Source organism: Eumetopias jubatus, unplaced genomic scaffold, assembly GCF_037043125.1.
Source record: "Eumetopias jubatus isolate StellerSeaLion01/CBP00866 unplaced genomic scaffold, mEumJub1_p1.0 scaffold_9, whole genome shotgun sequence".
Lineage (NCBI taxonomy): Eukaryota > Metazoa > Chordata > Mammalia > Carnivora > Otariidae > Eumetopias > Eumetopias jubatus.
The window spans coordinates 85,046,027-85,190,205 of record NW_028274815.1 but is presented as its reverse complement, the minus strand read 5'-3'; the positions used below and the strand labels follow the sequence as shown (position 1 = coordinate 85,190,205).

General features: G+C 45.3%; 1 protein-coding gene across 2 annotated transcripts; it reads left to right on the top strand.

Annotated features, from left to right (window-relative positions):
• Positions 1-46,190: 46,190 nt before the first annotated feature.
• On the top strand, positions 46,191-143,352 carry UXS1 (UDP-glucuronate decarboxylase 1). 2 transcript variants are annotated; one of them, XM_088026619.1, is made up of 15 exons: positions 46,191-46,372; positions 73,965-73,992; positions 75,303-75,351; positions 76,463-76,506; positions 82,199-82,259; positions 94,968-95,148; positions 108,994-109,098; positions 112,037-112,096; positions 114,790-114,911; positions 124,598-124,717; positions 132,053-132,096; positions 135,728-135,788; positions 138,173-138,230; positions 140,076-140,179; positions 142,567-143,352. In XM_088026619.1, exons 1-15 carry the CDS (start codon positions 46,279-46,281, stop codon positions 142,696-142,698), a joined length of 1,263 nt encoding a protein of 420 aa, XP_087882745.1. In that variant the 5' UTR covers positions 46,191-46,278; the 3' UTR covers positions 142,699-143,352. The 2 variants fall into 2 exon arrangements, with proteins under 2 accessions (XP_087882745.1, XP_087882744.1); XM_088026618.1 differs by having other exon boundaries at positions 75,288-75,351.
• Positions 143,353-144,179: the final 827 nt, after the last annotated feature.

Genomic DNA, 144,179 nt, shown 5'->3' with positions numbered 1-144,179 from the left:
GCTACCCTATGACCCAGTAATTGCATTACTGGGTATTTACTCCAAAGACACAGATGTAGTAAAAAGAAGGGCCATATGCACCCCAATGTTCATAGCAGCAATGTCCGCAATAGCCAAACGGTGGAAGGAGCTGAAATGCCCTTCAACAGATGAATGGATAAAGAAGATGTGGTCCATGTATACAACGGAATATTACTCAGCCATCAGAAAGGACGAATACCCAACTTTTACATCAACATGGATGGGACTGGAGGAGATTATGCTAAGTGAAATAAGTCAAGCAGAGAAAGTCAATTATCATATGGTTTCACTTATTTGTGGAACATAAGGCATAGCATGGAGGACATTAGAAGGAAGGGAAAAATGCAGGGGGGAGATCGGAGGGAGAGATGAACCATGAGAGACTATGGACTCCGAGAAACAAACAGGGTTTTTGAGGGGAGGGGGTGTGGGGGGATGGGTTAGCCCGGTGATGGGTATTAAGGAGGGCACGTACTGCACGGAGCACTGGGTGTTATATGCAAACAATGAATCGTGGATCACCACATCAAAAACTAATGATGTATTGTATGATGATTAAATTAAATTAAAAAAACATATGCTAACTTTCAAGTCACTTTGTATGTAAAAGTAAGAAATGCTTAAATGCTTAATTCAGCGACTGGAAGATCAGCGGACCTGGCAATAGGTTCAAGGAAGAGAAAGAAAGAATGAAAGAAGGAAGGAAGGAAGGAAGAGGAGAAAAAGAAAAAGAAAAAGAAAGAATGATATCAAATGATAACTTACTCCTCTAAGTATCTAAACTTCTAGTTTTGAAGGAAACTTCACCCTGACTCTGCCTAAGATCACAATATTCTCTGCTGATGGAGTGGTAAATTTGCCCATGCCCCTTTCCTGACCAGGTGATGAATACCCATGGTTTCTTGAGGAACATGATGCTTTCCTCTGACTTTCTTGGCGCATGTAGCTTATGCTAAGCCTTGTTCCCTTAAGCAGGGCTGCAGAGGCCCGTCCAGGACCCGTGGCCCCAGCACGAGCATCACCTGCCCTAGCCTGACCACCCGGCCAGGCTCTGGGTCTGTGACCTGCCCCCTGCCTGTCAGAGGCTACAGGGTGTTCACTTTGTTGCTGTTGTGTGGTTCCTAGTTTTGACCAAAGCCCCTGTATTCTTTGGAAGCAATCTGCACAATATCTTTTCTGTCCATATTGAAATCTTTGTCATCAGTGGAGAATCCCACCAACACAACTGGTGCTTTCCAAACAAAGATATCACTTGCTATAAAATTTCTTCTTATGGTAAGTACTTCTCTGTTTTCTCTTATCTCCAATCTACACGTACTTTTCTTGTCTTTGTTAGGTTTAATGTGTGTTTTGCATCTTATAGTCTGTTTTCATCTCTTCCATTAGAACAGAGGGTGCTTAATAAATTCTTAATAACTGATATGCTAAGGGCCAACTAAAATGAAACGTTGAAGGAGATGTGGCAAATTCTACTATTCCAAGTCTATATTTACCTTTGCACTCCCAAACGTATTGCAGTGACATCTGTATTAAGACATCACCAATGAAATGAATCCTGAAAACTGAGTGAAGTATATATCAAAGTGAAAGTATACTAGGCCTTTCTTGAGGACTTAGGCTGTGCTTTTCAAAAAATTTGTTTGCCTGACTTTCTGCTAGAGCTTGAAAAAGAGCGACTCAGACAAAACCATCAGGCTGATAATATGAGCTATGTGACAAGCTGTCCATACAGAGCTCTATTAGCTACTAAGAGCTATTAGCTCAGAAAAAGATGAAGTCATCACAAAGCACTCTGCGCAGCAGGTTCCTCTCTGTTTTATGACAGCGCCGGGTCTAATGTGAATAATGATATGGCTTCCATCTCCAAGACCCTTCCTCCAAGGAGCCCAAAGTGCTTTGCAAATGTTTTCTTATTGATTTTCATAGCTCTGTGCAAGTGTTCTGAAGGCACCAGAGGAAGGGGTGTGGATGAGGGTGTTGCAAGTCAGCAGAGAGACCCGACTCAATTCCCACAGTGGAGTCCAGTTTGGCTGCACCCTACCCCCTCCGGGGCTGGAGCCTGCCCTTCACCTCTTCCTCCTCCCAAACAAAAGGAGCCTTCGCAAATGAGAAGCACAAGGTGTTTGTTTTTTATATGCCTTCAATGTGTTCAGTTCTCAAAAACGTTTTTATTTTTATTTTTTATTTTACTTTATTATGTTATGTTAGTCACCATACAATACATCATTAGTTTTTGATGTAGTGATCCACGATTCATTGTCAAAAACATTTTTAAATGGCTATTATGCCTGTGGAGGGTTATTATAGGTTGAGGATTTCCCTATTTGGAAAAAAAAAATTTCCCACCATTCAGCCTGCCTTCTTTGTATCCATGACACAATGGACAATGGCAGACACTGAAGGTCAATGAGCAGTTTCTGGGGAAAAAAAAAAGAGAGAGAAGAAAGGAAGGAAAGGAAAATTTTTACAAATCCAAAGGAAATATTTCCTTGACTTTAGCCAACCTAAAATATATATATTTTGACCTTTCAGAACAAATCGGAACAAGTTAAAAGAAGAAAAGCCTAAAGAGTGCAGCTTCCTGAACTGATAACCCATTGAGTTTTCCTGAGACTGGAATACAGATCAGTGAGGGCCTCCGAGTGTGGTCTTCTCCAGGAGAGAAGCCTAGAGGCCAGTGACAACTTTGTGCAGTGACAGTCTGGCTCCGGACACATCCCCAGGAGGCTGCCACAGAGTTGATCGGAGAGGCCCATGCGGGCCTCAGGAAAAGCAGAGAGCCCTCCATGGTTCTCCATTGTTTCTATCAGGACCAGAAAATTCTTTATTGGGGGAGCTGTCCTGTGCTCTGTAGAATATTCAGCTGCGTCTCAGGTGTCTGCTCACACATGCCACCAGCACCCTTGCTGAGTCATGCTTGTCAAAATGGCTCTAGACTGCCAAATGCCCCCTGAGGGCAAAATCATCCCTAGTTGAGGGGCACCTGGGTGGCTCAGTCCAGTCTGCCTTCACCTCAGTACGTCTGCCTTCAGCTCAGGTCATGGTCCCAGAGTCCTGGGATTGAGTCCCTTATCCGCATCCGGCTCCTTGCTCAGCGGGGAGTCTGCTTCTCCCTCTGCCTGCCGCTCCCCCTATTATGCTCTCTCTCTGACAAATAAATAAATAAAATCCTTCTAAGAAAAAATCATCCCTGGTTGAGAACCACTGTCCTTTATCAACCACTCTGGAGGGCTTCAAAAACTAAACTTTCCCCAAGAGTTGGCTGTTGTCAACTGTTAATAAGAATGCTATTGTTCCATGGGGAATGAATCAGAATATCAAAAGAAATTCAAGATGCCACCAGGTCCAAAGGACTCACACATCCCTTAGCAGAACACGGCACTCCCACTCAAAGCAGCAGCTGCTTGACCATCTTTTCCAAGGAAAACTGAAAAAGGCTTTTCACATGAAAGTGTTTGCTTCACTACCTAAGGCTTTAAAGATTAAGAATATTTTCCCCTCTCTCCAATTACAAGTGTCATTAAGAATTTGCTGAAATGTTGCCCTAGCAATCAATTTTAAGATGAATTGCTTTGCCCTTAAAAATGCATTAGGAAGACAGGATGGCTTACTGATTAACCAAGCAAATTGATATGCATTATAATTGTGTCACCACTACTAATAATTACCTGTGGATGACTAAATTACAGATTTCCAGTTAAAGAGTAAACTTAAGTTTCTTTGCATTTTAATCTTTTTGGTTGTTGGATGTTATAAGAAAAAATAAGTAATCAATCATCAAGGGCTCTTTTAAAGTGACTGGATTTACTTGGTTTACAAGTAGTGCGGGGATCATTAACCTGACTGCTACAAGTATTCATTAATTTACTTACCATCGCCTTCTTCTTTGAAATGTTCATCTGTGGAAACAGTGCAGTTGCATGAACTGAGTTACTGGCTGCAAACAGATCTATCCTTTTCAAGGAAACAACAAAGTGGTATTTTTTTAAGAGAAGTTACCTGGCACAGGACATTGCTGGCACAAACATTTTGATGCTGCTGGGACATCTGGGTGGCTCAGTCAGTTGGGTGACCGACTCTTGATTTCGGTTTAGGTCGTGATTTCAAGGTTGTGGGATCAAGCTCTGCATGGGGCTTGGAGCGCAGGACAGAGTCTGCTTGGGATTTTTTTCCCCTCGTCCCTCTCCCTCTGCCCACCCCCCCACCCCCAGCCCCAGGCATGGGCGCATGCTGTCTCTCTCAAATAAATAAATAAATAAATCTTTTAAAAAAATATTTTGAGGGGCGCCTTGGTGGCTCAGTCAGTTAAGCGTCTGCCTCCAGCTCAGGTCATGATCCCGGGGTCCTGGGATCGAGGCCCACTTTGGGCTCCTTGCTCCGCAGGGAGCCTGTTTCTCCCTCTCCTACTCCCCCTGCTTGTACTCTCTCTCTCTCTCTCTCTTTCTGTCAAATAAATAAATAAAATCTTTAAAAAATATATTTTGATGCTGCATTAGTAAGAATATACAGCTATGCATGTAGATCAGACAGAGCTCCGCAAGAAATAATGGGACTACAGGAAACATTTTTTAAACAGGATAAAAGAAAAACTATAGGAAGCCAGAAGTTGAAGCCAAAAGTCTTTAAAAGCAAGCCAAAGTCAATGAAATATCAACTATATGCCATTACTGGAGAGAAATCAGGAATTAAGTCCTTTATTTCTATTCACAGATCTTCCCATGTCGCTATTAATCAAATTTTACCCTACCTGAAGCGGCATGATGTGACAAAGATAGCATGGGTCTGGAGTAAGCAAGGCTTTCCAATGCCCTTGAGCTTTGTGACTGAGGACAGACCCCTGTCAGAGCTACAGGTTGGCCCTGAATTCCCTGGTGCCACCTCACAGATTGTATAGGAAATAGTCTGTGAAATGTGATTGGGTAAAGAGAGAGCAAAGCAGTTCCCTGCCAGGCAGTGCTGCCCCCACCATGGAATTTTACAATTCTCATCCTATCCCCGTTAACAACTGCACTGGCCCAGGCCCAGCGGGAAACGGTTGCGACATCCATCGGATTTAACCAAAGGGGGATATTTGCAGATGTGGGGGTTGGGTGGGGGGAGTGGGGAGGAGAGAGTGGAGCTCCCCCCCACCGCCCCACCCCAGGGGTAGGAACAGTAAGATGCTGCCGCCTCCCCTGAGCCTGAAAGGGGCAGTTATTGCAAGATGGGGGAGAGAGAGCTCCCTGTAAGAGGGTCATGAGCTATGAAGACAAACAGCAAGACCACGGTGAGGCCAGAGGGAGCGGAGAAATCAACACGCTGTGATCCTGTGCACCCAAGCGAAGTCAGAGGGTGAGGGAGGCCAGGGGGAGCAGTGTGCAGAGGCACCATCCCAGTGGGCAGGCCAGGGCAGATAATGCATGTGCGCGAATGAGAACAGGGTCACCAGCGTAACCCGCTCTGCAGGTGGACAGAGGTTCTCAGACACCACCTCTACCCAGAAAAGGCATCTTTCAAACTTGTCTCTTGCCTTCCCAAATGGATTTGCTACTCACCCCCTTCACATGCCATCCATCAGCTCCAAACACCCCCAGGTCCCAGGGTTGACTGTGTAACTTTATAGTGACCTGACCTGAACTTGGCATCCAGGGCGAGGAGACATTCCATTCACGCCTCTGTCTCTGACCATTTTGTTGAATCAGGTTTGGAATGGGGATGACGATCCCTTAAAGAAACCCCTTTGTGAAAATCCTTCCCAAGCGCCCTCGGAAATCATCATCAAGCTCAGACTGCTCTATTTCAGAATAGTTCCGGTCTGTAGCATGGCCTTAGTCGGGATATTCTGAAAAGCAGGGATCAAGGCAGGATTGAATAGGCACGGATTTTGTAGTGAAAGCGCCTGTATGAAAAAGAAATAGGGAGGGGGGCGGGAAAGACTGGGAGAGCCATTGGACCACAACACAAGTCTGCCCTCACCTGAAGGAGCGAGGGAGAGGAGAGGGGGTGGAAGTGTGCTTCACTCCCCCACAGGACATCTGCAGAAGATTGTCAGGGCATCCTTAAGCAAACGTCCCCCAACAAAGGAGCCCCATGTCTCTCAAGACCAGATCTGCTTCAGTATCCTCAAGGCACTCAGTCATGGCGATGAGCCACCGGAGGGAGGCATGGCCCCAAAGGAGGCAGTGGGGGACATCAACCTGGCCCTATGGCCACTTATGCTCTCCATAGTCCGGTGTCCATGACAGGCATTCCCAGGAATGCCACGATTGCACGTTAAAGCCTCCAACTTGAACAATCGTATATATGTGCATTGGGAGATGGTATATGTAGATTAATACTCCAATCAGGCATACACACTGTAAGGAGGGGTGGTTCAGAAGTAGCCGAAAGATTCTAATCAGTAGAAACTTCAATATCTTCATCTTTAACAGGCAGAGGTTAGCACGTATGGGCTAAATGGGCCACAGGATCCACTCGAAGACCAGATTTGAGTGTATTTTTACGCCTACTTGACAATCACTGTTACATTGCCACACTGTTGGATTTATGGGCATTGTGGATTGTTTGTAGTGTGTTATCACCTTTTAATGCCCATAGCAATGTGACCTATTTCATTGCTGATGTTGGAAATTTCTGTTTTGTCCGCACCTCTACATGGATGTAATTCATCCTTCCAAAGCTTTTGGCTTCTGCTGTTCTCTCTGTTGTTTTCTGCTTTGAATCTCATTTTTAGTCTATATCTTTACCAATTTCTTATTTCTGCTTGTTTTGGGGTTTAACATACTTTCCCTTTTCTGGTTTCTTGATGGGGAAGCTTTGAAGCCCAATTTGTGAGACCTTTCTTCTTTTCTAATGTAAGCCTTTCCAGCTATAAATGTCCCATTAGCGCTGCATTAGTTGCAACACGAAAACGATATATTGCCGTTCAATTCAAAACTTTAAAATTTCCTTTGAGACTTCTCTCACTCTCAAGTCATATATGTAAGTATGTTATTTAATTTCTAAATGTTTGGGAATTTTCTTTTAAATGTGTTAAGGTTTGTTTTCAGGCCCAGAATGGGGTCAATCTTGGTAAACATTCTGTGTGCCCTTGAAAAAAATATGTATTCTGCTGTTAGGTTCCATAAATATGAGTGTTTCATAAATGTCAACTAGGTTGAGTTAATTTATAGTGTTTATGTCTTCTTTATTTCTACTGATTATTTTCCTACCAGCTCTCTCAGTTACTGAGAGAGGAGTGCTGCCATCCCCAACCATAATGGTGGATTTGCTTACTTTTTCTTTTGGTTCTATCAGTTTCTGTTCTGTGTCTTTTGAAGCTCTGTCCTCCAGTGCCTACACCTGTAAGATCCCTAAAAAAGGGAGACATGACCCCTTCATCAAGTCATGGCCCTCCTTACCCCTGATAATATGTCTTGTTCCAAAGTCTACTTTGATGTTAATGTAGCTACTCCAGCTTTCTTTAGATTTATGTTTGCACCACAAAATCTATCATGCTTCTACTTGTTTCCTATTTGTTCCATTTGGTCTTTCTTTTTCCCTCTTTTCTGGCTGTCTCTGAGGTTAATTGAACTTTTTAATTAACCATTTTATTTCCACTATTGAGTTATTATTTATACTTGTTTTGGTGGTTTTTTTTAAACATCTACTGGCTTTTAATGAACCTCCTCCCATGTGGTTTCAAGCCCCAGGACACAGCTGCCGCACCCCCCCACCCCCCACCCCCCGCCAACACACACAACCCTTCATCCTGTCTTCGGTTCTTTTGCTGGAGACTTTGGCCTTCACTGTGACAGGCTGCCTTGGGAGCTTTCCCGTCCCTGGAACAGCCCGGGATGCACCACATCAATGATGGGAGCACCACAGTCTTGCTCTTGGCAATGTTTACCCATGTCTGCTCACTGACCAACGTCGGCAGTTTATCAATGTTGACGGTCGGGCAGAAGCTCAGGTTCCTCTTTAAGTGGTAACGACTCATACCAGCCTTCCCTGGGTGATATTTGTCAGAATCAGTCAGTCCTTTGGTGATGCTCTGCCACCAGCATTATCCAGCCTCCCACATCCGTGGCTGTGGCTCACATGGCTCAGAAGTTTCTGGGTCTTCCTCCATCTACACGGCATGTCAGTGGCCAAGATGAAAGAACATACCTGTTTTTGTTGTTGTTGTTGTTTTGTTTTTGTTCTTTTTTTTTCCAAGGAAGACAACCCCAGCTTTTATTCTATTTTTATTAAGTGTTATGAAAAGAACATACCTGTTTTTTAAAAATGTAGTGTCTGCCCTAGTGTTTACAAGATACCTCTTTAATTAATCAGAGTCTACCTTCAAATAATATTACACCACTTCACATGTAACATGAAGACCTTACGACCATGTATTCCCAACCCCTCCCCTCCCATCCTCTGGGCTGCTGTGCCCGTGTATTTTGTTTTTATATATTCTATCAACACATCATGTATTGCTATTTTTGTTCTACACAGCTAGTTTTCTTTTAGAGCAATTAGAAAGAAGGAAAACATCATTTTTTGGTTGTGTATTTCATTTCCAGTGGTCTTTATTTCTTTGTGTAAATCCAAGTTTCGGTCTGGTGTCATATTCCTTCTTGCCTGAAGAGATTTCCTTAGCATTTCTTGTAGTGTAGATTGGTTGACCCAACATTCTCAGTTTTTGTTGGTCTGAAAAACTCTTTATTCTCCTTCATTTTCAAACACATATTCAATATATGTAAAATTGTGGGTCAATAGTTTTTTTCTTTCAGCTTGTTAAAGATGTCTCTGGCTCACCTAATTTCTGACAAGACTTCTACCGTAATTCTTATATTTGTTCCTCATATATAATGTGGTCTTTTTTTCTCTGTCTGCCTTCAGAATCTTCTCTGCCTTTGTGTGTGTGTGTGTGTGTGTGTGTGTGTGTGTGTGCGTGCGTGTGTGTCAGAAATTTAAATGATATGCTTAGGTGTATAGGCTTTTTCTTTATTTTGTGGTTGGTTGGTTTTCTGTCTTGTTTTCTATTTATCTTGCTTGGTATTTTTGGAGCTCTTTGGTTACATGGTTTTATATTTGTCATTAACTTTGGAAAATCCACAGCAATTGCTACTTCAAATATTTCTTCCACCCCCTTCTCTCTGCATTCTCCTTTTGGGATTCCAGTAAGAGGTACATTAGACCTACCGATGCTGTCCCACAGCTCTTGGATTCTCTGTCCTTTTTTTTTTTTTTGTGAGGTTCAATTTACATCATTTCTATTTATCTACCTTTAACTTGTCTGATTCTCTTCAAAGGTGTTCAACTAAGTAGGTCAAGGTGACCACAGTCTCACTCTTCTGTAAGTGCTAGCTTCCTTGAAGAAGGGGACTGGCCTGTTTGTTGCGGGCTTAGTGAGCCGGCATTGAACCCCTGCCCGGCTCAGGCCCATTGCAGCCCACTGCCAGTGCTGCATCAGCAAGGCGTCACCTCACGGGACCTGAGGTGACAGGAATGCTTCTGCCGTTTGCTGGATTATGGGTAACAAATTGCCTTGCTCTGACCCAACATGTCTGCTGTCTACTTTTGGCACTTACAGGGTAAATTACACTTATGAGGAGGAGGGGCTCTTTCTGACAAGTATATGTTATTTTGTTTACTTTTGTATTGTCTGTGTCCTGTCAGAACAGAAGCCCAAAAGCCCTTTTTGTAACAGTTACTTGTGTATGATCTACCATGTGCAAGGCATCCTACTTGGTGGGACAAAAGAAATGACTGGTTGAATGTCTGTGTCCAAGTGTTGTGATCCTGGGAGAAAGAGGAACTCAGATCTCAAACCACAAAGACCCAAGAAAGCATCCTTCCCTCTCATTATTGTGAATTCCTTAAGCTTAATATCATCCTTACATTATCCCTAATATAATCTTTGACGCCTACAGAGTGCCTTGTACATAATGCCTTATACGGAAACATACAGTAAATCCATCCATAAATGTTAAACTGATGTGTGTAGTGTTTCCTGGGCTTTGGTACTAAGATGAATCATACAAAACGGCCGATATTGGACCATTGTAACTCTCAAAAATAGTAACTTGATGTGGTTCAGCTTAATGCTAAGCTTCTAATAATTATCTTTAAATCCCTTCTTGAAAGAGTCCCAGGCTGAGAGCCAAAATGGGGAATTAAAAAGATAGATTTAATACTAAAGATTGCAAATTAAGAGACCTGGGTTTCCGTTCTAGATCTATTCCTCAGAAACTTCTTTGTCACAACCTTTTTGGCACTTCGCTGCACATCTGCCCTGAACGTTGAAGGGACAAAGTGATACAAAATATGAATTTGAAAAGATTATAGGAGTCATGAGAAGCAATACCGTGTCCCCTTATCTTGGCTTTTTACATAGGAAATAAGGCACTAGTAAGCATAATACATTAACGGGATAAAAATTGCCACTTTCTGGAGAGCATTTTGCAATAGATATCAAATCAAATATTAAATGTGAATGCATTCTGCAGCAGCCACTTTGACCTCCAGAGGCCATCCTACAGAAACGTGTGCCCCATGCACACAGAGAGAACCTCATGAGAATGTTCACTGCAGTCCTATCAAAGGTGGCAAAATACTGGAAACAGCCTCCATGCTCATCAGTACGGGAATGGTTATGAAACAAACTGCGTTGTAACCATATAACAGAATACTATGGAACTCTTAAAAATACCAAAGGTAATGTCTCTATATCATAAAAACACATCCAAGATCTAAGAAAGGAAAAGAGAATATTGCTAAATACATGAAGAGCATACTAAACATACCTTATTTGTATTAATGTTTTAAAATGTTATATATGTGACATATTTATGAAGTCAAACTAACAAAGCCGTTGAGTATGTGTATTAATGTGTGTGTGTGCATGTGTGCAGTGTGTGTGTATGTGTATACACATGTGTGTGTGTGTGTGTGTGTGTGTGTGTGTGTGTTGAGGGATGCATTTGGAAAGAAGAAGGCAAGAGGATCCGATCTGTCAGGGTTTGATGAGGAAACTAGTAGCCACTCTGAGCACAAAGCATTTAAGACAGAATTCATGGTTGTTGGAAGAGCTGGAGGAGTGGATATCAGGGAAGTGGCCACCAAAGATCAGAGAGGTCCACAGCGAAGTCTCAGCCTAAGCCCCAGGGAGGTGAGGGTGGTGAGCTGGCACCCACCACACCCACAGAGCAGGGGTCCTGGGAAAGGGCTGCAAAGCTGCCCTGTCCACGAAGTTAGAGCTTGTGGAAAGGTCTGAGAACCTGCCTCGTCTGCCCCTAACAACTCACCAAGTGACGTCCCTACTGCATTCCACCTTCCAGATCTCATGAGGCTTTCTCTTGGATCAATTCTAACCCAGAGCCAAACAGGGCAGAGAAATGCCCCTCAGCCTCAGGTGGGATGGCAGTGCTCATGCTGAGGTGATGACCAGCCATCCAGCTGTGGACCTGTCCTTTTTTACCAAACAGATTTTGATATGGTTAGAATCTCGGAACATTGCACCTTCTACTAAATCACAAATAACTCCCAGAGTTCACACAACCCCCCACATTGAAAATCCACTTGGGAGAAATTTTTTTCTAACACAATTACTGAACATGTGACCATAGCTCCTATTAATTAACATCTCTTTATTTTCATTTGAACAGAAATAGATCCTAGCAAATTGATGGGGATCCATTCAAATGAATCACTAAAAGCCTGCTGACAGCTGTATGCGGAGAATTGTAAATGCCTATCATCGTGATTTATGAGACATCGAAAAGCGGTGTACTTTGCTTGCTATTTTCAAAGTGAGAAATCCACAAGGTGCTTACCTTCAGGACTGTTTACCATATATGGCGCCTTGCAATAGATCTCTTCTGGCCAGTCTACATTTCTTGACATTGAGGCAGTTACATTTATTACCTATGATGGCCTCTTCCCTCCTCCATGTTGGCAAGAGCCTCAATTTTGCTCCGAGACTCAGCTAAGTCGTGACGGATCCAAGGCAAACCTGGCAATCCCATATCAAGAGTTGGTTTAGCAGAGGCCAAATGAGCCCTGAAGGGAAATCTGCTGGGGGTGGTTTCTTGGAAAGCTTTTCCTCAGTCATTCAAAGGGCCCCAAGGAAGACAGCTCCTCTCCTCCCTCCAGACCTTAGCATGCCTGGATGTGATGCTTGGGACAGCTGTGGTCATCTTGAAGCCATGCTGACACATAGTCTTGGGACAAAGCCCAACTTGAAGGTAGCACAGAGAGAAGATGAAGAAAACTGGTATCTGGTAAGATTCTGGAGTCACTGCTGTGCTGTGCCCCTTCTTTGGGTTTCCAGCGACTTTTGACACTCGATGTCTTTTGTGTTAAGTCAACTGACTTGAGTGCTCGCTTCGGCAGCACATATACTAAGTCAATTGACTTGAGATGGTTTGCATCCCAAAATCATCTTACCTGATAACAACTGTTCTCATTAGAATTCCTTAATTATGACCATGGGTCACCTTTGTGGGTTTTTTTTTTTTACTATAAAGATATTTATTCATTTGTCAGAGAGAGAGAGCACAAGCAGGAGGAGTGGCAGGCAGAGAGAGAAGCAGGTTCCTCATTGAGCAGGGAGCCTGATGCAGGACTCGATTGGAGGACTCTGGGATCATGACCTGAGCCGAAGGCAGACGCTTAGCTGACTGAGCCACCCAGGCCTCCCCATGGGTCATCTTTGTAATAAAATTTAATGATGGTGGGAGTTCTAGGTCATATTAAAAACTAGATTTGCCATTACTCCAGCCTCTTAGCTTCCATATTCTATTATTTGTTCCTTTATTAGATAATGTGACCACTAATATTTCCACTCTGTCATATTATTAGTTGCTAACTTCAATCCGTTTTCAATGGATTTGAATGAAAACCAGTAACAAAATCAGGTTCAACTCCAAGAGGAGACACTGGAGGAGCACCAAGATGGTCTATAAGAAATTGCATATGTGCTGGTGCAAATATTTATGTTGCCTTAAGGTCACTAGGACTTTACCAAAGCAACCTGAAAAAAATTACTGCTCTTTGAATAGCAGAACATGTTTTGTTGGTTTTTTTACTGGTTTTATTGTTTTTGCTTTTATACTTCCTATTAATAGGCTGCCTCAGTAATAAATGAAAACTTTTACTTGGAAAAAAAAGACCAATCTATTAAGATAACATCCTTTGGGACATTCATCTTTTTACCCCTCAGAATAGATTTCATAATGGTTTGTGTATAGTATGTGCTTAATCAATGTGTGAATGAATGAAGCAAGCACCTAACTGTCTTGGTAACAAGACACAAGGCTATTGTTTCTCTACCTCTGTCGCCTGTCAGTTGAGTGAGGGCCCAATCTGGGCTTGTAACCTGGCTTCGATACTCACCAACTGTGAAATTCGGGAACATCACCCAACATCTTCAAGAGACACGAGTTTTCTCATCTGCATGATAAGGATGCTAGCAAATACTCTTGCAGAGGGTTGTTGTGGTGATTAAACAAGCAGATGTCTGCTCCCTGCCCCTGAACACACACATGCACATGAACACGCACGTGCACACACACACACACACACACACACTCACTCACACTGTAGAAATAGTATCATAATCTCAGGTTCAAGAAATCCTGTGTTCCAGGGCGCCTGGGTGGCTCAGTGGTTTAAGCATCTGCTTTCGGCTCAGGTCACGATCTTGGGGTCCTGGGAATGAGCCCCACTTCGGGCTCTCTGCTCAGCGGGGAGTCTGCTTCTCCCTCTCCCTCTGTGCTCTCTTTTGCTTGCTCTCAAGTAAATAAATAAAATCTTTAAAAAAAGAGAGAGGAGAAAACAGAAATCCGGTGTTCCAAAAGGCAAACATGCTCCGCCATTCGGGGTTGCTGTGTCTATCACAGAGAGAGCAGAGCAAGAAGGAGTGGGTTCTTTGTAGATGACAGCGCTGGGCATCCAATCTCTCCTGGTTTGTATTCCGTCTCCCCTCCCAGTCTGCATCTGTGACTGACAAGAGGAGCAGTTACTCCCTGCTGGAAGGACAGAAGGACCAGCATCAGTGGCCAAGCCAGGGCCAGGTTCCAGCAGGGGCTGCTACCACCTACAGCCGGAAGACGCGCACATAGGTTATGCTCGCCTGGCCAAGCGTCAGGCATCGAGGCTAATGAGATACGGTAAAGCTGTAATCTGAGAATTCCCACGTCAGCACTTGTCTAATGTAACATTGAAATAGTTCCACTCGAGATGCCAACCTGAATAAGTTAAAGATTTTAGAGACTGGTGAGTTAATAACCTGCAAATTATTAACATAATCACTCAGTCAAGTCTAGACATCGAAGGGTCATCTATTTTCTGCTAATCTTTCTTCTATATGAAATTATAATCCATGTGTTCCAGAGAACCCTACCATAAACAATCTATAAATGAGACCCTTGACTTGGGAGCTGAGTCCTCACAGTGCAATGGTTCTCAAAGTGGGGTCCCTGGACCAGGAGCATCAGTACCACCAGGGCACCTGTTAGAAACGCAAATTCTCATCCTCACCCCAGACCTACTGAATCAGAAATTCTGCAGAGACCCAGCCACCTGCTCCTAACAAGCCCTCCAGGGGATGCTGATGCTCATCCAAGTTTAAGAACCTCTGCGAGAGTGGATAGGAGGAAATTAGCAGGACAAGAAATAGCTCAGACAGATCCAGAAAAAATGAATCCATAATTATAACAGCTTAAAACCAATCTATAGACATCCAAATCCCCAGCAAGGTAAAAATAATAAAAATACCCTTTCTGTCTGTACAAACTCCCTTGGGGACAAAAACTTTGGGACTTAGTGCTCAGTGATGCCCAAAGCATGCGGGTTAATTTATAACAATAACATAACACTGCTTATGTGCCAGGCTCTCCACTAAACCCTCTCTTCTCTCACTCAATCCTCACAACAAACTATGACACGAGTGCTATTATTCTCGCCCCACAGGTATATAATCTTAAAACTGGGGAGGGTTTGGGGCATATGCCCGACTAAATCTGCACACCCTGGGGACAGAATCAAGCCGGTTTCCAGTCTTCTGTCATGTGCCGTCAGGATCCAGTTCTCCGAACCACGACACTCGACAGCCTCCCCATTTCCGCCAATAGGCACTGAACACTAACTACTTGCAAAACACCACACAGTGAGTGGAGGAGACGAAGTGGTGCCCTTCTGAGAAAAGAATGAACCATCCAGGGAGGAAGGAGACCAGAACGTGCAGCTCTGATCCCAGGCAGAAGGAACCCGATGCCCTAATAGTAGTTGTGAGCGTGGTATTGTGGACAGGGCAAGGACAGTTCGGTCCAGCTGAGGATTCGGGGAGTGTTTCAATGGGCAACGAGAAGGGAAAGCCAATCCACAAAGAGAAGAGAGGGTGAGCGGAAGCATGACATGACGATGGATAGCAGGCTTTGGGCTGGGCAGGGCATGCATGCAGCACAGAGAGGGCAGAGGGTACGTGGAGTAGAAAATATGGTTGGAAAGTAGAAAACCCCCATCCCAAAAGGCCGGAGGGCTTTGAATCCCACAGTAAGCAGCTTGGATTTCTATTAGTAGGCCATCGTGAGTCATTTAAGAATTCTCAAGCATGGGTACATGATTTGCCCGGAAGAACTGGGAGAAGAAGAAAACAAACAACACCAACAACAAACCAAAGAGAAAAGAAAAAGGTTAGGAGAAAGAGAAGAAAGTAAAGCTTAAGAAACTTAAACCTATTTTTAAGGAGTCAGCAAAAGAGAAGCTCCGGAGATTAAAAAAAAGGTAATTTGAAGGAAACAAAGACTTTCAACTGAGGGTAGCCCGTATGAATGAACGACTTGAATGAATGAAAACAATTAGAAGACAGTGTCAACTGGTGAGTTAATTTGTGGTATTTTCTCCGCAGTGCCAATGAGAAACCTAAGGTCTCAGAGGACGGACAAGTGAATGACGTGTTGTGACAGAAAGGTAAAGAGCATCATCATGAAAAGTTGATTTGGGGATCTGGAAGTGGAAGAGGCAGAGTGGGACTTGGCCCTGTAGCCCCCCCACCGCTCGCTGCAACAGGCCTGCCTTGTGGTATTTTATAAGCACTAATTATGAAATGCAGAAGTATGTTTTGAAAAACAAAATACATCCCTTTGACATTTCAAACTCAGGAAGGAAATTTCTGGGAAAACGTATTGTGACAATCTTTTTAGTCCTTTAGGTTACCTTCACAAAAAAAAGGCATTTGTCTCATAAAGTAGTCTAATATTACTTCTCCAAAATATACTGCTCTTTCAGAAAAACTGGCTCAATTAGAAGATAGAGGACAGGTGTGTCTATCATAATAGGTTGCCTTAATTGAGGCTTTTTTGGTTTTAAAAAAATAGAAAATCACCCAAAATAGCTTAGGCAACATGATGTAACATCTAGAAGAAGAGCATATACTAGAATCAGGTGGCAGGACAAACAGCTGGGCCTCTGAAAAGAGAAGAACCAGAAAGTGACAAGCAGACCAACTCTATCTTCAGAGTCAGGTGTGGTCCTATCCTGGCTGTTTGTTCAAAGTTCAAAGTCAGTTTCATTCTGGATCCCACACAGCTGCTGTCTCTTACTTCAGTGTAGACTCATCTACAGATGAGTCAGGGTTTACGATTCTTTCCACTTCAGGCTCCTGCTAGAGAGTAACAAGCATTTCAATAACTCAATCCTAAATCTGAGGGAGAAAATCTGAGTAGCCCAGCTTGAGTCAGGGGATCAGGAAGCATGCCCAGAAAAAGCTGGTTCCAGTGTTAATTCTGTACACCCAGAGGTGGCAGGTGGGGCCCTTCTCAGGGTCCAGGCTGGGCAGATTGTCTGAAATCATCCACAACAGGTATGTTCCTGAAAAGCCACATACATACCACATTTGGGTAAATTGAGTCATACTCAAAATGCATGCACTACAAATAACTAACATTTATATAGCAATGCTGAAGTTAAAAAACTGTTTTCACATTATTCCAGCCATGCCCACAGCAAGCCCCTTGAGGTAGCTGGTATTTTCTCCGCAGTGCCAACGAGAAACTGAAGGTCTCAGAGGATGGACAAGCGAATGACCTGTTGTGACATGAGTGATCATCTTCATCAGTAGCAAGCATCAAGAGGATCCAGTAGAGGATTCAGAGCACAACATGCTGATTGTTCGAGGCACATGACGCCCACATCAGGAGCTATCACCAGCCACACAAAAAGATGAATGGCAAAACCAGATCACACGTGATGGAAACGAAGTGACCCGGAAAGGAAGTGAGAACTGTGGTGCTCAGAGGAGGGAGAGGACTCGGGGCCTGGGTGGTGGAGGAAGGCTGCCCCGAGGAGGTCGGACTCCAGTGGCTCTTGAAGGACACCTGAGACATCGATAAACCAAAAGGCAGAAGGGCATGTAGCATGAGGAATTGCACGGAGACTGGCTCAGAAGCAGAATTAGCCTCAGGTGTCCACTGTGTTGTGTCTACGCACACACAGAGGACACAGAAGCCATCATGAAGTGGGTCCTCCTTAGCAAATGAGTTTTTCCATGCTAGTGAATTTTCCAGCCAACTGCAGCCTAAAATACCAAAACATTTGTTTTAAAGATTTTATTTACTTACTTGAGAGAGAAAGAGACAGAGCATGAGCATGAGCATGGGCATGAACAGGAGGAGTGGCAGGCAGAGGGAGAAGCAGACTCTCCGCTGAGCAAGGAGCCTGACACGGGGCGATCCCAGGACCCTGAGATCATGACCTGAGCTGAAGGCAGACACTTAACCCATGAGCACTCCAGGTGCCCCAATATCAAACCATTTTGGATGGCAATATTTCTCAAATGAGATGATTCCTATAAAATATTTAGCACAGACCTGGGCACATAGCGTTCCATAAATGTTCATTATTATTGTTGGTGTTATTCATAAAATGTATTATGTAAGTGTCTGCCTTAGGAATTAGAGTAAATAGAGTATAATTTAAATTTTCTGGGTGGCCAAAGGTCATCGTGAACAGTCATGATTTAACTGAGCTGTGAGTACGGGGATGTCTTAAGAGTTACTGGGGACCATGGGGTTGTTTGTCCCTGCGTAAAACAGCCCCAGGCCGGGAGGCATGGCTAATGCTGGATCTGGTGGTCAGCTTGGCTCTCCCTCTTTTGCTGTCAGGCAGTCACTTCTCACGGCTGTCACCGTGCCTGCCCCAGCCATCCCCACCTCTGCCTTTAATTTCCTACGATTAATTGGCTGGGAGCTGAGATACTGAACCCTTCCAAGTTTAGAAGAATATTCTGTCATTGAGCAATGCATTCACTCTTTCTCAGTCTCACTTTCCTGTTTGTCAGATGATCTTGATGTTTCCAGCTCTAAAATCTACGAGTCTATTAAATGTTTCATCCGAAGGGAGAGTCAGGGATCTCTTGGGCTTGGGGTTCCACTTTGCGTAGTTCTGAGAGTACTCTAGGGAACTGAACACTTGCCAACATCCTGACAGTCCAAAAATTAAAGTCTCCTTAGATTTTCAAACCAAAGAGAAATAGCAGCAAAAAATAGAGATTGATTTGCCACAGTGATGGCATTGCCTTCACTAGGCTTGTTTAACATCAAATATGACCTAGGGCAAAGCACCCCGAGAAGCATGCACCTCATGGAGGAGGCGGATCTGATGCCGAAGGAAGAGTGCTGGATCTGGAGTCAGAAGATGCAAGTTCTAGTCACTTGTGATGGGAAGCTGCTCAGATAACTTCTCTACACCTTAGTTTCCCTATTTGTAAATCTGGGATCACGTTGCTTGACTCATCGGAGTGTTGTAAGAATATCTGTACTAGTCTGCTAGGGCGGCCATGACCAAGGGCGACAGACTGGGAATTACTTTTCTCACGGTCCCGAAAACTAAACATTGGAGATCAGGGTATTGGCAAGTTTGGTTTCTTCGGAAGCCTCTCTCCTCGGCTTGCAGATGGCTGCCTTCTTGTCATGGCCTCACGTGGCCTTCCCTCTGAGCAGGCATATCCCTAGGCTCTGCCTGTCCACATTTCCTCTTCTAATAAGGACACCAGTCAGGTTGAACTGGGTCTCCACCTAAAGGCCTCATTTTTTTTTTTTTTAGCTTTATTGAGATCTAATTGACGTATAATATTGTGCAAATTTAAGGTGGACCATGTGGCAATTTGATAAACTTATATGTTGTGAAATTACCACAATAGGGGTAGCTAACACCTCTGTCACCTCACATAATTACCTTCTTGTCTGCGTGGTGAGAACATTTAAGAACACTTAAAACATTTAATTTTCAAGTATAACACACAGTATCATTACCTAGAGTCAGGAAAGGCCTCATTTCAACCGGTCACCTCTTTAAAGGCCCTGTCTCCAAATACAGCCTCATTCTGAGGTACTAAGCGTCAGGACTTAGACTAAGAACTTGAGGGGGACATAATTCAGTTCATAACACTCTCCATGAATGCGTTTTGTGAACTCCTTACAGATGAGAAGGGTGGTGTCTCCATCCCCAAGAGCAGAGTGAGGTGCTGACGAATGAGGCTGGCCAGGTGTGCCATGGCTGACACAGGATAACCAGAGTGGTCCGACCTCCAAAACTGGTAACACTTCGAGGTGGTCATTTTGCATCCAACAGCTGCTTTTACAGCTGTGTCCCTTCAGCATTTATTGCTTGGGTATCTGCCTTGTGTGCCAGCACTGTGCTGGGTAAACTTAAGGTTGGGGCTGTGTTGTCTGGTGTGTCTGCTCCACCAGAACTAAGTGGGTCAAAACATGGAACAAAGAGGGGCACCTGGATGGCTCAGTCTGTTAAGTGTCCAACTCTTGGTGTCGGCTCAGGTCATGATCTCGCTGTTGTGGGATCAAGCCCCACATCGGGCCCTGAGCTCAGAGTCGAGTCTGCTTCAGATTCTCTCTCCCTCTCCGCCCCTCCCCCAACTTGCCCTCTCTCTCTCTTTCTCTCTCTCTCTCTCACTAAAATAAATAAATAAAATCTTAAAAATAAAAAGACATGAGACAAAGACCTCCTGCTGCTTTCTCCTGTCTGGAGAACCTCCTGTATCCCATGACCAGGGCACAGGACGCTCCCAGTTACATATTTCTCTTACGCTTCTCAGTAATCCTTTGCAGAGCTGGATATTGAAGCTTAGGATAAATAAATAAACTGCCCAAGGCCAGACCCCTCTAACAGCCAGGCCAGGATTTGAACCCAGGTCTTCTGTGTCAAAATCTAACACTTTTCTTTTTGGAGGCATGGTATTATCAGAGAGAGGAAGTCCCAGGGATAGAACCAAGTGTACCCATGCTTGGTTTCTCTTGTGAGTTTGGAATTAGGGCATTTGGCCAACCCCACTGAGAGTGAGGGGCCAAGAGGTTGAACCAGCCTACCCAGAGGATCTGTTTCTTTCTTCCTTCCTTGGCCCCTGTCCTTTGCTGACCTCCTCTTCTTTACTCTGGTTCTCTGGGAACTCACCCTGGGGTGGGAGCAGGGAGGAGTGGCCTATCCTATCCACTGTTCTTCTTGGTCCTTGGCAGCTTTGCCTACGTGGGCAGATCATAGGACGGACTGGTTAGAAGTCTGCACTGCTCTGATTTCTCTCCCCTTGGTTACTAACACAAGTACAATGTCAAATATGCCACAATAAAGCTGAGAACAAGAAAAGAACTGAGGGCCAAGTTTTCTCTCCGAAACTGTTTATGGGTTAGTGGCGATTTGCGTGTTTTGTTTTTTTGTTGTTTTTACATAGACTTTCACAATTAATACAGTATAAGGTCAACATTAGTCTGGGCAGTCTCCATAAATTGGGAAAATAAACGTGAACAAACAAAAAAATTAGAAACTAAAAGGGAGCACAGAATTGCTAAATTTTGTCTTATTCTCCAAGTCCCAGGGATTCAGAATAAGAGATTCATGAAGAATAACGTGGATCTCTCCCTAAGAAGGGAAGGTACCTCTCTTTCCTACTGTTAACTATAACCCGTCACCTCAGATTGAAATTGTCTTTTTGATTTTTCTATATAAGAGAAAGATAACACCCCAATTTGGGACTACCTGTAGGAATGCTGAAATCAATTTATTTCCTCGTACTTAGATATCTTTGCATCCAAGAAATTTTCATGGCATTAGTTAAAATTGGAGATTGACAGGAACACAACTAAGTGGAGAGTTTATTTGATTTGCAATGTAATCTTGTCCTGACAATGCAAACATATCTTAGACACAATAGGGAACAAAGAAAGCAGGGATAGATGTTAATATTCCGTCTAGACATAATTTGATTGTGTTTAATGCAGGAACCAGGCACAACATGGAGGATATGGAAATTTACAAACAAGCTTTTAATATCGGATTCTGACTCATTGTCCAAACAAAGACAAGTCACTACTGAAACTTCAGAAGGCCTTAATAAGTAATAAGAGTCTAATCCAAATCTATAGAAACTGTACCAAGAAGTAACTATATTTTCTCCTGGGCTAAATCATCTTATGGGACAATTTAGGAAAGAAATATATTTCTTTAATTCAAAATCACTTAAGTCAATACCCCTCTGCAAACAGTCTGATGAGTTTCCTATATATTTTGGGCAATTCATTGGATGGAATTCCTAACACAAAATGTGTCAAGTTGAAACAGATGTTGCCTTATGGAATTGTTTTCTTTCATTCTGTATTACAAGGAGGTTGGTTAATTGGCTGGTTGTTGGTTAATTCTCAGCAAACCTTCAGAAGTCAATGAAAACCCTGTGAAGCATCGTGCCTTCCTGCAACAGACATTTAATTATAATAATGAATATAATACAGTATCTTTCCTGAAGTAGGTTTCAGTTAATTGTGTAAGTGAAGCAGAAAAATGTATGCACACAAAGATGAAGGTGGTGAGTACTCAGGGGGAGAGAGACAGAAGAAATAATATTGGTTGGATGCATGATGATAGTAAGAGATTAATATTAATATTTTGTTAATGATAATAATGTAGTGATTTTTAAAGATCTTTACCTTTTAAAGATATATTCTGAAATGTTTATAAATGAAATGATACCATATCTGAAATTTGCTTTAAAGTGTTTCAGGATGGACAGAGTGGGTGGGATAAAAATGAAAAAAAAGATCAGCCATGAAATGATAATTGCTGAAGGTGATGAGGAGCCTTTTGCATATGTTTGAAATATCAACAATAAATAGCATTTTTTTTTAAGTAGGCTCCATACCTAGAGTGGAGCCCAACTTGGGGCTTGAATTCACAACCCTGAGATCAAGACCTGAGCTGAGATCAAAAGTCAGGTGCTTAACTGACTGAGCCACCCAGGCGCCCCAACAATAAAAAGTATTTTTTTTAAATGTTAAGGAGGGGAGCCTGGGTGGCTCAGCCGGTTAAGCACGTGCTTTCAGCTCAGGTCATGATCCCAGGGTCCTGGGATTGAGGTCCGGCATTAGGCTCCCTGCTCTGGCATTAGGGAGTATGCTTCTCCCTCTCCCTCTGCGTCTGCCCCTCCCCATGCTCTCGCTCTCTCTCTCTCAAATAAATAAAATCTTTAAAAAATTTATTTAAAAAATGCTTAGGAAAATCCAAAAATAAAATTAAGAAAACAATTCCATTTATAATAACATTAAAAAGAATATCATCCTTAGTAATAAATTTTTTAAAAGAAGTGCAGAACTTACAGTACTCTGAAAACTAAAACCAACTAAAGAAGATCCAAACAATTGGGAAACCATCCCCCATTCATGGATAGAAAGACTTATTGTTAAGATGACAATATTCCCCAAACTGATATGCAGATTACATGCAATTCCCATAAGAATCCCAGCTGACGTCTTTGCAGAAATCAATAAGCGGATTCGAAAACTCACATGGCAGTGCAAGGGATGCAGAATAGTCAAAATAATCCTCAAAAACAAGAATGAAGGGGGAGGACTCACACTCCTCAACTTCAAAACTTACTACAAAGCAACAGTAATTGAAATAGTATGGTTCTGGTACAAGAATAGACACATAGATTGATGAAATAGAATTGAGAGTCCAGGAATCTGTGGTACCTTCATTTTTGACGAGGTACCAAGACCACCATCCAATGGGGGAAAGAACAGTATTTCAACAAAACGTGCTGGGACAACCGGATGAAGTGGAACTCTTCCCTCAAACCATATACCAACATTACGTCAAAATGGATCAAAGACCTAAAAGTAAGTGCTAACACTGTAAAACTCTTTGAAAGAAACATGGGCATAAACATTCATTATCATGGACTTGGCAAAAGAGTCTTAGATATGACACCAAGAACACAAGAACAAAAGAAAAAAAGAGAGATCAATTAGACTTCATCGAAATTTAAACTTTTGTGCCTCAAAGGACACCATTAAAAAAGCAAAAAGACAACTCATGGAATGGGAGAAAATATTTGAAAATCACGTATCTGATAAGGAACTTGTATCCAGAATATATATATTTAAAAACTCTTATAACTCATGAATAAAAAAACCACAAATAACTCAATAAATGGGCAACGGATCTGAAATGACATTTTTTTCAAGGAAGGTGTAGAAATGGCCAATAAGTACATGAAAAAACGCTCACCATCATTAGTCATCAGAGAAACGCGCATCTAAATGACAATGAGATACCACTTCGCACCCATTCACTTGGCTAGAATCAGAAAGTGAGATGACAAATGTTGGCAAGGATGTGAAAAGCAGTTGTCATACACTGCTGGTGGACATAAAATTGTACAGCCACTTTGGAAAAGTTTGGCATCTCCTCAAAGGATTAAACATCAAGTTTCAGCAATTCTGTTTGTAGGTATATATATTCCTAGGTCTGTTCCCTTAAGAAATGAAAAACCTGTACCCAAATGTTTGCAGCAGTGTTACAGTAGCCAAAAGGTGGAAACCACCAAACAGCCATCAGCTGACAAATGGATAAACAAAATGTGCTATGGCCATATAGTGGAATATTCTCTGACATGCTACAACATGGATGAACCTTGAGAAACATTATGCTATTGAGACTGCACAGTATATTATTTCATTTATATAAAATGTCCAGAACAGGGAAATCTACAGAGACAGAAAGTAGATTAGTGGTTGCCTAGGGCTGGGGGTAGGGGAACAGGGGGATTAGTTACAGTTACAGTTACAAATAGGGGGATGGTAGTTAAGGGTATGGGGTTTCTTTGGGGGGGTGATGAAAATGTTCTAAAATTGACTGTGGTGATGGTTGCGTGTGTCTGTGAATATACTAAAATCATTGAATCATATATGTTAAGTAGGTCAATTTTATGGTATGTAAATTGTAGCTCAATAAAGTTGTTTTTTAACAGATCATCGGAACACACACACACAGACACACACACACACATTTGGGACAGACCTGGGAACATGGCAGGGGCATAGCAGCATAGTTTTTAGATCTTCCCAAATTGAAAAATCAAAAGAAATCCATAGAAAACAACTGCAACAAAACTATGGTTTTGTTTTGTTTTGTTTTTTATGGTTTTGTGTTTGTTTTTTTACGAGCCCCCAAAATACAAAGCGGTAAGGACAAACCATCGACAGCCAGAAAACATGCTTGGGAGTGTCAGCCTGTGTGCAGAAGAAAGCAGAGAGAAGCCCACTGAGCATGCTCTCCAAATTCCCCCAGGGAGATGATGACTTCCTGACTCCAATTGTTTCAAAGTTCTTGATTAAAAGTCTAAAATTATTTGGCTGTGTCCTTACCTTTTAGAATACAGGGTATTTTTTAAACAAAGATCCCAGCAAAAATAAAACCAATATACACCCCACCTCTGCACAACTTTGTGTCACATTCAAATGGTGGCTCCACCTTCTTCCCCTTATTCTTTCAGCCAGATGTCCTGTCATTTTTAGAATTCCACTTCAAACGTCTTCTCCTGAAGAAAGACTTTTAGGATTGATCTTTCCAGATTAGCTGCTTCTCCAGGATGACTCAGGATGACCCCCTCCAGTTCTCAAATGCCTAGTTTCTACTGAATTAATTTCCTCTGGTTGAGATTTTGTGCCTTTTCCAATTGAGCCTGTCCAATAAGATGAGACATTCCTGGAGAGGAGGCTGTTTTGTCTACATCCCCCACTGTGTCTAGGATATTAAGTAGCAAACAACTGGAAGGCAGTTCTAATGCCAGTTCCTGAATGATTGTGGGCAACTGGGGACTTTTCATGCAGCACTTTGAACAGCTCACCAACAAATGCATGATTTCTGCTTGCTCATCAAAGTGCTGTACGTTGCTTTAAAATGATGAGCTATCCTTAAAGAAAACCGCAGTGTTCTTCCTAAATAATCCTGAGGAAAGTGTTGAAAATATTGCATTAGGCACAGTAAAGCTCCCAACAGCTTTTCTGTTTTCTAAAACAGAGCTTTAACTGTTTTTAATTTAAAAAGCAAAATCGTGTCTAGGTGAACCTCAGCTAAGTTCTGAAACACATTTTCGGTAGCCCCGTCTGAAGATAATTTGCATTTGGTTAAAGGAAAGAAGAGAGGGGGATATTATGCAAAGGCACTTGATGGAGCATATTTTATAAGGCTGTCCTCCCACATGAAGGGTAATAGATGATACTGATTTGCAATTAACACTCTAATTAATGGACCATCTTTTCCAGACAGTTACAAAGCCTTTCTTTCCATCTCAAGCAGGTTTTGTTTCTCCTCCTGGGAAAGGAAGAACCAAGATGGGCTATTAACACTTTTTTTTGCAAACTTTTGCGTTTTCACTCTTAAAATGGTCTGGTATCATTATGTAACCGTGTGATTAGAGTGCTTAAAATTAACTGGACTTTTAATAATGGACAGATTTATAGTTGATGAAGGTGACCATTTAAAAGGCAAGGAGTCTGCCATTAAACTTGGCAACAACCATTTTCAAAAGCAGACTTTGTGAAATCGTGGTGTTGTGTATCTGACGGCCGCTTTTTTCTCCACCGATTGGAAGTTAATTACTCAACACACCCCAGAGAAATCATGTTCTTTAATGGCTAATGCAAATGTCACAAAATAACAAACTGAAAACATAATTCGCCTGTCTAATGCACTTCCCTGGAGTTGGTTCGACAATAAGTATTCACTGAGCATTCACAGCTACAGTTGCCACGCCCATTAACCACCAGAATTTATTGCCCACTCAAAAGAAACCTCACCCTAGCAGAGAGACAATGTTACCAGTCAGATATACAAATGACAGTTCACCCTTTCCTCATATAAAATGACAAAGAAGGGAAAGCCTTAAGGAATTAGTGAAGGAAGCTTCTTTGTTTTCTACTCCATTCCTCACAAATGGTTCAGCACCTGGGTCTTTGTATTTTCTTCCTGTAGATCTTCCAAGTTCTACAGAAGCTTGGAATTAAGCACTTCAAAAATTACCAGGCACACCAGAGTGATCTACTTCTGAACTTGGACTTAGCCCATTGCCAGTGAAATTCTGCTCTGATGCTACGGGGCATGCCAGCGAGGCGGGACCAAGGATGAAAAGCTCTCATGTGAGATCTGCAAGAGCCTTGAAGGTCCTTGGCTCCTTCATGTGTCTCACTCCACCCATACCCTCCAATGACTCCGCTTGCCCCATAGAAGCAAACCTCAGACATTTGCCGGGAATAGAGGCAAGCGCCCCAGAACTGGCCCCTGTACCCCATAACACACATACTCAAGGGGCTGGCCCTCTCTGCTCTGTTACCAGCTTCCCACTTACTCCCTGTGGTTGTGACCATCCCTGGATTCCTTGTGTTTCTTAAGGGTGTCCCAACAATGCCGGCTCTCAGCCCTGCTCAGTCCCTCGGATATTTTGTACATCCTCGTTGCCTTGAGTGAAACACGGCTTCACAGCCGACACTGACTCCCGGAAGCTCCGTCCCAGCGCCCAGTGTGCCCCTTCAGTGAGGGACTTGTAGGCATCAGGGGGGAGGTGGAGTGTGGCTGCACCCCCTGAATATATTCCCCAAATTGTCACCTCTTCAACAATTCTCCAAAGATAACGTATTGATTGTTCACTCCTCTGGATGCAAGGTCACAGTGAGATGATGTTAGGGCTGGACCCATGAGTGCCAGGTCCGTATGTGGTCAGATGGGAGTGGCACAGAGGGTCAAGGAGTGTTCCCCCAGCCCCCAGCTTCACTCCTTGGACATTCAACCCCACCCAGGCCTCTGCTCAGTGGGAAGAGGGCCTGGGGAAGAGAGGCAAAATCTCCTCTTCTTTTTGTTTTTTTGTTTTGTTTTGTTTTTTCCTCTAGTTCTTCCTGCACACATCTGTTGGGAGGCTATTTGATGGAGGTGATCACACAGGCACTTAGCTTACTTGCTGATTGTTACAAACCTGACAACCTCCCTAGCCTCTCTGCAAACTGTAACTCACAGGCATGGGACCATTGCCCTCAAGAGCGAGACCACTGTCTAGAGGGCAGCCGCAGGCATTGCTGACTCGGAAGGCAAGAAACAGGTTTCCATTCTTCTGTTTTTTAAGGACCAGGGTGTATGCGGGCCTGGTGAAGCAAGATTTCTATCCAAAACTGAGAAAACACTTATTGCCCCTCCTAAGAACCAGGTTCCATGTTCAATGCTTTCAATATTTACCCAGAATCTTTTGTTTTGTAGACAACCTGAGTATGGAAGCTTTGATCAGTGTGAATGTAGATTTGATCAAATGTTCACTTGTAATCCTTAACTTATTAATTTAGCTGTAATACATGTTACAAAATATATTCAATAATACATGAATGTAGAAATATTACTTTTTCCCATCTCTTATTTCTTCAGTTTTATTCAAACTCTTTGTGGTGCTGACATAAGTATCTCTCATTACCAGAGCCAATTTTGAAGCTCTAAAACAATTTTCTAAAGCACACAACTCTTAGTTCTTGACCAAGCTGAGATATAAAAATATCTATATTTCTGTATATAGATATAGATATAAATAGTGATGATAAAGATAATATAGATATATAGAGATAATATATATAGAGAGAGATAATATATATAATATCTATATAATATAGATATATATAGAAATAAAATAAAATATATTTATTTTAGAGGGGTGGAGAGGGAGAGAGAGTCATAAGCAGACTCCCTGCTGAGCAGGAGCCTGACGTGGGGCTCCCTCCCACCACCCAGAGGTCAGGACCTGAGCCAAAACCAAGAATCGGCCCTTAACCAACTGCGCCCCCCAGGTGCCCCAGAGATACAGAACTTTTCGAACAGTGTGTTATGTTACCAATGGAAAATCCCACTCACATCACAAATATCCATTCTCATAATTAACTCAGTGCATGGTATGTGCTGAAGACTGCTTTGTGCAAACACACCCTGAATGCCCCTGGTAATCACTATCTTGAGAATGTACAGATCCCATCCTCCCTCTCTATTTCCACCAAGTTTAATATGTAGAAGAATGTGTTGTTCAGCATTCAAGGTCAGGGGCTCAGGGTGTGACCAACCCAGAGTGTCTCCTCTGTAACAAAGAATGTCCGGGTGGCAGGCCTTGATCTCCTTGGAACACGGCTGTGCAAGGAGGGAAAGGCTACATACAGATAGTTGCTAGGTTATTTGCTACGCTATAAAAGCCTGCTGCATGTAGATTCCAGGCTTAGAGTCCGCTGGGGTCCGCCTACACACTAAGATAGTTGATTTTTTCATGCCTCATGTCCCAAGATCTCCATAACTTGAATAATCACTCTATTCCTTTCTTAATCTATCTTTATAAAGCCTGTGTGCTATGACATTCAATAGTTGAAAGTTAAGGTCAGACGCTCAGGCTAATTATTAAACCTGTGCCAAATGTCTTCCTTTTCTTTTTTTAATAAATAATTCCTTAGGTGACCTCTACAGATATCCGAAACTAGCATTTTTTAAGTCCCCCCTCCCTTTTTAAAACATTTTATTTATTTTAGAGAGAGAAAGAGAGAGAGAGAGAGAGAGAGCACATGAGGAAGCACGAGCAAGGGGGGAAGAGGGAGTGGGAGAGGGAGAAGCAAGCAGACTCCCCGCTGAGCAGGGAGCCCGATGTGGGCCTTGATCCCAGGACCCGGGGATCATGACCTGAGCTGAAGGCAGATGCTTAACGACTGAGCCACCCAGGTGCCTCCAAGTCCTTTACAAGTTTAAATGTTGTTCAAAATAAAGTAATTGAGATTGCATCCCATTTTATGAATCTTTGTAATGACAAGTACTAGGTGACTTTTTTTCTGAGGAGTAAACTTTACAAGAAGGAAAAACCCTTTCCCTTATGTTAGGGAATATATGATATATTAACTTGTTTGATTATCACAGTGACACACTGAAAGGGTATAAAAGTGAAAGATAATTTTATAACAGAAGAGAATAAACCCTACTCACTGGTAGGGATTCGATGGCTATCAGACCAAAGATTTGGAATAATATCCAATATTATTGAGCATTTATAATATCCTAGGCTCTTTCCTAAGCGTTTTACATGAATTAACGCATTTTTTAAAAAAGATTTTATTTACTTATTTTAGAGAGAGAGAGAGTGAGAAAGAGCATGAGGGGAGAGAGTCAGAGGGTGAAGCAGAATCCTCGCTGAGTGGGGACCCCTATGCGGGACTCGATCCTGGGACTCCAGGATCATGACCGGAGCCTGAAGGCAGTCACTTAACCAACTGAGCCACCCAGGCACCCTGAATTAACTCATTTAATCCACAAAACAACACTATGTGGCTATACTATTATTGATCCCATTTAAAATAAAAGGGAACCAAGGTACTAGGTATTTTGTCTAAAGTCCTTGATCTCATATCTCTTACTCATGCTAGACAACTGCATGAGAACATATATTTTGTTCCTTCTAAAAAAGTCTAGAATGTCAATGGTTGATTGCACATTAGAACCACCAAGTGATGATTGGGCCCTAACCCAGACCAGCTCAAGCCACATCTCTGGGGGGTGAGGGGTGCTATTTTTTGTAAATGCCCCAGGAGATTCTAATGCGCCACCAAGTTGAAAACCCTCTGGCTAGACGGATGGTTCTCAGGAATCTAAATGAGATCTTAATAAACTATTACAATATCACCATCACAATCAGTCTCTCAACTGAAACAAGTTGCAAAGTACAGATCAAGCAATGGAGAAGAAATGACAATAGGAGCTGGTGCCATTGTCCTTAGGAACAACAAAGGTTATGGTCTCCCCTTTGCCATGATAGAATTGAGGTGTGTCTCCATGCATACGGCCCCCTCCTGATAAGCACGTTGGCACTTCACTTTTGAATTGTGGAGTCATTTTAATCCATACAAAGGATTGCTTCTTACCTGCATTTATTCTACCATCACACAAACTTGCACTGAATACCTATAATGCACAAAACACCACGGGGAAATAGGAAAATAGGCAAGATGTGTTCCCCACCCTCAAGAAGCTCAGTCTATTAGAAAAGATAGTAAAATGTTGAGAAAAGTCAATGTAGAAAGGGATGACTTCTAGCCAGGGATCAAGAAAACTTTCCTGATGGAAGTGCTATTTCAGCTGGACATTGTGGGAAATGAGGGTTTTTATTTAACTTTTAATTTTTTTTATTTTTTAAAGATTTATTTATTTCACGAGAGAGAGAAAGTGTGGGGGGAGGGGTAGAAGGAGAGGGAGACAAGCAGACTCCCCACTGAGCAGGGGGTCCCACCTGGGGCTCCATCCTGGGACCCTAAGATCATGACCTGAACCAAAACCAAGAGTCGGGGGCCGCCTGGGTGGCTCAGTCGTTAAGCGTCTGCCTTCGGCTCAGGTCATGATCCCAGGGTCCTGGGATCGAGCCCTGCATTGGGCTCCCTGCTCTGTGGGAAGCCTGCTTCTTCCTCTCCCACTCCCCCTGCTTGTGTTCCCTCTCGCTTTGTCTCTCTCTCCATCAAATAAATAAATAAAGTCTTTAAAAAACAAAACAAAACAAAACCAAGAGTCAGACGCTTAACTGACTGAGACACTCGGGCACCCCATATTGAGGGGTTTTAAAGAGAAAAGAAAAGAACACAGAAGTAAACTCAGAGAATCATGTGAGTCAGTGCTAGGGGGCCCCCTGAGAACAGTGGTTAGGTTCCACTAGCGTTAGGTTAATGAGAGGAGGAGAAGGGAGAGAAGCAGATGAAGTGCCCAGAGGTTCAAGACCTGGCCTCTTTGCTCTCAGATCTATCTCTTACCATTCCTCTGCTCTGTTCAGTATCTCATGGGGGCTTAGGCTGCATTTCCCAGCTCCCCAGCCAGCAGGCCTCCTGCTGGGTTTGCCAGGAGGCAGGGGCAGAAGACTAGAGGCAGCAAGAAGAGAGGCGCCAGGGGTATGTATAGCCCTTTTCCTGCCTCAGACCCAGCTCCGGCACTACCTGTTTCCTCCGTGGCTTCGGCTCCCACTGGACAGGCTCACAGGTGCTTACAGCACCTGCTGGTCACCCTGGCTTCAGTGCTCTGACAATACCAGCTCCTATCTCTGACCCTCTAGACAATCAGATGATGGGGATGCCTTACTCAATCTGGGCTGCTATACTAAAGTACCATAGACTGGGTGGCTTATGAACAACAGGAATTTCCGTACCACAGTTCTGGAGGCTGGAAGTCCAAGGTCAGGGTGCCACCATGATGGAGCTCTGATGACAGCCCTCCTCTGGGCTGCAGACTGCCATGTTCTTACTGCATTCTCTCAAGGCAGGGGGTGGGGGGGTGGGGGAAGGGCTCTTCAGTCCCTCATAAGGACACTAGTCCTATCTGCAAGGGCTCCACCTTTGTGACTTCACTGCCTCCCAAAGGCCCCATCTCCTCATACCACCACACTGGGGGTTAGGCTGAAACATATACATTTTGGGGGGAACAGTAATTTTTTGCCCCTGCCAAACACTGGAGTGCTTCACCATCCCAGCCTCATCGTGATAAATTCCCCATATTATATTATTTGGTGTTCTCTGGGTTTAAACTATCTTGAGTAGTTGCTGTTTTTCTAGTTGGATCCTGACTGAATCAAGTGATCATTTCAGAGGAAAAAAAAAAAATCTCACAGGGTCTTTAAGAACAGGAGGACTGCATGAGAGTCTGGTTTCAAGAATAACTCTATCAGTACAGACTTCATGCTTTGAATCCCAAACCTCTTCTGATGCTTCTTGTGTGACTTAGGTAGCATCCCACGCTGCAGACCACAGTTTCTGCCTTACTATTCACTCTTCTCTGGGTTTCTGCAATTCCATTCTCTGCTCTCTCTACTCCTTCTTGTCATTAGCCTTCCTTTTCCCCTCCCTGCAGTGTGTCTCCCTGAACAAATTACTGTAGGTCCGTGGCTTTGACATCACTCAATTCAGTTCTTCTGAGCCCCAGGTACAAATGTTGATCTTTCTACTGAACATCTTCAGCTGGGTACACATCTCAATGTGTCCAAAATAAAACCTGTTCTTTCCTCCCAGCCAAACTGTTTATTCTTCTTTTTCAACTAGTCTTGGTGTCCGTCTATAAGCAGCAAACTCAGTATTTGTATGTTAGAAATGTCTTCATTTCACCTTCCCTCTTGAATGATAGTTTAAATGTGTACAGACTTCATGGTTGACATTATTTTTCCCTTTGTACTTTGAGCTTGTTTCATTGTCCTTTGGCTTCTATTTTTAGTAGTTGAGACGTTTACTCATAATGTAATTGCTATTCTTTTAAAGTTGATAACGTCTTTTTCCTCTGGTAAGAAGTTTCTCTTTAAATTTGATGTTTTGCAGTTTCTCTGGTGGGAGTGCCTTGGTATGGATTTGTTTGTTAATATCTGAGGACTCATTATTTCTTTCCATTCAGAAAAGTTATAAGGCATGATTTCTTCAAGCACTGCTTCTACCCCTTTCTCTCTATTCCCTCCTTTTGACTCTTAAGTAGTCATATGTTGGATCTCTCATTCTTGATTCCATGTGTTTTATCTCCCATCCGGTATTTTCCACACCTCCGTGTTATATTCTTCCTGGTGTCCACTCCAGCTCTCAGCAGATCAAAATCCAATGAGGTTTTTAAAACATTGCAATGTCTAAAATTTTCTTATTTCTAAAGTATATGTGTTGGGAAGTGGGCTGTCATGACATCGACACCACTTGTAATGTGGTCCGAGTCTTTTAAACTAATATACTCCTTTCCAGACCACCCAGCGACAATTTTCCCCAACATTTTCTCTTTCTCTTTTCTCATTCCACCCTGCAGTTACATGGGAACTGCTCAGGTTCTGTGTCCCATCCCTCTGGCTTCAGGGACTGCCCTGTGGCCCAGGCCCATCCAGTCATAGATCCTAACCCTGTTAGCTGTAGTCATGGGTTCCGGGATAGGATCACGATGCGAGCTTGGCTAATTCTTCACTTTTCTCAGGGGAATGAGTGGTGAAAGTTCCCTTTCTTCTTGGGCAAGTGTTGGCAGACTTTTTCTTTCAAGAACCAGCTAGCAAATATTTTGGGCTTTGCAGAACAAGAGGCAAAATAAGGATATGGTGTAGGTACTTCGATGGCAAGAGAGAAAACACATCTCTACGAGAATTTCGTTGACAAAATTCAAAATATAATAATAATGAGCACTATTTTTCATAATATAAGTCTATTAATAAGAGTAATAGAACTGTTGTGAGATACCATTTTGCTAATTTGTGTTCAAGGTTAGCATTCTTACTAAAATCAATTGCAAATGTTCACATGCTAATGCTGACACGATGATATGTATTTCATTACTTAAAATGTCTTTCCATGTAGGGAAGTGATGTCAAATACTGATATAAATCCATGGTTTTATTGAGAACATTCATTCCTTGGAAAGCGGTGCTACAATTCTCTGATTCTTGTGATACTTGCATTTAGCATGCCATTGCATTTAAAATGAATCACTTCCGGTGGAGGGTCGGCCAAAGCTCCTCAACTGCATAACTCAATAGATTCTGCAATATGGAAATTTGCTTTTCGCTTGCATCCAGATTTGACAAACACTGCTAGAACTGCAAGTTGAGCTAAAATATATATATATATATACACATATATATATATATCTCCTCTGCAAATTTGTGTGGGAATGGAGATAACATTTCTTAACTTTTGACAGCATGAGAAGTGTATAAAGCTGCTTGACACTATGTGTGATTTAAACATTAGTTGTTACTGAAATGGTTTTGCCACAGTTTAAGGGCTGGCGTGTAAGTGTTTTGCTTTCTAGTTTTTGGATGAATTCGTTAAGAAACATTGTCAAGTCTGCAGCGGAAGTGAATTTCTAAAGCTATTCGATGTGTTTGATAATGGGGGTTCAGTGCCGTTCTTTTTGCTCAGAAATTCCACCTAAGCCCTGAGCTAAAACAGTACAACTTGGCCACTGCCAAGCCCTTGAATGCCGCGTGGCCAGGCCATTCAGGATAGTCAGACTCCATCGGACAAAATATTCATGACACTGACACTGGTTAAGCCCATGAGAGTGAACAAGGTCCACTGTTGATGCTATTTGTTCAATAGCACATGAGATATTTATTTTCCACCAAGCACCTACTGATGAATACTACGATGAGTAACTATAGGTTTTACATTTGTAGATTTGTCCAACGAAGCTCTTTTTCTACTTCACACATTTAGATCACCAGCACAGCAACACATCTTAGCAGATTCCACTACAAGTTGTACTGAATTAGTATTTTCTTAGCCTCTTTGGAAATATTCTTACCTACAGATCTTCCAGACTAACTAATTTTTTGGTTACTTCCAGCCATTGATTTCGTAAATAAACAACAACAGCTGAGCAACATTGATCAAGAGCAAAGAAAAATCACCTGAAATCACTTTATATTTTTATTTTATTTTTGAGAGAGAGAGCATGGGGGAGGGGCAGAGGGAGAAAGAGAGAGAGAATCTTAAGCAGGTTCCATGATCAGCCCAGAGCCCGACGTGGGGCTCGACCCCATGACCCTGAGATCATGACCTGAGTCAAAATCAAGAGTCAGATGCTTAACCGACTGAGCCACCGAGGTGCCCCCAAATTACTTATCTTTTTAAAAAAGTTTTCAACTCTGTGAGGAACTGTTTCTCACCAAATGGCAATACACTTAAATAGGTTTATTTTATCTGAACACATTTCCTTGGCTACAGCTGTCAAATAGAGTTTAATTAACCCACCATTGGTAAATAGGTTGTCCTCACTTAGCTAACAAATGAGCCACTAGGAAATTTACTTTGCAGCCTTATTTTCCTGTTTTATTTTTGTGCAGGAATTCTGCTTGATGAGACTTTCTTTTTTTTTTAAGATTTTATTTATTTATCTGACACAGAGAGAGAGAGACAGCGAGAGAGGGAACACAAGCAGGGGGAGTGGGAGAGGGAGAAGCAGGCTTCCCGTGGAGCAGGGAGCCCGATACAGGGCTCGATCCCAGGACCCTGGGATCATGACCTGAGCTGAACGCAGACACTTAATGACTGAGCCACCCAGGCGCCCTGAGACTTTCTTTTTTAAATGTTCTAATTTTTCTGACTGCTGCTTTCTTGTGAATTGGGCACTAAGTCTGGTAATGCCAACCTATGTCGTATTCACTTAGCACGCTGCAGTGTTATCATAAAACATGCTTTGCCATTTAAACTACTAAAGTCATCTGCATTCTCCTGTGCCTTAAAAGCAGATATTCGAAGCCCACTTTTCTCTTCTTTTTTGTATTTTGGCATAATGAGTATGCACTGGTAATAAAACTTAAAACACCGGGATCTATGGCAATTGAATGTTGTCGAGTCACAACCGTGTCACTGCCATGTGTGGTGTGCTGGGCAATGTTTAATGTGATGGGTGTCATAGATGGTCTTTGCTGTGCCTACTCAACCCTGCCCTTGCCGTGCCGGTGCAACCAAATGAATGAGTGTGTTTATGCTCCAATAGAACTTGATAGACATGGAAGTGTATATTTCATATTATTTTCATGTCACAAAATAGTATTCTCCTTTTGATTGCTTTTAACCATTTCAAATGTAAAACCATTCTTGGTGTGTAGGCAATACAAAAGCAGGACGTCAGCAAGCTATAGCTTGTTGACCCTGTGTAGTAATCCTAGAACTCCTCCGGACCATGCTTCCTTTCTTTGGGAGCAATGCTTTTCAGGATAAGAGAATTCAAGTGTGCGTGCTTATGTGTGGGTGTCCGTGTGAGTGTGGTAGGTATATATATATATATATATATATATATATATATATATATATATATATATGTGTGTGTAGAGAGAGAGAGAGGCAGTTATTGAGCTCCCAGTTCTAGGCCCAAAGGCCCCAGTTTTTATTGTCCTTCCCTTGATTTTGTGAATCATTCCAGCTTCCTTCTTTGGAGGACAGACAAGTTTCACTTTTGTCATTTGCAAGTGGGTAACTGTTCTAACAGTACTACTGAGTTTATCGATTGCCAGCAACCCTTGGCTTAGGTGAAAACATTTGCTTTTCAAATGTTAAGACAGATACAGCTGTAAGAGTAATAACACCACACCTGAAGTCTCCATTATTCTAATATGATGAAAAACTTCTTCAGGGATGAGGAGGGTGAGTGTGACACTTCTCTTGGTGACCGACTTCCTTGTGGCACCCCCTGTTAAGTCACGACCTGCATTTTTGCAACATCTGCTGTGCGTGATCTTTATAAGGTGATATAACACAGGTAAAAATAGATATTTCCTTTTTCCTCACTTAGTGAAGGCAATTGTCAGCATGCCTTAAAGACCACATTTTCCGCACATTTCTGTTCCTGAGAATGTGAAAAATAGGGAGGAAATGCTCAGAAAAGTTCAAAGCATTAGCAAGTCCAGATGTGAAGGATTTTATTTTTTTTAAAGATTTATTTATTTATTTGAGAGAGAGAGAATGAGAGCGGTAGAGAGCACGAGAGGGAAGAGGGTCAGAGGGAGAGGCAGACTCCCTGCCGAGCAGGGAGCCCGATGTGGGACTCGATCCCGGGACTCCAGGATCATGACCTGAGCCGAAGGCAGTCGCTTAACCAACTGAGCCACCCAGGCGCCCGTGAAGGATTTTATTGAAATCAACCAATAATTCTATTGCTCATTATGGATGCTCTCGATCCAGCGTTAGTGTAAAAGTTTTGAGGAAGAACTTTTTACCAATGCATATTTATTATTGTAAGAGCCAGCTCTTCCGAGCAAATGCTCTAACAAGGACAGCACTGATAAAAGCAAGAGTGACTGGTGTGAATAGAGTGTCCTCTCCATGGCAGGCACTGTGTGTTCTTATACATACTGTCTCCAACCCTCTCAGCAACCCTGAAAGGTATGTACTAGTCAACACGTTTTACAGATGGAGGCTAAGTACCATGTCCAGAGCCGCATCGGCTGTGGGGTCAGAATTGGAATCTGCATTCGTTTGACTTTAAATATGAAATACTGTGCCCTCTTGTCCTCACCCACGGTGTGGCTGCAAGGCATCCTTTGGTAGGGTAATGCAGGGCTCTCTGTTACAGAAAACGTTAGTCTAAATTGCTAAGGAAGGCTTACCATGCTTTCTCATGGTACCTTGAATAAATACATTTCTCTTCTCAGCAGAAGGGGACATAAGAGTATGGGCATCAGAAAAATCCTTGAGTGCTCCAAGCTGTCACCAATGCCTATGACAACATGCACAAGTTACAATAACATGTCCTCTCTCTTTTTTTTTCCCCAAAGAAAGGATATTGCCGTGAGGAAAAAGGAAGGGTCAGATGCTGAACTGCTCACAATAGTGACCACAATGTAATCAGACACACATAACTTTATGTTCTATAAAGCTTCAGGAGGCTTCTCAAGCCAACTAAAAGGAACTTCTCAGTAAGAGCTCATACAAATTGTGTATGCAATGTTACAGGCTACTCTACAAGGCTCATGCTTCTTTGTAGTATGACATTGCTTTAATTTCAGCAAATCACAAAGTAAATAACCACCTCTGTTTGATAAAACAATTCAGAAGGATTTCCTTAGGGAGACTTTGGCAGACACCTTCGAAAGGGCTCTGGTGGGTATCTTAGTGTTATTTTTTTTAATTGTAAGAATACAAACTGAGGGTTTTGGGGGGGTGGGGGCATGGGTTAGTCTGGTGATGGGTATTAAGGAGGGCACATACTGAATGGAGCACTGGGTGTTATACGAAAACAATGAATTGTGGATCACCACATCAAAAACTAATGATGTATTGTATGGTGACTAACATCACATAATGAAAAAAATTTTAAAAAATAAAAAATAAAAATAAATGAACAAAACAGACAAAAAAAAATTGTAAGAGTACATTTATTGTACCAGGAGAGAATACCCAACCAGAAAAGCCACATTTCTGTTACATAATTACAAGGTCACGACATTCAGATTCTTATCACTTTCGAGTGAGGATAGAAAGTAGGAGTGATCCTCTTTTTTTGTTGTTGTGGTAAAATACACATAACATGAAATTTACCCTTTTCACCATTTTTAAGCACATGGTTTGGGGGCATTAAGGGCTTTTGTACTGTTGTGCGACCATTGCCCCCATCCGTTCCCGGAACTCTTCATCTGTCCTAATGACCCATCAAATATGCCTCCCCATTCTCCTCTCCCTCGGTTGCTGGCAGCCACCACTCTACTTTCTGTCTCTATGAAGGTGTTGACTCCAGGTTCCTCGTACTAGTGGAATCGTGCAGTGTTTGTTATTCTGTGACTGGCTTATTTCACTACTTAGCACAATGTCCTCAAGCTTCCTCCAAGCTGTAGCCTGTGTCAGAATTTCCTCCCTTGTCAAGGCTGAGTAACATTCCACCGCATGCATACCACATTTGTTTATTCATTCATGCACTATGAACATCTGGGTAGTGTTACTTTAATTTTATTTAGCCGTTCACCTAGGGATATCTCTTTTCAAGTTCTTTTCCAGTGAACATCTCCCTTAAGCAAACCCAGCATTCAGGACCCTGAAATATGAAGGGAGGGAAGGCCTCTGGCAATTTCTTGAGCTGCTATGTTATCACTGCTTAATGCTTCACCTTGAACCTGTATAGGAAACAAGGCTTACCCACCTTTAAAATGAAATAAAGTGACATCTACTTGTACTGGATCTTCTGCCTGCTCCCCCTTCCCACTCTGGATTTTATTCCGCCCAAACACTTCTGTGTTGTCCCATTAACACTGAAAAATTCCCCATCTCAGCCTGGAGTTCTGACACTATGCTGGAGATCTGCAACCCCCACGAGGTCTCTGTCTTTCCCTGATGTTGGTAATTGAAAAGCAATCAGAAAGCTGCACATGAAGTACGACATAAAGTAACTGATTTTTTTTAAACGTATGTCTAAATGTATGCTGTCCTTCAAAATTATCACGCTCTTCAAAATGTCTGTAGAACTACCTTCACACCTATGTTATGAGTTCTATTACTTTACAATCACAGGGTACTGTCATGGCTGCTTACCTCGTCCCCTACTTAATTCTGTCCCATCCCAACTTTCCGTGCTGCTGTCATGGACTAGGGGTCCAGTCAGTGAAGTACAAGTGGAGGCTGTGAAGACACGGACTATTTCGTGCCTGTTTTTTCATGCATTAGATGCTTGCCTGCTTGAAGTGCTTTACTCAGTGATAATTAGTTGTGTACCAGAAAACCCAATCAGAGCAGGTCTCATTGTTATAACTCCATGGCTTCATATGCTTACGGGGGAAGCCATTTTCTTTTTTTAAGATTTTATTTATTTATTTATTTATTTATTTATTTATTTATTTATTTGAAAGAGAGACAGAGAGATAGTGACAGAGACAGAGAGGAAGCAGGGGAGAGGAGCAGAGGGAGAGGGACAAGCAGACTCCATGCTGAACATGGAGCCCAACACGAGCCCTATCTCATGATGCTGAGATCATGACCTAGGCCAAAATCAAGAGTCAGTCATTCAACCAACTGAGCCACTCAGGTGCCCCGGGAAGCCATTTTCTTACTGTCTTCTCCTCTACCTTCTTGCTGTGTCACTACATCTCACCCCACTCCTGGCCATGTATACCACATACAGTCGTGCAGGTGGTGCACTGATCAAACTCACAATATCAGAGACGACATAGATTTATATATTTCTTATGACAACTTCCTGCCAGATAGCAGTAAGGTGTATTGAAAAAGAAAGGCTTTTTTTTCTGCTTCTTATGAGAATGCCATATTTTGCATTCTCTGCTTCTGAAGATCGCATGCAGGTGCTTGCTTACATACATGCACATGTGTGTGTGTGTGCACATACACACACAGAGAATTTTCTCTCCTGATCACTCTTTGTGCCTAAAAATTCTCATTTTAAGCTTTCTCCCCTAATATATAAAGTATCATAAGGTCTGAAAAGCATGGTTTAGTGGCTGATACCTAATCCACTGAGTAACTGATGAGTTTACTGTTGCCTTATAGGATAGTGCTCTGACCAAAGTCCTTGGTCAGGTTTCAGGAACTCATTATTCCCATGCTGTCTTCCAGCTCCTTGGTTATTTGAATCTGGAATAGAGGACTGCCTTTACACTGGACGAGGAAGGATGCTGCCTGTAGGATATGATATGGAGGCTTTGCTCCAAATAATCTCCTCCAAAGGTAGTTTTTAGTACTTATAATTCATTAAAAAATCCCTGAACTAGAAGGAAACTTGCAGATAGAACCAGGACAACCAAAAGAGCCCTGGGTCTCCCAGGCCCCACTCTTCCCCAGCCACACAGGCAGCACTAACATCACAGAACGTCCCCTGCTGCATCTGGATGCAGGAGCCCTTCCTAACTCCTGCTTCGGGCAACCCCTACATTGCTACTGCAGTTGGCATGCATTTGAAACCTCCTTGCCAATTCTGAAATCTAGACCAGGAGCCTCATTAAAATGCAAACACCTGCCAGGAAAAATACTTTCAATCTTCACTGAGTAACACCTCACGAAAACCTGTCACCCCAGCATACGACATGAGAGTCTTATATGATTAATTTTTCTCCCCTTTGACCTCTACAATCAACTAGAGCTTCCACTGTTCTACTTCTGAAATAACCCTCCATAAATTTGTCTCCATGCCCTTTCCACCATGACTCCTGGCGTGTTCCTGCTCCTGTCCACCTGGGCTGTTGTGCCCCTCCTGTGGCCATTCCTGGTCTGGCTTCTGCTGCCAGGAGACCTGGTGGGCAATGGATGCTGCTGCCCTGGGGAGAGGGGGTGGTCACACCCCGTGTCTACAGGCTAAAGACCAGCCCCTGAGCCTGATCGGGCTTGGGAAGATATTTTATGGGTGACATCAGAGTATTTCCTAGAAAGGGAATTGTATTTGCTTAGAAAGATAGGAAGGGGAAGCCACCAGGGTATGGACTAAACAAGGGGAAACAAAGTGCACCGCATAGAGAGAAACAGGAATTCCAGGGTTGGGGTGGGATTGGCAGCGGTGGGGGGCGGGGGGCGCTGAGAGTGGGGGGAAGGGCAGAAGAGAGAGAAGACAGGTGTGTGTGTGTGTGTGTGTGTGTGTGTGTGTGTGTGTGTGTGTAGGGGGGAAGGGACGGAAGACTGCAGATGGCCATCCCCAGTGGTGCAGGGTCAAAGAACTCTTAGGTGACACTGCTGTACGTGAGTACTATAATCAGACGATGAAGCAAACAGATGGTGGATGGTAGGAGCCAGGTTCTGTCTGGGAGGAGTGGCGGGGTGGGGGTGGGGCAGGAGGCTAGAGGGATCCACGTGGCAAGGGACTGGAGTTGGAGACATCAGGAGGAACACATTCCGGGATTGGGGCAGGAAATATACAAGTTGAACCTGGAGCACTTACAGTGCGGAAAGTAAGGATGATGCACTGGATAATTAAATAATTGGGTATTTATGGACGGGTACGATGAGACAAGACTCCCTTAATGGAGAATCCCAGATAATTTATACAGATAGGACTCCCTCAAGGAGGGGTTGCGTAACTTCCCACTTCGCAGGTGTAGGCTATGGACAGCAGGTTTCCTGCAAGGAGGACAGGCTAGGAAGGGGACAAAGAATAGCTGCGCAGGGGAGGAACCTGACAAACACCTCAGCCAGGCCAGAAAGGCCATCAGACAGTCACAGATCATGTTGACAAGATGAAGTTGATGTGAAGGGACATAAATCCTATGTGAACGCAAGACATCAATGACAGGTGAAAATGGGGGCCTGGGAAAGCTCTGTACTACTTTCTCAATTTTTCTGCAAGTCTAAAGCTGTTATTGTTATTTTTTTTTTTGAAGTATAAAGCTGTTCAAAAAAATAAAGTGTATTTTTTTAAAAAAGACTCATAAGAATGGGAATGTTAGATATGCAATTTCAAACTGTTCATGTGGCTGGCATATTAAACCCTCCTGCATCCCCAAGCCTGACTGAAGGTCTAGTGCACTCACTCATGCTGGTGTGACGGTGGGGTGGGAAACAAAGACCTACCTCCCGTCTGTCCCTCTCCCAAGACCAGTGGCAGTCATGTCCTCTACAAAGGGACTCCAGGGCAGATATCAGGGTCAGTGCCCAGCAGGAAACCAGTAGTGCCCTGTGGCAGAGCTGGCATGGCATGGAGGAGAGCATCACAACAAGACAGCTCCAGAGTAAACCTGGACCCACTCTTCTTTCTCAAATACCTTAGCAGAAGATGTGTCGGCCAAGGTCTAGTCCAGAAAACTATTCTTAAGTATTTCAAACAGAAGGCATGTAATATAGGAGATTGGTAACAACGCTGTTGGAAGGCTTAAGAAGACAAAGAAGAGGGATTTTGGAGGCATAAGGAAGAATGGATTGATACCCAGAGATGAGCAGCAGTGAATGTCCGGGGGTGGGCAGCCCTGGAATCACTTGGAAGAGAAGCCTTGATTCTCTGACAAGATGCTCTGGACTGCTGGGGTCTGGAATCACCCACCTTTGCTAGCAAATGGCTAATGCTAGCAACTTCCAGCAACCACTAGCAATGGCTGCCCTTGGGAGCCAGAAGCAGAAGACGTGTCTTCCTGCCGGTCTTCCACCAGGACCGCCGAGGTGCAGATCCTGCCAGCGGCTGGACAATGCAGTGCACGCACTCCCAGCCTCCGCAGAACAGAACAGAGACCCCAAGTACAGATGGATGCTGAGGCGACTGGTAAGTAGCCAGCAAAGAAAGTGACCCTTGACCAGGGCTTGACGGACTCCTGGTTTGTACTAACCCTCACAGCCTCCCAGAATCTTTCCTCTCCAACATTTGTATCTTCTCTTTTCAATCCCTGCCCCTCCAGCCAACCAAACATCCCCACTGTGTCCTCAGGGATCCTTTCCCTCCCCACTGCCCCTGCCCTTGCTATTTCCTGAGCGAGACTGCTGTTCAAGGTGCGTGAGTAAAAATCGACCTGAGCTTTCAAATTCTGCTCACGCTGCTCCTATTCTGCCAAACTGCCTCTCGCTGCTCTTACCTGGACGCAGAGGTGTGCTGGTTAAAAGGAAAAAAAAAAAAAAAAAAAAAAAGAAGAAAGAAGAAGCAGCCCTGATTTACAGCTACTGCTCATTTCCATGGTATAAACACTCTCGCTGGAGCTGTTGCTACCCAACTTGGGTGAGCATGTACCCGCGGACTCGGTGCCCCCTGCTCCCAAGGGGCAGTGTCTCTGTCTGGTGAAATTCCTTAACCATCCATGGAGCCTGTCCCACAGCACTCACCACTTGCTACCAGGAATTACAGTTGTTTCTGCGCATGTCTTCACTCTCCTGCCAAAAAGGATCCTGGCCTAGGGGAAAGGCATGGGCTAAAACCCCATTCCTAGGCTCCCAGCTACTACCTAAACTCTCGGGGCTTCCGTCCCTCCTCTATTAAACTCAGCCACAGCAACAGCACCCCTATACCACAGGGCTGTTACAGGACTTACAAGAGCCCACATGTCAAAGTACCTGGCGTTACAGTCTCTGGCCTGTGATAGAGGTGTAATGAATGTTGTTTCCTGCCCTTCCTAGGTTTTTAGCACTCCAGGACAGGAGCCGTATTATGATTTTGTTTTTAGTTACCCCTTGGAACTAGTAACTGCTCAAAAATATTCTTGTTAACATATCCATAGAAAGAATGAAGTCCTTGATAGCAAGGGCAAGGTGGGGGTGGGACGTGAGCCCAGACCTGTTGCAGGAAGTGGAGGTGGGCTGGCTGGAAAAAAGACAAGAGGAAACAGAGAAAAGGGGCAGAGGGAATGATAGACCCAAGCCCACGGTTTCCCTGATGAGTTTGGAGGGCCTCTTTGGCACTGCCTTTCCCTCGTGTCTTTGCACATCCACTGGGCACAATGCATACTGTTGCTACTCCCCAATTCTGGTTTTGGTTGGACTGGAAATCAGGGTCCTGGGCTACCAACAGCTTTCTTGGTGGTAATGATGATAGTAGCAGAATTTTACCTGCAGCAGCTGATGACATTTCCAAATACTTACTCCGGTGGGGCAGAACGTGCCAATGGTATACAGTGGCAGAAAAAATGCTCAACTAGGAATGTGATTCAGTTTTGTACAGAAATAGCGTGTATTTCACAATGCGGTCCTGTTTGAATTGGTGGATACCTATCAACTAAACCCTGCCTACTAACTGAATATGCTTGAAATCTACTCACAGCTTCAATCTGATTTTCCCAGTAGGGTGAGTGTCAACAAAATCTTTTCTCACATCTCTGCTCCTCACCTTTAATATAAAAATCACAGTATCCTAAAATCAGAGGAGCCCAGAGCCCTGCCTGCTCTAGGCGCTTCAGTGCAAAGTCATAGATCAAACCCAAACCCAGAATGTTAATGATAGGCAAACTAAGATTCATAGGCAAAAAGCGGTTTGTCCCAGGCTCACAGGTGGGCTCTAGAAACCCTGCCACTGTGGGAACCTAGGCTTCTGACTCCCACGGTAGGGCTCTCTCTGCCTCCAAAGGAAGTAAAGGAAGTGTCACCCATCAGCTTCCTTTGATACTTCAGACTGGGATCTGGGCTTCTTGAAAGTAGTCCACTCCATTTGTGGGCAGTATGACAGCAGGATGGCTCTTCCCATGGCAAAACTGCTCAGCATGTTTCCTCCCATTCAGTGATTCTCAGCAAGTTACTGGGGGAGCCCAGGGATGGGGGGAAGGTTGTATTTGAATCACACAATCACAGCATTTACTCTGTGTAGTTTCAAGGCTGTAACATATGACTGCTTTGATTTATTGCTAGTTATTATTCTTGGAGATTTCTAATAAAGCTAACACAACGTATTTGATTTTGGCACAATGGCCTGGCATTCCAAGGACGCTGCTGGCTCCTCTGATTTCTCCCTGTGGCTGAGTTCAGCACTTCTAGCCAGTAGCTCCCCAACATTTTCTGGGTCTCACTTGACTTGGCATCACAGGTCTGTGCGTACCATCTTTTCTTCTCTGTCGGGGCCAGCTTTCTGCGGCTCCGATGACAAGCTTCTGATATCTGTGTACCCTCTGACACACCTCCTTGTTTGTAGCTGGCATTCAATAAATGCTTATGGAATAAATACATTCAGCTACCACACACGCAATCTGTACACCACCGCAGTTCACCTCCCTAACTACTCGACTAAATATACACTCAACAAAAAGCTTGGAATGAAACACATGTGCTGACATGTTCAGTGTTTTTCTAGAGGCAGAGACAAAGCGCGGTTTCATTCCTTCCTTTTCCTGGTTTGTCCTTATACCACCAGCATTACGTTTTCATAATAATAACAAACTATTTTTAGAAGAAAGACATCCCAGTCCATCATAGGAGTGAAAAAAGCAACGCATCGGTTTGACTTTAGCAGTGTTTAGAGGATTAATAATTTTCGCTGCCGCTATTGTTACTGAAGACAGCCCACAGAACTAGTCAACTTTCTGAAAGAGGCGTTCAAAGGACTTCAAAGACATGGCTAAATTTAGCATAAATATTTCTTTTCATCGCCACATACGAGTGCCCACCGCTTGCCACCCGCTGGGCCGGCTTCGGAAACCCGGCGACCGCGATCCCGCCCTCGGGTAGGGAACGCACCTCTTAGGTACAGAAGCCCAGCTACACCTCCGAGGCAAACATGCCGGCTCGCGCATGCGCCGCGCCCGCCCCGCCCCCGGCTCGCAGCCACATTCTTCGAAAACTGAGTTAGCTGCCGCAATTGCGCCTGCGGGGAGAGGGGGAGGAGGGGCGGGGCGTTGGGAGGGCGAGGGAGGAGGCGGGGCAGAGGCGGAGTCGCGCGTGCGCGGTGGTGCCACCAGCAGGAAACCCGGCACACGGGGGCGGGACCGCGCGGGCCGGAGGCAGGGGGCGGGGCTCTCCGGGGCCGCCGCCGCCGCTGCCGCCGCCGCCGCCGCCGCCGCCGCCGCTGCCGCTGCTGTCCCAGCCGCCGCGCATTGTGCAGCAGGCGGCCCCCGCGCGGCAGGGCCCTGGACCCGCACGGCTCCTGGGGATGGTGAGCAAGGCGCTCCTGCGCCTCGTGTCTGCCGTCAACCGTAGGAGGATGAAGCTGCTGCTGGGCATCGCGCTGCTCGCCTACGTAGCCTGTGAGTTCGCGCCCGGGGCCGGCGGGGAGCCCCATTCATTCCCCGGCGCCGCGGTGGCGGGGTCGCGGGCCGGCGGGCTGTGTGCGGTCCCGGAGCGGCCCTGCTGTCCGGTCTCCCGTCTGGCACCGGGCGGGACCTGCGCTCCGTGCTTTCACCCCTTTTCGGGGGTTGCGGACTGGTCTCCCCCTTTCCGCTCTTGTGGCAAAGCAGCTGGCCAACTTGGGCGCAGACCCTCCAGCGCTTAGGCCCTGGCGCGGAGACCGGGCGGCCCAGCGGAGGGGTCCTTGCCCCGGGGCTCTGGGACAGCCGGGCCCCGCGCGGCGAGACGCCTCCGGCCTCGGCCGACCTCGCGCGCGCGGCCCCAGCCCTCTGCCTCCGTCCCTCCCGCCCCGACGCGTGGGACTGCTGTCCACGTCGCCCCGGCAGCCGGCAGCCGGCGATTCCCGAGCGTGCCGCGCGAGGACACCCTGGGAACAGCCGCGGCCGTGCCGCCGTGTTGGTTAAGTAGGATAAAAATACTGTTGCCGTTGGCAGAGCCCTCGCTTCTACTGTTTGCTCCGCAGGAAAATTACTCAGCATTTAATTGTTGGGGAGCCAAGTGTTGCTGGCCTTCGCCGGCTGGTGGCCGCGCCCAGATGTCCGGGTGCGCGGGGTCCCCGGGGCGCGGCGGGCCGGCCCCATGGGGAGGCGCAGCGCAGGGAGACCCAGGGCGGCACTTTGCTGTGTACGGTGTGTACGGTTCTCGTCTCAGTCATGACTCCCAGCCTCTGCCTGAGACAGGGCAGGAGGGGCAGTTCGCAGGCAGGTGGTAGACCCTTGTCTTCTTAGAGGCGGAAACTGTCCTTTGCTTGCTTTTTTTTTTTTTTTAAGATCTGTTCGATGGGAGTATATTTTTATTGTTGCTATTAATACTTTACCAACTACCACAGTTGGACTAGAAATAGCTTCCAGTGTGAGCTCCGTTTGAATCCTAGCCACCAGACAGATACACTCTTAAATGAAACAACCTGCTAACCGGTTTAGTTACCAGGATCTGATTCCGGAGGTGACAGGGGACTTGAGAAAGTGACTTCAATTGAGCTGTAGGAGGACATGTGTTATTCAGACCTAGGCTGTTCAGCATAGCCACCCTCTTCCAGGAGGTGGAGCTGAGAAAGCTCCAGCAGGGCTCTTAGATCGTAGACAGTTTCAAGCCGGGGATGGGAATTAGATGTGAGTAGTCTGAAAGGGAGAAAGCTACCCTTAAGTGTTTGTCGTCAATTTTGAATAAGAAAGCTGACCAGGGGAAAGATCACTTAAAATTGCATAATTATTGTTATGAAATAATAATACCTAAATTTGCTGAGTGTTTACATGTATGTGCAGGCATGAGTCTCATTGGCTTATTTATCTCAACAATCTTAGGAAATACTATGGTTATTCCCATTTTAGAGGTGAGGAAATTAAGACCAAGAGAAATTAGTAACATTTATGGATGATTACACAGATGACAAACGACAGAGAGCCAAGTTTTGAAGCCAAAAAGGCCAGGGATGTGGGGATAGAACCCAGGTCTGCATCAGGCTCAGTGTTGATTATAGGACTTCTAAAGTTGGACAGAGGTGTTTAGAATTAATAAAAGGGGATCTAGGGAGCCATGGGAAGTTGTTCACCATCCATTCCACTGGGAAATCCTGCCAAGTCCTTACTGTTGTCTGTGACTGTGTTTGGTGCCAGGGGACGCCGGGAAGTGCCATCTTGGTGCCTAGAGCAGTAGTTCTCAAACTGGAGGGTGCATCAGAATTGCCTCGAGGGTTTTCAGAACACAGATTTTTGCCTCCCACCTCAAGTTATTGATTGAGTAGGTCTGGGATGTGCATTTCTCATAGCTTCCCCTAGGAAGCTATTGCTGTGGCTGGGGACCACTGGCCTAGAAGGTAAAGTGGCCAAGAATTAGATAATCACCCCAATGAGGGTTAATTTACAGACTGGTATGAAGGAGAGGAATGCATGAGAGCTTATGACAGGGACTCCTGAATTAGAGGAATCAGGGACATTTGTTTCCATGAGGAGTTGAGGCTCGAGCTAAGAATTGAAGGATGTGTAGAATTAGGAGGCCTAGGAGGGAATGTGTTCCAGAAGGAACAGCATGTGCAGAGGTCCTGTGGCAGCCAAGAACAGGGAGTGCTATAGGAATGCAAAGAAAGGTAGTGTTTTTGGAGCATGAAAACAAGGTACAGTGATGAGGCTGGTCAGCAGACTGGGGCCAGAGTGGGCCAGCTTGGGAGAGGCCTTGGGCCAGCTCAAAATCTGATTTTAGTTTTGAGGCCCTCAAGAACAGGGTGGATCAGGGGGCACCTGGGTGGTTCAGTTGGTTAAGCAACTGCCTTCGGCTCAGGTCATGATCCTGGAGTCCCAAGATCCAGTCCCTCATCGGGCTCCCTGCTCAGCGGGGAGTCTGCTTCTCCCTCTGACCCTCCCCCCTCTCATGTGCTCTCTCTCTCACTCTCTCTCAAATAAATAAATAAATAAAATCTTTAAAAAAAAAAGAATAGGGTGGATCAGGGTTACTAATGAGCGTGGATGGTATACCTGAGACAGTGCGGAGGGGTGGGCTCCTGATTGGTAGTGTCCAAGGACACTGAAAATGTAAGTCAACAGGGAGTCCATTGACAATCTTGCCCTTCCTGTTAGGAGTGAAATCTCTTTGGAAAAACTGTCCACACTCCCACTTAACACACACCCTCACGGCTAGCCAGTCCCTGTTCTGGAAGTGCACTGCCTGTTTCTCTCTCAAGTTCTGCTAGTCTTTCTCCTTCCACTTGGATCTTTCTCAACGAGTTTTTTTTTTTTTTTTTTTTTTCTTTCTTTGCCTACTTGGGCCAGAGTCTTCCTTCCTGCTCTCAGTGAACATTCTGGACCATGCCTAGAGGAGCGAGCCCGTGCCACCTTGCACTGCACACGCCTGTGTTTTCTTCTCAATAAAATTCCCAGTCCTTGAGGACAGGGATTGTCTCTTAAGTGTTTCAGCCCTGGTAGCACTTGGATCAGTGCTATTAGCTCTTTGGAAGAGCTCAGAGGTTTGATTGAAAATCATGCTTACTTACTAGGCAGAGGCTCCCCAGGCAGAGGCTCAGCTGGAATTGCCTTTCATGTTTTTTAACATGCAGATAGTTTGAAAAGTCAGTAGCCTCTGCAGGGTTTGTTAGGCAAGACAGAGTCCCTGCCTCTATTTTTTCCCACCCAGAGGCAAGCACTTAACTTTTGTTCGCTGATTTTGATATTTGTCTTTGTGCCATAGAATGATATGCTTGCTGATTTGTCATCTGTAGGTATTACCTAGTGACTTTATTCTTTGGGAGATGATTGTTTATTCTCTTAACCTGCCCTACGCCCCCCCATGTTCGCCATCGCCAGTGTAGATGTGGTGTAATTTTGAGATAAACATTTAGAATATATGTGTATGACTAAATGCTGTTCTGATTGCTAGTGAGGAGTGCTGTGCGTGACTTTTTGTTTTCCCTGGAGCTAATTATTGACTTTTCTTTTCTTTCTTTCTTTTTTTTTTTTATTCTCTACGTATTATTTCTGATTCAACTCCAAAGGCTTTGTCAGTTGTTTGCATCTTTCCCCAAGATGTTCAAGAGCAGCAGGACCTCTTGACGGGGGCCTTCCTGAAGAAGGTCCCCCAGAGCCTTCAGACCTGCCGTGCCCATCATAGATGCCCTGCCCCCTGACTTCCCCTTGCTTATTTCACACTTCTTTCACTTGGACGTGCATTGAAGGAGAATCTTGAGACCATCTAAGCGTCTTTCTTCACCTTTACTTGATGGATTGATAATGTAGAATTCTAGAAAAAGACTCCTTCAGAACTTTTCAGGAATTGTTCCTTTACTTTCTGCTTTCTAGTATTGACAAGTTGTTTCAGGTCCGTCCCTTTCCGTGGGACTTGTGTTTTCCTTCTGGAAGATTTCAGGATCTTCTTTTGGCCCATGATGGTCATCGTTGACCACCCATTTCTAGTTTTCTGTCCCCTGGCCTTTTCCTCACTCCCAGACCCGGGCGGCCTCCTGCAGTCACGGTGCCCAGGAGTGGAGGCAGGGAGCCCTGCTTCACTTCGGGGCCCAGTGAGTAGTCGTGAGTGTTTCCTCCCCTCTGGTTTGATAACCGGCATCATTCAAGGTGATGGTGCTCAGTGCACAGCTCCCCCCCCACTCCCTTAGAGTGACATAAACTTGAAGAATGCATCTTTGTTTTTAAGCCTCCTAGGGTCTGGGCCTGCTCGTCGCTGCAGCTCAGCAGAGCCTGCCCTGACCGACCTGTCCCCTGTGGTCTGAGGTGAGCCTGGCCTGCCTTGCATGCCTCTGTGCCCTGTGTGCTGGGTACTGCGGAGCCCCCTGGTAGTCCAGAAACTCTTCCGTTTCAGTTCTGGGGATTGTCTTAAATTATTCTGTGGTTGTTTCCTTTCCTCTATTCTGTGTTTCCTCTCTCTGGAATATCATGCTGATGTAGTTTTGCCTGCTCTGGTCCTTTTATTTCCTATTTCCCCCCCATTTCAAAAGTTTTGCTCTACTTTTTGGAAACTTGTGCTTTGTACTTTAACGCTTCTAGTGATTTTTGAAAATTTTTAGTTTTACTATCATTTTTCCATTTATAAGAGTTCTTTTTTCCTCTGGATTAAAAAAAAAGACTAAAATGTGGTTTTCATTTCATGGCTGTATTCTCGTCTTGGAAATTTGGTTTGTTCTTTCTCACTAAAGAGTCTCTTCCCTCCAGGTCCCTTCCCGCTTTTCTTGTGCGAGGCTTTCCTTGGCATTCTGGTGGCCTTAGGTTTTCTGCTCCTGTTAGGGAGGAGTACCGTAGGTCTGTCCTCTGGTCTCGGAGCTCTGGTGACAAGGCTCTGCCAGGCTTCTGCCGGGGAGCCTGGGCTGCCTGCGTCCGGGGGCCCAGTGGGTACAGGGCTTCCTGTCTGAACAGTACTTTGATCATCGTCCCAGGTGGACCTGGCTCCCCAGTCCGAGACCCCCTCCCCAGAGATGGGGCTGCCCATCTTTTGCCAGGCCGGGGAGTGGAGCTGCCACTCGTCCTGTTGTTTAGACAAATTTGAAAGTCAGACTCTCTGTCTCAGGGGCTTTGTCACCCCATTTCCAGATGCACCAGGCATGACCATTCCTGACCCCCTGGGGTGTGGCCCGGCCTTCCCCACTGCCTGCCTCTGCTAGCCTTGTTCTGTTACCCTTTACCCATCTACCTAGGCTCAGACCTTAAGCAAGAATGAAAAAGAAGTCTACCTGCTGCTGTTGTAGTGAGTTTAGGAGCCATTATTTTTACCTTCAGCTCCTGAAATCTAGCGTTGTGATGTCCTGATATTCACTTAAGTTTTGGTGTATCGTGGATCTTGCGGTAATGACACTGCATTTGTGGTACCTTTCTATCCTGTTGCTCTTATTCCACTGAGGAGGAAAGCTACTGAAAACCATTTAGAAGCATGGTGTTTGCATTTATGGGAACAGACGTCAACCTTGTCTGAGTTGGGCTTCCCTTAGAATACGTTTGCCCTTAAGCTAACTAGCCCCACGTGGCCAGGGGACTGTCCTCGTGAATTCCTCAGTAAACATCCACTGGCCTGCTGCCAGGGAGACACAGGGAGTTAGCATCGTGATGCCAGCAGACTCTAGGGAGAAGAGGTAGGGGAAAAACAAGCAAACAGCCCAGGTGCTGGTTCCAGATTCACCTGAGCGTGATGATCAGCTCACACTTGTTAAATGCAGGTTCTCAGGATCCTCCTGATACCCACCAGGCAGGGGCCTGGGAATCTTCCTCCTGTCCCTCCTTGGGGGTTGGGGAGGGGCACCTTGAAATTGTCTTGGGCGCTCAACTTTTTCAGAATTTCCACACCTATTTTCTATTCTTTCTATTGAAAGAATAATCAACAAACACCCAAATCCTCCTCTGCCCATATTTACCAGCTGTTCTTTTTTTTCCACATTTGTTCTTTCTCCCTGTTTTAATGTATACATTTTTTTGGTTAAAATATTTGAAAGTTGCAGACATAATATTGCTTTACCTTTAAATACTTTAACGTAGATCTCCTAAGACTAAAAGCATCTTCTATATAATCTCATACCCTAAAAATTAACATAAATAACATTGTCTAACATACAGTCCATGTTTGAATTTCCCTCAGCTGTACCATCCATGTCTTTGATAGCCTTTTCTGGGTTTTTGTTTTGTTTTGTTTTGTTTTAACTCTAGGATCAGTCAAGGTTTATATGCTGCATTTATTTGGCTGTTAGGTCTCTAACTTTTTTTGATTTTTTTAACACTTATCTTTTAAAAAAGCCCAGACCAGTTGTCCTGTAAAACGTCCTGAATTCTGGATTTATCTGACTGTTTCCTTACAATTAAATTTGGCTGGACATTTTTTATAATAGTGCTTGTTGATTTGCATTCCGTCAGGGTGGTTGCACCCTTCATCATATGTTGGATGTCACTGCACTTCATTTTAAAGGTGCCTTTTCCCTGTACACAGTCCCCGGGGTGATTCTTGGAAACCCTGAGTGTCTTCTTGTCCGGCCTGTGCATTCAGCATCCATTGGTGGTCCTTGCCTGGATCAGTTTTTACATTGGGAAATCCAAAATGGTGATTTTCTGATTCTGTAAGCCATTCTGTGTTTATAAACTTGTGTTGTTCTGGAAAGAACTTGCCTCCCTCATTCATTTCCCACTCTCTGTGGTAGTTTCCTGTGCCTGCTGTAAGAAATTGCCACAAACTAGGTGGCTTTCACATAGAAGTTAATTATCTCACAGTTTGGAGGCCAGCAATCTGAAATCAACGTGCTTGCAAGGCCGCTCTCCCTCTGAAGGCTCCTTCAAGGCTCCAGATGTTTTGGCCTGTGAATGCATCCTACCATCTGCCTCTGTGGGTGGTCACATTGCCTCCTGTCTGTCACATCTCTTGTGTCTCCCATATGAGGACACTTGGCACTGGATTTAGGGCCCAACTGGATAATCTAGAGTGATCTTTGGTCTCAAGATCCTTACTTATACCAAGTAAGATCACATTCAAGTTTCTAGGGATTAGGATGTGGACATATTTTGGGGGAGGGGGTCACCAGTCAGTTCACCCCTGCCCCCTTTAAAAAAAATCTGTGTGGACTCATAGATTCTTTGAGTCTTTGAGCACTTCCTTGATCTCCAGATGTTCCAGGCTCATCTTGTTCTTTCTCTGCCCCAGTCCTGGAATTAGCTATTTCTTGAAGGAGTCCTGTTTCTTTTCACTGGGGAACATTGTTAAGGAATCAGGGCCCGGGCCCTGGTTGTGTGAATTGCCATTGAGGTGTCCTTGCTTCCATCTCTTTCAGGGGACAGAGCCAGGAAACGTACACACTTTTTCCAGTCGTGAGTTTATGCCCATACGCCCAATTTAAATCTTAACAGGTTTCTTCCTTACATTCCCCCATTCCATATTGCTATGTCCTTTTTCCCCACTATGGAAATCTCATTTCTAACATCAATAAAAAGTCATTGGCTCTCTACTACCATACAGACAGAATGGTTTCAGAATTACTACGTCAATACCGTACTGACAACAAACTTAACCAAATTCAGGATTTCTCTGTAGTTCTTTGTCCTCACAATATGTCCCACTGAGGATGTGCAGTTAGAGTATTGTGTTCAAAAGCTACTTGTGATAATTTTGTTTAATACCCGATACAAGTCAAGGTTCATTTCTTGGTCTGTATTCAGTTTTCTTCTTTCTGATAAAGTATTTAAACCATATACATGGTTCAAAAGTCAAAGTACCTAAAAATTAGCTGCCTCTCGGGGAAATCTCAAGCCTTCTGCACCCTTTCAGTGTGTTTTATCCATCTTTCTGCAGATGTTAACATTAGTCTGTGTGGATGCTGCCCTTACTATGGGTGTTTACTCAGCAGGTAGCATCCTGTGCGGACTCTTTGCCTCCCTTTCGTGGAGAGCGAGCACTCTGCCGGACGCATGCAGACACGCCCTCGCTGTTGTACGGCTGTGTTACACTCCCGTGCGCACGCACCTGTCTCCAATGGAAGGCATTTCAGTGATTTCAGATATGTTGCTATCACAAAGGCTGCTGCGGCGAAGAAACCCACGCTCCCACCGTGGCCGCTGGTTCTCTCGGCCTCCCCAGCAGGGGCTGTTGGCAAACGTTTGCATTTTCACCAGTCTGAAAAATGGCATCTCCTTGTTTTAATTTGCGTTTCTCTTATTGTGAGTGTCATGAAGCATCTTTTGAAATGTTTAAGGGCTATTAATGTATCTTCTTCTGAGAACCGTTTATGGGTTTGCTCATTTTTCTGTTGAGTTGTTGGTTCTTTTTTTCCCCACTCATTTTTTTTTTTTTTTTTTTTAAGTAAGCTCCACACCCAACATGGGGCTTGAACTCACGACCCCGAGATCAAGAGTCACATCCTCCTCCCACTGAGCCAGCCAGGGTCCCCTCTTTTCCGGTGACTTTTAAGAACTCTTTATTTATGTGTTAACTGTTCTCTGTGAAGTGAATGGCGATTATTTCCTCATGCCTGGTGTGGTGTGGAGAAAAATATATTTGGTCTTTGTCCCCTGTGGGCACAAAGCTGCTAAAACTCTTGGGATTTCCTAAGTGATAGAATTGTCTTTTTTTGCTCATGAGAACCCCTCTTTGATCACACCTTAGTTGATGCCAGTGAAGTGATTTAGGGTGGGCTCCTGGGTAGCCAGGATGGGGCTGGTCACGAGAAGGATCCCACCCACCAACCTCCAGGAAGGGAATGGGGTGCTGGAGATTGAGCTCTACAGAAACTTGGACAGTGGGGTTTGTAGAGCTCCCCAGTTGTGGAACGCAACGGGGGACTGGGAGGGTGGTATGCCAGAGAGGGCACGGACGGTCCAGTCCCTTCCCCATACCTCGCCCTGTGCATCTCTTCCGCTTGACTGTTTCTGAGTTGTATCCTTTATAATGAACTAGTACGTGTAAGTAAACTGTTTGCCTGAGTTCTTGGAGCCATTCTAGCAAGTTATCAAACCCAAGGATGGGGGCGGTCATGAACACCCCCAATTTGTAGCCACTTCATCAGAAGTATAGGGGCTTGTGATTGGTGTCTGAAGTGGGTGCAGCCTTGTGGGACTGAGCCCTTAACGTGGGTCTGTCCTAACTCTAGGTTGTCCGTGTGAGAATTGAATTGAATTGTTGGATACCCACAGTTGAGTGTCCAGAGAGTTGGAAAATTGGTTGTTAGTGTGGGAAAAAGCCATACATTTGGTGTTAGAGGTGTTCTGAGGGTAGAAACAAATTTTACGACCTGGGAGTCTTTATTTTCAGCAGCTTTCCTGTTCCCCCCCCCCCCCCCCCCACACACACATAGTTCTTAAGACACTGGCCAAGATGTTTGACGAGAGAAATGAGACTAGGGACTGGGAAGGAATGGGCATGCCCTCAAGGCCCAGGGGTCGGTACTTCAGAGGATGAATAGGATTTGGGCAGTAGCGTTGAAGGCATAGGTGCCAGCCTGACCATGTGCATGGAGGTGACAGTGCAAGGAGCAGGTCCTTCTGGTCCTTAATGGCAGCATTTGAAGTCTGCCTCCACATAAACTTCATTCAGTGAGCTGAGTAGACAAACATTCGATCAAAATTCATGTAGCATGAGAAGTTAGAGATTGCAAGGCACATATTTCAAAATATACAAGCATTAGGGAAGGGCCAAAAAGAATCAGCTTTGCATTTGGGGGCAGCCCATCTAGCTTGGGTATTGCACTCTCCCGCCGGTATCCCACTACCTCGTGTAGATGTGCGGGCAGGTTTCAGGCCTGGTGTGTGGTGCCGCTGTGTAGGCCAGGGTATCAAGAGCCTGGTTGCTGTGATATCGAAGAGCTTTCCTTAGTAGATGTTTAATAGGCAGGCCCAGTTGCCAGATTCTCCATGTGCATTGAATCCACATTAATGCCTACTCCCCCCCTCCTTTTTTCCTTACTTTATGTTCTACAAATGTTTAGGTCTTAGGAGCTCCTGCAGGCTACGCATGAGAGGAAGGATTCCGGGTTGGCCCTTTTTGGAGAAGAGCAGTTTCACTCACCCTCATTCGGCTCATTCTGTGGCTTGGGGACAGTCATTTATCTAACCCTGCTGTTTGATTTTTATGCACTTACAACATGGAGATATTGTGTTCTCTTATACCTTGCAGGTACTAATACTTTTTAGAAAACACTATGAGGAATTGACAGAATGTCTTTAAAGAGATGATAGCTTCACTTGTGAGCCACCTTGGGAGGGAAGATGTTTCTAGGTATAGGTGTGAGGAAGTTATGTGGCGGGGGGCCTGTCCTCACGTAGGAAGGGCAGTGACAGCAGGCAAGCAGGTGCTTGCAGGGTGTTCTTTCTCTCCCTTTCATTCGGAAGGGCAAGGAGTGAATTTCAGGTTAATCTGTGAGTTTCTTTGAGTTTTTGGTTAAGCTTTCTATTTTTCTAACCAAAATAAATAAGTGCCCTAAAGCAGCAGCAACAAACACTTGAATTCCCCTTATTGTAGTCTTTTTCAGAAAGAGTCTGATCATCTAGGAAAATGAAAACAATTTTGTTAGGGTGGTGAGACCTTGGAATTTTATACTTAGTATCCTTGAACATTTTTATACTCTTTCTGAAAACAAGCTGTTTCTAAGTTAGAATTCAGTTGACATATGTAATGTAAGTGATCTGAATTTCATTTATTTATCTGTTTTTAAAGATTTTATTTATTTCATTTAGAGAGAGAGAGAGTCTGGCCCACAGGAGGGGCAGAGGGAGAGAGAGGATCCCAAGTAGACTCCCCACTGAGTGGGGAGCCTGACATGGGGCTCAATCCCTGAGATCATGACCTGAGCCAAAACCAAGAGTCAGACGCTTAACCAACTGAGCCACCCAGGCGCCCCTGTTTATTTATTATTTATTTATTTATTTTTAAGATTTTATTTATTTATTTGACAGAGACACAGCGAAAGAGGGAACACAAGCAGGGGGAGTGGGAGAGGAAGAAACAGGCTTCCCGCCGAGTAGGGAGCCCAATGCGGGGCTCGATCCCAGGACTCTGGGATCATGACCTGAGCCGAAGGCAGACGCTTAACGACTGAGCCACCCAGGCCCCCTCCTATTTATTTATTTTTAAAGATGTGAGCAGACAGCTGTGTTATACCGGCAACAGAAGATTAAAGGGGTAGAATGGCTCCGTTGGAATCAAGTGAAAGAATCACGTTAATCTGACACTGTCAGGGGCCAATGACAGTCCTTGTGGAAATGGTTACTTGTGAATGATAAGGGGCCATAAATGGTGGTTCTCCTTGAAACTTGCATGTAGGCAAATCAGGATCTTAGTTCTGTTCTTCCTTTTAGTTTTTTTTTTAATTTATTTTTATAGAATTTTATTCTGATTCCTTGCTCTCCTTACTCCCAGTTCATCTTAATTATTTAAGGACAAAATTTCTGTCCTTGGCCCTCAAAGCAATGAAAGCCCACCTTCCCGCTTCTGCCACTGATGCCGGTGCAGAAATGCAGTGTGAGGAGTGACCTACTTTGATAATGCTACTGTCTTGCAGTGAGGCATGGGGGAGGATAATCTCCCCATTTTATATATGGGGAAACTGAGGCAAAGGGCAGTTGCATGACCCGCCCCAGCTCTTAGTCTGGTACTCCATGGTGGTACAGAAGGACCTGAAGGAACCCCAAGGCTGCACCTACCCTACCCCATTTCTTAGCTTCAGTATAGACTTTTAGTGACACTTGTCCTGAAAGAATGTTTCACTTCAAAGCAGCCCTGTTGGGGTGCCTACAAGGTGGAAGGGCAGGAGGTATTTTAGAGGATCTCTGGGCATTGCCCTTGTCTTGTTGGTCGGTAGTCAACTGGCTTCTGGTCCTCTTATTTGGCCCTGCAGTAGGGGTCCCCCCTCTTCCTTATGACTCTGACCTGGTTGATGAGCATGCTGGGCCCAGGTGGCTGCTGGGTAGCTTGTCTGCACTGAAGCCCCCACAGCCCTGATGCCCCAGCTTGGGTGGTTGGAAGGCCTGTCCCTCTGTTCTAGCAGCAGTGTTCTGTCCAGGCTGGGGCGCTGAGTTTGCAAGGCCCACAGCCCTTCTGAGCCAGAGTAGCGGGTCTTGTACCTGCACCTGCCTGGCTCACCTGCCTGGTTCCACCACTCCCCCCCCCCCCCCCCGCACTGAGTACCTGAGACCTTCTTGAGGCCTCTGAGGCACCTGCCCCCTCTCAAGCTCCAAACACTCCCTCCCCCCACCCCACCCGCCTGCCACACCCGCTCTTACCCTTCCCGCTTCTCTCATACCCACCTCCCCTAGTCCCTGGTACTCCCCCACTGTCCACTCACTTCCCCCTTCCTCTCTCCCTCTCCCCCTCAGTCTCACCCCTTCCTCTAAGGAGCACCTTACTCTCTACCTGTCCCCTGACCCCCTCTCCTGCTCTCCTCCTAACTCCCCCACCTAGTCCGTGCGACTGCCATCACTTTCCCTCCCTCCCTCGCCTCTCCCTACTCTCACCACCCCCAACACCCCCTCCACACTCGCCACCTCATCTGGCTTCTCCCATTGGCCCCGTTCCTCATGTTCTCCTGGACTATGCCATCCCTGACAAAGGCTGTGCCCAGAAGGCTGGCATTTTCCAGGCCTGTTAGGGTGACCTACAGACACAGCCATTCCACGTGATTCTGACCCTGTGGATGGCCACCCCAGCAGTGGGAAGTCTGCGCACTGGTTCCAGGGGCGTGGCCTACCTGGCTGCCATCTAGGTGACACCAGTGGGCACCATGGTTTGAGATGTCCCTCCTCAATCCCTCCCGCACCTTCTTTCCCTCTCCACTTCTTCAAATACAAAATGAAAAGGCCGACTTAAAAGCATCGTCCAGATTTTTAAACTTCCCATTAAAACTAAATAATTTGTAAATAGGGAAATAGTGTACTCAATGTGGAAAAACTTAAGAGAATGAAGTACAAAGATAAAATCTCAATCCTCACAAAATTTTAGCATATTAAAAATGTCTTTCCATACAGAGATGGTGATGTCTCTTCCTTTGAAATGAGGTCTTTCTTTTTGACCCTCAGTAAAGTTTTATAATTTCTTTCATGTAGGTTTTGTATATTTTTTGTGAAGTTTATCAAGTTTCTCTTTAGCATTCTCAGTAGATCCAATAGCAAATATATTATTAACAAAGCAACTTTTAACATCAGGCTGTAAAATTACCCCCAAAGTTGTATTCCATTTTTTAAATATTTCTCCTTTGTGCTTTGCACTAATCTTTATATATATACACATATTCTCTTTCTGTCTTGTTCTTAATCATAGTGTTCTACTTTCTAAAAAAGGTTACTACACCTTTGTGCATTACATCATATTTTCATATTCTGGGTTTGGTCACATGAGCTCCTTTCTCTGTTTAGAAGTTGTAGTGAGGAGTGTGAATTTTCCTTTTCTTCTTACCTACTTAAAAATTTTTTTCTGTTGTTCTTTGCCTTCAGTATTCTAAAAATAGATTCATCTCCATTTACTATCAGACTTAATCAGTGGTGTTCACTGGAAGCTAGTTGAAAAGGAAGTGCTTGTACAGAGCTGTTGCTTTGTCAGTTTTCAGCAGATTCATCACCCACTTGGCAGCAAATGGCTATTGAATGGCCTGCTTTGTGCTGGGATCTGGAAATTCACGCCTTCTCCTGACTTGTTTCCACCGGGAAGTGGGAAGTGATTAGTCAGAAGGGAAGAGCACTGGGTCAGTTTCAGAGCGAATCCACAGGCAGTGAGGTCTGCGATTGTGATTTAAGCTTGGCGGGCTGTGCCAGGGATGGTACACGCAATGCTTTCATCTCTCCTGCCCGCAGCCCTGTGGCTGGCCTGGGAAGGGAAGGGTTCGCCCTTTGCTCTCCTTTTTCTTCAGTGAATCTGTTTCTTCTTTTTGTCAGAAAACTAAGGAGATGCCTTTATTTCCTAGCCTCAAGGGACGTCTATTTCATTTTCTATTGTTGGATAGAAAATATTGTCACACTTCCTTAGGTTGAGCCTACATCTGTTTAAGTGGGAAAAAGCAAGAGAAATAATGTGGCAACTTTGTTTCTCTTGGTATCTGTGAAGCCACAGGAGGGGTGAAGGGAGAGTCCACTTTTTGTCACTTACATCTGTCCCTAATGTGATTTAAAGAATCAAAGTGCTTGTTTGCTTTCTGGGGTGGTCTGGCATTTTTCTCTTTTTTTGTGCCTGTTTCTCTAAACTTGATATTACGGTCTAGTAATTCAGATTAAGCAGTTTTTGAATGTTTAATTAAATAGTACTATGGGGCACCTGGGTGGCTCAGTCAGTTAAGTATCTGCCTTCGGCTCAGGTCATGATTCCAGGGTCTTGGGATCGAGCCCCAAGTCAGGCTCCCTTCTCAGTGGGGAGTCTGCTTTTCCCTCATCCTCTGCAGCTCTCCTGCTTGTGCTCTCTCTGTCAAATAAATAAATAAAATCTTTCAAAAAAATAGTACTGTGCACTAGAACCTGGAGAATATGGTTGAGTGGAATGTGTTTACAAATTTATTTGTGTCCTGACGTGAAGAGGCAGAAGTGATTTTCTCAGGTGAAGATCTGGGGACAGAATGCATCTTAATTCCACCTGCAAGAAATAGACACATAGTGGTGATAACATATGGTAAATATCATGGTAGCTTTCTGTTGATAGATTGTAGCCTCTGAGTATTGACTTGAAGAACCTGGAGGAAACCAAGATTTTTTTTTAATTTTTTTATTATTATGTTAATCACCATACATTACATCATTAGTTTTGGATGCAGTGTTCCATGATTCATTGTTTGTGCATAACACCCAGTGCTCCACGCAGAACGTGCCCTCTTTAATACCCATCGCCAGGCTAACCCATCCCCTCAACCCCCTCCCCTCTAGAACCCTCAGTTTGAAACCAAGATAATTTTATGGTGGTTAAGAGTAAGTTACATCAGGAAATCCAAATCAAAACCTCAGTGAGATACCACCTCACACCAGTCAGAATGGCTAAAATTAACAAGTCAGGAAATGACAGATGTTGGCGGGGATGCAGAGAAAGGGGAACCCTCCTACACTGTTGGTGGGAATGCAAGCTGGTGCAACCACTCTGGAAAACAGTATGGAGGTTCCTCAAACAGTTGAAAATAGAGCTACTGTACGATCCAGCGATTGCACTACTGGGTATTTACCCCAAAGATACAAATGTAGGGATCCGAAGGGGTACATGCACCCCGATGTTTATAGCAGCAATGTCCACAGTAGCCAAACTATGGAAAGAGCCAAGATGTCCATCGACAGATGAATGGATAAAGAAGAAGTGGTATATGTACACAATAGAATATTATGCAGCCATCAAAAGGAATGAAATCTTGCCATTTGCAACAACGTGGATGGAACTGGAGGGTGTTATGCTGAGTGAAATAAGTCAATCAGAGAAAGACATGTATCATATGACCTCACTGATATGAGGAATTCTTAATCTCAGGAAACATAGTGAGGGTTGCTGGAGTGGTGGTGGGGGGTGGGAGGGATGGGGTGGCTGGGTGATAGACGTTGGGGAGGGTGTGTGCTATGGTGAGCACTGTGAATTGTGCAAGACTTGTTGAATCACAGATCTGTACTTCTGAAACAAATAATGCAACGTATGTTAAGAAAAAAAGAAAAAGAAGAAGATGGCAGGAGGGGAAGAACGAAGGGGAGTAAGTCGGAGGGGGAGATGAACCATGAGAGACGATGGACTCTGAAAAACACACTGAGGGTTCCAGAGGGGAGGAGGGTGGGGGGATGGGTTGGCCTGGTGATGGGTATTAAAGAGGGCACGTTCTGCGTGGAGCACTGGGTGTTATGCACAAACAATGAATCATGGAACACTGCATCCAAAACTAATGATGTCATGTATGGTGATTAACATAACATAATAAAAATATATGTATATAAAAAAATAAAATAAATATATTCTGCAATAAAAAAAGAGTAAGTTACAGTTTGGATAGTAAGGTGCAAAGGGCATTGATATATGTCTTTTGGGGCTTAGTTTTAATTCACAGGTTTAACATTCTAACAGTTTGGAAGCATTTGGAAGATCCCTTTCCCTCTTCTTTCCCCTTCCAGCTAACCCTGTTTCCCTTCCTGTCAGTTACTGGTTGACATTTTAGTATGTCTGTATGAATCATCTAGATAGTTTCCTCTGCATTATGTATTCATAAAATATATTTAGGTATTTTTAAAATGTACATGGTTTTATACCATGGATTTTTCTGTGATTTGCTTTTGTAGTTAACATGGAGAAAATCTTTCAACGCAGAGATCTCATTTGTCTAAATGGTTGCCTAGAACTTAGTGGTCGATGTATATCGTGAGCTGTTCTCACTTAAAGGAAGGCTTGCATGGCTGAGGCTTTCAATGGGAGAGCTCTTCCCTTCAAACTTGTTCTTACAGCTTTCTTGAATCAAAGTGAAACCTGTTAAGGATAGCTCAATATTTAGAATTTTAAACCTTTACCTTAAAGACTGTCTTGGCTACAGATGGGTCCTTTGGGCATCCTGCCCAGAATAGTCAGGGGGAGCCCTGGGATTGGCCTGTGTTTGGAGAGGGCACTCCTCCTGGGCCTTGAGCATGGGGGAGCCAAGGGAGGGAGCACTGGACACCCTTTGGGGAGAAAGTCAGATGCTATGGTTATGCCAGGGCTTTGCTGTGCAGAGTGACTATGACACCCAGTCTCTGTCCCTAAGTGTGCCGGGTTGAGCTCGTGAGTTCCCAGTCCTAAGCAAGCTTTATCTCAGCCCGGCACCTTGCTTTCTATCAGAGATGAGACTATCTATGACAAGGTGCTGATTATTTCATAATTGGGAAGCACAAATATGATGTAAGAATCCCCCAGACATTCAGTGGGGTAGGAAGTCTGGGGAGGGTTGAGTGTGTTCAGAACTGCACTGGCCTGCTGGCGACAGGTGATGGAGGAGTGTGGGCCAGGGTGCTGGGGATTGAAAAGAAATTCTATTATATATAGATATATATATATTTTTTTACTTTAGCTTACTTTAGCCTTTGCAGTGTGCATATACATATATATGGGGTGCTGGGGTGCATGCTCAGGACTTTTGATAATGGGAGCAGGCAATCAAAATCGTTTGGAGAACTTGGAAATCTTGAGTAGGACAATGACAAAGCCAGCAGCTTTCAGGACAGGACATCTGGTAAGGAAGGAGAGGTGCCACACGGAGATGGAAGAAGTGGGAGGGCCGCAGTGGAGGGCTTCTGGTCCTGGTCGTGCAGTGGCCAGAGCCCAGGCAAGAGGCTGGCACAGGGTTGGAGTGGAGCATGTAGTCACATGTCCTTCCCAGTGGCCTGGGAAGGAAGGGAGGGCAGTGCAGAGGAAGAAGGGGCATCTAGAAATGCACTACAATGGAGGGAGGGTCCGCAGAGGGCTTATTTGTGCATTAACTCTGTTGTCCTCTTAACAAAACATGGGGTGTCTTTTGAGCACGGGAAAACAACAGAGGTAGGCAGTTTACTGCAGAGAATCTTATACTGTGGGTGAATCGGCATCACCTGGAGCTCTCATTAAACCCCAGGGGCTGTGCCCCATCCCAGAGTTTCTGATTCAGGAGAGCTCGGTGGGCTGGGGAATCTGCATTTCTGACAGGGTCCCATGTGACACTCCTGCCACTGCCCCAGGGACACACTTTGTGTACCTCTGTTCTAAGCAACTATTTGTCCTGTACACCTAAGAGGGTCCCAGGGGAAGAGAGATTCTCTTATCCAGGCTTTTAAAACAGAATGGTAGAGTGCTTTGATATGATAGTTGAGTAAATGGTTTTGGATTCTGGATTTTTCTAACTTACCAGACTGGAGGATTTTAATAAGTCACCCTGTGTTTTGTAAGCCATGATGCTGCCCCGCTTGGAATGGACAGAAGCAACTCAGTGTCCTCTCTGGACCTAAAGAATGTATTTCAGACTTTCTTCCTACGAGTTGTAGAAATTAAAATACAGAGGTGTACAAAAAGGTCTTACCCCATGTGTCTCAGACTTCTGTGAAGACACCTGCATGTAGTTTTAAACATGTATATAGTTTTAAAAAACAAAAAATTGATTCTACTGTTTCTGTTCTCACTTAATAGAGACATTTTTACATGTAGTAAAGACTCTTCAGAGGACCATATGTCCTCTGCAAAGTCTATGGTTTCTTCCCCTTTTAACCACTTTGTAAAAAAAAAAAAAAAGAACCATCTTGGGGCAAAATTTCTTCCCATGGGAATGTCAGTACAATTTTATTAGATAAGGCTATAAGACTGCATGAGTCACTTGAAATGTTTTATAGCCGCAGGTTGGGACCTGGCAGCTGGGACTTGCATGGAGTGCGGGGCAGGGCCTAGAAGGTGCTGCTATCTTGCCTGCTTCCACAGTCTGGGCCCAGGGCGGGGGGGCCCCCAGAACAGGGCTAATGTCACAGGGAGGGCGCAGAAGTAGGTGCTCCCAGAGGCTGCTCGGCTACCCCAAGTAGCCTTTTTTCTCTGAGACAGTTTTCCTCCTGTCTAACTGCTCAGGACAGTCAGAGGCCTGGCTGGGTGTGTGGGGTTCAGGGTTTTGGGCTCGGTTCCTTCAGGGCAGGCAGGAGGCAAAGATCCTCATTCAGTGACTGTTCCCCTTTGAGGTATGATGCTGCCTGACCCTGAACCTCTAATTCTTTTAGTGGGAACTGGAGACGTTGAATCTCCCCCCTTCTGCACATCTTCCTTTCTTATTCAAGAATTAAAAACAGAAGAGTATCTCCTAATTTGAACCTTCTGCTCCATATAAACAACTCTTTTAATGCTTTTCTTATTATAAGAGTAGTGTATTAAAAAAAAAAGTAGGGGCGCCTGGGTGGCGCAGTCAGTTAAGCATCCAACTCTTGGTTTCAGCTCAGGTTGTAATCGAGCCCTGCGTCAGGCTTGGGATTCTCTCTCCCCCTCCTTCTGCCCCTCCTGCTCATGCTCTTGTGCACTGTCTCTGTTTCTCTCTTTCAAATAAATAAATCTTAAAAAAAAGTAATGTATATTCTTACCTTGTTTGAAAAAATTTCAGTTGTGCTGCTTCGAAGTTTACCTGAGGGGAGTCAAATATTTGCTGTGTTCTGGTACGAGGATTGTTGAGGTTCATCAGTGGTGAGCAAGGGGTGCATCTTTCTTTGACACATTTACAGTTCTGTTCAGGTCAGGCAGGCAGCCTGGGTGGTTGGGGAGGGAGGGTTTCCCCAGGGCGGCAGCCTCGATCTAGGCTTTTTACCAAGGCGATGAGTTTGTGCAAAGCTGTGCTTTGGGTGTGGGGAAGGGTGCACGTGCACTTGGTTGGGAATGCATCAGGTGGGGAGGAGTTAAGCCCCGTATCCTGGGTTGACTTAAGGTCTGCCTCATCTCTAGATTAAAGGGCTGGGGACATTGCTGTCTGTTTTGATTCTGCTTATGTTTTTGCTGCTTGACCAACTATTTCAAAACTTAGGGGTATAAAATTGCAATCATTTTATTGTGCTTTTACGGGTTCATTGGGTCAGGAATTTGAAATGGGGAGAGCTCTTCTCTGTTACATGATGTCTGGGACTTCAGTTGGGTTGGCTCAAACAGCCGGGGCTGGAGAATGTACTTCCTGGGGACTTCTTCACTGGCACATCTGGCGCCTGAGGACGGCCTCAGCGAGGACTGGCTGTTAGCACCTGCACCGCACCTGGCTGTGACCCCATCTAGATCAGGGGCCCCAGAGACGGTGTGCCAGCAGACTTGAGGGAAGAGCACGCTGTTTATGACCAGCTCCCAAAGCCACATAGCGTCACTTCCAGCTTCCCCTATAGTGGAAATGGTCCCATGTCCACCAGATTCAAGGGGAGGACACACAGACCCCATCTCCTGACAGGAGAATTTTTGGACAGATAGTGCCACCAGGAAGGCCCTGTGTGAAAAACATAGTGACACCGTACAGCTTTGCAGTGAGCACTTGGCACAAAGTGAGTCATAGCTTAGACGAGGCGTTCTGTTGTAGTTAACACGCTCAGAAAACCTGGAGAGGAACAGTAAACAGTCACAGCAGAATGCATGCTGCAGGGTAAATGTGCTTTAGCATTGCTGCAACTTCCTGTGCCGGTAATACTCATTTTAAATGAGCTCAAGGCGCCCAGGATTTGTACAGGGTTGCTGATTTGCATGCTTCTCTAAATTAAAGTGTTCTTGACCTGAGCAGATGGGGATTGGAATTGCTGTTCACTGTCTTGAGATAGGGACCCTCTTCAGCATGCACAGAGGCTTTGCTGTCCCCTGAAGGGTTTCATGACCTCCGTGTTTCTCAGTTTTAGCTGAAGCACCTGCCGCACACAGGGCTCAGAGGGTGGGGGATTAGCTTAGAGGACAAGTTTAGAAAAAAAACAAACCCGAGATTCCTTTTTTCACTGGGGTTGGGGGTGACTCTGGGGCCTTGAATGAGGCCTCCCACTTGGAAGTGTTGGCAGAGTGTGGGTGGTGACTGGAGGCTCCTCTTGGTTCTGGTCTGCAGCTGTGAAGTGGAGGAGACAACATGACCTCGTGACTAGGAACAGTGAGCGGGAAAGGCCGGTGTGGGGTCACCGGCGGCGGTGACATCAGCATCACTGTGCTTGCTGCTCGCACGCCTTGGCCTTGTCGGGAGCCTCCCCGGGGCTGTGGCCATCGCCCGGCTGGATGCACAGTCAGGGCCACGTGCTGTTGAGCCTTTGACATGCTGGCCTCACACAGGTACCCTACGCGCACCTCTCGCTGGCGCTGGCCTTCCTGGCTCCGGGCCTCTGTTTCCATTTGCCTGGTGGACATCTTTAGCCTGGATGCTTCCAGTGGGAGTGTGGGCTAATCCTAGACCGGTGTCCCCCGCCCCCCGCCCCCCGCTCTCCTCCACCTCTGGTGTTCCTGTCTCCTGATTACACCCATTCACCACCCCCTTCTGTTCTCGGCATTCTCTACCCATCTGTCCCTCACACCCCTGCTTCCTGCCCTGCCACACACTCAGTGATTGCTCGTAGCCCACTCACCAGAGCCCTGCTGTCTTGGAATGCTAGGAGGGGGAACCAGGGGTGCTCATATCCTCCGAGGACACCTTCTTCACAGGCCAGTAGATGTCCCCGCACCCCCATCTCCACAGGTCAATGCCTCCTCTCTGCTCCCCAGGACTGGGTCAACGGCAGCCTTTACTTCCCTGGTGTGTATTACATAGAGGTGGCTTTCGGCAGTTCTCTGTGTACACAAAGGACAAGCCCGCCTGCACCGGGGTGGCAGGCAGTCATTCTGGGATCTCTTAGAGCAGGGATTGATAAGCAGCTATGGCCCATGAGCCAAATCCAGCCCACGCCTGAGCTAAGAAAGTTTTAAAAATTTTTACACGGTTGAAACAAAGAAAAAAAGGAATGCTATTTCATAACACACGAAATTCAAATTTCTGTATCCTTGAATGAAGTTGTGCGGGAGCATGGTCACGCTTTTACGAATTATCTAGGACCGTGTCACACTTCAGTGGCAATGTTGAGTCATGGCTTCAGCGATCATACGGCCCACAAAGCCTAAAATATTTACTCTCTGCCCCTTTACAGAAGAAGTTTGCTGACTCCTGCCTTAGAGCAGTGATTCCCGGTCATGTGGGAGAGCTTTTCATTCATGCCTTCCTTCTTTCAGCAAATACTGAGTGAGCACTGAACAGTATGTGGCAGTGTCTCGACGTCCGAGAACAGCAGTGAACGAAATAGTCTTTGCTGTCTTGAGGCTTCCATTTTCTTGGCTGGAAACATACAAGCACAGAACTTTCTAGATATGTGGGTATATTATCTGGTGGTAAGTGCTGTGAAGAAAAGAAAGGTTGAGTGTGGGTAGGGAGGAAAGAGGAGGTGTGGGGCACTGTTAGGGATAGATTGGTCGGGAAGACCTCCCTGAGCTGAAACCTGGATGAACTGAGGGGGGCAGATAAAGAGGCGTTTGGAAGAAGAGTTAAATACAAAGACCCTGAGGCAAGTTGGAGAAATTACCAGGGTCCAGAGTGGCTTGAGCCTGGACTGTCTGTGCAGATAGGCAACAGGTGAGTGGCTGTGGCAGGCCACCAGATCTCTTAAGTGCAGGCTCTCCACCTTCCCTTCACCACGTCTCTCTGGGTGATTCTGCCCCCTGGGGCACTTGAAAAAATGCAACATCCAGGCTCCTCTGCAGAGATCCTGATTCATGAGGTCTGAAGTGCAGACGGTGTAGGGCCTCCCAGGCTCTGGGAGGCCCAGTGTTTACCCCTTGAAGCTGGAGAAGGCAGACCCTCACGCCGCTCTCCCCCAGCCCCCTGCCAGTTCCTAGTCCTTGTTAGGTCCTGGAGAAACTTTTCAGTCTTAGGGGCCCCATGGATTAGGAGCCTTTGCTGCAAGACCTCATAAAGTGCTTGGCTCTTAGCAGGGGCTCAATATCTGAAAGTGTGTTTTTAAAAGGAGACTTGGATTTATGCCGGTGAGCATCTGAGAGGAGTTTGCAGGCATGCCAGTTCTCCCATTGCCCTGTCTTTGAAGGACTGTTTATGATCTGGGTCAGTTCCCCATCATCTTGTGGGTGGCTGGCGAACCCCATCTTTTCCTGCATGAGCAGGGTCAAGCTGTTTCCCCTTGTGGTTCCAGGTGGACCCCTACTGCGTCTTGTCAGCTGAGCCTCGCCTCCTCCCCTGGCCCACCTCTCTCGTGTGTGTGTGTATCATGTGTATGTTGCCTACCATACAGGTGAGGTTGGGCACAGGGTCTTAGCACTCTCCTCACCCACAGGCATCATTTTGGTTGGATGGCTGGCTGGTGGATGAGCGAAGAAAGGATTTTTGCAAATACTGAAGACAGAAGGCAAATCCTGCATGCATTCTCCATGTGGTCACACTGTCTAATGTCACCAAGCCGAGGTTGGTGAGCCCCTGGCATGCTGGTTTGTAGGCTGTCTGGCTGTCCGTACTCGCCTGCAGGCACGCTGGGCATATTGTGTGTAATATAGGTGTGTGTCCATTAGCCAAGTCGGGGAGTGGCTTCCCTAACTCACACTCCCTCCTCTGACTTAGGATAAAAGCACATGTGCTCTCTAGGTGAAAGTGGTGATTGCAGCCATTTAAAATGTATAGGTGTGAAATGGAAATGGTTTTGTTTGATCCAGTGTCATAACAGTCCTTAAAATAGGGTAATAGGATTCCTGGTGAAGAATCCGCACCTTCTGTGCGGCCTGGCATTCAAGGACTCAGAGTCTAAAAACCAATGCACCTCTGAAATTTCAAGCTTTTATGGGAGATTTTTGAAAGCTTTGCGTGGTTTTGCACGGACGTTCAAGGACTTTCCCCCTAGACTTCCTGAAATTCATTCAGGAATCTGGTGGAGACCCACAGGTTTCAGATTGAGAAATTATGTTCTAAAAGAATTTGTCTCGAGTGCTATCTGATTAATATTTAAGAAACCACGTTAGACTAATAGGGACTACGAAGGCATTGAATGAGCATTTTAATTTTTCCTTTGTTGGAAAAGGACACTCATTTTTAATTATACTCTTAAAAAAATCACTCAATCTTTTTTGCCCTAAATGAAAATTTCTATGTGAAAGATTTTCTTGAATGGAGTTTCCTTGCATAGCATGAAGTCTGGATACAGACAGAGAATTGGGAAACCAGTGTGCCTCAGTTTGCGTGCAAAGTATTTTTAAAATAAAAATCAGAATAAATTAACTTGAAAGCTGTGTAAGGGAATTTGATCTTAAGCCCTTTGTCAATGATGGTGAATGCTTATCTTTTTTAAAATACTTTTCCTAATACTGAGTCCTTGTATGGTATATAACTGACTTAATTTAGTTCCGTTTAGTTCAGGTATCTGTAGAGTACAGCTCTTCGTAATTCCCAGCGATCCCTTTGCAACACTGTAAGGTAGGTCACACTCACTTAAGCAGGTTGCAGAATTCTAAAAGCAACGTTAATTTTTAATACTGTTTTACTTTTAAACTTTGTGCCTTGCAAGGTTCCAGGCCAGTCTACACAGAACACGGGGAGCAAGGCTCCATAATTGTTGGGAATTGCCTGTGTTTTCCTCCTTGGAATGAGTCTGTGGTAATACAGGAACTTTTCCTGCCTACTGGTTGCCTTTGGTGTGTGCTGGGCTGAGTCCTTTTTGTTCTCTAAAACAAAGCAGGCAGAGCTTTTGAGAGTTTAGAAAGAAGCCAGAAACACTTGACATAAAAACATCTTAAAGATTAATTGGTGATAACACTTCTGAAAAGAGAAGGTACTAAGCAGGGGATAAATGTAGTAAAGTGAAAACATTCCTCGACCTCCTCTATTCATCTGATTTTGGTGGCTGGCCTGAATGTGTTTGGTGTTGCAAATATGATCAGCCCTCATCTTGCAGGGAGACCCACCTGTAAACTGCCCATTAAAAAGAAATGTGTCTTTGGTGCTGTGACAACTCAGAGGGCTTCTGATGTCCCCTGGAGCAGGCAGGGAGGTTGGGGAGGTTTTCTCAAGAATGTCATGCGCAGGTAAGGTGTGTGCACTTCTGACCATATGTAGATGGACCTGCTTTAGGGAGGGTGGAGGCTGCAAATGGAGGGTGGAGGTAATTGTGGCCTACATAGAGGTCTGATTGGTGAGGAGGGGAGTTGAGGTTATGAAGCTCTCGGGGTGGGGGGGAGGGGTGAACTGGGGGACCAGTAGGAAAGGGGAGAGCACTCAGAGCCCTGGTGTCTGTACTTCAAGGAGGGCGAAGACATCCAGGAAGGGGGGCAGCCTCGCATGCTCTCAGATGGTCTAAGGGATGATAGAAGATTGAGAAACATCTCTGAGACAGACCTTTTAAACTGATTCAAGAAAAGGCTAAAAAGAAAATGAATAAACTAGTAACCATGGAATGATTTGAAAAGGTTGTCAAAAGGTATTATCCACCCTAAGACATCTTAAGGAGTGGATAATTCCCCTCCTGAGGTTCCACAGCCAGAGAGGGACTGCTTCTTGGTGTATTTTGACAAGCAACAGAATCCTAAAGTCAAAATGACACGATTGGTTTATTTGAGGTACACAGTGAAGAACAGGGCCCATGGGGTTTGCCAACTGCAGGTTCGTCCACAACGCTGGCACTGAGCTGACCACTGACCCCGCCGTGTTCCCAGGTCTTCTGAGGGGTGGGGGGCATGGCATTCAGCAAGGGTTTGGAAATCTTTTCCCTCCTTTTTAAAACACAAGGTAAGAACATAGATACAAGGAAAGATAAACACGTCACCATTTAAACAGTATTTTGGCATCTTCAGACAGTCTTATTCTAGGTGGTTTTTAGTAGCAGAAGTCATACTGCATATATGTTTTCTCATCTGGAATTGTCATAACTGCGTTACCATGTTGCAGTGTATTTTCATAACCATATTTTTTAACCAAGATATAATTGACATGTAACATTATATATAGTATTATATTAGTAACATACGTAATATTATGTATTAGTTTATATTATGTAAGTTAATAGTTAACATCTGTCTATATATACTACTATGTATATACAGTGTATATTATGTAAGTCTAGTTACCATTCATCACCACGCATAGTTACACATTTGTGTGTGTGTGTGTGTGATGAGAACTTTTAAGATTTACTCTTAGCAACTTTCAAATAAGCAATACAATATTAATAACTAGTCACCATGCTGTACATTACATCCCCAGGACTTATTTTGACCACCTTCACCCATTTCACCTACACACCCACCTGCTCACTTCTGGCAACTACTAATCTGTTCTCTCTATGAACTTGGGTTTTTGTTTCATTCTGTTTTTGAATATTCCACATATAAATGAGATCATACAGTATTTGTCTTTCTCTGTCTGACTTACCTCAGAAGTAGCATAGTGCCCTCGAGGTCCATCCATGTTACCTCAAGTGGCAGGATTTCCTTCTTTTTATGGCCGAATAATCCATTCATCCATGGATGGAAACTTGGATTGTTTCTATGTCTTGGCTGTTGTCAATAATGCGGTGAATGGGGGTGCAGATATTTTTTCAAGTTAGTGTTTTTGTTTCCTTCAGATAAATACCCAGAAACGGAATGCTGGATCATATGGTATTTCTGTTTTTAATTTTTGAGGAACCTCTTACTGTTTTACATAGCGGCTGCCCCAGTGTATATTCCCGCCAACAGTGCATGATGGTTCCCTGTTCTCCATGTCCTTGCCAACACTTGTTATTTCTTGTCTGTTTGATAACAGTCATTGTGAGATTTAATGGCTTTCTGATTTTATTGAAAGGCTGTATCATAATTTATATAGCAATTCCCCAATCGTAGGACATTTGGGTTTATTCCCCCCACCCCCCCTTTTTTTAAATAACTAAAGCCGTGATTTGTGAAGGCGGCTTTCCTGTATATATATGTATATTCTTAGGATAATACTCAAAAGTAAGCTCATGTGGTCCAAAGGTATAAACATTCTCTATTTTTTTTAATGAATAAGGAATATAGTATGGATTTATAGTAGTTTTCCCATTTCTTGCTTGCCACTTTTATTTAGTTATTTATTGCTGTCTTTTGTATCAGTTGCTTACTACACTGGAGAGGAACGTGCTTGTATGGAGTCAGCAACAAGTGATTTTGGAAACTGAGTCCTATTCAGTAAACATTTATTAAACCCCTACTATGTACCAGACAATGACAATAAGAAGATGCCTGGGAGTAGATCCTAACCTGAAGGCCTTCCTGAGCTCACAGAATTGCCATCTCCAGGATGGGTGTGTGTGTGTGGGGGGGAGGGGGGTTTGTGCATTTGCTCTCTGTCTTTCTCTAGTACCTAAGAGCATCTGGCCCTTAGGAGGTATTCCGTATTTGGGGGATGATTACAGGAGGGCCAGAGAGGAATGAGTACAAATATTAGAGACACTCATTCATGGGAAAGGTTTCTTTATTAAATAATTCTCTGTTCAGTAACTTCATGTGGTGGCTCATAGTCTAGTATTATGTTTTTAAAGTTATCCATGGCAAAACTTCACTGCGGCAGCTGGGTTGGTTTATTCACATTTATTGAGCACCAGCTGTGTACACATGACAACCTGCCCTCCAGGTGTCCATAATCAAGGAAGCAGGCCAGCTGTTGAGAAACTAGACTGCAAGAGAGATGTGCCAAGTGTGAGAAAGGATGGGCTTCCAGGTGAAGTTAAGCCACAGTGTCAGGCCATTATCTAACCTCTCTGGGTTTTGGTTTCATAGACATTTAAAAGGAAAAGGCCGGACTGAGCCCTAGGATCTCTTTCAGACATGCAGTTCTTTGATGCTTGTGACTGGCTCTTCCTCAGACAAAGGTTGGGACATACTGCTTATCAAAACACAAGCACAGTTGAACTCCAGACCCCAAAAGAGGTAATCCAAAATTAATGAGATGTATCGGATCCTCTTTTCACTTATTTTTTAGTAGGACTTAATACTCCAGAAGTGTGCATTTTGTTGTCTTCATGAGCTGTAATTTAGATTTCTTAGTGTACTTGAAATATTGGTTAAACATTAAAATTGTATAAGTTGGAATCCTTGCATATCACAAAGTTAAATATTAACTTAATTTTCTTCTTCTTTCCCTTCCAGCTGTTTGGGGCAACTTCGTTAATATGAGGTAACTGTTTTTAATAAGTTGGATGTTGTGGTTGGGTTTTACAGACACATTTCAGTTATTACAAATAGACTGTAGATGGCATGGGTTAATTGAATATTTTAAAAATGAAACAGGTTTTTTTTTGCCATTCATACATCTGAGCTTTGTCTTTTTTTCTTATGGATATTCTCGAGGAATACATCTGATTTTACTATTTGCTCAGGTAAAGCCCAGTTTTACTGGCTGGCTCCTCTGCATTGCCTACTTCAGGGTCCCTTCCCTCCTTTTGTACACAGGAAAGGGTTGACCCTAGCTTTTGCCCTGCTAAATGTGATTGTGTTTCTGGGTGGCTTGGACAAGCACACGGTGGGGGCATGCCTTTCCAAAGCCTTTTGAGAAGGGGGCTGTCTTTAGGAAACCATGGCAGGCCCCTGGCCCTGGGAGTACACCAGTAGATTCTGAGGCCACCTGCTTATCTCAGGATTCAGCCCCAAGAAGCCTTCTGGCCTGAGTGTGCATTCTTTGTGCTTTGTGATAAACGTAGGATGGACACTCAGAAGAGTAAAATCCTGTGTTGATATTCTAAAACAACAACAACAACAAAATTAACAAGCATTCATTGTCAAAACAAATTTGGCCCTCTTAGTACAGTTTTACATTTAAAGAAAAATTCCTTCCACTTTGTCTGCCTTGGTAGTGAAAATAAAAGAGCAGCAATCACAATTGTGGTGCTGGTGGTGGGCTTGGCAGTCAGATGCCCCTGCACTGGGCTACTGGGGTAAAGGGTTGCTGTGCCCCCACCAGGCTTTTCAGATTGAGTGGGTTTTGCAAGGCCAGTGGGGAGGTGTTGATCTGATTCCTAACACCAGGGTGTGAGTGTCTCCTGACAAAGACTTCTGTGTGTGGCTAGGAGGGGTACTCAGATCCCATTTAAAGGAACTCTGTTTTTTTACTTGGAAAAGCTCCATTTTGCATCAAATCCCCAGGAAAGCCCAGCAGAGAGACTTGGACTCTATAGACACACTTCCTGCCTCTAATTTAAAATCCCATGTTGAGTATAATGTGAAAGATTATTTTAGTGGAATAGAAATAACGCTTACAAAGTAGAGGTGAGCTGGTGAGATGAATTTGAGATTTCCTCTCCTCCACTGTCTTCCGTTCCTTGGGTGCACCCCCTTCTGGAGGGAATTGGAACCTGGGACTGATGTTTGGGAAGGGGAGCGGCGAGATGGTCTGCAGCCTTTGGTTTGTGTTGTCATTTGTTCAGAAATAAATCTTGAGGTCATCAAGCCTCTCAGTGGATCTCAGTTTCGCAGCTTTCTACTCAACAGGTCTATCCAGGAAAATGGTGAACTCAAAATCGAGAGCAAGATCGAAGAGGTTAGTTCCTTTCCTGTATTTTGCTTCTATTTTGTCGTTATATTTGTCAGTTTTGGTTCTTTGGCTTGTGCTGGTACCTTTCTTGTGGGAGCCTGATGCTAACCCGTGATTTTGAAAACATCTCTTCAAAAATTACTCCCTTATTTAGAGGAGCCTTTCCATCTGTTATGCTGTGGATACACCTCTGTGTCAGCGTTTGTCCATTTGATCAAGGTGTGTGATGTACTAAATTCTACCTCAGAGGCAAAATGGATTTACGAGTTTGTCTGACTTTTCAACTGACCTTCCCAGAATTTCTTAGAGAAAGGGAAGTGAGTACTTTCACCAGGGATGGAGGCAAGTGCCAGCATCCACTCACCCCAGCAGATGCCGTAAGGAAAACCGGCCGAACTTCGATGCTAGGACGGGGAACTTGGGCAGTGCCCACATGCATGGATGGGGAAGCCACACACCTGCTCCCCGAAAGCTAGCGCCTCTGGTTGATTATATACCTTCTATTTAAAAATAATTGCTTATGTTTTTAGTCCAGTAATTGTGGATATAGGTGCGTGAGTGTGACGTGGGCTGCGGGGGGAGATGGGGAGTCAGTCATTTTGATCTGAAGCCAAATGTCACAGTTGTGGGGAAGCTCTCAATCGCTCTCGTCCTTCTAGCCCAGCTCCCGGTGTTAACACACAGGAATTTGGGTCTGCCCACAGCTTGCCCTTCCTTAGCGCGCTGAGCACATGATGTGGAGATAATGTGCAGAAACAAGAGGTTAAGCTTTGTGGGCAGCGCTGAGGGGATTTTTTCATTCCTGAAAAGAAGAGAGTGGTGTTGATCTGCCTGTTCTTGTGAGCCTCAGCTACCTTGCTTGTTGTAAGGAAACTAAAAGGTTAATTTTCCCAGAGACTTAAGTGTCTGTGGAGTAAGAGTTCCAACGTGCAGTGTATCATCTCGATTCTTGACTTGTGATCCAAGTAGTATAACTTAATTTCAAGCTGGAAGTGGAGAGTAGAAGAAATTACAATCTGTTTTGCGTGATGTCGTGCCCATGTGGAACATCAGAGAGGGGGGAAGTGGTGGAGAACTGTCTTTGCTTCAAAACTGATGTTGGTTATTTTTGTTTTAGATCGTTGAACCACTAAGAGAGAAAATCAGAGATTTGGAAAAAAGGTATGTGCACTTTTTTTTTTAAGGAAAATACTTCTATCCTTTTGACTTTAGAAGGTCAGTATCCAATATAAATTCATCTCAAATGTATAATTCTTTTTTTCATCTATGTAATTAATTCTATAATATGAAAGCTATCAGGCACTTTCAATATAGGAACTCGTCTGTGAGAAGGTAGATGTTTACTGTAAAATTCAGATGCCGTGGTTTTAAACCCTTTTTTTTTCTTTTGTCATTATGAACTATTTCTTATGAAAGCTATGGAAAGCTTTTTTTGGAAGCTATGGAAGCTTTTTTCTCTCTAGGAAAAAAATTATTTATTTATTTTAATAAAGTTATTTTTTTAGGAGTCTTCCTATGTTAGAAGTCCTTCCTCTGTTAACCTCTGTCAGTTTGATTTCTACAAACTATGATGATGTAAACAAAGGGCCACATAAATGTTTTGTTGGTTTTTTTTTAACTCTGATGCAAATAGTCCAAACATGAGAAGAAGAGAGGATCTAAGTGTGTTGTAATCTTCCTTTTACAAATTCTGTGAATTTCTCAGTTCCTGAAAATTCATGGTATACAAATTGAAGCTAAGCCTTACCTTCTTTTAAGTTATGCAGGGCATTCAGGTGGTGTCTCACAAATATTGATTAGTCTGAGAGAATTCCAAAACAAGAAAATAAAACTGGAGGACCTAAAACCTTTTACTGTGTGTAAGTACTATAAGAAATTAGGGTCAGTAATTTGCTTGTCACCATACATCAGGAAGGTTCCAGAACGGAGTCCAGGTAAAGTGGATGGAAGGGAAGAATAATATAATACAGTGAGAACTTACTTGAATCAGATTCCAAAGCAAGTTGCTCCTCACCTTTTGTCGTGGTCTCCCCCTGACCCCTGCCTGCCAACGTGTGGCTCTGCTGCACCCACATTCCCTCTCTCTCTAAAACAGTTGAGCTCCGGGCGCTAGAACTTTTCCCTTGAGTTTATTGGTATATGTGCTGCTGAAGCGAGCACTTCCCTTGAGTTTATTGGGAAAACCGTGTGTCCAGAGTTGGGTCTTTAGAGGTTTATTTATTTATTTATTTTAAAGATTTTATTTATTTATTTGACAGAGACACAGCGAGAGAGGGAACACAAGCAAGGGAGGTGGGAGAGGGAGAAGCGGGCTTCCGGTGGAGCAGGGAGCCTGATGCGGGGCTCGATCCCAGGACCCTGGGATCATGACCTGAGCCGAAGGCAGACGCTTAAGGATTGAGCCACCCAGGCGCCCCGGTCTTTAGAGGTTTAAAAAGGAAAAGTAAAAACACTCACCCAAAGTTTATGTCATGTTTTGTTTTGTTTTGTTTTTTTCTTTTCTTGGGATGAGTTTGGATGATCTGCATCGGGATTGTATGAACCTTTTGCAAGCCCAGATTAAAAAGCAAGAAATGGAGAGCAAGTTTTTCTTTGGTTTCGGTGTTTTCAATAAATGATCAAAGAGAACTGAGGGGGTTCAATAAATGATCAAAGAGAACAAAATGTGTTCATCTTCTTCTTGTCTTCAACTGATAGTTTATATGCAGTCAAGCAAACAGTTTCAACTCTTACTGGACACAAAGTTATTTTTTAACAGATCAAGTTAAGTAATATAAACTTGTTATTTGTACCTTAAATTTTCTTGCCATCATTTGGGCTGAAATTATGCTGCTTATAGCATTATGTTGGATGGGAGCCAGAAATTCCACCTTCGTTAAAACTGGAATAATTTGAGAGATTTCATTTTATTTTTTTAAGATTTTATTTATTTATTTGACAGAGAGAGACACAGCAAGAGAGGGAACACAGTAAGGGGAGTGGGAGAGGGAGAAGCAGACTTCCCGCCAAGCAGGGAGCCCAGTGTGGGACTCGATCCCAGGACCCTGGGACCATGCCCTGAGCTGAAGGCAGACGCTTAACGACTGAGCCACCCAGGTTCCCTAATCTGAGAGATTTTAATTGAAACTTAAAAAAATTGTTTATGGTAAGAATAACCCCCCGGGTTTTATGTTGCCCCCCCCAAAAAATTGCTCACCGCTGATACATTCTTTAGAGAGTAATATTTATGAAAAGTGAATTAATTGGATAACTTCCCTAAGGCGATGGCTTACACACATGATCTCTTGAAATAGGAGAATTTTATGATTCCTTTTGATACTTTTGTGATGTTCTTTGTCCTTTTTAAATCAGAAAGTGAAGCGCAAGTATAAATATAATCTTGAAGAATGTGCCAGTAACTCGTTCTTGTCAAATTGTGAGAGTTACCTTTAAGATAGGTGCAGAGGTTAAGTGTTTTCTCCTTAGTTCTGCTTTACTAGCTACTCATCCTAAAATCGTTCTGGTCTCTAGGTTGGTGAGCAAGTCAGGTGACAGATGAGCCAGGGTTGTTGTGTTAGCTAGAAAGTCAAGTACGGACATGACTTTGTGGTAGAAATCGATAGAGCTCTGTCTGGTTTTATTTTTCCTGACTGATTTGTATGATAAGAATGGTCAAATACCCATCTTGACACGAGCAAGATAAGAACGTAACTGGATTATGTTGTCTTGATGTGCTTGTCATTTGGGGGCAAAGTGACCCCCAGGAAATAAGGATATATCTGAAAGGTAGGGATTATATGTATATGGGGAAAGAAATGGGCACAATGCCATTCTAGAAGCCTGAGTAAGTGGGTTATGTGAGTTTTTTCTCTTCTTTACTACACCCCCCCCATTTCTTAACAGTTTGATTGCCTGCCATTTGTTTAATTTCATCTCAATATCTTTAAATGTTCTGTGAATAGATAGCGAGTAATGATGAGAATTTAAATTCTAAGTAAAAATGCTTCTTACTGGCTACCTTAATGTACAGGAAGTTTAGAGTCTAGAATGGCATAAAATAATTACTAAAGGATTAATTTTTGGGGGTAAGAAAAGATCCATTATCCAATTCCTGCTTCATTTACCTCCCTTGCTTGTCTCACACTCAAAAATGCAGAATGCAGGCTTCGTGTTGGCAGGGTCTTGCCTCTCTACGTTGTTTGCTTCTGTGTCCTCAGTGTATGGCACAAAATAGGTGCCCAATAAAAAGTTCTGGAAAAAATGAATATATGGATGAGCCAGTATGCTGCTGCATAGGGTTTTAACCTACTGCAGGCCTTTAAAGAAGCCTGTGCCTTTCCCTTGCCCATTTTGCCCAATGCTGGTAAAGTGCAGGAGGGGAAGCCCGAGTGGCAAGCTGAAGGAGTGGCCCAGCTAGCACCACATCAGAGTCACATGATACAGTCCCCTCATGCAGTCCCCTCAGAGTCACCTCACACAGTCCTCTCACGCAGTCTCCTCAGAGTCACCTCACACAGTTCCCTCACGCAGTCCCCTCAGAGTCACCTCACACAGTCCCCTCACGCAGTCCCCTCAGAGTCACCTCACACAGTCCTCTCACGCAGTCCCGAGTCACCTCACACAGTCCCCTCACGCAGTCCCCTCAGAGTCACCTCACACAGTCCTCTCACGCAGTCCCCTCAGAGTCACCTCACACAGTCCCCTCACGCAGTCCCCTGAGTCCCCTCACACCATCCCCTCATGCAGTCCCCTCATGCTGTCACCTCAGAGTTGTCTCATGCAGTCCTCCCCATGCAGTCACCTCACACAGTCCCTTCACACAGTCACCTCAGAGTTACTACTCAGCCCCTCACGCAGTCCCCTCACACAGTCACCTGAGTCACCTCACACAGTTCCCTCATGCAGTCACCTCAGAGTCACTTCACACAGTCCCCTCACACACACCCCTAGCTCTGTCATCCGTGACTGCAGGAAGGCAAACAGTGGAAGTGCAAACTTAGGGAGACCCTGAAGGAGCTTACCCCTGCTCTTATTTCTGGCTTTGTGTGCCTGACTTCTCAAAGGAAGAAATGAGGGTTATAAGAGAGTCCTTCCAGCAGTTTAATAACTTGATGATACATATGAAATCTGAAACTTGGTTGCTACATGTTGAAGAAAACAAAGCAAGAAGCCCAGCCGGTGTTTTCGTTTTTTAAAGGTTTGTAGCACACAGTGTTTGAAGTAGGTTTATCAGTCTCTACTCCACATGTGACCATGTGTCAGGCAGTTATGTTTTTGCTTCAGTTTTATTGAACTGTATTTCCTATAAGAAAAGTGTTTGCTGTTTCCTCTCCGGTACAAGGAGCAACAGTGGGCAGGTGGGGAGAGGGTCAGCCTGGAAGGAGCGAGACACCATAGGTGCGCCACATGGCTGGCTGTGGAATTTGGGATTGAGGCTGGAGTGGTGGATGTCGGCGCTGTGTGAGGGGTGCACACAGCCAGTGCTGTGGTTTGCTTGGCCATGTCCAGCTGACTGATGGAGAAAGTATTTGGAATGACAAGAAGTGTCACTTCTCAAAGAAGGCATCTGTCAGGCTCCCTGAAGGCTTCCACTGTTCCAGCAGGCAGAATGTGCCCTGGCCCACAGCCGCTGTGAGAACATTCAATTGGGCATTACCTGTGGTAAAGACAGCTCCTGCCAGGGCAGCCCTCTGGGGAAGGTGCTATGATTACCCCTTGACAGCAGGAAGCCCTGAGGTGCACAGAGCTCTTGGGGGTCTTGCTCTGCGTCACAGAACTAATAAGAGAGAGAAGGCCAAGATTTTCACTCATTCCCTCAGATTCTCCCACCTGCCTGCTTCCGGTTTTGTAGTCTGCAAGGGGAACTTGACCTTTTGAGAATCTGGAAGCTCTTAATAGGGGAATTCATCTGCATTGGAAAAGAAAGCCCTCCTGCCCCAAGCTCTAAGCATGTTTCCACTCTTCCAGGAGATGAGAAACACTTGCTTCAAGGTCTTCTGTCTAACGACCTGTCATATTCTGTTCAGTTCAGCGAGCATTGAGGAAATGCCTTCTGTATCCCAGCTGGGGATGTGGAGGGGATGAGACAGTGCCCCTGGCACCTCTCCAATTAAAATAATGACTGTAAAGTTGGTTTCTCTGAATTTAGTAAAAACACTTTGTTCCTAACTGAACCATTTAACCACTTTAAGAATGGATATTTCAAATCTGCATTTATCAACTCTCATTTGATCTTTTATCTGCAGCTTGCACTGCCCTGCTCCGGAAACATCAGTAGGGGTTAGGGACCCATGTGACCTTTTCTGGGGGCAAGAGGCATTATGGAAAGATGGGATGAGATTTAAGATGTGTTGAGAGCAGACCGCGGAGGCAGAAAGTGCTGGTGCCCAGCCATTTTGTCCTGGGGGACCGGTGCAGAAAGAGATGCTGCAATTGTGAAATTGCCCAGAGTAAGGGAGCAGGCTTAGTCAGTTTTTTTCTTTTCTTCCCGTTGCAAGGCACAGTGTCCTGCTTTGGGTCTGTGACTTCACACAGCTGCTTTCTTCCTTCCAGACCTCGATACAGCATTATAAGGAGGCCACCACCCCCTTATTTTGTGCTTAGCTCTAGCTGCATGTAGCCTGTACCTTGGTAAATTTTCCCTTCTCCGGGATGGAATCTCTATCCTCAGCTTGATGTTACACAAGGAGCCGGTTGCATATTTCTTGAATTCAGATGAGCCAATAACCGCTTGGTTCCTACAGCCCTCACTTGGAATGGATAGAAGGAGCAGACAATAATAATGCCACAGTCTAGCCTTTGTTTTCATGGTAGTAGAGAAAATCCTCACAGGAGATGTTTGACTTTTCTTTTCTCATCTCTTCATGTTCTACAGCTTCACCCAGAAATACCCGCCAGTAAAATTTTTATCAGAAAAGGACCGTAAAAGAATTTTGGTAAGTTTGTACATCTGATTAATATTTATAATATCAAGAAGCTGGCTTCTTAAATAGAGGTAGAATTCACATACTGTAAGTCACCCGTTCAGAATATACGGCATACTGGTTTATAGTATGTTTACAAAGTCCTACGACAGCACTCCATCCTAATTCCAGAATGTTTTCATCACTCCAGAAAGAAACCCATCCCTGCTGTCAGACATCCTCCTCCCAGCTCCTGGCAATCACTGAAACTACTTTCTGTCTCAGTGCATTTGCCTGTTTTGGACATTTCGATGAATGAAATGATACAATATGTGGTCTTTAATATCTGATTTCTTAAACTTAGAGTAATGTTTCTAAAGTTTACCCATGCTATAGCACAAATCAGTACTTCATTCCTGTCTGTTGCTGGATAATATTCCGTATTATGGATGTACCACATTTTGTTTATCCATTTATCAATTGATGGACATTTGGGGTTGTTTCTACTTGGAGGCCATTGTGCATAACGCTGCTATGAAACATAGGTATACAAATTTTTGTGCAGACATAGTTTTTTGGTTCTCTTGGGTATATACCTAGTGCCCCTGGCTGATGAGACTAATCATGTCCCATTGAATTGTCTTGACACCCTTGTCAAAAATCAGCTGACCATACATGAAAATATTTTTTTCTAGACTCTTAGTAGGTCTGTTCCATTGATCCTGTCTGTCCTTATGCCAGTACCACTGTGTTGGTTACTGTAACTTTATAGTAAGTTTTGAAATTGTGAAGTGTGAGTTCCCCCACTTTGTCTTCTTTTTCAAGATAGTTTTGACTATTCTGGATCCCTTACAGTTCCTGGTGAATTTTAGGATTAGCTCATCAAGTTTGTTTAAAGAAGCCACCTGAGATTTCGATACCACCTTGGATCTGTGGATGAATTGGGGCAGTATTGTCATCTTAATATTGTCTTCCGATCCTTGAACATGGGGTGTCTTTCTATTTATTTAGGTCTTCATTAATTTTTTTAACATTCTTTTTGTAGTTTTCAGAGTGTAAGTTTTACACTTTTGTTAGATTTTTTCTAAAGTGTTTATCCTTTTTGATAGCATAAATGGAATTATTTTTTAGTTTCATTCTTGTATTTTGTATTGCAAGTAAATAGAAACACAATAGATTTTCGTATTTTCTTACGCCCTGCAACTTTGCTGAAATCATTGGGTTCTAATAGTTTCAAGGAGATTCCTGAGGATTTTTTATGTACTGTTCAAGATCATGCTGTCTGCAGTTATGGGGGGTTTAACTTCTGCCTTAACAGTATGGATGTTTTCTATTTCACTTCCTTGCCTAATTGTCCTGGCTAGAACCCCAGTACAGGGTTGAATAGAAGTGGGAAGAGCAGACATCCTTGTCTTGTTCCTCATCTTAGGGGAAAGCTTTTAGTCTTTCACCGTGAAGTGTGATGTTAGCTGAGAGGTTGTCATAGATGCCTTCTATCAGGTTGACCAGATTCCCTTTTAGCCCTGGTTTGTTCAGTTTGCAACCGATCTTGCATATCTGGGATAAATCTCTTTTGGTTAATGTATAATCCTTTTTTATATACTGGTGGATTTGATTTGCTAGCATTTTGCTGAGGATTTTTATGTCTGTATTTATGAGAGATCTTGGTCTATAATTTTCCTTTCTTATGATGTCTTTTGCCGTTTTTGGTAGGTATCAGGTTAATAATACTGACCCCATAGGATAAGTGGGAAAGTGTTCCCTCCTCTTCTATTTTTTAAGGTGAATTTCTGACAATTTGGTATTAATTCTTACTGAAGTGTTTGGTGAAATTCACCACAGAAGTTATCTGGGCTTAAGCTTTTTTTGTTAATTTTTTTAACATTGCTAATTCAATCTCTTGTTATAGATCTATTTAGATTTTCCATCTCTTCTTGAGTTATTTTGGTAGTTTGTATCTTTTTAGAAATTACATTGTTTTAGCTGCCTACCCTAAGTTTTGGTGTGCTGTTTCTTCATTGTCACCCATTTCAAAGTATTTTCTAATTTTCTTCGTAAGTTTTTCTTTGACCCTGTAGTCATCTGCCAGTGTGCTGGTTAATTTCTGCGTACTTGTGAATTTCTCAGATTTCTTTGTTATTGATCTAATTTCATTCCACTGTAGTCAGAGAACTTACATTGTATGATTCAATTCCTTTTAAATTTAAGGCTTATTTTATGGCCTAGGATATGGTCTATGCTAGATAATATTTCATGTACTCTTTTTTTTTCTTTTTTTGAAGATTTTATTTTTGAGTAATCTTAACACCCAGTGTGGGGCTTGAACTCACAACCCTGAGATTAAGAGTCTCATGCTCCACCAGCTGAGCCAGCCAGGCACCCCTCATGTGCTCTTACAGGGACTGTGTATTGTGCTGTTGTTGAGTGTTCTATAGAAATCTGTTGGGTCTAGCTGGATTACAGTGTTTTTCAAGTCCTTCATTTCCTTGTTAATTTTCTGTATAGTTGTGTCCATTATTGGGAGTGAGGTGTTGATGCCTCCAGTTATTGTTGAAATCTCTAGTTCTTCCTTCAGTTCTTTCAACTTTTGCTTTGTATATTTTGGGTCTCTGTTAGGTATATCAGTGTTTATAACTGTTACTTGATGGATTGACCCTTTTGTCATTATAAGATGCCTCTCTTTATCTATTAACATTTTTTTTGTTTTAAAGTTTATTTTGTCTGATATCATAGCCCCTCCAGCTTTCTTATTGTTTTTGTGCTATGTGTTATACTTTTTTACATTCAACACATTGTATCATCCAGTCTTCACTGTGTTCCCTTAAGAATTTATATGGTTGGACCTTGTTTTGTTTTATTTGTTTCCAGTTTGGCAGTTGCTGCCTTTTGGGTGGTTGGCTTAATCCATTCACACTTAATGTTATTACCGACATAGTTGGCTTTATAATTGCCATTTTATTTTGTGTTTCTGGTATACCTCATATCTTTTTTGTTCCTCTGGTCTTCCATTGTTCTTTTCTTATGCATTAAGTAAACCTTTTCTTATGTGACATTTGAATTCCTTTAATTATTTTTTACTGTATTTTAAAAATTCATTTTGTTGCTATTTATTCTAGTGCTTACCATCTACATTTTAACCTAGGATACTCTACTTTAGCTTTATACTGAGTTCCAGTGAGATATAGAAATGCCATTCCTACATAGTTCTGTTACCCAACCCTTCCTGTGATATTTCTATGAATTTTATATATTACTTTAATCCAAGTTACAAACTCCACAATACATTGTTATAATCATTTTATAATTTTTAAATTTTAAATTTTATCTTTTTTTAAATTTTTTTTTTTTTGGAAAAGATTTTATTTATTTATTTGACAGAGAGATAGAGAGCACAAGTAGGCAGAGTGGCAGGCAGAGGGAGAGGGGGAAACAGGCTCTCCGCTGAGCAGGGAGCCCGATGTGGGGCTCGATCCCAGGACTCTGGGATCATGACCTAAGCCGAAGGCAGCTGCCCAACCGACTGAGCCACCCAGGTGCCCCTAAATTTTATATCTTTTAAATAAGGTGAGGGAATAAAGGAGAGTAAAGATGTATTTATAGAATTTGTTACATCATCCTTTTCATTACCCTGTCTAGTTTCCTTCATCTGTTCCTGTGGGTTTGAGTAAACTTTTGATGTCATTGCCTTACAGCAATACAACTCTCATCTACCCTCGTCATGCTATTGTTGTCAAATATATTTCTATAGTTTACAGGGAAAATAGTACAGTAATATGCATATTATTTTATCCAGTTATTTTGCTGTGGTGGTGATGGTGGTAAAATATACATAACACAATTTATCATCGTATCATTTAAGTATATAGTTGTGTGGTTTTAAGTATGTTCACATTGTTGTGCTATACAATTTGGTCTTTAAATCGATTAAGAGTAGAAAGGAGAGAGTGTCATTACATTGTCTTTTATAATTACCTAATTACTCTATTTGTTCCTCCCTCTTTTGTTTCCTGTGTGGGAAATGCTGCCTGGCATCATTTACTTTCAGCCTGAAGAACATCTTTTAGTATTTCTTGTATGGCGGGCCTGCTGGCAATGAGTACTCTCATTTTTTGTTTATCTATTTTTGTTTTTCAGTTTTAGAAGTTTGGGTTGTATATGAAATTCTTGGCTGACAGTTTTCTTTCTTTTCTCTTCTTTGAATGTGTTGCTCCACTGCTTCCTCCACTAGCTGTGATAGAGAATAGGCTGTTAGTCGTGTCCGGGGTCCCTTGTATGTGAGGAGTCCTTTTCTTTATCTTCTGTCTACTTTCCACCAGCTACTGTCACAGTTGGCCAGCTCAGTAGCTTAAAACAACGGAAACGGAAACTCTCCCACTACTGGAAGCTAGAATTCTGATGTCAGGGTGTTGGCAGGGCCGTGCTGTCTGAAGTTTCTAGGAGGAAATCTGTTTCACGCCTTTCTCTTAGCTTCTGGTGTTGCCACTAGTCCCGGATTCCTTGTCTTCTTGACACATCCATCCAGTCTTTGCGGCCATCATCACCTACTGGATTCAGGGTTTACCCTACTCCAGTATGACCAGATCTCAACTGATTACATCTGCAGTCACCCTATTTCCAAATAAGGTCATGTTCTGAGATTCTAAGAAGGATATAAATTTTGTAGGGCAGTATTTAACCCAGAACAACTGCTTCCAGAATTTTATCTTTGTCTCTGATTTTCAGCATTTTTAGTATGATCTGACTACATGCATCTGTTTGTGTTTGCATTTATCCTGCTTGGATGGAGTTTGGTCAGCTCCTTGAATGTGTAGATTCATGTGTTTTGTGAGTCTGCAGAAGTTTTCAGCCATTATTTCTTTGAATATTTTTTTTCTATTCCTCCCTTTCTTCCTTTCTGGTGCTCCCATTATATGCATGTTCTTGTGTTCATTGGTGCCTCATACCAGTCTGAGGCGATTCACTTTCTTTCTTCTCTCTGCTCTTCAGGTTGCATAAACTCTCTCGATTCATTTTCAGGTTTGCTTGCTTCTGCCAGATCCAATCAGTTGTTGACTCTCTGTCGTGAGTTTTTCTCTTGTCATCCTCCCAGTTTCCATTTGTTTCTGTGTTGTAATTGTTCTCTTTTTAGTCTCTGTTTACTTCTTTAAGCGTGGTTTCCTCCCATTCTTGTGAACTTGTTTATGCTCCCTGACTTGAGGACTGTTGAATGGGAGAACCGGGCCCTAACACAGGCAGTTTTTGTCGCCTGGTGGTTTTCCCTGGCTCTGGGTCCCACATTCCTTTTCCTTTCCGTGTCTCAAAGTCTTTTGTAGAGAACTGGGTATTTTAGGTAGTGTATTGTAGCAGCTCTGGGTACCGTTCTCCCCTTTCTCCAAGCCTTGTTTTATTTTTTCGAGTTTATTTACTTGCTTAGTGACTTGGCTGGTCTCTTTCAGTGATGTCTGCTCCCCTGGAGTATGGGACTCTCTGATGGCCTCTGCTCGGAGGCCGCAGCCTTGGGGATGGATGCAGTGGGATGGCGGTGACCATCTCTTAGCCTGATTGCTCTGTTAAGCTGTCTGCCTTGTGTGGTATCACACTAACCGTTAGGCTCCAGTAATTGCTAGTTGAGCAAACTGTGCTTTGATCAGTGCTTTGCATTATAAATTGCTCCTCAGCCTGATTCCGTTACATTCTGGTCCCTTTGCAGAGGTAGATTTTTAGGCCAGTCTTTGAGGTTTGCCCTGACCCCAAGAGGAGTTTTAGGCGTGTCTTTCCCTGGCTCTCTCTACCAAACTAGCGGTCCTGTGACTAAGCTTGTTCTCATAGAGCTACGAGGCTCTTTTCTGTTGCTCACCACTGAAATCTCCATGGTTTTTGAGACAGCCTTTATGCTTGAACCTTCCCCATTTCTCTTTCAAATTCAGTCTAGCTCTCTGAGGAGAGCTTTGGAGCTCTTGTGTTTTTATTGACTGCCTCTGCCCCCAGGGGAGAATCTCTGAGCCAGTACTGTGGAGCTGGAGGAGGGAGTGACATTCCTGCTTACAGGCAGGGGGCTGGCAGGAGCAGTACCCCTGGTCTTCTTGCCTTGCCTCTCTGGGCATGGAATCCACTCCGTGAGTGAGCTGGGGCAAGGGTGACCACAATCCCATTAGTCTGTCATAGCTTGCCATCCCTGGAGTAGAGCCTCTGCCGCATGAGTGGGAGCTGGAGGAGCAAGGTCTCTCTTAACCACTTGGCTCACGCCTCAGGAATTGAACCTGTGCAGCTCACAGCTGGGGGAAATGAAAAATGTGGGTGGCCTGCCTTTCCTGGTGAGATACCTGGAGCGCCATTGTTCTGGCCACACCAGCACCCACTCTGAACTATGAGGGGGAATGGTGGAAGGTGGGAGTGGGCCATGGCCCATGTGTCACTGAGTCTCTCTGTTCTTACTGAATTTTTGTAGATTTTCTTGAATAAATGTTTCTTCATTTGCTGTATACCCTTAGGACAATTTCCAGAGACTTTAAATGGCTAGGTTTTTGAATTCTCACCAGTTACAGTTCTTTTGCTGGGGACAGGTCTGTGGAGCACCTCACCTTGCCATTCTGTAAGAAATGTCTTATCTGTGACTTTGATATGTAAATGGTTGGTACACAAGGTGGTTTTTTGTTCTTTTACCTGTTATCTAGGCTGTAGGACTATGTATCCCAAACACCAGAGTAATAGTCTTGAATCAATATTAAACTGTGTTCAATCATAATCTCCCTTTTCTTCTGGAAGTTATAGAAAACCTCTCGCCTTTTTAGTTGGTTTACATAAATCTCACCCTGAGCAGATTCTTAACATCTCATATACTTGTACACCTATCTTTTGGGGTTCTTTCTTTCTTTCTTTCTTTTTTTAATGTTTTATTTATTTATTTGTCAGAGAGAGAGCACAAGCAGGGGGAGCAGCAGGCAGAGGGAGAGGGAGAAGCAGGCTCCCCGCTGAGCAGGGAGCCCGATGCGGGGCTCGAGCCCAGGACCCCGGGATCATGAGCCGAGCCAAAGGCAGATGCTTAACCAACGGAGCCACCCAGGTGCCCCCTTTTGGGGTTATTTCTACCATATCAAAAATGCGTCAGCATTTAAGCATGAATTGAGAAATATATCCGTGTCTTCAGCAGCAGAGAAAAGTTAATTTTCCAATATTTCTGCTGCCACATGTCGGAGTGATCAGAATATTTGATGCCCTCCACTAACATACGAAGCCTGCACAGTCTTTGCAAGGGTTATTATTACATTCACGTGGGATGATCTTCCCGTCGATGCTGAGTATTACCAAATTTTTTTCACTTTTCACATAACCACAATAAATGGGCTGAATGTCCTTCACCCCTCTGCCGTCGCATAGGTTAATCCACATTTCAGAGTCATCTGGTGCCATGTTGTTGCTAAAACCCAAAGCCTTTTCAGTGATTGTGGAAGCCTTGGCACAAAGAAGAGGTTTGTCAGAAAGCCATTCCTCTTGCAGACTTACCAAGCAGCTTGAGTTTGAATGCTGCCCTTGAACTGGACCAGGTTCGCTGCCTGTGAGCTCCTCAAGAGCCGGAAGTACAAGCAGTTGAGATGAGCTCCTAACGGCAGAGCCATGCAAAGCTGTGTGGCGTCCGTTCAGTTCCACTGGAAGAGGTTGCCTGTCCTTTCATCCTACTCTCTCGTTGGGGGCTTAGCTCCTTGTTACTCACAGGGTATCCCTGGGTTTGGCGATTCGTTTTTCCTGGGGGAGCTTGTAAGTGATGAGATTCTGCCAGTTTTGTTTCTGTTTGAAATGCTTGCCTAATGGGCTGAAATTGATTAGGGAGAGACACTGTATAACCACCCAGCTATGTTACATAAATCTTTAAGTATTTTTGATAGAAAGGACTTACTCAAGAAAAACAGTTCAAATGCGTTTCAAAGTATGGTATTTTTTTTTTAAGATTTTATTTATTTATTTGACAGAGAGAGACACAGCGAGAGGGAACACAAGCAGGGGGAGTGGGAGAGGGTGAAGCAGACTTCCCGCCGAGCAGGGAGCCCTGTGCAGGGCTCGATCCCAGGACCCTGGGGTCATGACCTGAGCCGAAGGCAGATGTCTCAAGCAAGGCTAAGGTGCTTCCAGCAAGTTTATGTCACCACTTAAAACTAGTGAAATGTTGGAGGCATCAATTTAGTACATTGCGTTTCTGCTAGCTCTGAGTCGTCGCTCAGTTATTTTAGGTGTGGAGATAAAGTTAGCATGCCACAGAACATCTTAGTTTAAGAAGCATTTGCATATAGATACAGAGTTACATTTAAAAAACGTTAAATTTCTTTCAAAAGAGATGTAATTTTTCTGACTTATGAACTGTGGAAGGCTTGGGAAAATGCAGTGGTATGAAGGCTATTTCAAATAAAATGAATTTTCATTCCTCGAGTTAAGCACTAATAGAGCTAGGTTTGGAATTCATGTGTTTTTCCTGAAAATTCTGTTTTTAAATCATCATTCAGGTATACAGGTGAGATGTAGGATAATGGTGCTAAGGATAAAACGTGAACCAGACATATCTACAGGTAGTGGAGAGAATATGAAATTAGGAAGACTTCGAGCTTATTCTTTTATCACTGGTGATCTGGGGATCGTGGTCAGAGACTCAGTTCCCCTGGGTGTCCATTTCCTTTATTTATTTATTTATTAAATTTTATTTTATTATGTTGTGTTAGTCACCATACAATACATCATTAGTTTCTGATGTAGTGATCCACGATTCATTGTTTTCGTATAACACCCAGTGCTCCATGCAGTACGTGCCCTCCTTAATACCCATCACCAGGCTAACCCATCCCCCCTCCCCGCTCCCCTCTAGAACCCTCAGTTTGTTTCTCAGAGTCCATAGTCTCTCATGGTTCATCGCTCCCTCTGATTTCCCCCCCTTCATTTTTCCCTTCCTTCTCCTAATGTCTTCCATGCTGTTCCTTATGTTCCACAAATAAGTGAAACCATATGATAACTGACTTTCTCTGCTTGACTTACTTCACTTAGCGTAATCTCCTCCAGTCCCATCCATGTTGATGTAGAAGTTGGGTATTCGTCCTTTCTGAGGCTGAGTAATATTCTGTTGTATACACGGACCACATCTTCTTTATCCATTCATCTGTTGAAGGGCATCTCGGCTCTTTCCACAGTTCAACTATTGCAGACATTGCTGCTATGAACATTGGGGTGCATATGGCCCTTCTTTTCACTACATCTGTGTCTTCAGGGTAAATACCCAGGAGTGCAATTGCTGGGTCATAGGGTAGCTCTCTTTTTAATTTTTTGAGGCACCTCCACACTGTGTTCCAAAGTGGCTGTACCAACTTGCATTCCCACCGTGTAAGAAGGTTCCCCTTTCTCCACAACCTCTCCAACATTTGTTGTTTCTTGCCTTGTCAATTTTTGCCATTCTAACTTGTGTAAGGTGGTATCTCAGTGTGGTTCTGATTTGAATTTCCCTGAGGGCTAATGATGATGAACAGTTTTTCATGTGTCTGTTTGCCATTTGTATGTCTTCTTTGGAGAAGTATCTGTTCATGTCTTCTGCCCATTTTTTGACTTATTTGTTTTTTGAGTGTTGAGTCTGAGAAGTTCTTTATAGATCTCGGATACCAGCCCTTATCTGTAGTATCATTTGCAAATATCTTCTCCCATTCTGTGGGTTGCTTCTTTGTTTTGTTGACTGTTTCCTTTGCTGTGCAGAAGGTTTTTATCTTGATGAAGTCCCAAAAGTTCATTTTTGCTTTTGTTTCACTAGCCTTTGGAGATGAATCTTTTTTTTTTCTTTTTTAAGATTTTATGTATTTATTCATGAGAGACAGAGAGAGAGAGAGAGAAGCAGAGGGAGAAGCAGGCTCCCAAGGAGCAGGGAGCCCGATGCGGGACCCGATCCCAAGACCCTGGGATCATGACCTGAGCTGAAGGCAGACACTTAACCATCTGAGCCACCCAGGCACCGTGGAGATGAATCTTGAAAGAAGTTGCTGTGGCCGATGTCAAAAGAGGCTACTGCCTATGTTCTCCTCTAGGATTTTGATGGATTCCTGTCTCACATTGACGTCTTTCATACGTTTTGAGTTTATCATTGTGTATGGTGTTAGAGAATGGTCGAGTTTCATTCTTCTGTATATAGCTGTCCAATTCTCCCAGCACCATTTATTGAAGAGATTCTTTTTTCCATTGCATATTTTTTCCTGCTTTGTCAAAGATTATTTGACCATAGAGTTGAGGGTCCATATCTGGGCTCTCTATTCTGTTCCATTGGTCTATATGTCTGTTTTTGTGCCAGTACCATGCTGTCTTGGTGATCACTGCTTTGTAGTATAGCTTGAAATCGGGCAACGTGATGCCCCCAGCTTTGCTTTTTTTTTCGACATTTCCTTGGCGATTCGCATTCTTTTCTTTCTTTTTTTTTTTTTTTAAAGGTTTTATTTATTTATTTGACAGAGAGAGACAGTGAGAGCAGGAACACAAGCAGGGGGAGCGGGAGAGGGAGAAGCAGGCTTCCCGCTGAGCAGGGAGCCCGATGTGGGACTTCGCATTCTTTTCTGATTCCATACAAATTTTAGGATTGTTTGTTCCAGCACTTTGAAAAATGTCATTGGAATTTTGATCGGGATGGCATTGAAGGTATAGATTGCTTTGGGTAGCATAGACATTTTAACAATGTTTATTCTTCTGATCCATGAGTATGGAACTTTTTTCCCATCTTTTTGTGTCTTGTTCAATTTCTTTCATGAGTGTTCTATAGTTCCTAGAGTATAGATCGTTTACCTCTTTAGTTAGGTTTATTCCAAGGTATCTTATGGTTTTTGGTGCTATTGTAAATGGAATTGTTTCTCTTAATTTCTCTTTCTACAGTTGCATTGTTAGTGTATAAGAAAGCAACTGATTTCTGTGCATTGATTTTGTATCCTGCCACATTACTGAATTGCTGTATGAGTTCTAGGAATTTGGGGGTGGAGTCTTTTGGATTTTTCACATAAAGTATCATGTCATCAACGAAGAGAGAGAGTTTGACTTCTTCTTTGCCAATTTGAATACCTTTTATATCTTTTTGTTGTCTGATTGCTGTTGCTAGGACTGTGTTGAACAGTAGTGGCAAGAGTGGGCATCCTTGACGTATTCCTGATCTTAAGGGAAAGGCTTTCAGCTTTTCCCCATTGAGGATGATATTCGCTGTGTGTTTTTCATAGATGGATTTTATGAACTTGAGGAATGTTCCCTCTATCCCTATACTCTGAAGAGTTTTAATCAGGAAAGGATGCTGTATTTTGTCAAATGCTTTGTCTGCATCAATTGAGAGGACCATATGGTTCTTCTCTCTCCTCTTACTAATGTGTTCTATCACATTGATTGATTTGCGAATGTTGAACCACCCTTGCATCCTGGAGATAAATCCCACTTGGTCATGGTGGATGATCCTTTTAATGTATTATTGGAGCCTGTTAGCTAGGATCTTGTTGAGAATTTTGGAATCCATATTCATCAGGGATATCGGTCTGAAATTCTCCTTTTTGATGGGGTCTTTGCCTGGTTTGAGGATTAAAGTAATGCTGGCAGCATAGAATGAATCTGGAAGCTTTCCTTCTGTTTCTATTTTTTGAAACAGCTTCAGTAGAATAGGTATTTTTTCTTCTTTGAATGTTTGGTAGAATTCTCCAGGGAATCCATCAGGCCCTGGACTCTTGTTTTTTGGGAGGTTTTTGATCACTGCTTCAATCTTGTTATGGTTATCGGCCTATTCAGCTTGTCAATTTCTTCCTGTTTTACTCTGGGGAGTTTCCAGGTTTCCAGGAAGGTATCCATTTCATCCAGGTTGCTCAATTTATTGACATATAGTTGATAATAATTTCTAGTAATTGTTTCTATTTCCTTGGTGTTAGTTGTGATCTCTCCCCTTTCATTCATAATTTTATTAGTTTGGGTCCTTTCTCTTTCCTTTTGGATAAGTCTGGTCAGTAGAATTCTCCAGGGAATCCATCAGGCCCTGGACTCTTGTTTTTTGGGAGGTTTTTGATCACTGCTTCAATCTTGTTATGGTTATCGGCCTATTCAGCTTGTCAATTTCTTCCTGTTTTACTCTGGGGAGTTTATAGGTTTCCAGGAAGGTATCCGTTTCATCCAGGTTGCTCAATTTATTGGCGTATAGTTGATAATAATTTCTAATAATTGTTTCTATTTCCTTGGTGTTAGTTGTGATCTCTCCCCTTTCATTCATAATTTTATTAGTTTGGGTCCTTTCTCTTTTCTTTTGGATAAGTCTGGTCAGTTGGAAAGATAATCGTTTTTTATGACGTTTTTGTGTCCAGTTCAAAAACCACATATGTTATTTGGTAGTTCACCAAATCTCTGCATGTTGCTAATCACTTATTAAAAGAGTCATTCTGAAACTTTGCAGGAGTAGTGGTAGAATTATATAAGTAATGTTCAGTGTCCTTTCCATTATAAAATAAGAACTTTTTAATGTAAAATTGTCAGAGGAGACATTTGGAAACTTGAAACTATTTTTCTGTACTATTGACTGGGTGGTAGCTTCAATTTTTAGGCTGCTTTGAAGTAGGCAGTAGTATTTGACGACTTGTTCTGGAGGAAGAGCTAAGATGCTGTCTGTAAACTGTTAGTGCCTTCCTTGCTCTCCTTCCAAGTTTTAAATTGTGGCTGCACCAAAGCCAAATCCCCTTGAAGTTGTTTGTCACCGTGTCCTCTTGTGCTTTCTCTGGGAACGTGGGGTGCATGCAGATAACCGGAGGAGCAGGGTTCGTGGGCTCCCACCTCACTGACAAGCTCATGATGGACGGCCACGAGGTGACTGTGGTGGACAACTTCTTCACGGGCAGGAAGAGGAATGTGGAGCACTGGATCGGCCATGAGAACTTCGAGCTGATTAACCACGACGTGGTGGAGCCGCTCTACATCGAAGGTGAGTGAAAGTGCACACTGACAGCGCATTGAGCCTGGTGGGTGGGCTCCCCAGAACAGCCGGCTCCCAGCCAGAGCCTTCTGCCCCGACCACAGTGAGTGGGAGCTGTGCCTCGTTTCTGAAATGGTCTCACTGGGTACAAGGCACTATCCTAGTTTCTGTGATAAAGAATGGTGATGGCACTGTGGGCGTTTCACTGCACTGCCCCGAGCCCTCCTGGCTTTGAGCATCATGGTCTGTTCCAGAAGGGCTTATATAGTGCTTGACCCTCCCCACTGCATAACACATCCGATGCCTGCCCCACTTGTGCAAAAGTACTTCGAGCTTCCTGCAGGGTGCTGGCTGGTGTGGAATGCTACTTAATAGTGAAATTCCACATCTAAGAGTTTAAAGCCCCAGTAACTTTGCCACTCTCAAGGAGTCAGGGATTGGGGGCTGTAGTGGGTTGGACGGTGGTCCGCAAAAAGATACATCCATGTCTTAATCCCCGGAACCTGTGAATGTGATTTTACGTGGGGGAAAGGTCTTTGCTGATGTAATGAGGTTAAGGATCTCAAGATGAGATCAGCCTGGATTCCCCAGGTGAGCCATATTTCCAATGGCGAGTGTCTTTATAAGAGATAGAATGGAGAAGTTACAGATGCATGGGGAGAAGGGCAGGTCTCACAAACACCAACAGAGCAGAGATTGAGACCATGCAGCCCCAGCCCAAGCACCGCCTACAAGGCAAGAAGCGATTCTCCCCTAGAGCCTTTGGGGGAAGCGTGGCCTTGCCAACACCTTGTTTTCTAGAATTGTGGGAAAAGAGATTTCTGGTGTTTTAGTTCACCTAGTATGTGGCACCTCAACTACAACAGCCACAGGAGACTAGGAGGGGAGGGTTTGCCTGAGGTGTGCTGATGAGAACCTCTGCCAGGTGCTTGCTTAGCAGTTCTCTTAGGATCACCAGACTTCACGTTCATTCTCATTTAAATCTGACCAGAGCCCTGAGGTAAATGGTATCATCCCCCCTTGAATATTTATGGAAAACTGGAATTGGGTTGTGGTCTGCCCCAAGCCATCGGGCTGTTAAGCAGTCAGGCCAGAACTCAGCTGCAGGTTTCAGGCTCCAAAGCTCGATTATCACCTGCCCTCCTCCTGCGTGGATAGGGTAGTGTTCTGCTTTTCCACGTTACCCAGTCATGGATATTTTCCCATGTCAGTATGAAGTATCTTGGAGAGCCGGTATAGTTGCTGAGCAGGATTTATCATATGGGTATACCCTGCTTTATTTACTCCTATCCTTAAACGTTCTCCAGTGTTTTATTATAACTATCTTCCTCTGAATTTTGTTTCCTTAATAAAGAGTTCGAATGCGAATTTTGCCAAATGCTGCTATGTCCTCCTTGTTTGATGTTGTCTGTTTCACGAACACAGGAGTAGCACTGAGCATTATCTTCAAAAACTACTAACAAAATAGTTTGCTAATTCGTTAGAAAGCACATGGTTCTTTGACTAAAAAAGATGTTTTCTAACAAGTTAAAATTCACACAAATTTAAATAGTTCTTTTACCTTTTCAAAAAAATTTGCTTTTCGTAGTTCTTCATAATAGGAATATTAATCATTTGGTATATATTTAACATTTGCCCCTCCCTCTGAATCTGGCTTTTGCCTTATAATTCTATTGAAATTTTATAATTATAGTCTCATCTGTTTATTTTCCCCCTTTGTTGTTCTATTTCTTTTATGCTTTAAGTGTCCCAAGAATAGAGAAATATTCAGCCATGGTGTTTTTTGTTTGTGTGACTTTTTTGCTGTTGTTTCTTTAAAACGTAATTATTTAATCTATCAGATTTATTTTGGGGTTAGGCTGTAGTTTGTGAAGTGAACCAGATGATCCAGGTAATAGATAAACAGGCTCACATTCCCCCTGGACCTGATCGTGGGTTTGCTGTGAGGGTTAATTGAGGTAATGCGCATGATAGGGCGGGCGCTCACAGGCAGAACTGCAAAGTGTGAGAGTCTGCGTGCTGCAGTGAAAGGCCTCGCTCATGGAATTAAGGTTGTGAATCAGCTGGTATCAGTAAGACACCGAGATTTCCTGGGGTTATGTGGGTGGGCCCACTAATGACGCGAGTGTTGAAAAGCAGCGGCAGCAGCAGGTGGAGGAGCCAGTTGGAGAGATCTAGTAGAAGGGATGCCTCCGAGAGACAGGCACTGGGGAGGTCAGGGGGACTTGAACCACGGCTGCTGGCTCTGAAGGCGGCCTTGAGCCAGAACCTGCGGGCAGCCTCTGGGAGCTCCCAGGCCACAGCCGGCAGGGAGATGGGGACCTCAGTGCTGCAGCCTCATGCAACTGAATTTTGCCAACAGCTTGACTCACCCACTGGTGGCAGGAACGCAGCCCTGCTGACACCTTATTTCAGCCCGTGAGGGCAGAGAGAACTAGCTGAGCCACACCGCGCCTGGCTTCTGACCTGCAGACCTGGTAGATTATAAGTGGGCATTTTTTTTTTTTTTTTTTAGCCTCTGAGTTTGCTAGGGCATTAGTACAAAACTGCAGGGCTTAGCACAGGGGCTGGAGCCTCACAAGTGCTCTCCAAATAGTAGCTGCTATTATTACTCCTCTTTTCCCTTTTTTTGCACATGGCAGTAAACATTTGTGAAATGAAACTATAGATCACATAATTTCAGTACTACCAAAACTTAGTAAAAACGGTATGTTGGTAAGTAAATTATCTGCTTTGCCTCTGAGCTTTGACACCAAAACTATTGGAGACCGTTTCTCCCAGTTCTGACTGTAGGCTCCATGTGGAGGACACTCATGAATGCACCGAGTGGACTCACACAAGAAAGGATTCACACTTCTGCCATTTGTTGCAGTGGGAGCGGCACCGTGAGGGAGAGCAGAAGACATTTCTCCACCCCCATAGTCTAAAGCCCGTTTTCTATTACCCTTTCTCCAGCTGTAGCGTAAGATTCTTATACATGCCTGTGACAGTCTCCCCACCTGCTCCCCAACCTCCCCATCTCCTCGATCCTTCTGCCCCTACAGTGCCCACCTGATTCTGAGCCCCGTCCAGGGAGAAGAGCATCCATCATTGGATCCAGCTTGTGGGTACACTTGTGCGTCTCAGAGGTAGTAATCCTCCCCCTCCCTCTCCCCCGCCGAAGCCAGATACAGCATGAATTTAACCAGATGAACTCTGTTTGATTTGCTCCCTCCCCTCGGTGTCATGTTGTCACACAAAGGATGACATGATTTAGGGCACCCTTGAGTGACCTGTCCTCGCCTGTGCTTACAGTGCCTGCCATAATTTACCTCCACTTTAGTTTTTCCTCTGATCGAATGTTACAGCCTGTGCTCATCCTAAGTGGGATTACCATTTGGTGTAATGTGTACGGCGGTCTTTTAGCAGCAATGAACAAGTTAACATGTCCTGTTGATGTGATAGAATTCTCCTCTGTGCAGGAGAGTGTATTACAAAGTATGCACACCCAGCGTTCAATACATAACTCTCCTTTTTCTGAGTAAAAGAAACTCCACTTGATGTGGTATTGACACCATAGCAGGAATGTTTTTCAGCTCTGAAAAGTATTTTGTGGAATTTGTTTTGGTTTATTTGTTTTTCCGGGGCTGGCAAGTTGTTTGGTTTGTAACGGGGTAACAGTGGTGTCACTTAATTTGGCAGTGTCATAGCAGAGCTTCATTAATTTTCCTTCAGCACAGATTTCCTCTTCTTGTTATTTTCAGAGCATAACCATTATGTTTCAGACGCAGAGGCATTAGCGATTCACTGTTGTGGGAAATAAACTGTTGTCTGCACTCAGAACGTGGTGGCGGCCTTGGGAAGGGGGAAAGTGATTGCCACCCACCCGGGGTCGGGGCTGAGAGTGCGGGGGTGGCCACATGGTCATGAATTGTAAAACTGATGAAGGCCAGCAGTGCTGGTGTCACAGCGCTTCTCTTAGAGGCCTCTGCGTCGTCTGGGCTACTCTGTAGAGAAGGAATATCGCTGCTTTGGAGGGAATTGTAATACTCACTGAAATAACTGAATCTGGCTTTATATTGCTTCAAGAGAACTCTGGATTTTTACCAAAGGAGACATTGAAGTTTCAGATGGTGAATCTCGGGAAGGAGTCAAGTTAATTCTTCCAACCCATATATTAAGGGTGCAGGGAAGTTTCAGACAAGCCAGGGTTGGGGGCTCGCGGGGTGTGTTCGGGTTTGGTGAGGGAGGTGCCAGGCCACGGAGATGGTGGAGAGGAGGCTCAGCGTTGGGCAGCCCCTCATTCCAGCCCGGAGGGCTGGGGGGCGGGTGTCAGCCCCAGGCGGGCTCCCTGAGAAGGGAGCATGTCTAGAGAAAGAGCCATGTGATCGCAGAAGCAAGGATTAGGGATGCATAGGACACTGGAGGCTCTTCAGAACAGAGCTGACTCTGCTGGAGGAGGATGGTGGTCTAGCCAATCCCTGACTTACAGTGGTCAGCTTAAAGGATTTTCTGACTTTAGAGTGGTGTGATAATAGTACACATTTAGTGGAAACCATACTTTGAATTTTTTTTTAAAGATTTTATTTATTTATTTGAGAGGAGGAGAGTGAGAGAGCACGAGTGGGGGGAGGAGTGGAGGCAGAGGGAGAAGCAGACTCCCCGCCGAGCAGGGAGCCCGACGGGACCCCGGGATCATGACCTGAGCTGAAGGCAGATGCTTAACCGACTGGGCCACCCAGGCGCCCCGTACTTCGGATTTTTAATCTGGATCTTTTTCTGGGCTAAGGACGTGCAGTCTTGTCCTTTTGTGATGCTGGGCAGTGGCCGCGGCTCCCAGGCGGCTAGCGATCGTGAGGGTCAGCAACTGATACAGGCACAAGCGTTGCGTACCCAGACTACCCTTCCACTTTCACTTTCAGCACAGTACTCGGTGTTTGAGACAGTCAGCACCTTATCACAGAGCAGGCCTTGTGTTGGAGGATTTTGCACAACTGTGGGCTAATGTAAGTGTTCTGAGCACATGTAACGTAGGCTAGGCTAAGACTTGTGTTCAGGAGGTTATTTTATTAGCACTTTCCCTATGAATATAGTATACTTTCATTATTGGTGCTGTGGGCCATCTGGGGAGTTTGCAAGTACGGGCCATGATGACCCCTCCTTGAGAAGCCACCCACCATTGCCTTAGACTCATGTCCAGGCTCCCAGTGTATGCAGCCTGGGCCTCTCCCGAAAGCTGTCCCAGTTTACTTGTCCACCTTCTGCAGAAGCAGGAATCTTGAAAGCAACATTTCTTTAGAGGACAGAAAAAGACAGAGACACCCATTGCATCATGGGGAGCCCGCTCCTGGAACATGCGGTACCCGTGAGTAAGACGTCCAGGACAATGAAAGCGGAAAATGACAATCGTAAACACTTCATGAATACCCACTGTGTTCCAGGCACTGTTCTAATCACTGTGTATAATTAACGGATTTAATTCTTTCAGCGTATGGGTGAGGTGTAGGCAGTTATTATTCCTGTGTGCAGGTGAGGGAACCAGCGCGTGACCCCCTGTTTCCCAGGTGCAGGGATCCTGTGCAAGGTCAGGAGGGGCGGGCACCAAGCCAGGGAAGACAGGAGAGGCCAGACTGTCACACCCAGATGGCCTGGAGTTGACCATGAATGGGGAATGGAAACTGTTTGCCAAGAGCGCTGGGTCTGTGTTGATGTAGGTGTTTGAGGAGTGCTATTCTGATTCCAAGATTTTTGTTGGATTATAATTTAGAAGTTTTTTTCTCCCATTCAGTTTTTGTTGCAAATGTAAACATAAAATGCAGAGGCAGCAGATCCAAGATCCCCCACTCTGTTGAACTTGGATCCGTGGGGAACTCCTGCAGTGAGGCTTTGGCCTATAGGTGCTTTCTCGCCACAGTGTTATCATGGTGACCCCTGAGCACTTGGAGGGGATTCCAGGGGAGGTGAGGGCGGCTGCCAGCTGTAGCAGGAAATTGACAGGCGGTAGCGCTGACCCGAACTTTTGATCCTGGGGCCAAGCCAGACCTATGGCATGTACAGTCTTCCCTTTGCATTAAGTCAATATTATTTGATAATGAAATCAAGGCACAAAATCACACTCTTGCAGTTCTTTGTGCCAAGAGAAGTTTGGTCTTCACACTGAAAAGTCCTATATCTTCTTAAATCCTGTTTTCCATTATAAATACTGGTGTTGGGGGACAAGGATTAAGGCCACACATTCCATGTGGCAGAGAGGGACATCTTGTGCAGTATTTATGCCAGGGCTCTGGTCTGGACTGCGGGGAAAGAACATGTATAAACAGGAGTATCTTTATGCTGGGATTTCACTGTGTGCTAAATAATCACACAAATTCACAGCAAGAACCAACCTTTTGTTTTATAGTTTTTTCAAAGCTTCAGGGTGCAACTCCTTGATGGGTATCTTACTAGTTTAGTAAGGTGTGGCTCTGGCACAGGGAAGCAGTTGGACATAGGAACTTATATTAAAAAAAAGAAGAAAGAGAGAAAATCAGAGGGAGATGTAAACATTCAGTTGGCTTTTATGTGGATTTCCCCTTTGGTAGGAGATTACACTTGATTTTTTTTTTTAACTTTTTTATTGTTATGTTAATCACCATACATGACATCATTAGTTTTGGATGTAGTGTTCCATGATTCATTGTTTGTGCATAACACCCAGTGCTCCATGCAGAATGTGCCCTCTTTAATACCCATCACCAGGCTAACCCATCCCCCCACCCCCCTCCCCTCTGGAACCCTCAGTTTGTTTTTCAGAGTCCATCGTCTCTCATGGTTCGTCTCCCCTCTGACTTACTCCCCTTCATTCTTCCCCTCCTGCTATCTTCTTTTTTTTTCTTAACATATATTGCATTATTTGTTTCAGAAGTACAGATCTGTGATTCAACAGTCTTGCACAATTCACAGTGTTCACCATAGCACATACCCTCCCCAATGTCTATCACCCAGCCACCCCATCCCTCCCACTCCACCCCACTCCAGCAGCCCTCAGTTTGTTTACTGAGATTAAGAATTCCTCATATCACTGAGGTCATATGATACATGTCTTTCTCTGATTGACTTATTTCACTCAGCATAATACTCTTCAGTTCTATCCACGTCGTTGCAAATGGCAAGATCTCATTCCTTTTGATGGCTGCATAATATTCCATTGTGTATATATATACCACATCTTCTTTATCCATTTATCTGTCGATGGACATCTTGGCTCTTTCCACAGTTTGGCTACGCTTGATTTTTTTTTTATTTTAATTTTTAAAAAAGATGTTATTTGTGGGGGGGCACAAGCAGGGGAAGGGGCGGAGGCAGAGGGGGAAGCAGGCTCCCTGCTGATCAAGGAGCCCGATCCAGGACTCGATCCTAGGACTGCGAGGTCATGACCTGAGCCAAAGGCAGACGCTTAATCAACTGAGCCTTCCAGGTGCCCCTACACTTGATTTTTTTGATGGAGTCTGAACAGTGATTTTGGGTGATCTCGAGTTATTCAATTTTGACACCGTTTTCCTTTTATATTTATGTATCATCTGTGTGTTTTCCAGGCACAGTGAAAACCTATGGAAAGTTGGTTTGTGGTTAGTGTAGCTGCAGGGTGGTTGTTTTCAGAATTGATTTCACGGTGGGGCTGAGCACGCCTCAGCTCTATCCCACCCCTTGCCCATCCTTTTCCCAGCATAAAAATAACATCCTGTGTTCTAGCAGGAAGGCTGTTTTGGACCTATTTAAGGAAATTCTGTGAAAAAGAAAAACAGTAGTTTGCTTTACTGTTTCCCTTCCTTGATCATTAATTTGAGCTCTTTTAGGGCTCATTGCTTAGGCTGCTATCTTTCTGGCCATGATGACAGCGCATGGCCCTTGTAAATGTTTCAGGATCACAGGAGGGTCACCTGGTGGTCACATTGAGAGGTGCAGCTCCAGGGAATGAATGGCCCTGCCTTTCTTTCTCCTGTTTTCTTCCTCTCCTTCCCGGCAACTTAGATTTTGAATGTAATGCCCATTTTTGGTGTACGTGTTTTACGATGCAATTGACATCATTTGAGGGCTTCCTTCCTCCCTGGGCTGTGAGGGTTAACTTTGCTGCTCTGTTAATATTATTCAGTATTTTTGTAGCACTTCTCATTCTGATTATTTACGCTCGTTCTAAAATTCCGCTCCCCCCCCCCCCCGCTCTCCTCTTCACAATTCCTTACCCAAATAATTACTCAACAGCCTCCGTTGCTTGGTCCTTTTTAATACGGAAACCAGAGTCACTGTCACTAATACTCCCAGCAGAACACATTCTCATGGGGAAGAAGAGCTGTTGGAAATACTGATTTTGTAAGACTTCAGGTTCTTAAACACCATGCATCAGTGGACATAGTTTTTAGGGCACACCTTAGCCTTTCCAGGTGGGATGACCAGGAAGCTGCAGTCAAGCTGAACCCAGACGTGAAAATACCAACAAACGAGATGGAATAGCTTTTTAGATGAAGAGGCCCCAGTCTATGGCTCGTCTCTTCACTCAGCTCGCTTTTAGTGAGCACAGTTCCCAAACTGGCCCCAGCCATGGCGGGGAATTGGTTTTCCATCACAGATCCCCAGGCCCATCTAGCCCTTCTGATGCATTAGATCTGCCTGGGAATCTGCATTTGTGTTTGCGCATAGATAACAAGATGGGGGCACCCTCCTGCTGAGGGCAAAGCTGTGTGGAAAGTCTAAGGAAGAAGAAGGATCGCTTGTTCTCAGGGACTTTTCATCTGGTGAAGAGGACGTGCGGGATGCTCTGGACAGGGCAGAATGCAGTAATTAACCAGCGGCAGGGGCAGCGGGCGGGGAGGGTGATTATCCCCGACCAGGGCGTGCAAGAGGGCTCCCCACACAAACTGACATCTGACTTGAGCCTCAAGGGAGAAAGCGTGGGCTCCTGCATACGTGAAGACAGGGAGCAGGTTGGAAATGTTCTTGTCTTTTGCTTGATGTCAGACTTACAAGGGACGAGCTCTCAGGGCCCCCTTTTCTCTAGTCTCTGATGCACTGAAAGACTTTCTTCGCTGCAGATGTTGTCACCTCCAGAGTAAAACCGTGCTAAATGATTTGTTCTGTAAGATCATGACCATACCCTTGATTTAAATGGTCTTTGGGAAGCACATGGTGGCGGCACCTTTGTGAGCAGATATCTGAAGGGTGTCAGCTCCGGGGGCCAGGCACGCAGGCGTGTGCTCTCCGGGGTGGCACTCAGCTCCAAAGGCCTGGCCACATTTATTCCTTGGTGGGTCTGGCCCCCTCCTGCTCGAGAATGGCACTGGGGTGTGATGAGGTGTTTTCCAGGGAGGAGGTGCAGCACGTGCGTGTGGAGTTGGTGGTCTGCACACACCTGCAATCCTTGAGCTCTGAAGCAGGGGAGCAGGGATGGACGCTTGCTCTTACTGGTCTTGTCTGTAGGCTGCAGAGGGTAAAACAGCCTAAGAAGGACGGCATTCTGTGAGACCTGGCTTGTTAACTTCTACTTGCCATGAGAAACTTTTTGTTTGCCTTTTATTTGTAGCTGTTTATCAACTCAATAACTTGGGGGGGCAGTCAGAAAGCATTCACAGGATTTTCCTCTTAATGAATTCGCATGTTAAGACTATAAACAATTTCAAAAAGTTTTGAGTTTTCTTAGTTCTCTTGAAGAAAGATGAGTCTTTCAAAAGCATGGGTGCTTTTTAAATCAGTAGTTTTCAGATGTGGCTTTAAAAGTGTGTGTGTGTGGTATATATGTACATCTGTGTATGTACGTGCGTGTGTGTGTATATGTACATAAATGTATCCACCTGGAGTGTCTGCATCTGGATGCCAGGGGTCCAGGTAGCCCTCATTCAAAAGCTTCACTGGGTAACTGCTGTATAGCAAGGATTGATTGAGAATCTTGAATGAGTGGCAGTGGCTCAGGAGCCTGGTTTTAGCTCTTATATTCCCAGGGTAGAGAAAGGGAGGAGAACAAATATATAAACCCAAAGCATTCATTTTGACTTCAGCCTTAGTAAAAGTTACAGCCTTTTCCCACTAATACTCTTTTCATCTGCTTTTACTGCTCATGAGTATCTTACTTTGTTTTTTGCCATCCTGACCATTTTCAAGTGTACTAGGCAGTAGTGGTAAACATACTGTGTGAGAACAGATCCCCAGAACTTTTTCACCTGCAAAACTGGAACTCTGTACCCATTGAACAGTTACGCTCCTCCCCCAGGCCCCGGAACCACTGATCTACCTTCTGTCTCTGAGTTTGATGACTCTAGGTACCTCATATAAGTGGAGTCCTACAGGATTTGTCTTTCTGTGACTGGATTATTTCACTTAGGGTAATGTCCTCAAAGTACATCTCTGTTGTAGTATGTGACAGAATTTTTTTTTCATTTTAAGGTTGAATAACATTTCTCCGTGTGTGTGTGTGCACACACACGCACGCACTGTATTTTGTTTATCTGTTCATCTGTCCATGGACGCTTGGGTGGCTTCCACTAGGTGGCTGTTGTGGACAGTGTTCCTATGAACATGGGTGTGCCAATATCTCTTTGAGACCCTGCTTTCAGTTCTTGGGAGTATATACCCAGAAGTGGGAGTCCTTCTCTTATGTTAATTCTATTTGTATACTTTGAGGAATCATCATGCTGTTTTCCATAGTGACTGCACCATTTTGTATCACCACCAAAGTGCGCCAAAGTTCCACTTTCTCCACATCCTCTACAGCACCTGCTATTTTTGGTTTTCATTTTCTTATTTTTTCCCTTAATAGTAGCCATCCTAATGCGTGTGAAGTGATACCTCATTATAGTTTTGATTTGCCTTTCTCTGATGATTAGTGATGTTGAACTTCTTTCCATGTGCTTGTTGGCTATTTGTATGTCATCTTTGGAGAATTATTCATTCAAGTGCTTTGCCATTTTTTTAGTTACTTGATTCTGTTGATTTATAGGAGCTCCTTATATATTCTAGATATTAACACCTTTTCATATATATGACTTGTAAATATTTTCTCCCATTGTGTAGCCTTCTTACTGCTGATTGGGTCCTTTGATACTGTCAGAAAAGTAATTAAATTTAACATGGTTCCATTTATCTATTTTTGATTTTGTTGCCTTTGCTTTCGGTGTCACATCCAAGAAATCTTTGCCAAATCTAATGTCCTGCAGCTTTTTCCCTGTTTTCTTCTTCGAGTTTTATTGTTTTAGGTGTTACATTTTGTTTTTTTGTCTGTTCTAAGTTAATTTTTGTATGTAGTGTAAGATAAGGATGCAACTTTATTCTTTTGCATATGTAGTCCATTTTCCCAGCACCGTTTGTTAAAGAGACTGTCGTTTCTTCACTGAGTGGCTTGGTATCCTTGTTGAAGATTACTGAACCACGTACACAGGGTTTATCTCTAGACTCCATATCCTTTTCCACTGGTCTGTGTGTCTTTATGCCAGGAACACACTGCTTTGATTACTGTAGCTTTGTATTGTTTTGAAATCAGGAAATGTAAGTCTTCCCACTTTGTTCTTTTTCAAAATTGTTTTGGCTAGTCAGCGTCCCTTGAAATTCTGTATGGATTTCAGGATGATTTTTTTTTCTTCTGTTTCTGCAAAAATCACTGTTGAAGTTTTGATAGAGATGGTGTTGCAGAAGTATTTTTAAAGTAAGCAACTTTTTAAAACAATCATTTCAGGAGTTGGCCTGAATAATTCAGTCTTAGCTAAAAAAAGCCTCATAAATAAATATCCAGAAGATGAGACCTACAGTCTTTTACAGGTTGTTCTTGCCTCCCTTGAAGTATGGTCACTGTATGAAAAACCATTACCAGGTTGTTCCGTGAGCCTGTGCAGTTCCTAGAACCCCTTCCCAAAGATACTATCTGCATAGAACCATCCAGCTTCCCCCTTCTCCTAGTCTTAGTGGCTCATGTGTACTGGGCCTCCCAGTTGTGTTGGGCTTGAAAGACTGAGATAATTAGGGTCAATTAAGATGGAGACCAAGCTCACAGCCTAGAATATCATGCACTGGTGTGGAGTCACCACTTCTGTCCCTCTTCTGAAGATAAGAACCTCTCATCCAGCTCTCATCTCTGGGTGGGAGAATGTGTTCGGAAGTCGCCCCAGCCCCCAGAAGGCACTGCGGTGATTCCCACGCCATCCTGGGCATGACAGGAGTTTTTCAGTGGGAGATGAGTAGTGAGTGGATGTGGGTGGGGAGGTTGGGCATTTTTGGGTGGGAAGGGATGTTTTCTGAGAAAGTTATATTGGAGAATTCACCATGAGGACTGGTTTTCCCCATTGGCCTGTTTTCCCTTTCGTTTCTGAAACCCAGCCCCTAAAGTGCCGTTACCTAAAAGAGAGCAATGGTCCCTGGTTGGGAAGAGGGTGGGAGGCCAGGGAGGTCCCCGTGGGCCTTCTTGCATGGGGGCTGAAGCTGTGTACAAGGAGGGTTCATTTTGGCAGCGGCGTCTCAGATCCCCCGTGATGGTGGTGATGTTTTCTCTCACCCGGAGCTGAAGTGGGACAGCAGTGGACACACTTGGTTGTCTGCAGGGATGGCCTTGCGATACGTGCTTCTTCATCACTGCTATTTCACAGAGAGACGTTACTTCCCAGGGGCCTCTCTGCTGTGTGGCCGGTGCTCCCTGACCCTGGAGAGCAAGGGTTGGGGATGGTGATGTCACAGCGAACGCCTGTGCACGAGGGGAGTTGTGCAGAACCCAGTCATTTTACCATTCATGGCTTTAAAAACCACTCTCCCGAGTCGAGCTGTCCTGACGACAGTACCATATAATGCTCAAAAAGCTTTGGGTTTTGATTTATATTGAACTGGGTTCAAATCCTGGCATTGTCATTATTCAGCTGCTTCACCTGCAAGCTTCTTAATCTCTTGTGTAGAACAGAAATAATGGTACTTTACCCTCAAAATTATGATAATTATAATGCATTATCAGCTGCTTAGTGTTCAGTGTCAAAATCTGTGTCCTCAAAATGTCTCCTCAGAACTCCGCAGTCTTCATTATTGGTGCAAATCCAGACTCTTCCATGGTATTTAAAGTCTCATATGCTGTCACTTAGATCTTTCAGAGCCTCAGCAGAAATTCTTGTCCTTTCCCATCCCTGGTGCACAGCACCCTCATTCCCAAGTAGCCCGAGCCTGAATGAACTCCTAGCCCGGCTCTCTGCACAGCCGGGTGCACCTAGAGGACAGACCCCTCGCTCAGTCTCCTTCACCAAACCAGCATACCCCAGAGCTGGCAGTTGGTCATCGTATCTCTGCCTGTGTCTTTCCTGAGATAGGTATTTGATGACTGAAATCTTGTTCTTAACCTTGGTTTCCAGTGTGTCATTTTGCTCATGAGCCACTGAGCAGATCCTCAATAAATAATCAGTCAACGAAAACAAGCAAAAGCCACCCTCCGACTGTCATCTCAGGGTCTAGTTTTATGTACACAAAATATGTGAAAACAAAGCAAGTAAAGCATATTTTAATGCTTTTATGTCAGATTGGTTTTACAAATTAAAAACCTTGCTTGCTTTAGGTAGTCATGCTTCATTCAGTGTCTGAAAAATTGGTCTTCCTTCTGATTTGCATGCTGTATCTGGGACAGATCTCAGAAACAGTCAACTCGGTAATCAGATTGCCTCTGATTAGAGGAGAACAGGCCCAGACAGTTAGACTTCCTGTTTTTGTTTAAAGTTCTTCTAAATGCAAAAGCAAATTTGTTTTTATGAAGAATAAAGGAGTAACAACTGGAACTTCAGTGAAAGATATAGAAATGCCTTTATCATACAGCCTGATTCTTAGGAGTTCAGAATGTTTTTAGTGTTTTCCTTGGAAATTACATACTTCCATTTTTGTCTCCTTTAGTTGACCAGATATACCACCTGGCCTCTCCAGCCTCGCCTCCAAACTACATGTATAACCCCATCAAGACCCTAAAGACCAATACGATTGGGACACTAAACATGCTGGGTAAGTTGTCCTTTCCTTATTTTGCAGCTGTTATTAGGAATGTTCTAGGCAATTCCAGGCATAGGTCATTAACATTCTCTTAGAGTTTGATCTTGGTCTTTAGACCCCTCCTTCATCCCCTGCCCATGCTCTTTCAGAGTGCGTTTATGAGCCATCAGTTTTCGCAGGGGACACAGTCATAGTAACGGGTCTGCTTTGCCTCAGTTAAATCCCCTGGGAGTGACCACCTGTCACTGTGACCACGCATCCTTCTTCCCTTTCCCCTGTGACATGGTGTGTGTGCCTCTGGGCTGGAAGAGACACTGGCGACTCTGATCCAGGGCTGGGTTTGTGTGGACTGCACACGCCGGGCTGTGAGGAGCGCTCCTGGGAGGAGCAGAAGACCAGCCGACCTGATGGGGCTGTGAAGCTGAGTACCCGAGTCTAGACTGAACTGTGGTATTCACTTTGAGGGTGAAAGGTGACAGCATGAATGCCGGTAAAGGTGGCTACCTGTGCACGTTCACAAAAAACACACCTCAGATTTATAGCTGTGGGTGACCTGTACATATTAATGCTTAAATTAGAGACATCTGAAGTTTGACATGGGTTTCAAAAACTAGGGGTTTGATTAGTTGTAGAAAAAAGGAACCACTTTTTAAAATGTCAAGTGAAAAATGGATTTAATTATGGGAACATTTAAAACAGCTTCTATAAATGGATTTTGGGAAATACAGCACTAAATTTTAATTTGGGGAAGCTTGGAGACAAGGGATTGAAAGGGCAGCTGGAGATTGGTTTTCGGATCTCTCAGACTAAACATTCTTGGGGGGGGGTCAAGCTCTGTGTGAAGTGAAATGATTCATTCTCCTAGTCTTAGAAAGGGCATTTGTTCTCCTCTTTGTTGCAAGCCATGCCCTGGCCACCAGATGAAACAGAGTCCCCACTTTGCTCAGAGGTGAGACGTTGGTAGAGCTGCTGCCCGTTCTTGCCGTCATCAGCTCCTGCCCCTGCCCATGCTCTCTCTGCTTCCTCGGCCGCCTCCTTCATATCCAAGCTAGATACAACTGGGGAAAAGCCACGAAGCCTAGGCTGTTTCAGAAGATAGCATTCATGGTGCAGTCACTGTGCCCAAGGCACTGTCCTGCCCTCAGATTAGGCTCATCCTCAGGCTCTTCTGGCAGGGAGCTTGCCCTTGGCGTTCCCTGGTGGAGGTGATATATGGGCCAGGCACCAGTGACACCGAGGAGGAAGGGATCGTTCCAGTGAAAGCTGTTAGAGTTCCAGGCAGAAGGGACCCTTGAGCCATGGCTGAGATTGGACCCGGAAGTCTGGAAGGAAGGGTAAACTCCTTTCAGGAACGACAGGGAAAAAAGCCGAAGTGGAGGGAGAGTTGCTAGGCCACAGAGACCCTAAGCGGGACTTCATATTCTCAATGGAGAGAGGTGCTGTCATTAATCATTCTGCACTTGAGACAAGATGCAGCAAACCCCACACGGCCCCTTCCTGGTGGGGCCCTTCCCTGTCTGTGGCTCCCCCCTTCTCTGGGCCTGTGCTCGGCTTCTTCAGGATGAGACTTCTTTGTCCAGTCTCTGCATAAACACCTGGGCACTCGAGCGGCGCACGTGGGCTCCCCTGGCTCCCCCACTGAGGGGTCTTTGTGATGATGCAGATGCTCTGTGTCCTGAGTGTATCTGTGTCACTGTCCTGCTTGTGATGTCGTGCTCTAGTTTGCAGGGTTTTACTGTCGGGAGGAACTTGGTAAACGGTACACAGGGTTCCTCTGTATTACTTTGTACGACTGCATGTAAATCTACAGTTGTCTTAAGAGTTTATTACAAAAAAACAAACCAGCTCAGGATCCTTCCTTTTGAAACTACTATCATTGTGGTATAAGGTATAAAGCCCATAAGTTCCATATCCTGCTATGTCCCTCTAACATTTTTTGTTCCACTGCACTGTGGCATTTGCACAGATGATCTCCACATCCTTACTGTTCGGAGCCTGATTCTCTTGTTCTTGTTGCCCATCTTCCCTCTTCACAGCTCCCTGCTTCCCTCCCCTGGTGCTCCCACACAACCCCCCAGCCAGGCCCCACACACTGGGGCCTTTCTAGGTCGCCAGCCGCCCCTAGAAGTGTCTGCAGGTGGTGTGTGCATACCCTGCACTTCACGGGCACCTCAGTGCGTGGCACAGCTGGCCCCTCGGTCTGGTGACGTCTGTGCACAAAGGCTCCGTGAGGGAGTACATTCGGGAGACCCTGGGTTAAGCGAAGGGCAGTGGGTTTCTCTGGCTCGGGGCTGCTGTGAGCCTCTGAGGAACTGCTTAACGTTGGGAGTTTGTGTCTGGAGGACTTTGCCTACTTACACGACCACCGTAGAGCACGATGTTCTAGCCTGTTCTACCTGCAGGGGACTTATGCAGGACACGGTTCAGAGCTGGACACAGGAATGTGGTGACTGTCTTTGGAGAAGGGGCCATTGAAACTGAGCCTCAAGGAGGCAGGAGGACAGGGCGGAGGGGCCCAGCCCGGGAGACTGGCTCGGGCACACTTGGAACGCCAGGTGGCACGTTGAGGAAGTGAAGTGGCAGGTGGACCAGCTTGTGGAGAGCATAGTGGAAGTGAGGGTGTGAACGGCCTTGCCTTCTGCCCACCAGCAGTAACCCTGAATCCACCTTCCCAAACTAACAGACTCTCCATTTGCCCCACCTCCACTTATCAGTATCAGACTAAATACTGTGCTTCCGAGGGTTCATTTGTGTTTTTCTTACTGGTTTTGTTTTTATTTTGGTTCCAGCGTAGATGCAGTATGAGTGGATGGTTCACAGTGCACAAATGATCAGAGACAACTCATACTAAAAAATTACATAAATTGGCTACAAAAATGGGCATGCACATGTCATCTCCTCGTTTCCCTGAAGCTGACAGCTTCTCTGATCCTATCTTTGCTTTCTGTAGGACTGGCCAAACGAGTCGGTGCTCGTCTGCTGCTGGCCTCCACCTCGGAGGTATATGGAGGTGAGTGGTGGGGCCCCCACAGGGGTGCTGGCTCTGGGCCCATGGGACTGTCTTAGGTGAAGAAGGAAGCAAAAATGAGTCCAGGATTCCACTGTAAGAAGGCCCCACCTTGCTCTCCCTGTTTGTGTGCGAGGCAGCAGAGAGCTTTCCCGGCTCAGCCATCCATGTCTGCTCTCAGTGGGCCAAACCCCTTTTCTTCCTGCTGAAGAACGGTCTTGGAGGACCATGTCCGGTCACCTGGCCAGTAAGCCCCACCTCGGACAAACCCACGGAAGTATTTTTTCCATTCTGCTATGAAAGGACCCTGGAGATCATTGGTCAGGGATTTCTTTTGCCACTTTATTTAGCTGGTCCATGTTATTCTTTGGTGTGAGCAGTGGGTGCAGTGAGCCTGACCCACCGAGATCTCAGAGGTTGGCCTTTGCTCTCTTGGCAAAGAGATAGGTGCTGATTGCCTCACCTGTTATATAATGATTTCTGGAAGAATCTTAAGTAGGTAGTGCCAGAAAACTCCTGAGCCTGTTTTGCCAACCTGCAGCACTTCACCCCCCGCGAGACCTGTTAAGGCAGTCAGCATTCGGAGTGGGGTGAGGGCTGTGGTTCAGTTCACATTGATTTCTGTTTGGCCCCAGACCAACCAGTGCAGGCTTGTGCAGGTTTGTAGAGAACTGCTCAGTTGAAGCAGCAGAATCTGGACTCTGACATGGTGTAATTCGTCTACTGCACATTACTGTTTTGTACGAAGAAATGAGGAAGTCAGGGGGCAAAATAGGAAGAGATGTGTGTTTTTTTCTTTTAAATAAGGGAACCAAGTGAAAAAAAATATAGAAACAGATATTCTAGATGCAGTTCTGTTCTCTGTAATCCCTGTGAAAAGGTGGAGCACAATCCACTTTGAAATCTTGGCAGTTAAAAGCGTCCACCACCAACCTGTTTGGCCAGTTGCTTTTGGAACGGGCATTGAGTGGACTTGCATTTCTCCTTCATGTCCTTTCCGTAGCAAGACTTACCAAGGGATCAGTACATTTCCCTTTATAGGGCATTGGATGATTCCCTTTGGCTTCCTGTGTCACAAGAGGAGTGGTGTTGATAGAGTTCAAAGGGCTGAAGCTTTTTAAATGTCTCAAATATAAAGGTACTCCTCTTACTGGTCCAAGAGGGCACAATGACATGTTTTCCCTGTCCAGCCTTCTTCCTCCATTGCCTCATTTATTATCTGCATATTTGATGACACCTCATGTTCCTTAAGGTTCTTAAGTGACATCAGGGTGTAACTGGCCGGCTCCGGTGTTTGATCATTGCAGTAAATGGATGCTTTGTGGAGGGGTGCTTGGTGGGTTACCCTCACAACATACTGAGAAGGGGAGACTAATTGGAAATCAATTTCGACTCTAGATCTTTTTTAACGACAAAGTGTGGGGACTTTATAAAGCCATGTCTTGAACCTTGGGCACCTGGACACCCCAGCCCAGGGGTGCCCATCAAGGAGCAGAGTCAGCGGTGTGCCCGATCTTCTCTTTCTTGCCATTTGCTCAATTTATGACGGTCTCTCTGGAGTCTAGGTGGCCCAGCTCTTGTCAAAAATCCCCAGAAACGGTCTCTCGATTGTTATATCTGTGTGAAATTAAGTCACTGGTTTTCTTCTCTCAGGGAATATTCGCCATAGACCTTTTCTCTCATCCTGCAGTAAAACTATGCCCCCTTCTTAAGAGAATTTTAAACCACAGCAGTGGCTAGAGAGATCTGAGTCTCTGCCTTGATTCCATCACACTGCAGGGGAGTTCCAGCCTCCTGAAGGGGACCGGCCGGCTGGGGCACCTGTGTATTCATGTCTCTGTCCTGTGCGGGTCCTGTTGTCCCCATGAGCTGAAGTCAGATTTTGGCTTTTAAGATAAGCAAGAAATGAATTTATAATACAGAGCTCCTGTACATTGTCCAGATTTCTTGGCAAAGATTTATACCTTTTATACTATGGCTGTATGTACCATATACATAAGGTTTTAATTCACATTTCAAAAATATACTTGTGTTACAAAAGAATTTGTTACTAGGTTTCTTTAAATAGTCTGTTCCCTTGGCACATCTTAAAATGTGATTGATTTACACACGAGAAAAACAGGAATTGGGAAATATAAAACGTGCGCTAAAGGGTCAAGCAGTCATTTGCCTTAGGACAGTCTGTCCTTGTGCCTACACAGACAGACCAGGGTACTAATCGTCTCACTGAGACTCTCAGTGAGCTTCTCAAGTTTGTTCTCATGTTGTTGGCACATGGGAAAGTCCACGTGTTCCACAGAGATGCTCTTAAAATTATTTCAGTAAGTACATGCTTTACTATGATTATGTATTTTCTAAAGTGGAACCAGATATCCCTTCACATAAATTACATTTAATTATAGTTTGTACAATTAAGTGTTAACAATTTACGGGGGAGAGGGGAGACTTGCAATTGAGTGACCTTCGTCTTTTAAGTTATTTTTTTTCCCTGTAAAACACTGTCTTAATACGAGAGGTAAGGAGAGTGCATCCCTTTGGAACTGGGGAGAATGGACTGTGCCACATTGATAGGTATCTCCCCATTTGTAAGTGTTTACTTTGGTCTTTCGAGAGCAGGCTTGTGCATCATAAATATTCATCATTCAGAATGCATATGAACTTGATGAACACACAGTCTCCCTTTCCCACACTCCTAGATCCTGAAGTCCACCCCCAGAGTGAGGATTACTGGGGCCATGTGAATCCAATAGGACCCCGAGCCTGCTATGACGAAGGGAAGCGTGTTGCTGAGACCATGTGCTATGCCTACATGAAGCAGGTATGGAACCGCGCTCTGGGGGCCTGGGTGTAGACGCGCAGAACACCTGTTCCATCAAATGCAGAGCGCCGTACAGGAGTGAAATGCTGTGATTAGGTCTGCCCTACAGTGGCTACTGGAGAAGCTTAGTTTCCCACTACTATAAATTAATAGTATTATCAACCGCTTTTCCTGTGTATGTCCTTCTTTAAAACCGATTTCCTGGCGATAAATGCTCCAGTGTGGAATGCTGTTGCATGGCTGTGAACGGTACATTTCTCTATTGCCTGATTGCTCACCAGCAGTTAGTAAGTGCTTCTGTTTTCCTGAAGCCTCCAAATCAGTGAACTTTATTATTTTTCTTTTGAGTTATTTAATAGTGTATAAAAATGAATTTGTGATTGCTTTAATTTGAAACTTTTTAGGAATTGTTATTTATAGTTCTTTACTATTTCCTGATTTCTTAATTATTCATTGCCATACTGCGGGCTTCTCCCATGGATGATGTCATGTTGCAGATCTGCTCACCTGCATACTGTAGCAGAAGGAGCCCATGAGACTGAGAGGTGGAGGGTCTGGGTTCCCACCCTGGCTCTGCTTCTGTGTGCCTTGAACCTGTGACCCATCTGTCACAGCACTGTGACTCCAGGCGAAGGCCCAGGCTAGGCCGCGGTCACCGTCTCTGAGCTTGGACCAGCTTTCTGACATCCTCACAGACGTGCCCTCTGGTAGAGGAGGGAGGGCATGGGGGCAAATCATTGCAGACTGGAGTCAGCTGATGTGGCCTATGCTCCGAGGACTTAGAGACTTGGATGTCTGTCCCTGAGAGCAGTATTCTGAGGCCAAGGGTCCTGCCTGCTGGCGAGCTCAGATGGTCATGTTTTGCATGACGGAAGAGGCGTGTCAACGTGCCTGCCACTGAGTGTCCCTGAGCATCTTTTTTTCGCAGAAGAGAGTTGTCAGGAGCTTTTTTCCTCATGTCTTTAATGAAATACCAACATTAAAGACCCACAGAATACTGTGCTGTTGGAGGTATTTATTGATTCTGTCTTCTTTCTCAGTCAGAGGAAACACTGATTATTTTCTAAGCTACTTTGAGCAATCGACTCGTATTATCCATTCATTTTAAGAAACAAATCAGTTCTGGAAAGTGCCTATCTTTGTGGTTCTTGAGTTTAGAATACTTGACTCCACAATTTAGGACAGTCTCCCAGATACAGAGAACAATCTCTGGATATGTTGGTACTTGAGAAAACTAACCTGAGTGCTTGAGGGGCACGTGTTGCATTTTATTGCATAATAAGTTTGAAGACTGTTGTATTTCTCAGCTGTTGGCTTCTGCTTTCAGTCTTGTATTTCTTAGTGAGTTTTTATATAGGTTAAAGCTGGTGGGCAAATAGGGCATTTTAATTAAACTCTTGGTTTTTATTAAATGAGTCTAGTGAGTGTCTAGGTAATACCTACTTCCTCAAGGTATGACCTCATGATAATTGTAGTATTCAGTAATACTATAGCCAGCATTCATTGAGCACTGACTGTATGCCCGGAACTGTGATACACAGCCAGGCACTAGCCAGGGTGCTCTTTTCAAACACAGACTAGCACTGCATCTGTACACATCATCCGGCTCATGAGCTTGGGAATATAGCATCTAGAAAAATCTGGATCTGTCAGCATTTACATTTCTGTCCACAGACGTCTTGGGAGGTTAATGGCATAGGTAGCATTGCTCTGAAAACTGTAAAATCATGTTCCCATTAGAAGTCCCTTGTGTATACAGTTGATCTGTGCCTAAGTGTCCCTGATAAGAGCTCTGACAGGAGGGTGTCCCTGCATAGCAGGGGCCTTCTTTGTGAGGGACAGTCAGTCATGGGAAAGATCCCTCTGCTGTGGGATGTCTGACTTGTGCTGCACACACAGGAGGCCCCAACAGACGATCGTTGCGAGTCAGATGATCAGACGATAGAAGAGTCACATTGGTGGTCAAGTTAATAGGGTGCTTCTCCCTGGGACACTGAGGGCTGTACATGTGGGAACAGTGTATGGATCGCTTCTTGTCATGGTACTAGGTTTGGGAAGGCCTTGTGGAAGAAAGGCTCTGTGCTTTTTGAGAAGCTTGGGTTCTAGGCTAATTGCACCCAGTAGTCTGTAGATTCATCTAGGCTCATCACATTGCTTAGCACACTTGCTCAAGGACTCCTGTCTGCCTGGGGGAGTGTTACAGTCACGGTTGTCTGGAAATACCACCTGCCCCTCATATGAGGTGAGCTAGGACTTAGGAGCAGTTGTAATGCAACCCGCTTCCTCCGTAGCACCGCTCCTGCTCCTTCTGGATGGCCATGAGGTCAGGGAGGGACCGCGCCCCTGGATGGCAGGATCATGTCTGGTGGTGGTGGCTGCCTAGCAGACAAGTGGAGCTTATGTCTCTTGATGTGGGGAGAGTGTGGCCAAGGGCGGTGCCCGAGTTCTAAGAGGCCTGTGAGGAGGGCCCAGCATGGGCTTCACACCGTCCCTCCCCTAGTATTCGTCTTACAAATACTCTGCTCCCTTGCAGGGAGAGCCATGGGTCCAAGACTGGGCCCCCTTGGGGTTATCTTTACCTTCTTAGTTTGGATCCTTGCTGAGGAGGAAGAAAGAAACATGGGTACATTTCCTGTGGTGGAGAGGTGTTTGTGTACCTGCTCTGGCAGGATGCATGGCCAGGAACAGAAAATAAAACGCAGATGAGCAAGAAGGAAAAAAAGTTGTTACCTGTCATCCCCTCCAGAGATAAAAATAAGGACAAAACAAAGGAAAATAAAACACCATGTGAAGATTGTGAAAATGTAAACATTTAAGACACTAAAACAAATCTTTTTACTCAGGATTTTATATTAGCTACCAGAAAGAGTCGGTCAGAGCACCTTCTGCCCACGTGGGGTTGGCCCCCTCTGGGTGTGGCCTGGTATTGGGGGAGGGTCAGGGTTGGTCCCTCTGGGTGTGGCCTGGTATTGGGGGCGGGTCAGGGTTGGTCCTCTGGGTGTGGCCTGGTCTTGCGGGGTCAGGGTTGGCCCTGAGTGTGACTTGGTCTTGGGGGGTTAGGGTTGGCCCTCTGGGTATAGCCTGGTCTTGGGAGGTTAGGGTTAGTCCTCTGGGTATGGCCTGGTCTTAGGGGATCAGGGTTGGCCCTTTGAGTGTGACTTGGTCTTGGGGGTTCAGGGCTGCCCCCTCTGGGTATGGCTTGGTCTTGGGCGGTCAGGGTTGGCCCTCTGGGTATGGCCTGGTCTTGGGGGGTTAGGGTTGGCCCTCTGGGTATAGCCTGGTCTTGGGAGGTTAGGGTTAGTCCTCTGGGTATGGCCTGGTCTTAGGGGGTCAGGGTTGGCCCTTTGAGTGTGACTTGGTCTTGGGGGTTCAGGGCTGCCCCCTCTGGGTATGGCTTGGTCTTGGGCGGCCAGGGTTGGCCCTCTGGGTATGGCCTGGTCTTGGGGGGTCAGGGTTGGCCCTCTGGGTGTGGCCTCGTCTTGGCCTGGTCTGGGGCAAATCAGACCTTCTTTGGGATTCCCACTCGAAAGTGACTGATTTTCAGAACTCTAACTTCTGCTGCCTTTCCTTCTTCCTTAGTGGACATAACCCTTCTGGACTCTGAGTGCTCAGCACGGCACTCTGCAGTCCAGAGGCTGTGCCCTACAGGCCTGCAGTGGGTGTCGCAGAGGAGCCAAACCCTGTGGGCTAGGAGTGCCTGTGGTGTGCTGGCCTCCTCTGTTAGGACTCAGCCTGTAGCACAGATCTGTTTAATCTCACCTCATTCTCATGACCTCTTTGAGGTAGGGCTGGGTCGCCCGTTTTACAGATGGGAAAGTGGCTACAAAACTTGGGTTGAGTTCCTCAGCCGGTAAGTGGAGTTTGAACCCACACCTGGCTGTCCAGCTGCCTATGGCCCTGGTGGGGCATGCAGGTGAGGAAACTTGGCTCAGCAAGAGAAGATGCAGCTGTAAGTCCAAGGGCATCGGTGCTCCTCTGAGGCACGCACGGTCGGTGAGGACGCCCAGAGCCAGCAGTCCACGCAGCTCTGCTCTGAGCCAGCAGTCCACGCAGCTCTGCTCTGGAATCACCAGCCTCCCCTTAGAGCAGTGTGGTTAACCAGCAAGGAGTGGTGTTGTGACATGCTCTGTTCATAGTTAGACATATTCAGCCTTTCAGGACAGCAAGATATAGATTCAAGACTTTAGGTGTATGATTTATGCTATCTGTCTGGAAACAAATGAAAAAAGAATGACCAGAGAGAATGGGAAACCATCATCCTTTGGCATATTTTTAATTATTTTAGTAACTTTAACTCATTTTTTTTTTTTTACATGATACATCCTTTCTTTATAAGTTGTCACTTCATTGTGAAGACCACATACGGTAGAACTTTTCTAAAGATCTAAAGGAAGGTTTTCCCTTTTCCAAAGGATTCTCAGAATTCTGAGTTCATTTTCGTATATGGAAATACCCTAATGTATTCGAAATAGAACTGGATTTCCCAGAAAACTCTGTCCCACATACACATTTCCAAACATGTCCTTCATGGAAAGAGAAGTTCCCGTGAGTCTTCTTCCAGGGGATGGAATGAGTTGGAGCCAAAGAGGATTTTCACCTTTACAAAAACATGTGAAAAGCAAAACTAGTGTTCAAAGTTTGTTTTGCAGTGAGCCATGACAGGTGGTGACACCCTGAGCCCCTTCCCCAGGAGCCCCACTCAGCATCGCACCAGGTGCCAGAGCCCTGACCTGTGTCTGTGAGCATCTGAGCTTAATCTCGAATTATTCCGTTCATGTTAGCAAGATGTGTCTGCGGGTATCAGAAAAGCCTAAGAGAGGTTATTTTTGGGGTCTGGGAAAGCTAAAAAATTTTTCCATATAAGTTGATGGTAATTGCTTCTTTATTTTATGTCATTCCTGCTTCTGAAGGGTTTCATAGGAACACCCTACTTTTGGATACCAGGAGAAACCTGTCCTTTGAACTTGTCAGGGAGGAACTAAAGTGCACTTCCTTTGTGCACTTGTATGCAATGTTTTTATAAATGTGGGGACTTTACATGTGGGGACTTGTCTGCATGCTGTGGTCAGTGGTTGGTGTGTATTTGAGCTCCAGGCCACGCATGAGTATGACTCTCTGGAGTCTGTGGCCCACCCACGGGGCTGGGTCTGCAAAACAAGCCACCCTTCATAAAACCGTAGATTGGCAGAGCAGAAAGAAAACTCCAAAATCATCTAGTCCAGTGGTCTCAAGGTTTTGTTTTATTTTCCAGCATCAGAATACTTTTAAAAAATGAAATAGTTGGTATGTATATTTTAGTTCAAAAAACAGATATTCAGCAAGCAGCTAACAAGTCAAATGTTTGAAGGTAGTATTCACCCCTTAGGGGTGAAGACCCAGTATCGCCTTTTTTCTTGGCGCTGCCGCTTGCTCGCCGAGCACCTGCCTTCCACACCTAGAAACTGGCAGAGTAGTACTTGACCTCTCCTGGCCTCACTGTGAGTGTTGGCCTAGCCTGCTGCATAACGAACACTCCCGACGGATTGTTAAGACCAAAGCAGGGCCGTTGAGGGAGATTGCCAGAAAGATGCATAACTGCTGTTCCCTGACCTTGTATGGCCTTGTCCCTTTGGCATCACCGAGAGTGAATTGCAGCTTTTTAGCACCTTGGAGAATCATGCTCAGCAAGATTGCTTTGTGTTCTGTAATGGCCTTCATCCTCTCCCCAGGTAGGGAGCAGACCCCATTAGGATGCATTTAGGAGAGGCCATAGGGGAATTACACAGTTCAGTGTTCAGGGTCTCACAGTCCTGTGGCTTTTGTGATGTGTGCGCACTTCTCCCAGGGGCATGGGGAAGATTATGGAAGCACCACAAAGTCAGGCCCATTGTACCTGGGAGCACTTTTTGTTATTTCTCTGACCCCATCCCTGCCTTAGGTACCCCCTTCAGGGCAGGCTGCCTGTACCACGGAGTGGGCGGCAGACGGCCAGCTCTTGGTCAGCACCTGCTCCCTCCCTATGCAGGGCTTCTGTGTTCCATCTTCTGGCACCTGCTATAGTGAAGACAGGGACTGTGATCATACTGTGTGGTTCAGTGGCTTGAGACAGTACTCACCAGGGAATGACTGCATTGGAAAGAGCTTTTGAGGGAGAGCCTATTTAATCCCTGCTGGCAACATTTCTCTCTTCTGGAGAGGTTTGGGGAGGGAAGAGTCTTTGTTCCAAACTTCACTGTATCTCTTGGGTTACTGCTGGTTGATCAGTCAGGCCTGCCTACCAACTGTTCACCCCTCCTGGGCACTAGAAATAGGCAAGGAGACATTCTGATGGCAGCTCACCTTTCTGGGGTTGTATATTGTAGCCTGGCCACTGTTTCTGAAGCCCAGTTATCAGAGCAAGCCACGTGCTCTTTACCTGTGTGTGCTTACATACACTCACTCAAGGGGCACCCCGAGCATTGTCTTCTCTCAAGTTGCTACTGGTTTTATGTTGCTGTGACTCAGACTTAGAGTCGTCCAGATGCTTGATAAAAACTTCTCGATGCTTGGAATCATGAGTGAATGACTCCTGATCCCCACCCGGGACAAAACCATGGACACAGTGAAACCCAACCCTTCTTAATGACCCGGCAGTTCCTTTTCTGAATCACTGTGTACATGTGTGAGTGTGCAGAGACCCTGCATTGTGCCATGGTGGAAATTCAGAGGCACCAGCCTGGTAGTCAGCAGGACACTGCCCCCGGCAGATGGAATGTTGAATATGAGTTAAGAGATTGTGCATGTGTTTGCTCATTGGTCCTGCAGAGGAGGGTCTCCCTGAAGAGGCATCATGGCCTATTGGGCACCTTCTGGGTTTTCATTAAGGGAAGCAGGCTGTGGGTCAGACACGGACCCTTTGTTCAGGCCTGAGATAGGGAGTCATTATACTTGCCTCCAAAGTGTGGATGTGAACACCCACTGGGCTGCCACCATAAGCATCCGTGTCATTACCTGCTGACAGGTCCGCCTCCCCACCTGGAGCCCCTGCAGGATCCCAGGGGATGAGGGCTGATGGACTGTGCATGCCGAACGGGGGTAGCCTTTGTAGCCTGATGAAGCAGGACACAAACTCTAGGAGATGCCAGTGCGTGAGAGGAGAGCAGGTCTTAAATTGATTGAGCCTTGGGTTTATGTTTATTTCATTTGAGTTTGAGAGCTGGAGTTTTCCGAAAAGCATGGTGGCTATCCCAGCAACTGTACCAGTCCGGAAGTGTTGTCCTGTAGCACCTAAGTTCACAATTCAAATGAGAAAACAAAAACAAACAAACCCGTGTACATGCTGGCCAGTTCATGTCCGCAAAACACAGCTTCTGTAAGGCCATGTTCTGGAGTGTTGTCCCCGAGGAAAGAGAAGTCGGGAGGATGAAAGCATTTGATTTGTTGCAAACCTTGATGGGCTATGCAAGGTTTGCAACAAATCAAATGCTTTCATCCTCCCGACTTCTCTGTCCTGCTGGGCCTGTTGGTTTGACTCGTAAATTTGTTGAGGTTTTTCCAGTCTATTTCTAGAATAACACCATATTCATCTACTGATTCTTCATCTTCACAATTAAATGCAAGTGGATACTTTGAGTTCCTTTCTGTTGAGATCAACATCTCTGCTTCTTTCTCCTCCTCCCCCCATTTTGGAAATATTCTCTGGTTAGTTCAGCAGAGAAAGGAGTTGATTTATTCCTGGACCTAGGGTTATAGCTCATACCTTAATCCTAAGACTTTGAGTAGCTCATGTGAGCATTATAATGCACTGCTGGGAGGAATTAGCAAAAATATGGCCGTCTGGTTTCTAGAAGTGAGCTGTGTGCTGGATCCATGCTTCCCAACCGTTTCAGATCTCGGTGCACATAAAAACTGCTCGTGTTTGTCTAGTAACTGGGACAGAGCTGAGGCTGCTGTGGGCAGAGGTGGCCAGCCAGGTGGCTCCAACCACAGGGAGGCAACGTGGGTCCTTGAGACACTGTAGCTCATCACCTCTCACTCATTACACTGGTGGAAAAATCTGTCCTAAATCAGCCCTGTTTGTTGAGGGTTTTTTGGATCCCAGCCTGTACCAGACCTGAAGTGGTAGAATTAGAATAGAAAACGTTCTGGACACGTAGAGACAACAGTAGCAACTACTGCTTTTCGCTACCAGGCCCGTGCCAAGGGTTATGCAGGGATTGGCTTCCTTTTTGTGAGTCCTGTGTGAGGTGAGTATACTCCTCTCCCAAGTACAGTAGGGCTGAGCAAGGGTAAGTGGAACTGGAGGGCACGTGAGGCCCTGGGCCTCACCCTGCCATCCTGCCTGCCCTTAGACTCCTGGAAAATGCACGTCTGTAGTCTAATGGATGAAACAGATTAGACACACAGACGCTGTGGAAGTCCACTAATTCAGGGTGTGATAAAAACATGTATTTAATTTTTGATTCATGAAGAAGCAGCCTGTGAAATTAATAATTGCATGAGATAGTTTCAAGAAGGCTTTGGGGGTTTAAAAAACATACTTTCCTGATTACATATTTAAAATATACTTTTCCTGATATGAAAGTAATGCATATTTATTGTAACAAAAATAGAAATATTTAAAAAAACACGTAGGGGCGCCTGCGTGGCTCATCTGGTTAAGCGACTGCCTTTGGCTCAGGTCATGATCCTGGAGTCCTGAGAGATTGAGTCCCATGTCCGGCTCCCTGCTCAGCGGGGAGTCTGCTTCTCTCTCTAACCCTCCCCCCTCTCATGCTTTCTCTCTCTCATTCTCTCTCTCAAATAAATAAATAAAATCTTTAAACAAAAATTAAAAAAATAAATAAATACGTAGAAGAAAATGAACACCTATAATCTGACCACGTAGAGATAGCTGTTCTCAATGATGTTGGCACCGATCTTTCTGGGCTTTGTAGCTAGTAGCCTGTAGGGGGTGCTGCATTGTCTTTAGTTTTTCACTAAAACAAGTCCATTTTCTTTTTTTTTTCCTTAAGGATTTTATTCATTTGAGAGAGAGAATGAGAGAGAGAGAGAGCACGGGAGGGAAGAGGGTCAGAGGGAGAAGCAGACTCCCTGCTGAGCAGGGAGCCCAATGTGGGACTCGATTCCAGGACTCCAGGATCATGACCTGAGCCGAAGGCAGTTGCTTAACCAACTGAGCCACCCAGGCGCCCCAACAAGTCCATTTTCTATTGGAACAGATTGGGGGGTATAGGGCAGTGTGCCGCTTTAAGAATGCGTGTATGTCCCCCCTTTTCCAGGATAAAGCACTTGTTTTTCTTTGCATCAGCTACCAAACATTCATTGACCTTTAAAATCACTATTGACTGGTAAACTTGCGCGAAATACCATGTGAAGATGATTATAAAAGAGTATGCATGGCATGGCCCTATTTGGGAAATAGATACTTATTTACTAGGGAAAAAAATGTTCTACAAACCTTTTTCCCCTTGTACTGTTTGCTGCCTTGCAGGTTCTCTGCCGGGAGGTTGATGGCCTGATGGGGGTGGAATCGGGGACGCATTCAAGTTTGGTATAACTCTGTGCAGTGTTCACATTTGTTAGTGAATGCATTATATAGACACTACCAGAAAGCCACTTTAATCTCGGAGCAAAAAGCAGGGCGTTTTCAGACTTGCTTTATGGGCCAGGCACCGGAAACGTGAGGTGAAATGAAATGCATCTCACATCCTCTTCTCCTGTTCCAGGAAGGTGTTGAAGTGCGAGTGGCCAGGATCTTCAACACCTTTGGGCCACGCATGCACATGAACGATGGCCGGGTTGTCAGCAACTTCATCCTGCAGGCGCTGCAGGGCGAGCCGCTTACGGTATGTGCCGGCCTTGGGGGGAGGGGGCAGGGGGGCAGAAAGAGTTAGCTGTCTGCCAGCAAGCGACAAAGGAGCAGTGCCTCTTGGTTCGGGCAGTTACTTTCCTGAGGTTGCCCCTTTGCCTTGGGTACATCCCGCTGCCCTTAGTGACAAGGAGGGAAGGCGCAGGGCTGGAATCTCGAAGAGTGACGGAGCCCTGGTGGCCTTGCCTAGTGCATGGGCTGCAGCCTGGTCCACACAGCCTGGGCCTCAGGGTGCGTCTGCCCACACCACCCTGCCGGCAGAGACCTTTCTGGATGTTCTCCTGGCCCACGGGCTGCAACCAGGGCCATGTGTATCCTCGGTGCCCCTCAGGTTGCTGAGAAGTGAGGTGTCTGGGGCAGGTCTCGGCAGTTTTCTTGGTGATGCCCAGAAGCATGCCCTCTGCTTGTCAGGCTCAACCTGGGAGCCTTCTGGAGCCCACCTTCTGGACCTCAGTGGTTTGAGTGTATGGTGTGGGTGAGCACCCTCAGATACGCACCCAGCATTAGGGTGGGTGGCGCGTTCCACACACGTCCGCGCCGCCCCCGTCCCATCCTCGGGGAGGAGTGGCCCTCTCCTGCTCTACAAAGGGTTTGCTGATTCAGTTCGGTTGGTTTCTCTGGTTTAGCTGAATTCTTGGTGTTCTGCTCCTCTGTTCCGCTTGCTTTCCTCATTCCTCGTCCTCCTGCCTGCCTCAGCATCCTCTTCCAGCCCCGTGGCCTGTGCGTCCGCTCAGGCTTGGTGTTTGGGGGGCATCCAAACACTTGTCTGCGTCTTGTTACTCTGAAAACTGCAGGAGCATTTGCTTATCAGCTGAGTGCATTCCAAAGGGAAAGTTACAGCTCTGTGTCCATACATATCCATCCGTCTGTCTGTCGGTAGTGTAAGTTTACTGTTTTCTGTTCAGTGATGTTCACACCCATTAATTCACTTCACTCAGTGCTCACAACAGATGTGTGGGGCCCAGGTTCTGTTATTAGCCCATTGTCCAGATGGCGAGACCGAAGCGCGGAGGTTAGAGGCATCGCCCAAGCTTACATGACCGGACAGTGGCCACCGGTGTCTGAGCCGGAGCCTCTGCTCTTGATCACTGTTCTCCATGGTGCTCGTTTCTTCTTGGATGGGTTAGCTACACAGCTGCCAATTCAGAACAAAAAGCTTAGCCCCGCCCCCAGCCCGGGGCAAGACACGTTTACAGGTGACTTTTGCTGAACACCTTGCGGGCGAGAGGTGAATCCGAACCCCATCTCAGGGTGCCAGTGCCCTGCCCCTGCTCTTCCCTCCCCCTACCAGCTGCTAACTCTGTGCCCCAGGGCCTGCAGACGGCCACGCTGTGGTCACCCTGGGTGCTCTCCTTCTCACACTATGTACTGCTACAGTGACACGGCCTGGTGGGCTTGCCCTAAGATCCAGAGTCCGGCCCCGTCCACCTCTTCTCCCGCTTCCCCCAGCCTCACTGCCGTGCGCCCCCAGTTTATTGCCCCGGCCTCCTAGCCACTCATTCTCCCTGTTGGGGGCTCTCCACCCAGCAGCCAGGGGAGCCTCTGAAGAAAAGTAGCAGCTCCGGGGGGCTTTCATCTGCTGAGAGCATGATTCACGGGCCCCCCTGTGCACCTGAGGTTCGGCCCCGCTGCTCTGCAAGCTTAGCCCCTTGCTCCCACCTGTCCCAGGAGCAATAAACCTTCCAGGCCTCTCCCTGTTCAGTCATCCTCTCAGCAGGGGAGCGCTGGACCATTCTACATGTAATGACACCCAGCCTCCACTCCGCCCCTCCTAACCATGCTCCCTGTGGTGTTCATTGCACTTCTCAGCGACTGAAGTATTCTTCAGCCCCCAGCCCCCTCTCGAGTGTAAGCGCTTTGAAATCAGGACCTGGTTTCATTCATGGCTGTGTCCCCAGCTGCCAGAAGGGTGCCTGGCGACAAGGCGGCATGGGATAAAGGCTGGTCAAGCTAAGGACTGGGTTTATAGTGGCCGCTTGCATTTGTGATGAGCACAAGTGCTCTGTGGCTTGTTCTGGAAGTCGCGATCGTAGCGTTCCTGCAAGGCGAAGCTGCCTCTCACCCGTGCTCCCCGCTGCCTGCTCTTTGGGTCCCAAGGGTTCCTGCATGGGCACCCAGCTGCTTGGTGGGGAACTCCTCACCCTCAGGGACACTCCTGGAGCTGTTTTAGCCACTGCCCTCACGAAGTCTCCTCACGCCCCCGATCAGAGCTGCTTTGTTTGTGGAGCGAACTGTTAAAAGCCTTCTGAGAAACGGCTTCTTGACCGATTGCCTCCTGGGCAACAGCCAGGGCCCCAGCGTCAGGTGGGCCCGCCCAAGAAAGCATGCACTGTGGGCAGCCAGAGATAACACATGTGTTGTCGCCTCGGTGCCAGGGACCGAGGAGCAGGGCAGCAACTACTCCCAGACATGCCACGTTCTGTCTTTTCTAGACGCCCCTGGCGGCAGGGGTCCTCAGGGAGGCCTTTCAGAAGTGTGTGGTCCCTCTTGTCACACAGAATTCTGTCCCCTCAGTGTTTTGATGAAGCCGCTCTTCATCCTTTGCTGTCTCTTTGAGATGGCGTTGCTTTCGTCAGACGGCTCTGTGGAGAAGTTCTGGACGAGGGGGTCCTGCGTCATGACTCTCAGTCCAGCCCAACTTCGGGAGCACTTGGTTTATCAGGGAAGGAGAGTAAGGAGGCCCATCCATCCTTTCCCGCTCTGTTTCCAACATGTTTTTTCCAAGACTAAAGACCTCTTTCGTGGTCCCTCAGTATCTTGCCTTCACATTTCCAAGCTGGGTTACTGTTCTCACTCGCCTTTCCTGAAGCCCTTTGTCATCTTACCTCGGGACAGATTTCATCCTTTGGGCCTGTTGCCACATACTGAGTCACAGAGGTCTGTCAGGGTAACTCGGGGAGGATTGTGCTGAGTTCTGCGAGTCACGCACAGAAGCTGTATTCTAGCTTGAGCTCACAAAGCTCAGAAAATACTGTGTTCCAGTTTGGAAAGTTTAGAAAGTAGATGGCACAGTTCAGGTAGAGCTAGCTCATTAAGTCTATTTTGAAGAGACTTGAGTTCACATTTCAGGCAAAGCTTGCGCACGTGCTCACATGTGTGAGCGTGCGCACATTCACGTTAGGGTTTAATTCTGTTTTCTCACCTCACTGTGATTCATTCCAATTTGCAGGTGAGAGAACAAGTTGAGGTGAATTTTTCCAGATGTGGCAGATTTGGGGTTTGAGTCACGGTCTGCATCTTTTAAAAAAGCCTTGCTGTTTTTTTCTAGAGGGAAATTTTGGAGAAACCATACTTCTTAGACCAGAATCTATGTTTTATTTACCCTTTGTATCTGTAGTGTGATATCAGAAGTGATCCCTAACTTTGGGCCTTCATTCATGGAGGCACATGGGACACAGCAGTGGGGTTGGGGTTGGGGTTGGCATAGTGCTCCTCATGCCTCACCTCCCCCCCCGCCACGTTCCTTATGCTCCCGGGCGAGCTCCCCGTGGTGCTCTTTGTGCTCCCCTCTAGTGCTCCCCTGCAGTGTTCTCCATACTCCCCCATAGTGCTCCCCATGCCCCCCATGTTCTTTGTGCCCCCCATCTAGTGCTCTTTGTGCTGCTTCGTATGCTCCCCTATAGGGCTCCCCATGCCTCCCAAAGTGCTCCTCGTGCCCTCCATGTTTGTTCTCTCCAAAGGTGCTCCTCTGCAGTGCTCCCCTGTGGTGTTCTGTCTCCCCCCTCCCCACGCTGCAGTGCTCCCTGGTAGTACTTCTTGTGCTCTTGGCTGCCTGCCTGCCCATCAGTTTACCTCTCCCTTTTGGTGGTTCCTGAATCACCGTGCTGCTTTGACCTGCACACAGCCCTGGTTATCCAGACTGAACAGGGACCTGAATCTCCTTGCACTTCTGTCGTTCTAGAAGTGAAGACAGAGCTGCTAAAAGCCTGGCTTATCTTCTCATGGAGGAAAACAAGGCGGCCATGGGAGCCGGGCTGGGTGTTCACTGTCAGCACCAGGCCCTTTGTTACTCATGTTGTAGCATCTGTTGCTTATCTACGTTTGGGCAGGTCTGTGAGTGAGATCAGGTCTGTGCCCTGGTGTGTTTTATCGTCAGGCAGGGGGCTGTGCAGGGCTTCCAGCTGTTCCTGAAGTCAGGATGGGCATATTTGCTGAGGGAGGTGGGATTGCATCTTCTCTCTCACACGCACACTCTTTTTTACTTAACTTATTCACATAGCATGCTTGCATAGTGAAAATAGTACACACAGGAATTAAAAATTATTGTATTGTAAATACTGCAGAAGTATGCAGGGAGGCTGATTTAAACCAAAATAGAGATGAACAGTAGCACACACTACAGAAACTTAAATCCAACAGGACTTTATGAGGATGCCAGGGAGGAAGGGTCCAGGGGCACTGCTGACATTGCATTTTAACTGCCTGCACACGCTGGGGCATGTCTTCAAGGTCAATTATCGACAGGACCCAGGAGAGTTGTGCATGGGGATCCCCAAGATCCACACATTCCTGCCACAGCCCGGGGAGAGGGGCCCTTCCATTGGCTCCTTCTGTAACGTGGACTTTTTCCCAGAGGCCCATTTGCCACCCATGTGGACATCAGGTGGGACCTCAGTGGCAGGGTATCTGCTGAGGGGCTTTCGTCACTGGACCTGAAGGGATCAGGCTGAGCTCCCCTCTGCAGCTCAGCTCTAGGCTCCTAGAGCCTTATGGTGATGGAGTCAGGTTAGGGAGGGGTGCCTGAAGACACCCTGGCCTTCTGGGCATCACTGCCCCCTCTAGGAGGGCACTATGAACAAGGCAGTGGTGTGAAACTCTCTGTAGATGCAGCTTATTTCAATCTTCAGCTTATTGGGCCTTCCCAGTACGAGACTCTAAACCTTTGGGTTTATGCCATTTTGTGACATTCAAGCCATTGAGTGTCACCATCATGATTCCCTTGTTCCTTTTGCTGAGGAAGGCGTTTGGGGTGGTTCTTCAGAATCCTAACCCTGGCGGCCCATTCACTTCCTCCTGGCTGTGGGCTCAGCCAGCACACAGCCCCGAGTCACGTTCCTTCTGTCACATCCAGTGGGATGGAAAACTGCCCCTGTGTGTTTTTCTGTGGGTCAGCTCTGGTACCTCACAGCTCGGAGGGCTGATGGGAGTGAAGACGAAGCCTTCACGGGCGTGTTGAAGGCCGTCGCTGTTCTGCATGCACGGTGGGCTCTCCATGGATGTTGCTGGCATGTGGCAGCAAATCCCCTGACCAGGGACGGTGGGAAAGGGCAAAGAAAGGAGACAGAGAAGGGTCTGGACTTTGACTAAGCACACCCAGGAACCAGGAACTAGCTCTCTGCCCACGGCCCTGTGCGTCAAGGATGCTGCAGCTCAGACTGATGGGTGTTGCCCAAATCGGATACTTTCTAAAGAGATGGGAGGGTGGCTCGCTGCCAGCTTGCCGTGGGCCACAGTTGACAGCTGGAGCCACGGGAGGTGCTGAAATTACTGATGCGGTGGGGTAAGAAAAAGATTCCTGAACTGGGAGTCAGGGTAGATCGTACCCTCCTGGATGCCAGTCACTGCAGTGCTTGGGGCTCTCATGACCTCCTCTGTGATGCGGTGGCATAGAAATAAGACCGGTGTCCCTCCCACCTGCAGGGCTCCTCAGGTGCAGGTGGATGTCCAGGATGACAGGCCAGCCATGCGTAGTGGATGGACACCCCCCCATCCTACGTCCTAGTTATTGGGCCCATGGCTTCCTTCCTGACTTGCCCAGATGTATCAGAAGGGTCAGCAAGACCAGGGAATTGGACTCAGGCAGAATTGCCAAGGAAGGGTGAGTCTGCTTCTCAGAGGCCCATTCATCTTTCTTCCAACGTTCCTTTACTGAGTTTGGTGGTTGCACTTGGGTCTTGTAGACAGAAAGCTCTGTAAATCACTTCCCCAGCCTCTTCTCACTGGGAGGGCCTCTGCCTAAGTAGGTAAATCCGATGCCCCTTTGACGTTGGTATATCCGAATGCTTATTAAGATAACAAAAGCAGGCTTCTAACCCTGCTTTTAAAAAACGAAAAAGGCAGTGGGTGCCTGTGAAGCATGCTTTTCTAACCTTTCCTGTTCCTTCCCATTTGCTTCTCAAACCTGGTGGCCTGTGCCCTGGGGAGCCCTGTTGGAGAGCAAGGCCTGTGGGGCTGTTCTGGGCTGTGGAGCTGTTGGCCTCTGGCTCCTCTTTGGCATCAGGTGGCCAGTGACAGAGGCACGAGTGTTGTTCTCTTCCGGGTTGGGCAGTCAGGCTGTTCTAGAAGGCAGTCCCTCCTCCCAGCTGCCGCCTTTCCACCACTGCAAGCAAGAAAGCAAGCAAAAACCCCCTGGCTCCTTCTCTGTGACTGTAGGGTGAGGGAGTGCCTCAGAGAGGCTCTGCCTCCGTTTCTTTGTTCTAACCACGTGGTAGACACTACAGACCCCACAAGGTTGTTGTTCAGTACGTGTTCATGGAGCACTGGTGGTATGCGGGGTGCAGTGGGGTGCAGGTGAGTCAGACACTGTACCTGTCCCCGGGAGCTCACCCTGGGAAGCTGCTATGAGTGGCAGAGTCTAGGGGAATAAGGGAGAATGGCTGAACTTGAAGGGCAGAGCTGTTCATTCTGGCTGGCGGAATGAGCCAGAGAAGTGTCACAAGGAGGGAACATTCAGACAAGAGGGTCTGTGGAGAAAAGGAACCGAGTACAGGCCTGGACATGTGGCAACAGACACGAATGGAGCGTGAGGGCCCCTTCTTTCCTCCCTCCCTCCCTCCCCTCCCTCCCCTTCCTCCCTCTCTCCCTCCCTCCCTTCCTTCCTTCTGCCACCTCCGTCTCCTAACCATGGTTTCCTGGGTCGTTCTCAAACGTGGCTGCGTGTTAGACTCACCCAGGGCTGTAAAAGTACCAAGCTGCCTGCCGCTTCCTCCCCAGAGATTCTGGGCTGGTCTGACTGGGCGCCTAGCTGTCAGGGAGCAGGACCCGGGTTCTAGGTACTGCTTCCTGTTGTGTGTGCGGCCGTCACCGTGCTGGGCTTGGAGACCCCAGAACCTAACGTAATCCCCGACGTGTCACAGGACCGTAACAGAAGCCGAGTCCTTCCACTACTGACTTGGAAGGACAGACTTGATACATGGACACATGCACTTTCCCACTGTCGGGGCCTAACTTGGAGGTACTGAGTGGGTTGTAGCATCACTGCCCCTTCGGCGTCAGTTCGGAGGTCAGTCTGTGCCCCTGGAGTTTTAAGGAAACCCGTTTTCCTGTTACAGTGTGGTTTTCTCGGGAGGCCTAACTGTCACTTTCCTCCTAGGTGTATGGGTCCGGGTCGCAGACGAGGGCGTTCCAGTACGTCAGGTAAGGCAGCTGGGCCCGCTGCGCACAAGTCCGCCTTAGCACTGCTTCCAGCAGAGGTGGTGCAGACCAAACAGCCCGCGTCTGTTCGATATGTTCGTTATTTTCACATCTCTAACATGGCTCGGGTAAAAGTCCATTTTAATTTTCAGATGGGAAAGCCCTTGGGGTTCTCTGTTTAAAAGGTAAAATTTTCGGGGCGCCTGGTTGGCTCAGTTGGTGGAGCATGCGACTCTTAATCTCAGGGTTGTAAGTTTGAGGCCCTTGTTGGGTATAGAGATTACTTAAAATCTTAAAAAAAAAAGTTAAAATTTTACACATAAGTCTGTGGCATTTATGACTCATGTGCTAATCTTTTGCTGCCACCTAGTGTTTTCATAGGGAAACTTGCCCAGTTCCTGAGGGCGACTTGATATCAGATCATACCAGCTGGAGAGCTGGCCTTAATCATCCAGCAAACCTGCAGGAGCTGAAACACACCCATTTTAAACGTGGGTTTCTGGGGCGGGTGAGATTGTCCTCATTAAGGGAAAGATAAGGTAGACCATCCTCCTGTCAGATTTTATGTGGAACCTAAATGCGAATAAAAATACATCTGAGAACGTTGTCGAATAGTCACAGTGGTAATACCGTTTTCTTGTTAATCCTCCTAAGTCTCGTATTCTTGTTGGTCAGTTCAGTTGGTGACATTTTAAAATGCAGTTTGGGTTCTGGGAGAAGAGTTTACTCTATAATCAGTTGCACAGAACAAAGTATTTCCCCACATGACACGGTTACTGTGAATTCTGTAGAAGTTTCTGATATCCCGAATCATTGTAAAATCCAGTTCTATATTTCGGTACCATATATTTTTACTGTGCAGTGTAAATACCCGGGAATGCCTGTCAGGCAGGGTGACGGCTGCACACACAGCAGGAAAATGCTGCTCCTGGAGCGTCCCGAGAACATCCCGGGGCGCTGTAACCGTGAAGTGGTGGCAGTGAGCGTGCAGGTCTGGGCCACCCCGGCCAGAGCAACCACTCAGACTTTTGTCTGATTATGTGAGAATCCTAGGGAGAAGCCTCTTTGGGAAAAAGAGCTGGTAGGGAAAAAAATTAATAAAAATAAAAACAGCCACTGTAGATTTTTTTCTCAAACATATCTGTCAGTTTTCACATTTAGTCTAAAAGAAAGCTATGAATAAACATACATCACAGTCTGTGGTTTTTTTTCTCCCCAGCCATGAGTGTCTTGCCAAGCAGGACACAAAGCCTGGGAGTAAAATATAGCTGGCACACTTTGGTGCCCGAATATCCTAAGAAGAGATTTAACCAGGAAATAGCAGGATCCCTCTAGGACTGTTTTCATTTCAAAGCACTTACCCCAGGAACCTTGTGCTCAGAGAAAATGCATCAAGCCAGATTCTGTATCCGGGCCATCTTAATTGGACTTTGTGTATTGAGTACTATCTTTTCATAATAACACACCTTCCATCCCACCCACCTTCGCCCACCTCACGCCCCTCCCCAGGCTGTGCACATCGTGAGGGAGTCATGCGGTCGTCCGTGATGTGGCATTACCTGGAACCACCTCACCGGTGGCCTCCAAACTTCTCCAGCTATGACAGCTTGCAAAGTGTTAGGGAGACTGCAGTAAAAGGCAAAGCAGTTAGAACTCACTCTTCTTAACTGTGCTCATTTACTTCAAAGGCAGCACATACAAAATTCATTTAAAAGGGCCTCAGACTTTTTCTGCCAGTAATTAAAAGATGTTAAGAATTCAGCAGTGCACATGCCGCACACCATCCCAGCTCAGGAAAAGTGCTTGCAGTGCGTGGCCTGCCCTGATATATTTCCATGATGTACCAAACTCAGACAGCTTTCCTGACTTCCCAGTTTTATTATTCACGACTCAACTGAGATAGATAAGTTGCAGTTTTGCTAGTTTTAATAAGCTAGGTTTTTTTCTTTTTTTTTTAAGAAACAATTAATTTTGTAGTTAAGAATGTACAATGTCTGAATCTATAGTTACCTTACTAAGTTAACTGTTTCCAGAATCCACGATTGCCTTGAAGTGGCATTTCCCGGTTCCTGAGGTCCGGGTGATCATACCATACACATTCACATCTTGGCATGACTGTGTGTGATGTTTTCCCGGTCAGGTTATGGCCTCATCCCCATAACAAAGGCATGTTATCTTTTTTTTAAAAAAGTCACTTTGTCAAAATGACACTTTTAAAGAGCTTCAGGTTAAATGGGTGTGATCTATGCAATTTTGACCTTAAAAGTTGCCAGTTGATTACATAAAAGATGCGTGCCCCCACCATGAGGATGATTGCATGAGTCCGTTGTCTTCCAGCTTCACGTGGACCACCCCCCCATTTCGGTATTAAAATGGATTGTGGATGCTGGTGAATGGCAGCTTTTAACGTCTTCTGATGAATATACAGAGACCGATGCCATGAGAGATGTGTTGTGATGTAATATAATAATAATTACTGCCATCATGATGAAGTGACTTTTTGCCAGTTTCTAGAAAAGTCATCCAAAGTCAGCAGTTACTTGCATTTGTGCTTGATCTATGAGAATGGAACGGACTATTTAGGCATGTTCACTTAAAATACCCAATCATCAGAAACAAAAATTCAGAAAATAGTTTAACTGTTTGCCAAATACCCCGCCCCCCCCCTCTTTTTTTTTTTTGGACAAAAAGGAAAGCAAAAACAGGTTTTGTTTTGAAGTTGACCATAGTAACCTGCTCCTTGCTGGTAATGATGGAGGAGGAGGAAGGGAAGGCTTCAACGCAGACTGCATTTGGATCACCAGAACAGAACTTTAAAAGTCTTCTGAGAAGTACAGCTGATGAAAGTAGACGTAGAGAACGTGCTCGTGTGTAGCAGTGAGGTGTCATTTTTACGAAGTAACTTTTTTTTAACAGAGCCACACTTTAAAGCCTCTGAAAATAAGAACCAAACCTTGGTAAGCGAAAGTTTGCTTACTTCTCTTCACCTTCATGGCCCAGTTGGTCACGATCCATCTGAAACATCCAGGTCCCCGACCGTTCCATGCGAGGAGTCTCGGGGGGTGGCGAGGGGTTGGGGGGGAATTGAAGGTGAGGGGGTAGGGAGCACTGGTCTGGTTTATTTCAACACTGTGTTGTTTGGCTTTATCTGTGATTTGCCAGTATGAGAATTACATACTGGAGTGCATTCATTTCAGTGGGTCTTACTGTTTTTGTTTGTTTTTTTTTTTTTCAAATCATTGCTTTTTCATATGGACCAGCTACGTGGGCTCACATTTAAACATGGACTTTTCATCAGAAACTGTATTAACACCATCTTTTGGGGGCGTATGTCTGTTTTATTTTTATTTTCCAGTCGTTAAAGGGTTTCAGAAATAGACGAAAGTAGAGAACTTAAGCCCATCCGTTGCTTCCATTCCTGTTTAGCCATCTCTACCCCACGCGCTGAGAGCGAATTCCAGATGTCATACCATCATCCATGAATACTTTTAGCTGTCTCAACGCCGCTTATTTGCAGGATTTTGTTTTGACATCGGCTTTCCATTTGGGGCTTGGTATTCTTCCGGGAGGTGGCGTGGGTCTGCCCGGCACCTGCGTGCTGCGGCACCTGACCTGGCCTTCCGTTCTTTTCCAGCGATCTGGTGAACGGCCTCGTGGCTCTCATGAACAGCAACGTCAGCAGCCCGGTCAACCTGGTGAGTGTGTCCGCTCCTTCCACGCCCCCTGGAATGGGTCAGAGTTGCGTGCTTTTGTGAGACCATAAAGAGCCCAACAACCTTCGCTTTATTTGCTGGCAGCACACGTAGGGCATGTGTGTGTTCACTTGCTGAATAGTAGAGGGGAAAAAGACAAAATAAGAGTGTGCAAAGGAGTAAAACGTCTGCAGGGCATGGGTGGGTGGTGTGACAAACACTCACCCACCTCTATCATCCTGAAGGACCTGGGTCTAGAAATTTGTGAAAGCCTTTGGTGACAGTAGATGGACATTCCTTTCTCCATTGTTTGGCATAATCTAATCTCTGGAAGACTTGATTAAGTGAGCTTTAGCTCACGGAGGTTAAGAATGTGTCCCAGGTTCTGATCACCTCTGGTTCAGCTGGCTGCTCTGGGGGCACCTTTGTTGCTTCTTCTTCATTGCTTCCTGTGGTCCCAGAGTCTCCCTCTTGGAGGGATTGTAAGGTTCTTGCGCTCTGTGTTTTTAAGCAGTTTTACTGCTTGGTGAACATGCATCTCTCATTCTGTCTCTGTCCAGTTCTCACCGGCAGGAAGCATTTCCTTATTTAGAATTAAAATCACGTTCTCTCTGAGCTACCCACTGGCCTTACTTCTCAGCGTGGGGGCCATTCAAGCTAGTCCAATGCCTCCCGCAGTGGGGGTAACTTTCCAAGGATTTGGAGGGCAGGGTCATACCCTCTGAGTCTCCTCCTCCCCAGCTCTCAGCCAGAGTTCATGTTCATGTCTGGAGTCTTCTGACCCTCTCACTCACTGTCCTCTGAAGAGCTTCATTCCATCTTGTTTAAAATGTGAAGTGTCCAGTGCAGACTGCCCATCATTCAAATGCTCTGCTTCTTCCGACAGCCCCTGACATTAGCTTATCGGGAGCCATGGCCTCACCTTGACAAGCCTTGGATCGGCTTCAGGTGCTTCTCCCAAACCATCTCTCCTGCTTCCTACAAGGTTTTAAGGTTCATAGGTGTGGCCATGCCTGCTGATTCTTCAAAACCACTTCACTCAAAAACCTTTCTTTGTACTTTTCTTTGTAATCAGCGATCTGAAGCATGTACTGTCGCATTCATTTTTCACTGAGTTGGGAGGGAGTTCTTACCAAATAGGAAAGGTGGAGGCATCATTCCTTTGTCAGACTGTTGACCGATTCATGGGTCAGCATGCACCAGCCAGGGCTGCCTTCATGCACTTTTCAAAGAACATGAAATTAAAAACAGAGTGAGACGTGTCTTGTGAGCCTGTTTCTTTCGAGCATTTACCTACCAGATACTGTCAAGGCCATGCCACCTTTATCCTGGGTGTTGTTCCAGGCCCTTTGAAATGTTCATGTTGTCAGTGATGTCCCCCACTCCCCAAGTAACCACAGTCTTTTCTTTAGATACTAGGTACCTTCTTTCTTTCTGAGGGGGGCCTTGACGCGGGGCCCTTTGGGAACTCCCATCCCTGGGAGAAACCCGTCTTCCCCAAAGTCTGAAGAGTGTCTGCAAGTAGCCCTGACAAAGACGGGGCCCTTCCCTCCCGAGTTCCTATCACTCCACTTTGCTAGTCAGTCCTTTCTTGGTGCTCATATGTAGGACTTGGTCCTCATATGTAGGACTTGGTCCCTTCCAGCTTCAGGACAGACCAGGAAGTTGGGGTACAGCGTATATAGGACACCTAATTGTCACACTTGATGGTGGTCTCTTACAAGGGGGAGGGGTGGCAAATAAGAGTAGCAGGCTTGGGAAGGAAAGAGGGGCAGTGGCCACCATCCTGTGTGATGGAAGGAAGAAAAGGAGAAAATGGTTTTCTTTGATGCCCCCTAAGGGCAAGCTCACTCTATAAACCACATCGAGGCTTTCATTCTGGCTACCCAGAGCCCTCATCTGTGAGTGCATTTTGGTTCCTTTACAGCTCCCATGTGCAAGTAGGCAAGTCTGTTATTGCTTAAGTTGTTGACACAGTGCCCCCCAAGGGAAATAATATTGTCTTAGGAGAGCTCGTTTTGCAGACCCAAACTTTTATGCAAAGTGACAATGCAGTTACGGTGACGTTAGATACAGAAATCGTCCTGTCCCTTGGCCAGGTACCATGTGTCCATATCAGATGCTCTTGACCTAGCCAAGGGGCATTCTTGTCAACAGACAGTCTAGAGGACAAAAGGAGGACCAGACACAGTTTAGCACTTCACTAGGCGGATCAGTCATCATCCCGATCAGGGAAGCACCCGAGGAAACATGAAGAGCCAGGAGCCTCATGACTTTACAAGATGCCAGAGTCAGCCCGTGGATACTTGGAATATATGCATGTGGTTTGGGTGGTGGTCTCTTGCTATTGTGATTATGCTTATAACCAGCAACCATTTCTTCCTTAGGGGAACCCGGAAGAACACACAATCCTAGAATTTGCTCAGTTAATTAAAAACCTTGTTGGTAAGTAAGATAAAGACGTCGCTGAGTGAAATTGGCTGCACTCATCCTATCAGTTAATAACACCCTGATTAGAAAATGTGTAATTAATACAAGCTAATTGAATTAGATAAAAAGCAGGACTTTTCAGGAACACTTAATTGTCTTCTGAGTCTTTACTTAAGTAATGGAAAGATAAAGATGAAGGGGCATGGGAAGGGAGGTTGGTTGTGTTCACAATTGTATCAACAGGTCGGGGTGGAGTAGGAGGAATAGGTTTGTTCCCAGTGCTTGAGATGGGACAGTGGTAGATCACTCTGCACAAGTAGTAAGTGTTGGATTTCCAAACATGGACAGTGCTGAGAATGGGATTTCGAAGAGCCAAGAGGGAGCAGTTCCAGCTTGTGTGTTTCTGATGGAATCTGCTGGCGAGTTTCTTTCAAGTTCTTGGCAGTTCCGGCCAACCTAGCCATGACATGTTGGCGGCAGTGTAGACACTGGGAGTAACCCCCATTGGGCGTGCTCTGGAAGTTGTAAGAAGCTTGTGTGTTTTCAGACAGCACTTGTGTTGCAGATGCACAGTGGGTGAGCCCTTTGTCACATCATCAGGCTTACTAGAGCTCTGGGAAGTCTGATTTTTGGGGGTGTAGGGTGGTATGTTTTCCATGGTTGGTCAAGAAATTTGAGTCAGGACACAACAAGATTGGAGTGTGGCTGGCTAGACTGGGGTAAGCCTGATGTAGGACGTGCTGAAGTGCTTGTCCAGACCCCATACTTAGCTGGGTTGATTTTGGGGGGCTGCTCCTTCCTGAGTTGGAGCTGTCCTCTACCAGCATGTTCTTATCAGCTCTGGACACTTGGACAGGAGGGGGGCTGGCCGTCCTCGGTCATAAATTGCAGGATCTCACGGCCCCAGCAGCCTCCCCGAGATGTGCTTCCCCAGCTTTCCCACTCTGGGTCTGCCTTCCAGGTAAGGAAGGGATGTGCTCAGATAGCAGTTTGTCCAGGATCTAGGCCATCCCAAACCTCTACCTCGAGAGGGGCCCAGGGGCCAGCATCTTCAGCGTCACCCAGACGCTTGTTAGAAATGCAGAATAACACACCCCAGCCATGTCTTCTGGATCAGAATCTACATTTTGACAAGATCCTTGGCCAGTATAATCACTATGGTTCTGTGAAAGGCTGAGTAGCACACCACCCCAAACTGCAGAGGCTTACAACAGCAACTGTTGTATTCGTTTGTGATTCTGTGATCGGGGCTGGCCTCTGCTGGGCGTTTCTTCTGCAGGTCTTTGCCGATGGTCCCTCGCGTGGCTTCATTCTGCTGGCCAGCAGGGTAGCTGGACATCTTATATGTTGGCTCAGGGCTCACACCTGCAGGTGCATAAATAGGTCTTCCGTAAGGCGTCAGCCAGGGACTGGCCCACGGTCATTCCTTCTGCACTCTACTTGGTTAAACAAGTTGAAAGCCAGCCCACTTCCAGGCCAGGGGCTCCTGCAGTGCGTGAATGCCTCAGATGTGGCTCAGTGGGGCCATCGGATCACAGATGACCGCACACCACGTTTGCCACTTTTACTTACTTTGGAGTCTGGCTCTGTGGGCATGCCTGCTGGGTTAGCTGATGGTGGGTGGTCTGCCTGGGAGCAGGCAGCTAGGGAGCCCTGCCCTTTTTCTCAGGAGTGACTGCCTCTCACCCAGTTCTCATGGGGCCAGAGGTATAGTCCCCTGTGTGACTCAGTGACTCCGTGGGAAATGCATTCCGTCATCTGCACCCTTATTCACTGCATGGAGGGGATTTCACTTTGAGGCATACAGTAAAAGTCCCACCTGGAGTGGTTGTGATTCTTTTACTTTTTTTCTTAATTCAGGTAGTGGAAGTGAGATTCAGTTCCTCTCTGAAGCCCAGGATGACCCACAGAAAAGAAAACCAGACATCAGAAAAGCGAAGGTGATGCTGGCGTGGGAGCCTGTGGTGAGTGCGTGCCTTACACTGCCCCGGCAGGTCCTTGTGGGCGCTGGTGTGCTTGGGCGGACAGGATGTAGGGTTTTCTCCAGGCTGGTATATGGCTTCTCCTTTCCTGTGTCTCACTCAGTGACAGGGGAAATGGAAACCCACTGTGGAGTCAGCTTTTGTAAACTTGCACACGCACATGGCTTACTCTATGAAAGAAGGATCCAGGGCAATGGCCGCATGCGCTCTGGGCCTGGGTCGCCCTGGCTGACCTGCCTGTCTCCACTCAGCCCAGGATGTCCTTGGACATGCGGGGTTGGGCGAGGTTGCTGCCTGAACTGGGGCAAGCAGGTCACCAGTTCCCGAAGGTGGAACACCAGGTTGGGAGTTATGAGAGACCAAAGGCCAGGGAGCGGTGACCCTCCATGCCTTTCTGTTGCTCCTAGACTAAGTTAGACTCCAAGTGGCCTGTGGGAAACTGCAGGTAGATTAGCGTCTGTTCTGCAGGTAGATGTGGGAGATACCCAGGGAAGAATAAGTAACTCAAGAGGCAGCTTTAGAATTTAAGTTTAAATACCATCTTAATAGGGAAAGAAGAGGGGCACGTAGGCCTCTTAGAGGACAGTAAATGATTTTTAAGAACGGTGAATGGGGGCGCCTGGGTGGCTCAGTGGGTTAAGCGACTGCCTTCAGCTCAGGTCATGATCCTGGAGTCCCAGGATCGAGTCCTGCATCGGGCTCCCTGCTCAGTGGGGAGTCTGCTTCTCCCTCTGACCCTCCCTCCTCTCGTGCTCTCTCTCTCTCAAATAAATAAAATCTTAAAAAAAAAGAACTGTGAATGGGCCCTTAGAAGAACAGATGGGAGATAAGAGAGCCGGTGACAGTTTACCTGGGTCCAGGTCTAGTGCCCTCTCCTGTGGTGAGAGTCAGTGTCCCTGTTTGATGATACCTCCGGGAGGGGACTCAGGACGGCCGAATTTCTGCTGGAAGGCCTGTCTGGTCGGAGGGGTTCAGAGAGAGCCTCGTCCTGCACTTGTTCAAGAGCCTGCAGCCCAACACGGTCCATATACATATCAAAGCGGCAGATTTGGGGGTGATGTGGTCCTGAGCTCCCACAGTCATGTTTTGGGGCAGTCTCTTCTGTTGCCCTCCAGAGAGCTGAGTAGAATCCTATAGTGTTGGATTTTAAAGGGACTTGAGAGTTCCAGTCTGATCTTATTTTATCTTGGGATCTACAGGTCTGAGTGATCTGAAGGCCACAGGGATTTTTTGAGTGCACTAAAAATATGCTCCTGCCCAGACAAAATTTAATACATAAGAATTCCCACTGCACAAAGCAGCAAGTGCAGATCTTTGTTTTTAGAAAGCATTTGCCATCGGTCCTTTTGTAAGTAGAGCCCCTTGATTTTAAACAAAATATTTTTTAAAAAGCTAAATGTACACTCGCTATGAAGTTAACTGTTGCTTTTATATTATGGGAGATATGTAGGTATTTTTATTTTTCTGGAGTTCAGGTGTATAACATTCTAGCACAGTGGAAGATGAGGCATCTACCACTGGTTTCTCTTCTACTAGTTTCAGCTCATTAGTAATTTCTGAGGGATCTTGTCCAAAGAAGCGTTTAGTCATATACCCATCTTGATTTTTCCATATGTGTCTTGTTGACAGTGCTGTTGAGGTACAATTCGCATATAGCAGACTGCCTATATTTAAAATGTCCAACTTGATAAGTTTTGATGTATTTCTATACCCGTGAAACCATCACCACAGTCAAGGTAACAGGCATACCCTTCTCCCCCAACAGTTTCCGGGTGCCCCTTGGCAGCACTCCCCTCCCAACTTCTCCCCTTGTTCTCATGGGCAGCTGGTTGGATTTCCTGTTGGCTGCAGGGGCGGTGGGGGGGCTCTAAATTAAGGTTGCTTCGGCAGTGTCATCATGGGTTCTTCTCAGACTCAGCCTCTTAGGTCACTGGGAGTGAATGTCCCATGGGAGAGTGAGGTGGGTGAGTCACGCACAGGTGCTTCCCAGGGCACCCTCCCTCCATCATACACTTCCGAAAGAAAGGCACATGCACACGGGCATTATTTTCAGGCGCTCTTTGTGGTTGATTCAAACTGAGATAGACTCCAAACCAGCAAGAGGTGGTTCAGGTCTTTGGAGATTAGAGCTCATCTTATGTCCATCCGGGGTGTAATTTGTTAAATTGCCCAGTGTGTTCTGAAAGTAGCTTTGGAAGGACCTTGTCCTGGCGAGTCCCGTCATGCTGTGTGACCCACCCGCAGTGCTGTGAGTGCCCCTGCGGAGGGCAGACCGCTCATCAGCACTTCCTGCCCATGAAACCCCGGGGAGGTCTGTAGTTTCTTTCAACAGTGACCTTGTCTCCCCTTCTCACCTTCTCTTTAAACAGGTCCCTCTGGAAGAAGGTTTGAACAAAGCCATCCACTATTTCCGTAAAGAACTCGAGTACCAGGCAAATAATCAATACATCCCCAAACCAAAGCCCGCAAGAATAAAAAAAGGACGGACACGCCATAACTGAAAACCTCACTTTTTGGGATGGGAGATTCCCTGTTTCACACTTGATGGGATGTATTTTTTTTTTCTTTCTTTCTTTTTTTTTTTTTTAAGAAAGACTTAAAACAGGTGTCATGAAGAACAAACTGGAATTTCATTCTGAAACTTGCTTTAAAGAAATGGATGTGCCTAAAAACTCCCCTCAGAAAACTGCAAATTTTGCCTTGCACTTTTTAAAATCTGTCTTTTTATGTAAAATAGCGTAGATGCATCTTTGCGTATTTTCACGTTTTTTATCTTGCTATGAGAACATATGTCATGACTGTCATTGACAGTTTTATTTACTGGTTTCTTTGTGAAGCTGAAAAGGAACATTAAATGGGGTGAAAAATGCCAATTTTATTTATAAAAGTGGGTACTTACAAATGAGACATTATACTATGCATAAAGGACAAAAAAAAAAAGAAAGCAAATTTAGCAGTATTGTCAGGTGGGTGACGCACCGGCTTTTATTCTTCAGGCAGATAAAAGAATTCTGTTGGAGAGCTTTATGTTTCTTTTAATTCAGAATTTTTCCAAGGTCTAGTTTTTAGTTGCAAACTTGACTTTGAAATACTTCTGTTGGTTATCACGATCAAGGATATTTGAAATCACTACTGTGTTGTGCTGTGTATTTGGGGTGGGGGTGGGAGGGGACAAAGTTAACGTATTCTTGGTTAACAGTGGTTAAATATGCTATTTTAATAAAATATTGAAACACACTTGCAGTTTTAAAGGTTGGCTCTCTGCTTTGCATGGTGCATTGTTGGATTGCTAAGAAAAATGCTGTAGAATTTAAAGGAAAAACCCGAAAACATCCAGGTTGGTGTATGTAACCTGATGAATGGGTATTAAAAACATTGCTCTGCTCCTGGGGCTGAATCTGCATATAATATTAACTGCTGTGTGGAGAGACTTTTCCGATCTCACCCAGGGTTTGAATCACTGTGTGTCCTTCTCTGGCAGCAATGACCAGATGGAGAAAAAGAAGTGCCATTTGTTGTAAAATCTGTAAACTAGGTGGGTTGAGTGAAAACTTTGAGAGCTTTTGCTTTCATTAAGAATTCTTTCAAGCTCTGGTGTTAGGATTTTTGTATTCCTTTTGTAATAAATGGGAGAACAATACAGGGAGTTAAAGCAACTACATTTTCCAAGCCAGCTGGTTCTGCATGATAGCAACAGAGGCTGACCTGGTACCAGGAGAGCTCGAGCAGTGGAGCAGAATGCCTGTTTCCATAACTAACCAGGGTAAGCCAGACTCGCCTGCCCTTCACAATCACTTGGGGATTTTTTTTTTTTTAATTGGACATGTTTTTCCTATCAGAATCACTGAGGCCAGGCCAAGGAAGCTGTGGTTTTGTTTTATTTGTCATGCTAAATTCCCCAGAAGATTCTGGAGCTCGGGATTGTTGCTAGATCAGACATTGTGTGAAAGAGAAAGAGAGTATTCACGGAAGGTTCTTATTT

Coding starts and splice junctions, on each gene's coding strand:
- UXS1 (XM_088026618.1), top strand. CDS start 46,279: ATGGTGAGCAAGGCGCTCCTGCGCCTCGTGTCTGCCGTCAACCGTAGG. Junction 75,352..76,462: donor TCGAGAGCAAGATCGAAGAG/GTTAGTTCCTTT, acceptor TTTTTGTTTTAG/ATCGTTGAACCACTAAGAGA. Junction 140,180..142,566: donor TGCTGGCGTGGGAGCCTGTG/GTGAGTGCGTGC, acceptor CTCTTTAAACAG/GTCCCTCTGGAAGAAGGTTT.